The sequence below is a fragment of the Periplaneta americana genome, chromosome 13 (genome assembly GCF_040183065.1).
Source record: "Periplaneta americana isolate PAMFEO1 chromosome 13, P.americana_PAMFEO1_priV1, whole genome shotgun sequence".
NCBI classification, from domain to species: domain Eukaryota; kingdom Metazoa; phylum Arthropoda; class Insecta; order Blattodea; family Blattidae; genus Periplaneta; species Periplaneta americana.
Window position 1 is genome coordinate 40,602,148 of NC_091129.1, and position 144,179 is coordinate 40,746,326.

Genomic DNA, 144,179 nt, shown 5'->3' on the forward strand with positions numbered 1-144,179 from the left:
ATTGAAAATTTTGAAAATTTTTGAAAATTTTGAAATTTTTTGGAATTTCGACGATTTTTTAAAATTTGACATGTTTTTTTAAATTTAAAATATTTTGATAACTCTAACAAATTGTTAAATTTCCTTTAATTATTGAACTTATTGTACTGCTAGTTTGGAGCGGCGTGCCTGCAGATGCAACCTAGAGGATGCCGTGGTTGACAGATCTGTAGCCTGGAGCCTATCGGTGCTGCCAGGGGGAGTATAGGAAATAATTGAAATTTTTGAGGAATTTAGAAAATGTTAGGAAATTTGCAGAATTTTTGGAATTTCGACAAAATTTTTAGTTTTTTTGAAAATTTGGAAGGATTTTTAACGTTTTTGAAATTTTTGAAAATTTTTGAAAATTATGAAAATTTTTGAAAATTTTGAAAAATTTTGATAGTTTTAAGAATTACGAGGAGTTATGAAATTTTTTTTAATTTTTGGAAATTTCGGATTTTTTTGAAAATTTATAGATTTTTGAAAATTTTGAAGTTTTTGAAAATTTTGAAAATATTTCAAAGTTTTGAAATTTTTTTGGGAATTTCGACGATTTTTGAAAATTTAGACGTTTTTTTTAATTTAAAATATTTTCATAACTCTAACAAATTCTTAAATTTGCTATATTTATTGAACTTATTATACTGCTAGTTTGGAGCGGCGTGCCTGCAGATGCAACCTAGAGGATGCCGTGGTTGACAGATCTGTAGCCTGGAGCCTATCGGTGCTGCCAGGGGGAGTATAGGAAGTAATTGAAATTTTTGAGAAATATAGAAAAAGATAGGAAATTTGCAGAATTTTTGTAATCTCGACAAAATTTTTAATTTTTTGAAAATTTGGAAGAATTTTTAACGTTCTTGAAATTTTTGAAAATTTTTGAAAATTTTTGATAGTTTTAGGAATTTCGACGATTTTTGAAAATTTTGAAGAATTTTTAAAAATTTAAAAAATTTTGATAACTAACGAATTCTTAAATTTCCTTTAATTATTGAACTTATTGTACTGCTACTTGGGAGCGGTGAGCCTGCAGATGCAACCTAGAGGATGCCGTGTTTGACATGTGTAGCCTCGAGCATATCGGTGCTGCCTTTGGGAGTATTCGAAATCATTGAAATTTTTGAGGAATTTACAAAATGTTAGGAAATTTTCAGAATTTTTGGAATTTGGACAAATTTTTAAAATTTTTTCAAAATTTGGAAGAATTTTTAACGTTTTTGAAATTTTTGAGAATTTTAGAAAATTTTTGAAAATTTTGAAATTTTTGACAGATCTGTAGCCTGGAGCCTATCGGTGCTGCCAGGGGGAGTATAGGAAATAATTGAAATTTTTGAGGAATTTAGAAAAAGTTAATAAATTTGCAGAATTTTTGGAATTTCGGCAAAATTTTTAGTTTTTTTGAAAATTTGGAAGGATTTTTAACGTTTTTGAAACTTTTGAAAATTTTTGAAAATTATGAAAATTTTTGAAAATTTTGAAATTTTTGAAAACTTTTGAAAAATTTTGATAGTTTTAAGAATTACGAGGAGTTATGAAAATTTTTTTTAATTTTTGGAAATTTTGGATTTTTTTGAAAATTTAGAGATTTTTTGAAAATTTTGAAGTTTTTTAAAATTTTTGAAAATATTTGAAAATTTTGAAATTTTTTGGAATTTCGACGATTTTTGAAAATTTTGACTAATATTTAAATATTTAAAAAATTTTGATAACTCTCAAATTCTTAAATTTCATTTAATTTTTGAACTTGTACTGCTAGTTCGGAGCGGCGAGTCTGCAGATGCAACCTAGAGGATGCCGTGGTTGACATGTGTAGCCTGGAGCCTATCGGTGCTGCCAGGGGGAGTATAGAAAATAATTGAAATTTTTGAGGAATTTAGAAAAGTTAGGAAGTTTGCAGAATTTTTGGAATTTCGACAAAATTTTTATTTTTTTTTAAATTTTTAAGAACTTTTTAGGTTCTTGAAATATTTGGAAATTTTTGAAAAATTTTTATAGTTTTAGGAATTTCGACGAGTTTTGAAAATTTTTGAAATTTTTGGAAATTTTGGATTTTTTTGAGAAGTTATGAATTTTTTGAAAATTTTGAAGTTTTTGAAAATTTTTGAATATTTGGAAAATTTTTAAAAATTTTGGAAATTTTTGGAATTTCGACGATTTTTGAAAATTTTGATGAATTTTTAAAAATTTAAATAAGTTTGATAACACTAACAAATTCTTAAATTTCCTTTAATTACTGAACTTATTGTACTGCTAGTTGGGAGCGGTGAGCCTGCAGATGCAACCTAGATGATGACTGACATGTGTAGCCTCGAGCCTATCGGTGCTGCCAGAGGGAGTACAGGAAATAATTGAAATATTTGAGAAATTTAGAAAAAGTTAGGAAATTTGCAGAACTTTGGAATTTCGACAAAATTTTTAATTTTTCAAAATTTGGAAGAATTTTTAACGTTTTTGAAATTTTTGAAAATTATGAAAATTTTTTAAAATTTTGGAAATTTTTGAAAACTTTTGAAAAATTTTGATAGTTTTAAGAATTACGAGGAGTTTTGAAAATTATAGAAGTTTTTTAAATTTTTTTAAAAATGTATCAATTTTTTTGGAATTTCGACGATTTTTGAAAATTTTGACGAATTTTTAAAAATTTAAAATATTTTGTTAACTCTCAAACTCTTAAATTTAATTTAATTTTTGGACTTGTACTGTTAGTTCGGAGCGGCGAGTCTGCAGATGCAACATAGAGGTTGCCGTGGGTGACAGACGTGTAGCCTGGAGCCTATCGGTGCTGCCAGGGGGAGTATAGAAAATAATTGAAATTTTTTAGGAATTTAGAAAAAGGTAGGAAATTTGCAGAATTTTTGGAATTTCGACATAATTTTTATTTTTTTTTTTTAAATTTGGAAGAATTTTTAACGTTGTTGAAATTTTTGAAAAATTTGAGTTTTAGGAATTTCGACGAGTTTTGAAAATTTTGAAATTTTTGGAAATTTTGGATTTTTTTGAAAATTTATAAATTTTTTGAAAATTTTGAAGTTTTTGAAAATTTTTGAAAATTTGGAAAATTTTTGAAAATTTTGAAAATTTTTGGAATTTCGACGATTTTTGAAAATTTTGAAGAATTTTTAAAAATTTAAAAATTTTGATAACTCTAACAAATTCTTAAATTTACTTTAATTATTGAACTTATTGTACTGCTAGTTGGGAGCGGCGAGTCTGCAATTGCAACTTATAGGATGCCGTGGTTGACAGATGTGTAGCCTATCGGTGCTGCCGGGGGGAGTATAGGAAATAGTTGAAATTTTTGAGGAATTTACAAAATTTAGGAAATTTTTGGAATTTCGACAAAATTTTTAGTTTTTTTGAAAATTTGGAAGGGTTTTTAACGATTTTGAAATTTTTGAAAATTTTGAAATTTTTTAAAACTTTTGAAAAATTTTGATAGTTTTAAGAATTACGAGGAGTTTTGAAAATTTTGAAAATTTTTAAAATTTTTGGAAATTTTTTATTTTTTTGAAAATTTATAAATTTTTTGAAAATTTTGAAGTTTTTAAAAAGTTTTGAATATTTTGAAAATATTTGAAAATTTTGAAATTTTTTGGAATTTCGACGATTTTTGAAAATTTTGACGAATTTTTAAAAATTTAAAAAATTTTGATAACTCTTAAATTCTTAAATTTCATTTAATTTTTGAACTTGTACTGCTAGTTCGGAGCGGCGAGTCTGCAGATGCAACCGAGAGGATGCCGTGGTTGACAGATGTGTAGCCTGGAGCGTATCTGTGGTGCCAGGGAGAGTATAGGAAATAATTGAAATATTTGAGAAATTTAGAAAAAGTTAGGAAATTTGCAGAATTTTTGGAATTTCAACAAAATTTTTAATTTTTTCAAAATTCGGAAGAATTTTTAAACGTTTCTGAAATTTTTGAAAATTTTTTTAAATTTTGAAATTTTTTTGAATTTGGACGTTTTCTGATAATTTTTGAAAATTTTGAAAATATTGAAATTTTTGAAATTTTTTGAAAATTTTGAAATTTTTTTGGAATTTGAACGATTTTTTAAATTTTTTTTAAATTTTTAAATTTTGAAAATTTTGCATTTTTTGAAAATTTATCAAATTTTTGAAAATTTTGAAGTTTTCAAAAGATTTGAAAATTTTGAAACTTTTTGAAAATTTTGATATTTTTTGTAATTTCGACGATTTTTGAAAATTTTGACAAGTTTTTTAAAATTTAAAATATTTTGATAACTCTAACAAATACTTAATTTTCCCTTAATTATAGAACATATTGTACTGCTAGTTTGGAGCGGCGTGCCTGGAGATGCAACCTAGAGGATGCCGTGGTTGACAGATGTGTAGCCTGGCGCCTACCGGTGCTGCCAGGGGGAGTATAGGAAATATTTGAAATTTTTGTGGAATTAAGAAAAAGTTAGGAAATTTGCAGAATTTTTGGAATTTCGACAAAATTTCTAGTTTTTTTGAAATTTTGGAAGGATTTTTAACGTTTTTGAAAATTTTTGAAAATTATGAAAATTTTTTAAAATTTTGAAATTTTTGAAAACTTTTGAAAAATTTTGATAGTTTTAAGAATTACGAGTTTTGAAAATTTTGGAAGTTTTTTAAATTTTTGGAAATTTTGTTGGATTTTTTTGAAAATTTATAAATTTTTTGAAAATTTTGAAGTTTTTGAAAATTTTTGAAAATTTTGAAATTTTTGGGAATTTCGACGATTTTTGAAAATTTTGACGAATTTTTTAAAATTTAAAAAATTTTGATAACTCTTAAATTCTTAAATTTCATTTAATTTTTGAACTTGTACTGTTAGTTCGGAGCGGCGAGTCTGCAGATGCAACCTAGAGGATGCCGTTGTTGACAGATGTGTAGCCTGGCGCCTATCGGTGCTGCCAGGGGTAGTATAGGAAATAATTGAAATTTTTGAGGAATTTAAAAAAAGTTAGAAAATTTGCAAAGTTTTTGGAATATCGAAATAATTTTTATTTTTTTGAAAATTTGGAAGAATTTTTAACGTTCTTGAAATTTATGAAAATTTTTAAAAAATTTTGACATTTTTAGGAATTTCGACGAATTTTGAAAATTGTTGAAATTTTTGGAAATTTTGGATTTTTTGAAAATTTATATATTTTTTGAAAATTTGGAAGGTTTTGAAAATTTTTGAAAATTTTGAAATATTTAGGAATTTCGACGATTTTTGAAAATTTTGACAAATTTTAAAAAATTAAAAAATTGTGATAATTCTAACAAATTCTAAAATTTCCTTTAATTATTGAACTTTTGTACTGCTTGTTGGTAGCGGCGAGTCTGCAGATGCAACCTAGAGGATGCCGTGGCTGACAGATGTGTAGTCTCGAGCCTATCGGTGCTGTATGTGGGAGTATTCGAAATCATTGAAATTTTTGAGGAATTTACAAAATGTTTGGAAATTTCAGAAATTTTGCAATTTCGACAAATTTTTAAATTTTTTTCAGAATTTGAAAGAATTTTTACGTTTTTGAAATTTTAGAAAATTTTTGAAAATTTTGGAATTTTTTGGAATTTGAACGATTTCTGAAATTTTTAAAATTTTTTAAATTTTGAAAATTATTGAAAATTTTTCATTTTTCAAAAATTTTTGAAATTTTGAAAATTTTTGAAATTTTTTTAATTTTCTGGAATTTCGACGATTTTTGATAACTCTAAAAAAATTCTTAAATTTCCTTTCATTATTGAACTTATACTGTTAGTTTGGAGCGGCGTGCCTGCAGATGCAACCTAGAGGATGCCGTGGTTGACAGATGTGTAGCCTGGAGCCTATCTGTGCTGCCAGGGGGAGTATAGCAAATAATTGAAATTTTTTAGGAATTTAGAAAAAGTTAGGAAATTTGCAGAATTTTTAAAATTTTCGATAAAATTTTTTATTTTTTTGAAAATTTGGAAGAATTTTTAACGTTTTTGAAATTTTTGAAAATTTTGAAATTTTTGAAATTTTTGAAAATTTTTGAAAATTTTGAAATTTTTTGGAATTTGGACGATATCTGAAAATTTTTGAAAATTGTTCAAAATTTTAAAATTTTTGAAATTTTTTGAAAATTTTGAAATCTTTTGGAATTTGGACAATTTTTTTTTTTAATTTTTTCAAATTTTTGAAAATTTTTGAAAATTTTGCATTTTTTGAAATTTTTGAAATTTTTGAAGTTTTTTAAAACTATTGAAAATTTTGAAAATTTTTTAAAATTTTGAAATTTTTTGGAATTTCGACGATTTTTTAAAATTTGACATGTTTTTTTAAATTTAAAATATTTTGATAACTCTAACAAATTGTTAAATTTCCTTTAATTATTGAACTTATTGTACTGCTAGTTTGGAGCGGCGTGCCTGCTGATGCAACCTAGAGGATGCCGTGGTTGACAGATCTGTAGCCTGGAGCCTATCGGTGCTGCCAGGGGGAGTATAGGAAATAATTGAAATTTTTGAGGAATTTAGAAAATGTTAGGAAATTTGCAGAATTTTTGGAATTTCGACAAAATTTTTAGTTTTTTTTGAAATTTGGAAGGATTTTTAACGTTTTTGAAATTTTTGAAAATTTTTGAAAATTATGAAAATTTTTGAAAATTTTGAAAAATTTTGATGGTTTTAAGAATTACGAGGAGTTACGAAATTTTTTTTTAATTTTTGGAAATTTTGGATTTTTTTGAAAATTTAGAGATTTTTTGAAAATTTTGAAAATATTTGAAAATTTTGAAATTTTTTGGAATTTCGACGATTTTTGAAAATTTTGACTAATAATTAAATATTTAAAAAATTTTGATAACTCTCAAATTTTTAAATTTCATTTAATTTTTGAACTTGTACTGCTAGTTCGGAGCGGCGAGTCTGCAGATGCAACCTAGAGGATGCCGTGGTTGACAGATGTGTAGCCTGGAGCCTATCGGTGCTGCCAGGGGGAGTATAGAAAATAATTGAAATTTTTGAGGAATTTAGAAAAAGTTAGGAAGTTTGCAGAATTTTTGGAATTTCGACAAAATTTTTATTTTTTTTTGAAAAATTTTAAGAACTTTTTAGGTTCTTGAAATTTTGGAAATTTTTGAAAATTTTTTATAGTTTTAGGAATTTCGACGAGTTTTGAAAATTTTTGAAATTTTTGGAAATTTTGGATTTTTTTGAGAATTTATGAATTTTTTGAAAATTTTGAAGTTTTTGAAAATTTTTGAATATTTGGAAAATTTTTAAAATTTTTGAAATTTTTGGAATTTCGACGATTTTTGAAAATTTTGATGAATTTTTAAAAATTTAAATAAGTTTGATAACACTAACAAATTCTTAAATTTCCTTTAATTACTGTACTTATTGTACTGCTAGTTGGGAGCGGTGAGCCTGCAGATGCAACCTAGATGATGACTGACATGTGTAGCCTCGAGCCTATCGGTGCTGCCAGAGGGAGTACAGGAAATAATTGAAATATTTGAGAAATTTAGAAAAAGTTAGGAAATTTGCAGAATTTTTGGAATTTCGACAAAATTTTAATTTTTTCAAAATTTGGAAGAATTTTTAACGTTTTTGAAATTTTTGAAAATTATGAAAATTTTTTAAAATTTTGGAAATTTTTGAAAACTTTGAAAAATTTTGATAGTTTTAAGAATTACGAGGAGTTTTGAAAATTATAGAAGTTTTTTGAATTTTTTTAAATTTTGGATTTTTTTGAAAATGTATCAATTTTTTTGGAATTTCGACGATTTTTGAAAATTTTGACGAATTTTTAAAAATTTAAAATATTTTGTTAACTCTCAAACTCTTAAATTTAATTTAATTTTTGGACTTGTACTGTTAGTTCGGAGCGGCGAGTCTGCAGATGCAACATAGAGGTTGCCGTGGGTGACAGACGTGTAGCCTGGAGCCTATCGGTGCTGCCAGGGGGAGTATAGAAAATAATTGAAATTTTTTAGGAATTTAGAAAAAGGTAGGAAATTTGCAGAATTTTTGGAATTTCGACATAATTTTTATTTTTTTTTTTTAAATTTGGAAGAATTTTTAACGTTGTTGAAATTTTTGAAAAATTTTGAGTTTTAGGAATTTCGACGAGTTTTGAAAATTTTTGAAATTTTTGGAAATTTTGGATTTTTTTGAAAATTTATAAATTTTTTGAAAATTTTGAAGTTTTGAAAATTTTTGAAAATTTGGAAAATTTTTGAAAATTTTGAAAATTTTGGAATTTCGACGATTTTGAAAATTTTGAAGAATTTTTAAAAATTTAAAAAATTTTGATAACTCTAACAAATTCTTAAATTTACTTTAATTATTGAACTTATTGTACTGCTAGTTGGGAGCGGCGAGTCTGCAATTGCAACTTACAGGATGCCGTGGTTGACAGATGTGTAGCCTATCGGTGCTGCCGGGGGGAGTATAGGAAATTGTTGAAATTTTTGAGGAATTTACAAAATTTAGGAAATTTTTGGAATTTCGACAAAATTTTTAGTTTTTTTGAAAATTTGGAAGGGTTTTTAACGATTTTGAAATTTTTGAAAATTTTGAAATTTTTTAAAACTTTTGAAAAATTTTGATAGTTTTAAGAATTACGAGGAGTTTTGAAAATTTTGAAAATTTTTAAAATTTTTGGGGAAAAAAAAAAATATTTTTATTTTTTTGAAAATTTATAAATTTTTTGAAAATTTTGAAGTTTTTAAAAAGTTTTGAATATTTTGAAAATATTTGAAAATTTTGAAATTTTTTGGAATTTCGACGATTTTTGAAAATTTTGACGAATTTTTAAAAATTTAAAAAATTTTGATAACTCTTAAATTCTTAAATTTCATTTAATTTTTGAACTTGTACTGCTAGTTCGGAGCGGCGAGTCTGCAGATGCAACCTAGAGGATGCCGTGGTTGACAGATGTGTAGCCTGGAGCGTATCTGTGGTGCCAGGGAGAGTATAGGAAATAATTGAAATATTTGAGAAATTTAGAAAAAGTTAGGAAATTTGCAGAATTTTTGGAATTTCGACAAAATTTTAATTTTTTCAAAATTCGGAAGAATTTTTAACGTTTCTGAAATTTTTGAAAATTTTTTTAAATTTTGAAATTTTTGAAAATTTTTGAAAATTTTGAAATTTTTTGGAATTTGGACGTTTTCTGAAAATTTTTGAAAATTTTTGAAAATTTTGAAATTTTTGAAATTTTTTGAAAATTTTGAAATTTTTTTGGAATTTGGACGATTTTTTAAATTTTTTTAAATTTTTTAAATTTTTGAAATTTTTTGAAAATTTTGCATTTTTTGAAAATTTATCAAATTTTTGAAAATTTTGAGGTTTTCAAAAGATTTGAAAATTTTGAAACTTTTTGAAAATTTTGATATTTTTTGTAATTTCGACGATTTTTGAAAATTTTGACAAGTTTTTTAAAATTTAAAATGTTTTGATAACTCTAACAAATACTTAAATTTCCCTTAATTATAGAACATATTGTACTGCTAGTTTGGAGCGGCGTGCCTGGAGATGCAACCTAGAGGATGCCATGGTTGACAGATGTGTAGCCTGGCGCCTACCGGTGCTGCCAGGGGGAGTATAGGAAATATTTGAAATTTTTGTGGAATTAAGAAAAAGTTAGGAAATTTGCAGAATTTTGGAATTTCGACAAAATTTCTAGTTTTTTTGAAAATCTGGAAGGATTTTTAACGTTTTTGAAAATTTTTGAAAATTATGAAAATTTTTTAAAATTTGAAATTTTTGAAAACTTTTGAAAAATTTTGATAGTTTTAAGAATTACGAGTTTTGAAAATTTTGGAAGTTTTTTAAATTTTTTAAAAATTTTGGATTTTTTTGAAAATTTATAAATTTTTTGAAAATTTTGAAGTTTTTGAAAATTTTTGAAAATTTTGAAATTTTTGGGAATTTCGACGATTTTTGAAAATTTTGACGAATTTTTTAAAATTTAAAAAATTTTGATAACTCTTAAATTCTTAAATTTCATTTAATTTTTGAACTTGTACTGTTAGTTCGGAGCGGCGAGTCTGCAGATGCAACCTAGAGGATGCCGTTGTTGACAGATGTGTAGCCTGGCGCCTATCGGTGCTGCCAGGGGTAGTATAGGAAATAATTGAAATTTTTGAGGAATTTAAAAAAAGTTAGAAAATTTGCAAAATTTTTGGTATATCGACAAAATTTTTATTTTTTTTGAAAATTTGGAAGAATTTTTAACGTTCTTGAAATTTATGAAAATTTTAAAAAATTTTGACATTTTTAGGAATTTCGACGAATTTGAAAATTGTTGAAATTTTTGGAAATTTTGGATTTTTTTGAAAATTTATATATTTTTTGAAAATTTGGAAGGTTTTGAAAATTTTTGAAACTTTGACAAATTTTAAAAAATTAAAAAATTGTGATAATTCTAACAAATTCTAAAATTTCCTTTAATTATTGAACTTTTGTACTGCTTGTTGGTAGCGGCGAGTCTGCAGATGCAACCTAGAGGATGCCGTGGCTGACAGATGTGTAGTCTCGAGCCTATCGGTGCTGTATGTGGGAGTATTCGAAATCATTGAAATTTTGAGGAATTTACAAAATGTTAGGAAATTTTCAGAATTTTGCAATTTCGACAAATTTTTAAATTTTTTTCAGAATTTGGAAGAATTTTTAACGTTTTTGAAATTTTAGAAAATTTTTGAAAATTTTGGAATTTTTTGGAATTTGAACGATTTCTGAAATTTTTAAAATTTTTTAAATTTGAAAATTATTGAAAATTTTTCATTTTTTGAAAATTTTTGAAAATTTTGAAATTTTTTTAATTTTCTGGAATTTCGACGATTTTTGATAACTCTAAAAAAATTCTTAAATTGCTTTCATTATTGAACTTATACTGTTAGTTTGGAGCGGCGTGCCTGCAGATGCAACCTAGAGGATGCCGTGGTTGACAGATGTGTAGCCTGGAGCCTATCTGTGCTGCCAGGGGGAGTATAGCAAATAATTGAAATTTTTTAGGAATTTAGAAAAAGTTAGGAAATTTGCAGAATTTTTTAAATTTTCGATAAAATTTTTTATTTTTTTGAAAATTTGGAAGAATTTTTAACGTTTTTGAAATTTTTGAAAATTTTGAAATTTTTGAAATTTTTGAAAATTTTTGAAAATTTTGAAATTTTTTGGAATTTGGACGATATCTGAAAATTTTTGAAAATTGTTCAAAATTTTTAAAATTTTTGAAATTTTTTGAAAATTTTGAAATCTTTTGGAATTTGGACAATTTTTTTTTTAATTTTTCAAATTTTTGAAAATTTTTGAAAATTTTGCATTTTTTGAAAATTTTTGAAATTTTTGAAAATTTTGAAGTTTTTTAAAACTATTGAAAATTTTGAAAATTTTTGAAAATTTTGAAAATTTTTGGAATTTCGACGATTTTTTAAAATTTGACATGTTTTTTTAAATTTAAAATATTTTGATAACTCTAACAAATTGTTAAATTTCCTTTAATTATTGAACTTATTGTACTGCTAGTTTGGAGCGGCGTGCCTGCTGATGCAACCTAGAGGATGCCGTGGTTGACAGATCTGTAGCCTGGAGCCTATCGGTGCTGCCAGGGGGAGTATAGGAAATAATTGAAATTTTTGAGGAATTTAGAAAATGTTAGGAAATTTGCAGAATTTTTGGAATTTCGACAAAATTTTTAGTTTTTTTGAAAATTTGGAAGGATTCTTAACGTTTTTGAAATTTTTGAAAATTTTTGAAAATTATGAAAATTTTTGAAAATTTTGAAAATTTTGATAGTTTTAAGAATTACGAGGAGTTACGAAAATTTTTTTTAATTTTTGGAAATTTTGGATTTTTTTGAAAATTTAGAGATTTTTTGAAATTTTGAAGTTTTTTAAAATTTTTGAAAATATTTGAAAATTTTGAAATTTTTTGGAATTTCGACGATTTTTGAAAATTTTGACTAATATTTAAATATTTAAAAAATTTTGATAACTCTCAAATTCTTAAATTTCATTTAATTTTTGAACTTGTACTGCTAGTTCGGAGCGGCGAGTCTGCAGATGCAACTAGAGGATGCCGTGGTTGACAGATGTTGTAGCCTGGAGCCTATCGGTGCTGCCAGGGGGAGTATAGAAAATAATTGAAATTTTTGAGGAATTTAGGAAAAGTTAGGAAGTTTGCAGAATTTTTGGAATTTCGACAAAATTTTTATTTTTTTTGAAGAATTTTTAAGAACTTTTTAGGTTCTTGAAATTTTTGGAAATTTTTGAAAAATTTTTATAGTTTTAGGAATTTCGACGAGTTTTGAAAATGTTTGAAATTTTTGGAAATTTTGGATTTTTTTGAGAATTTATGAATTTTTTGAAAATTTTGAAGTTTTTGAAAATTTTTGAATATTTGGAAAATTTTTAAAAATTTTGGAAATTTTTGGAATTTCGACGATTTTTGAAAATTTTGATGAATTTTTAAAAATTTAAAATATTTTGTTAACTCTCAAACTCTTAAATTTAATTTAATTTTTGGACTTGTACTGTTAGTTCGGAGCGGCGAGTCTGCAGATGCAACATAGAGGTTGCCGTGGGTGACAGACGTGTAGCCTGGAGCCTATCGGTGCTGCCAGGGGGAGTACAGGAAATAATTGAAATATTTGAGAAATTTAGAAAAAGTTAGGAAATTTGCAGAATTTTTGGAATTTCGACAAAATTTTTAATTTTTTCAAAATTTGGAAGAATTTTTAACGTTTTTGAAATTTTTGAAAATTATGAAAATTTTTTAAAATTTTGGAAATTTTTGAAAACTTTTGAAAAATTTTGATAGTTTTAAGAATTACGAGGAGTTTTGAAAATTATAGAAGTTTTTAAAATTTTTTAAATTTTGGATTTTTTTGATAATGTATCAATTTTTTTGGAATTTCGACGATTTTTGAAATTTTGACGAATTTTTAAAATTTAAAATATTTTGTTAACTCTCAAACTCTTAAATTTAATTTAATTTTTGGACTTGTACTGTTAGTTCGGAGCGGCGAGTCTGCAGATGCAACATAGAGGTTGCCGTGGGTGACAGACGTGTAGCCTGGAGCCTATCGGTGCTGCCAGGGGGAGTATAGAAAATAATTGAAATTTTTTAGGAATTTAGAAAAAGGTAGGAAATTTGCAGAATTTTTGGAATTTCGACATAATTTTTATTTTTTTTTTAAATTTTGAAGAATTTTTAACGTTGTTGAAATTTTTGAAAAATTTTGAGTTTTAGGAATTTCGACGAGTTTTGAAAATTTTTGAAATTTTTGGAAATTTTGGATTTTTTTGAAAATTTATAAATTTTTTGAAAATTTTGAAGTTTTTGAAAATTTTTGAAAATTTGGAAAATTTTTGAAAATTTTGAAAATTTTTGGAATTTCGACGATTTTGAAAATTTTGAAGAATTTTTAAAAATTTAAAAATTTTGATAACTCTAACAAATTCTTAAATTTACTTTAATTATTGAACTTATTGTACTGCTAGTTGGGAGCGGCGAGTCTGCAATTGCAACTTATAGGATGCCGTGGTTGACAGATGTGTAGCCTATCGGTGCTGCCGGGGGGAGTATAGGAAATAGTTGAAATTTTTGAGGAATTTACAAAATTTAGGAAATTTTTGGAATTTCGACAAAATTTTTAGTTTTTTTTGAAAATTTGGAAGGATTTTTAACGTTTTTGAAAATTTTTGAAATTTTGAAATTTTGAAAACTTTTGAAAAATTTTGATAGTTTTAAGAATTACAAGTTTTGAAAATTTTGGAAGTTTTTTAAATTTTTGGAAATTTTGGATTTTTTTGAAAATTTATAAATTTTTTGAAAATTTTGAAGTTTTTGAAAATTTTGAAATTTTTGGGAATTTCGACGATTTTTGAAAATTTTGACGAATTTTTAAAAATTTAAAAAATTTTGATAACTCTTAAATTCTTAAATTTCATTTAATTTTTGAACTTGTACTGTTACTTCGGAGCGGCGAGTCTGCAGATGCCACCTAGAGGATGCCGTTGTTGACAGATGTGTAGCCTGGCGCCTATCGGTGCTGCCAGGGGTAGTATAGGAAATAATTGAAATTTTTGAGGAATTTAAAAAAAGTTAGAAAATTTGCAAAATTTTTGGAATATCGACAAAATTTTTATTTTTTTTGAAAATTTGGAAGAATTTTTAACGTTCTTGAAATTTATGAAAATTTTTAAAAAATTTTGACATTTTTAGGAATTTCGACGAATTTTGAAAATTGTTGAAATTTTTGGAAATTTTGGATTTTTTGAAATTTATATATTTTTTGAAAATTTGGAAGGTTTTGAAAATTTTGAAAATTTTGAAATTTTTAGGAATTTCGACGATTTTTGAAAATTTTGACAAATTTTAAAAAATTAAAAAATTGTGATAATTCTAACAAATTCTAAAATTTCCTTTAATTATTGAACTTTTGTACTGCTTGTTGGTAGCGGCGAGTCTGCAGATGCAACCTAGAGGATGCCGTGGCTGACAGATGTGTAGTCTCGAGCCTATCGGTGCTGTATGTGGGAGTATTCGAAATCATTGAAATTTTTGAGGAATTTACAAAATGTTAGGAAATTTTCAGAATTTTTGCAATTTCGACAAATTTTTAAATTTTTTTCAGAATTTGGAAGAATTTTTAACGTTTTTGAAATTTTAGAAAATTTTTGAAAATTTTGGAATTTTTGGAATTTGAACGATTTCTGAAATTTTTAAAAATTTTTTAAATTTTGAAAAATATTGAAAATTTTTCATTTTTTGAAAATTTTTGAAAATTTTGAAAATTTTTGAAATTTTCTGGAATTTCGACGATTTTTGATAACTCTAAAAAAATTCTTAAATTTCCTTTCATTATTGAACTTATACTGTTAGTTTGGAGCGGCGTGCCTGCAGATGCAACCTAGAGGATGCCGTGGTTGACAGATGTGTAGCCTGGAGCCTATCTGTGCTGCCAGGGGGAGTATAGCAATAATTGAAATTTTTTAGGAATTTAGAAAAAGTTAGGAAATTTGCAGAATTTTTTAAATTTTCGATAAAATTTTTTATTTTTTTGAAAATTTGGAAGAATTTTTAACGTTTTTGAAATTTTTGAAAATTTTGAAATTTTTGAAATTTTTGAAAATTTTTGAAAATTTTGAAATTTTTTGGAATTTGGACGATATCTGAAAATTTTTGAAAATTGTTCAAAATTTTGAAATTTTTGAAATTTTTTGAAAATTTTGAAATCTTTTGGAATTTGGACAATTTTTTTTTTAATTTTTCAAATTTTTGAAAATTTTTGAAAATTTTGCATTTTTTGAAAATTTTTGAAATTTTTGAAAATTTTGAAGTTTTTTAAAACTATTGAAAATTTTGAAAATTTTTGAAAATTTTGAAATTTTTTGGAATTTCGACGATTTTTTAAAATTTGACATGTTTTTTTAAATTTAAAATATTTTGATAACTCTAACAAATTGTTAAATTTCCTTTAATTATTGAACTTATTGTACTGCTAGTTGGGAGCGGCGTGTCTGCAGATGCAACCTAGAGGATGCCGTGGTTGACAGATCTGTAGCCTGGAGCCTATCGGTGCTGCCAGGGGGAGTATAGGAAATAATTGAAATTTTTGAGGAATTTAGAAAATGTTAGGAAATTTGCAGAATTTTTGGAATTTCGACAAAATTTTTAGTTTTTTTGAAAATTTGGAAGGATTTTTAACGTTTTTGAAATTTTTGAAAATTTTTGAAAATTATGAAAATTATTGATAGTTTTAAGAATTACGAGGAGTTATGAAAATTTTTTTTAATTTTTGGAAATTTTGGATTTTTTTGAAAATTTATAGATTTTTTGAAAATTTTGAAGTTTTTGAAAATTTTTTAAAATTTGAAAATATTTCAAAATTTTGAAATTTTTTGGAATTTCGACGATTTTTGAAAATTTTGACTAATATTTAAATAATTAAAAAATTTTGATAACTCTCAAGTTCTTAAATTTCATTTAATTTTTGAACTTGCACTCCTAGTTTGGAGCGGCGAGCCTGCAGATGCAACCTAGACGATGCCGTGGTTGACAGATGTGTTGCCTGGAGCCTATCGATGCTGCCAGGAGTATAGGAAATAATTGAAATATTTGAGAAATTTAGAAAAAGTTAGGAAATTTGCAGAATTTTTGGAATTTCGACAAAATTTTTTAATTTTTTTGAAAGTTTGGAAGAATTTTTAACGTTAATGAAAGTTTTGAAAATTATTGAAACTTTTTAAAAATTTTAAAAATTTTGAAATTTTTTGGGATTTCGACGATTTTTGAAAATTTTGAAGACTTTTTAAAATTTAAAAAATATCGATAATTCTAACAAATTGTTAAATTTCCTTTAATCTTTGAACTTATTGTAGTGCTAGTTGGTGGCGGCGAACCTGCAGATGCAACCCAGAGGATGCCGTGGCTGACTTGTAGCCTCGAGCCTATCGGTACTGCAAGGGGGAGTTTGGAAAGCAATGAAATTTTTGAGGAATTTACAAAATGTTAGGAAATTTTCAGAATTTTTGGAATTTCGACAAACTTTTAAAATCTTTTGAAAATTTGGAAGAGTTTTTAACGTTAATGAAAGTTTTGAAAATTACTGAAAATTTTGAAATTTTTTGGGATTTCGACGATTTTTGAAAATTTTGAAGAATTTTTAAAAATTTAAAAATTTTGATAACTCTAACAAATTCTTAAATTTCCTTTAATTATTGAACTTATTGTACTGCTAGTTCGGAGCGGTGAGCCTGCAGACGCAACCTAGATGATGTCTGACATGTGTAACCTCGAGCCTATCGGTGCTGCCAGGGGGAGTATTCGAAATTTTTGAAATTATTCAGGAATTTACAAAATGTTAGGAAATTTTCAGAATTTCGACAAATTTTTAAAATTTTTTGAAAATTTGGAAGAATTTTTACGTTTTTGTTATTTTTGAAAATTTTTTAAAATTTTGAAATTTTTGAAAATTTTTGAAAATATTGAATTTTTTTAATTTTTAAAATTTTCAAATTTTTTGGAATTTGGACGATTCTTGAAAATTTTTGAAATTGTTTAAATTTTTTTAAATTTTTCATAATTTTCAAATTTTTTAAAATTTTTCAAAATTTTTAAATTTTTGAAAATGTTTGAAAATTTTTAAATATTTTGGAATTTGAACTGTTTTTGCATTTTTTTAAATTTTTAAATTTTTGAAAATTTTTGAAAATTTTGGATTTTTTGAAAATTTTTGGAATTTCGATGATTTTTGAAAATTTTGACAAATTTTTTAAAATTTAAAAAATTTTGATAACTAGCAAATTCTTAAATTTCCTCTAATTATTGAACTTGCACTCCTAGTTTGGAGCGGCGAGCCTGCAGATGCAACCTAGACGATGCCGTGGTTGACAGATGTGTAGCCTAGAGCCTATCGATGCTGCCAGGAGTATAGGAAATAACTGAAATATTTGAGAAATTTAGAAAAAGTTAGGAAATTTGCAGAATTTTTGGAATTTCGACAAAATTTTTTAATTTTTTTGAAAATTTGGAAGAATTTTTAACGTTAATGAAAGTTTTGAAAATTATTCAAATTTTGAAAATTTTTTAAAATTTTGAAATTTTTTGGGATTTCGACGATTTTTGAAAATTTTGAAGAATTTTTAAAAATTTAAAAAATATTGATAATTCTAACAAATTGTTAAATTTCCTTTAATTTTTGAACTTATTGTAGTGCTAGTTGGTGGCGGCGAACCTGCAGATGCAAGGCTGATTTGTAGTCTCGAGCATATCGGTACTGCAAGGGGGAGTTTGGAAAGCAATGAAATTTTTGAGGAATTTACAAAATGTTAGGAAATTTTCAGAATTTTTGGAATTTCGACAAATTTTTAAAATCTTTTGAAAATTTGGAAGACTTTTTAACGTTTTTGAAATTTTTGAAAATTTGTTTAAATTTTGAAATTTTTTGGAATTTCGACGAATTTTGAAAATTTTTGAAAATGTTGAAAATTTTTTGAAAATTTTGAAAAATTTTTGAAAATTTTGTAATTTTTTGCAATTTCGACAATTTTTGAAAATTTTTTAAATTTTTGGATATTTTGAATTTTTTGAAAATATTTTAAATTTTAAAAATTTTGAAGTTTTTGAAAATTTTGAAAATTTTTGATAATTTTAAAATTTTTTGGAATTTCGACGATTTTTGAAAATTTTGACAGATTTTTTAAAATTTAAAATATTTTGATAACTCTTAACAAATTCTTAAAATTCCTTTAATAATTGAACTTATTGTACTGCTAGTTGGGAGCGGCGTGTCTGCAGATGCAACCTAGAGGATGCCGTGGTTGACAGATGTGTAGCCTGGAGCCTATCGGTGCTGACAGGGGGAGTATAGGTAATAATTGAAATTTTGAGGAATTTAGAAAAAGTTAGGAAATTTGCAGAATTTTTGGAATTTCGACAAAATTTTTAGTTTTTTTTTTGAAAATTTGGAACGATTTTTAACGCTTTTGACATTTTTGAAATTTTTTGAAAATTATGATAATTTTTTTAAATTTTGAAATTTTTGAAACTTTTGAAAAATTTTGATAGTTTTAAGAATTACGAGGAGTTTTGAAAATTTTGAAACTTTTTAAATTCTTGAAAATTTTGGATTTTTTTTGAAAATTTATAAATTTTTTGAAAATTTTGTAGTTTTTGAAAATTTTTGAATATTTTGAAAATATTTGAAAATTTTGATGAAATTTTTTGGAATTTCGACGATTTTTGAAAATTTTGAAGAAATTTTAAAAATTTAAAAAATTTTGACAACTAACAAATTCTTAAATTTCCTTTAATTATTGAACTTATTGTACTGCTAGTTGGGAGCGGTGAGCCTGCAGATGCAAGCTAGAGGATGCCGTGGTTGACAGATGTGTAGCCTGGAGCCTATCGATGCTGCCAGGAGTATAGGAAATAATTGAAATATTTGAGAAATTTAGAAAAAGTTAGGAAATTTGCAGAATTTTTCGAATTTCGACAAAATTTTTTTAATTTTTTTGAAAGTTTGGAAGAATTTTTAACGTTAATGAAAGTTTTGAAAATTATTGAAACTTTTTAAAAATTTTTAAAATTTTGAAATTTTTTGGGATTTCGACGATTTTTGAAATTTTGAAGACTTTTTAAAAATTTAAAAAATATTGATAATTCTAACAAATTGTTAAATTTCCTTTAATCTTTGAACTTATTGTAGTGCTAGTTGGTGGCGGCGAACCTGTAGATGCAACCCAGAGGATGCCGTGGCTGACTTGTAGCCTCGAGCCTATCGGTACTGCAAGGGGGGAGTTTGGAAAGCAATGAAATTTTTGAGGAATTTACAAAATGTTAGGAAATTTTCAGAATTGTTGGAATTTCGACAACTTTTAAAATCTTTTGAAAATTTGGAAGAATTTTTAACGTTTTTGAAATTTTTGAAAATTTTTTTAAATTTTGAAATTTTCTTGGAATTTCGACGAATTTTGAAAATTTTGAAAATTTTAAAAAAATTTTTTGAAAATTTTGAAATTTTTTGCAATTTCGACGATTTTTGAAAATTTTTTAAATTTTTGGATATTTTGAATTTTTTTTTAATATTTTAAATTTTAAAAATTTTGAAGTTTTTGAAAATTTTTGAAAATATTGAAATTTTTTGGAATTTCGACGATTTTTGAAAATTTTAACAAATTTTTAAAAATTTAAAAAACTTTGATAACTCTTAACAAATTCTTAAAATTCCTTTAATTATTGAACTTATTGTACTACTAGTTGGGAGCGGCGAGTCTGCAGATGCAACTTATAGGATGCCGTGGTTGACAGATGTGTAGCCTCGAGCCTATCGGTGCTGCCTTTGGGAGTATTCGAAATCATTGAAATTTTTGAGGAATTTACAAAATGTTAGGAAATTTTCATAGTTTTTGGAATTTCGACAAATTTTTAAAATTTTTTCAAATTTGGAAGAATTTTTAACGTTTTTGAAATTTTTGAAAATTTTGAAATCTTTGAAAATTTTTGAAAATTTTGAAATTTTTTGGAATTTGGACAATTTCTGAAAATTCTTGAAAATTTTTCAAAATTTTGAAATTTTTGAAATTTTTTGAAAAGTTGGAAATTTTTTGAAATTTGGACGTTTTTTTACATTTTTTTAAATTTTTGAAATTTATGAAAATTTTGCATTTTTTGAAAATTTTTGAAATATTTGAAAATTTTGAAGTTTTTGAAAACTTTTGAAAATTTTGAAATTTTTGAAAATTTTGAAATTTTTTGGAATTTCTACGATTTTTTTTAATTTTGACAAGTTTTTTAAAATTTAAAATATTTTGATAACTCTAACAAATTCTTAAATTTCATTTAATTATTGAAATTATTGTACTGCTAGTTTGGAGCGCCGAGCCTGTAGATGCAACCCAGAGGATGCCGTGGCTGACTTGTGTAGCCTCGAGCCTATCGGTGCTGCCAGGGGGAGTTTGGAAACCAAGAAATTTTTGAGGAATCTACAAAATGTTACGAAATTTTCAGAATTTTTGGAATTTCGACAAATTTTTTAAATCTTTTGAAAATTTGGAAGAATTTTTAACGTTTTTGTAATTTTTGAAAATTTTTTAAAATTTTGGATTTTTTGAAAATATTTTAAATTTTTGTAAATTTTAAAAATTTTTGAAAATTTTGAAAATATTTTAAATTTTTTAAATGTTTTGGAAATTTTGAATTTTTTTGAAAATTTATAAATTTTTTGAAAATTTTGTAGTTTTTTTAAATTTTTGAAAATTTTGAAATTTTTTGGAATTTCGTCGATTTTTGAAAATTTTGGCGAATTTTTAAAAATTTAAAAAATTTTGATAACTCTAACAAATTCTTTAATTTCCTTTAATAATTGAACATATTGTTCTGCTAGTTGGGTGCGGTGAGCCTGCAGATGCAACCTAGAGGATGCCGTGGCTGACGTGTAGCCTCGAGTATATCGGTGCTGCCAGGGGCGTATTCGAAATCATTGAAATATTTTAGGAATTTACAAAATGTTAGGAAATTTTCAGAATTTTTGGAATTTCGACAGATTTTTAAAATTTTTTGAAAATTTGGAAGAATCTTTACGTTTTTGAAATTTTAAAAAAATTTTTAAAATTATGAAATTTTTGAAATTTTTCAAATTTTTTGGAATTTGAACGATTTTTGAAAATTTTTGAAATTTTCTAAATTTTTTGGAATTTGAACGATTTTTGAAAATTTTTGAAATTTTCTAAATTTTTAAAAATTTTTCAAAATTTTTAAATTTTTGAAAATTTTTCAAAATTTTTAAATTTTTGAAAATTTTTCAAAATTTTTAAATTTTTTGTAATTTGGAAGGATTTTGAAATTTTTGAAAATTTTTTGAAGATTTTGAAATTTTTTGCAATTTCGACGAGTTTTGAAAATTTTTTAAATTTTTTAAATTTTTGAAAATTTTTGAATATTTTGGATTTTTTGAAAATATTTTAATTTTTTTAAAATTTTGAAGGTTTTGAAAATTTTTGAAAATTTTGAAAATTTTTAAAAACTTGAAATTTTTTGGAATTTCGACGATTTTTGAAAATTTTGACAATTTTTTTAAAATTTAAAAAATTTTGATAACTAATAAATTCTTAAATTTCCTTTTATTATTGAACTGCTAGTTTGGAGCGGCGAACCTGCAGATGCAACCTAGAGGATGCCGTGGTTGACAGATGTGTAGCCTGGAGCCTATCGGTGCTGCCAGGGGGAGTATAGGAAATAATTGGAATGTTTGAGGAATTTAGAAAAAGTTAGGAACTTTTCAGAATTTTTGGAATTTCGACAAATTTTTTAATTTTTTTGAAAATTAAGCAGAATTTTTAACGTTTTTGAAACTTTTTGAAAATTTTGAAATTTGTTGGAATTTGAACGATTTTTGAAATTTTTGACAAGTTTTTTAAAATCTAAAAAATTTTGATAACTAACAAATTCTTAAATTTCCTTTAATTATTGAACTTATTTTACTGCTTGTTGGAAGTGGCGTGCCTGCATATGCAACCTAGAGGATGCCGTGGTTGACAGATGTGTAGCCTGGAGCCTATCGCTGCTGCCAGGGGGAGTATAGGAAATAATTGAAATTTTTTAGGAATTTAGAAAAAGTTAGGAAATTTGCAGAAGTTTTGGAATTTCGACAAAACTTTTAGTTTTTTTAAAATCTGGAAGGATTTTTAACGGTTTTGAAATTTTTGAAAATTTTTGAAAATTTTGAAATATTTTGGGATTTGGACGATTTTTGAAAATTTTGACAAATTTTTTAAAATTTAAAAAATTTTGATCTCTTAAATTCTTAAATTTTCTTTAATTTTTGAACTTACTTTAGTGCTAGTTGGGACCGGCGAGTGCAGATGCAACCTAGAGGATGTCTTGGCTGACATGTGTGGCCTCGAGCCTGTCGCTGCCAGTGGGAGATTTCGAAATCATTGAAATGTTTGAGGAATTTAGAAAATGTTAGGAAATTTTCAGAATTTTTGGAATTTCGACAATTTTTTTAATTTTTTCACAATTTGGAAGTTTTTTGACGTTTTTGAAATTTTTGAAAATTTTGAAATTTTGGGAATATTTGAAAATTTTGAAATTTTTTGGAATTTGGACAAGTTCTCTAAATTTTTGAAAATTTTTCAGAATTTTGAAATTTTTGAAATTTTTTGCAATTTGAACGATTTTTGACAAGTTTTTTAAAAACTAAAAAATTTTGATAAGTAACAAATTCTTAAATTTCCTTTAATTATTGAACTTATTTTACTGCTTGTTGGAAGCGGCGTGCCTGCATATGCAACCTAGAGGATGCCGTGGTTGACAGATGTGTAGCCTGGAGCCTATCGGTGCTGCCAGAGGGAGGTTACGAAATAATTGAAATTTTTGAGGAATTTAGAAAAAGTTAGGAAATTTGCAGAATTTTTGGAATTTCGACAAAATTTTTAGTTTTTTTTTTTAAACTTGGAAGAATTTTTAACGGTTTTGAAATTTTTGAAAATTTTTGAAAATTTGGAAAATATTTTAAAATTTTTAAATTTTTTAAAATTTTTTTAAAATTTTGATAGTTTTAGGAATTTCGACATTTGAAAATTTTTGAAATTTTTTAAATTTTTGGAAATTTTGGACTTTTTTGAAAATTTATAAATTTTTGAAAATTTTGAAGTTTTTGAAAATTTTTGACATTTTTGAAATTTTTTGGAATTTCGACGATTTTTGAAAATTTTGACGAATTTTTAAAAATTTAAACAATTTTGATAACTCTTAAATTCTTAAATTTCATTAAATTTTAGAACTTATTGTACTGCTAGTTGCGAGCGGCGAATCTGCAGATGCAACCTAGAGGATGCCGTGGTTGACAGATGTGTAGCCTGGAGCCTATCGGTTCTGCCAAGGGGAGTATAGGAAATAAATGAAATTTTTTAGGAATTTAGAAAAGGTTAGGAAATTTGCAGAATTGTTGGAATTTCGACAAAATTTTTAATTTTTTTTTGAAAATTTGGAAGAATTTTTAACGTTTTTGAAATTTTTGAAAATTTTTAAAAATGTTTGAAAAATTTTGTTAGTTTTAGGAATTCCGACGAGTTTTGAAAATTTTTTTAATATTTGGAAATTTTGGATTTTTTGAAAATTTATAATTTTTTTTAAAATTCTGAAGTTTTTAAAATTTTTGAAAATTTTGAAAATTTTTGAAAATTTTGAAATTTTTTGGAATTTAGACGATTTTTGAAAATTTTGAAGAATTTTTAAAAATTTTAAAAATTTTGATAACTCTAACAATATCTTAAATTTCCTTTAATTATTGAACTCATTGTACTGCTAGTTGGGTGCGGTGAGCCTGCAGATGCAACCTAGAGGATGCCGAGTCTGACATGTGTAGCCTCGAGCCTATCGGTGCTGCCAGGGGGAGTATTCGAAATCATTGAAATTTTTTAGGAATATACAAAATGTTAGGAAATTTTCAGAATTTTTGGAATTTCGACAAATTTTTAAAATTTTTTGAAAATTTGGAAGAATTTTTACGTTTTTGAAATTTTTGAAAATTGTTTTAAATTTTCAAATTTTTGAAAATTTTTGGAAATTTTGAATTTTTTGAAAATTTTTGAAAATTTTCAAATTTTTTGTTATTTGGAATAATTTTTCAAAATTTTTGAAATTTTTTTAAATTTTTCAAAATTTTTAAATTTTTGAAAATTTTGAATTATTTTGGAATTTGGACGGTTTTTGAAATTTTTGAAAATTTTTGAAAATTTTTTTAAATTTTTTGGAATTTGGACGATTTCTGAAAATTTTTGAAAATTTTGAAATTTTTGAACTTTTTTGAAAATTTTTGGAATTTGGACGACTTTTTAAATTTTTTTAAATTTTTGAAATTTTTGAAAACTTTTGAAAATTTTGAAAATTTTTGAAAAATATGAAATTTTTTGGAATTTCGACGATTTTTGAAAATTTTGACAAGTTTTTTAATATTTAAAATATTTTAACTCTAACAAATACTTAAATTTCCCTTAATTATTGCTGCTAGTTTGGAGCGGCGAGCCTGCAAATGCAACCTAGAGGATGCCGTGGTTGACAGATGTGTAGCCTGGCGCCTACCGGTGCTGCCAGGGGGAGTATAGGAAATAATTGAAATTTTTGAGGAATTTAGAAAAAGTTAGGAAATTTGCAGAATTTTTGGAATTCCGACAAAATTTTTAGTTTTTTTGAAAATTTGGAAGGATTTTTAACGTTTTTGAAATTTTTGAAAATTTTTGAAAATTATGAAAATTTTTTAAAATTTTGAAATTTTTGAAAACTTTTGAAAAATTTTGATAGTTTTAAGAATTACGAGGAGTTTTGAAAATTTTGGAAGTTTTTTAAATTTTTGGAAATTTTGGATTTTTTTGAAAATTTTGAAGTTTTTGAAAATTTTTGATTGTTTTGAAAATATTTGAAAATTTTGAAATTTTTTGGAATCTCGACGATTTTTGAAAATTTTGACGAATTTCTAAAAATTTAAAAAATTTTGATAACTCTTAAATTCTTAAATTTCATGTAATTTTTGAACTTGTACTGGTAGTTCGGAGCGGCGAGTCTGCAGATGCAACCTAGAGGATGCCGTGGTTGACAGATGTGTAGCCTGGCGCCTATCGGTGCTGCCAGGGGTAGTATAGGAAATAATTGAAATTTTTGAGGAATTTAGAAAAAGTTAGGGAATTTGCAGAATTTTTGAAATTTTCGATAACATTTTTAATTTTTTTGAAAATTTGGAAGAATTTTTAACGTTTTTTAAATTTTTGAAAATTTTGAAATTTGTGAAAATTTTTGAAAAATTTTTATTGTTTTAGGAATTTCGACAAGTTTTGAGAATTTTTGAAATTTTTTAAATTTTTGGAAATTTTGGATTTTTTTTTAAATTTATCAATTTTTTTAAAATTTTGAAGTTTTTGAAAATTTTTGAAAATTTTGAAATTTTTTGGAATTTCGACAATTTTTGAAAATTTTGACGAATTTTTAAAATTTTAAAAAACTTTGATAACTCTAACAAATTCTTAAATTTCCTTTAATTATTGAACTTATTGTACTGGTAGATGGGAGCGGTGAACCTGCAGATGCAAACTAGAGGATGAGGTGGCTGACATGGGTAGCCTCGAGCCTATCGGTGCTGCCAGTGGGAGTATTCGAAATCATTGAAATTTTTTAGGAATTTACAAAATGTTAGGGAATTTTCAGTATTTTGGAATTTCGACAAATTTTTTATATTTTTTCAAAATTTGGAAGAATTTTTAACGTTTTTGAAATGTTTGAAAATTTTTTTAAATTTTTGAAATTTTTGGAAATTTTGAAGTTTTTGAAAACTTTTGAAAATGTTGAAAATTTTTGAAAAATATGAAATTTTTTGGAATTTCGACGATTTTTGAAAATTTTGACAAGTTTTTTAAAATTGAAAATATTTTGATAACTCAAATTCTTAAATTTCCTTTAATAATTGAACTTATTGTACTGCTAGTTTGGAGCGGCGTGCCTGCAGATGCAACTTTGAGGATGCCGTGGTTGACAGATGTGTAGCCTGGAGCCTATCGCTGCTGCCAGGGGGAGTATAGGAAATAATTGAAATTTATGAGGAATTTAGAAAAAGTTAGGAAATTTGCAGAATTTTTGGAATTTCGACAAAACTTTTAGTTTTTTGAAACTTTGGAAGGATTTTTAACGTTTATGAAATTTTTGAAAATTTTTGAAAATTTTGAAATATTTTGGGATTTGGACGATTTTTGAAAATTTTGACAAATTTTTTAAAATTTAAAAAATTTTGATCTCTTAAATTCTTAAATTTTCTTTAATTTTTGAACTTACTTTAGTGCTAGTTGGGACCGGCGAGTGCAGATGCAACCTATAGGATGTGGCTGACATGTGTGGCCTCGAGCCTGTCGCTGCCAGTGGGAGATTTCGAAATCATTGAAATGTTTGAGGAATTTAGAAAATGTTAGGAAATTTTCAGAATTTTTGGAATTTCGACAAATTTTTTAAATTTTTTCACAATTTGGAAGTTTTTTGACGTTTTTGAAATTTTTGAAAATTTTTGAAATTTTGGGAATATTTGAAAATTTTGAAATTTTATGGAATTTGGACAACTTCTCTAAATTTTTGAAAATTTTTCAGAATTTTGAAATTTTTGAAATTTTTTGCAATTTGAACGATTTTTGACAAGTTTTTTAAAATCTAAAAAATTTTGATAAGTAACAAATTCTTAAATTTCTTTTAATTATTGAACTTATTTTACTGCTTGTTGGAAGCGGCGTGCCTGCATATACAACCTAGAGGATGCCGTGGTTGACAGATGTGTAGCCTGGAGCCTATCGGTGCTGCCAGTGGGAGGTTAGGAAATAATTGAAATTTTTGAGGAATTTAGAAAAAGTTAGGAAATTTGCAGAATTTTTGGAATTTCGACAAAATTTTTAGTTTTTTTTTTAAACTTGGAAGAATTTTTAACGGTTTTGAAATTTTTGAAAATTTTTGAAAATTTTGAAAATTTTTGAAAATTTGGAAAATATTTCAAAATTTTTAAATTTTTTAAAATTTTTAAAAAATTTTGATAGTTTTAGGAATTTCGACATTTGAAAATTTTTGAAATTTTTTAAATTTTTGGAAATTTTGGACTTTTTTGAAAATTTATAAATTTTTGAAAATTTTGAAGTTTTTGAAAATTTTTGAGATTTTTGAAATTTTTTGGAATTTCGACGATTTTTGACAATTTTGACGGATTTTTAAAAATTTAAACAATTTTGATAACTCTTAAATTCTTAAATTTCATTAAATTTTAGAACTTATTGTACTGCTAGCTGCGAACGGCGAATCTGCAGATGCAACCTAGAGGATGCCGTGGTTGACATGTGTAGCCTGGAGCCTATCGGTTCTGCCAAGGGGAGTATAGGAAATAAATGAAATTTTTGAGGAATTTAGAAAAGGTTAGGAAATTTGCAGAATTGTTGGAATTTCGACAAAATTTTTAATTTTTTTGGAAATTTGGAAGAATTTTTAACGATTTTGAAATTTTTGAAAATTTTTGAAAATTTTTGAAAATGTTTGAAAAATTTTGTTAGTTTTAGGAATTCCGACGAGTTTTGAAAATTTTTTAAATATTTGGAAATTTTGGATTTTTTGAAAATTTATACTTTTTTTTAAAATTCTGAAGTTTTTAAAAATTTTTGAAAATTTTGAAAATTTTTGAAAATTTTGAAATTTTTTGGAATTCAGACGATTTTTGAAAATTTTGAAGACTTTTTAAAAATTTTAAAAATTTTGATAACTCTAACAATATCTTAAATTTCCTTTAATTATTGAACTCATTGTACTGCTAGTTGGGTGCGGTGAGCCTGCAGATGCAACCTAGAGGATGCCGAGTCTGACATGTGTAGCCTCGAGCCTATCGGTGCTGCCAGGGGGAGTATTCGAAATCATTGAAATTTTTTAGGAATATAGAAAATGTTAGGAAATTTTCAGAATTTTTGGAATTTCGACAAATTTTTAAAATTTTTTGAAAATTTGGAAGAATTTTTACGTTTTTGAAATTTTTGAAAATTGTTTTAAATTTTCAAATTTTTGAAAATTTTTGGCAATTTTGAATTTTTTGAAAATTTTTGAAAATTTTCAAATTTTTTGGAATTTGGAATAATTTTTCAAAATTTTTGAAATTCTTTAAATTTTTCAAAATTTTTAAATTTTTGAAAATATTTCAAAATTTTTAAATTGTTGAAAATTTTTGAAAATTTTGAATTATTTTGGAATTTGACCGGTTTTTGAAATTTTTGAAAATTTTGTTTTGAAAATTTTTGGAATTTCGACTTTTTTTGAAAATTTTGAGAAATTTTTTAAAATTTAAAAAATATTCATAACCAACAAATTCTTAAATTTCCTCTAATTATTGAACTTGTACTGCTAGTTTGGAGCGGCGAGCCTGCAGATGCAACCTAGAGGATGCCGTGGTTGACAGATGTGTAGCCTGGAGCCTGTCTGTCCTGCCAGAGGGAGTATAGGAAATAATTGAAATTTTTTGAGGAATTTAGAAAAAGTTAGGAAATTTGCAAAATTTTTGGAATTTCGACAAAATTTTTTATTTTTTTGAAAATTTGGGAGAATTTTTAACGTTTATGAAATTTTTAAAAATTATTGACAATTTTGAAAATTTTTTAAAATTTTGAAATTTTTTGGGATTTCGACGATTTTTGAAAATTTTGACGAATTTTTAAAAATTTCAACAATTTTGATAATTCTAACAAATTCTTAAATTTCCTTCCATTATTATTGAACTTATTGTAGTGCTAGTTGGTAGCGCCGAGCCTGTAGATGCAACCCAGAGGATGCCGTGGCTGACTTGTGTAGCCTCGAGCCTATCGGTGCTGCCAGGGGGAGTTTGGAAACCAAGAAATTTTTGAGGAATCTACAAAATGTTACGAAATTTTCAGAATTTTTGGAATTTCGACAAATTTTTTAAATCTTTTGAAAATTTGGAAGAATTTTTAACGTTTTTGTAATTTTTGAAAATTTTTTAAAATTTTGGATTTTTTGAAAATATTTTAAATTTTTGTAAATTTTAAAAATTTTTGAAAATTTTGAAAATTTTTGAAAAATTTTTAGTTTTAGGAATTTCGACGAGTTTTGAAAATTTTTTAAATTTTTTAAATTTTTTGGAAATTTTGAATTTTTTTGAAAATTTATAAATTTTTTGAAAATTTTGTAGTTTTTTTAAATTTTTGAAAATTTTGAAATTTTTTGGAATTTCGTCGATTTTTGAAAATTTTGGCGAATTTTTAAAAATTTAAAAAATTTTGATAACTCTAACAAATTCTTTAATTTCCTTTAATAATTGAACATATTGTTCTGCTAGTTGGGTGCGGTGAGCCTGCAGATGCAACCTAGAGGATGCCGAGGCTCACGTGTAGCCTCGAGTATATCGGTGCTGCCAGGGGAGTATTCGAAATCATTGAAATATTTTAGGAATTTACAAAATGTTAGGAAATTTTCAGAATTTTTGGAATTTCGACAGATTTTTAAAATTTTTTGAAAATTTGGAAGAATCTTTACGTTTTTGAAATTTTTAAAAATTTTTTAAAATTTTGAAATTTTTGAAAATTTTGGAAATTTTTGAAATTTTTCAAATTTTTTGGAATTTGAACGATTTTTGAAAATTTTTGAAATTTTTAAATTTTTGAAAATTTTTCAAAATTTTGAAATTTTTTGTAATTTGGAAGGATTTTGAAATTTTTGAAAATTTTTTGAAGATTTTGAAATTTTTTGCAATTTCGACGAGTTTTGAAAATTTTTTAAATTTTTGAAATTTTTGAAAATTTTTGAATATTTTGGATTTTTTGAAAATATTTTAATTTTTTAAAAATTTTGAAGGTTTTGAAAATTTTTGAAAATTTTGAAAATTTTTAAAAACTTGAAATTTTTTGGAATTTCGACGATTTTTGAAAATTTTGACAATTTTTTTAAAATTTAAAAAATTTTGATAAGTGATAAATTCTTAAATTTCCTTTTATTATTGAACTGCTAGTTTGGAGCGGCGAACCTGCAGATGCAACCTAGAGGATGCCGTGGTTGACAGATGTGTAGCCTGGAGCCTATCGGTGCTGCCAGGGGGAGTATAGGAAATAATTGGAATGTTTGAGGAATTTAGAAAAAGTTAGGAACTTTTCAGAATTTTTGGAATTTCGACAAATTTTTTAATTTTTTTGAAAATTAAGCAGAATTTTTAACGTTTTTGAAACTTTTTGAAAATTTTGAAATTTTTTTGAATTTCGACGATTTTTGAAAATTTTTGAAATTTTTTAAATTTTTTAAAATTTCGGATTTTTGAACATTTTGAAGTTTTTGAAAATTTTTGAAAATTTTGAAAATTTTGAAATTTTTTGAGATTTCGACAAATTTTGAAAATTTAATAAATATTGAAAGATTAGAATTTATTTTGAATTTCGTCGTATTTTGAAGATTTTTGAAAATTTTGAAAGATTTTGAAAATATTGTAATTTTTTTAAATTTCGTCGAATTTTGAAAATTATTTTAAACATTTTTGGAAATTTTGAAATTTTTGAAAATTTTTAAAACTGAAAATTTTTCAAAATTTTGAAATATTTTGGAACTTCGTCAAGTTTTGAAAATATAGAAATTTTTTAATATTTTGAAAATTTTTGAAAATTATGAAAATTTTAAAATTTTCCAAAATTTTGAAATTTAATGGAATTTCGACGGATATTTAGAAATTTTTGAAAATTCTATCAATTTTTTTCAATTTCTGAAAAGGTTCAAAATTTTGAAATCTTTTGGAATTTCGTTGAATTTTGAAAATTTTTGCAATTATTTTAAAATTTGTGAAAAAATGATATTTTGGAATTTCGACGAATTTTGAAATTTTTTGAAAATTTTGAAAATTTTTGAAAATTTTTGAAATTTTTCAAAATTTTTAAAAATTTTGAAATTGTTTAAAAATTTTGAAATTTTTTGGAATTTAGACGAATTTTCAAAATTTTTGAAATTTTTTATATATTTAAAAAAATTTTCAAAATTCTGAAATTTTTTAATATTTTTGAAAATTTTGAAAGTTTTTGGAATTTGGACGATTTTTGAACTTTTTTTAAATTTTTGAAAATTTTTTAAATTTCGACGATTTTTGAAAATTTTGACAAATTTTTTAAAATTCAGAAATTTTTGGTAACAAATTCTTAACTTTCCTTTAATTTTTGAACTTATTGTACTGCTAGTTTGGAGCGGCGATCCTGCAGATGCTACCTAGAGGATGCCGTGGTTGACATGCGACGCCTGGAGCCTATCGTTCCTGCCAGGGGGAGTATTGGATATCATTGAAATTTTTGAGGAATTTAGAAAAAGTTAGGAAATTTTAAAATTTCAACAAATTTTTTATTTTTTTTTTTTGAAAATTTGGAAGAATTTTTAACGTTTTTGAAATTTTTGAAAATTTTTGAAAATTTTGAAATTTTTTGGAATTTCGAAAGTTTTTGAAATTTTTAAAATAGAACTTTTTTAAAATTTTTGAAAATTTTGAAAATTTTTGAAAATTTTGAAATTTTTTGGGATTTCGACGATTTTTGAAAATTTTGAAGAAATTTTTAAAAATTTAAAAAATTCTGGTAATTCTAACAAATTCTAAAATTTCCTTTAATTTTTGAAATTATTGTTGTGCTAGTTGGATGCCGCGAGCCTACAGATGCAACCCAGAGAATGCTGTGGCTGAAAAGTGTAGCCTCGAGCATATCGGTGCTGCCAGGGGGAGTATTGGAAATCATTGAAATTTTTTTATGTATTTACAAAATGTTAGGAAATTATCAGAATTTTTGGAATTTCGACAAATTTTTAAATTTTTTTGGAAAATTTGGAAGAATTTTTAACGTTTTTGAAATTTTTGAAAATTTTTTAAATTTGTTTAATTTTTGAAAATTTTTGAAAAATATTGAAATTTTTGAAAATTTTTCAAAATTTTGAAATTTTTTGGAATGTGGACGATTTTTGAAAATTTTTTAAATTTTTGAAATTTTTGAAAATTTTGGAAAATTTTGAAATTTATGAAAATTTTTCATAATTTTGTAATTTTTTTCGAATTTGGAGGATTTTTGAAAATTTCAAAATTTTTGAAAATTTTGAATTTTTTGGAATTTGGTCGATTTTTGAAAATTTTTTAAATTTTTGAAAAGTCTTGAAAATTTTGGATTTTTTTGAAAATTTTTGGAATTTTTAAAAATTTTGAAATTTTTGAAATTTCGACGATTTTTGATAATTTTGTCAAATTATTTAAAATTTAAAAAATTTTGGTAACTAACAAATTCTTAAATTTTCTTCAATTTTTGAAATTATTGTACTGCTAGTTTGGAGCGTCGAGCCTGCATATTCAACCTAGAGGATGCCGTGGTTGACATGTTTTGCCTGGAGCCTATCGGTGCTGCCAAGGGGAGTATAGGAAATAATTGAAATTTTTTGAGGAATTTAGAAAGATAGGAAATTTTCAGAATTTTTGAAATTTCGACACAATTCTTAATTTTTTTTAAAATTTGGAAGAATTTTTAATGTTTTTGAAATTTTTTGAAAATTTTTGAAATTTTTGAAATTTTTTAAAATTTTGAAATATTTTAGAATTTCGACGATTTTTGAAAAATGTTTACATTTTTTAAATTTTTGAAAATTTTGGATTTTTTTAAAATTTTGAAGTTTTTTTAAGTTTTTCGAAATTTTGGATTTTTTTGCAAATTTTTGAGTTTTCTGAAAATTTTGGAGTTTTTAAAAATGTTTGATAATTTTTCAAAATTTTGAAATTTTTTTAAGTTTTTGAAAATTTTTCAAAATTTAATTTTGAAATTTTTGGATTTTGGACGATTTTTGAAAAATGTTTACATTTTTTAAATTTTTGAAAATTTTTGAAAATTTTGGATTTTTTGAAAATTTTGAAATTTTTGAACTTTTTGAAAATGTTTGAAAAGTATTAAAATTTTAAAAAATTTGAAATTTTTTGGAATTTCGACGAATTTTGAAAATTTTGACAAATTTTTTAAAATTTAAAAAATTTTGATAACTAACAAATTCTTAAATTTCCTTCAATTATTGAGCTGCTAGTTTGGAGCTGCGAACCTGCAGATGCAACCTAGAGGATGCCGTGGTTGACATGTGTAGCCTGGAGCCTATCGGTGCTGCCAGGGGGAGTATAGGAAATAATTGGAAATTTTTGAGGAATTTAGAAAAATTTGGAACGTTTCAGAATTTTTGGAATTTCGACAAATTTTTTAATTTTTTTGAAAATTAAGAATTTTTAACGTTATTGAAATTTTTGAAAATTATGAAATATTTTGGAAATTTTTGAAATTTTTTAAATTTTTGAAAATTTCGGATTTTTTTGAAAATTTTTGAATTTTTTGAACATTTTGAAGTTTTTGAAAATTTTTGAAAATGTTTGAAGATTTTGAAAATTTTTGAAAATTTTGAAATTTTTTTGGATTTCGACAAATTTTGAAAATTTAAGAAATATTGAAAGATTAGAAATTTTTTGGAATTTGGTCGTATTTTGAAGAATTTTGAAAATTTTGAAAGATTTTGAAAATATTGTACTTTTTTAAAATTTCGTCGAATTTTGATAATTATTTTAAACATCTTTGGAAATTTTGAAAGTTTTGAAAATTTTTAAAACTGAAAATTTTTCAAAATTTTGAAATTTTTTGGAACTTCGTCGAGTTTTGAAAATAAAGAAATCTTTAAAAATTTTTTAATATTTTGAAAATTTTTGAAAATTATGAAAATTTTAAAATTTTCCAATATTTTGAAATTTAATGGAATTTCGACGGATATTTAGAAATTTTTGAAAATTCTTTCATTTTTTTTCAATTTTTGAAAATGTTCAAAATTTTGAAATCTTTTGGAATGTTGAATTTTGAAAATTTTTGCAATTTCTAAAATTTGTGAAAAAATGACATTTTGGAATTTCGACGAATTTTGAAATTTTTTGAAATTTTGAAATTTTTTGAATTTCATCGAATTTTGAAAATTTAAAAAAATTTGAAAATTTTTTAAAATAACAAAAATTTCAGAAATTTTTTTTTGGATTTTCGTCGAATTTTGAAAATTTTGAGAATGTTGAAAATTTGAACATTTTTGAAAATTTGTAAAATTTTGCAATTTTTTGGAATTTCGACTAATTTTGAAAATTTTGGAAATTTTAAAAAATTCTTAAATTACCTTTAATTTTTAAAATTATTGTTTTGCTAGTTGGGAGCAGGGAGGCTGCAGGTTCTGCCAGTGTGGTACTCCAGAAATTGCCGTGGCTGCCATCGACCTTATCGGTGCTGCCTGTGGTTTGCTTGTGTTTGCAAGTTTACAACAGTGTTTGGGTGTGTTTGCAAGTCTTTAACAATGTTTGGGTGGATTTGCAAGTGTTCGACAGTGTTTGGGTGTGTTTGAATGTGTTTAAGAGTGTTTGGGTGTGTTTGCAATTGTTTAACAGTGTTTGGTTGTGTTTGAAAGTGTCTAATAATGTTTGGGTGTGTTTTCAAGTGTTTAACAGTGTTTGGTTTTGTTTGAAAGTATCTACGATTGTTTGGGTATGTTTGCAAGTGTTTAACATTGTTTGGGTGTGTTTGCAAGTGCTTAACAGTGCTTGGGTAAGTTTGAAGGTGTCTAATAATGTTCACGTGTGTTTCCAAGTATTTAAGAGTTTTTGTGTGTGTTTGAATTTATCTAATAATGTTCGGGTGTGCTTCCAAGTGCTTGGTTGTGTTTGAAACTGTATAATGTTCTTCGAGTGTGTTTGCAAGTGTTTAACAGTGTTTGGTAGAGTTTGAGAGTGTCTAATAGTGTTCCGGTGTGTTTGGAAGTGTTTGGTTGTGTTTGAAAGTGTCTAATAGTGTTCGGGTTTGTTTCCAAAGTTTAACAGTGTTTGGGTGTGTTTGAAATTGTTTAACAGTGTTTCTTTGTATTTGAAAGTGTATTGCAGTGTTTGGGTGTGTTTGAAAGTGTTTAACTGTGTTTCGTTGGGTTTGAAAGTGTCTAATAGTATTTGGGTGTGTTTGCAAGTGTTTACCAGTGTTTTGGTTAATTTTCAAGTGTCTAATAGTGTTCGGGTGTGTTTGCAAGTATTTCACAGTGGTTGGGAGTGCTTGCAAGTGTTTAACAGTGGTTGGGTGTGTTTGCAAGTATTCAACAGTGATCGGGTGTGTTTGCAATTGTTTAACAGTGTTTGGGTGAGTTTGCAAGATTTTAAGAGTGCTTCGGTGTGTTTGCAAGTCTTTACCAGTTTTTGGGTGTGTTTGAAAGTGTTTAACATTGTTTGGGTGTGTTTGCAACTGTTTAACAGCGTTTGGGTGAGTTTACAAGTGTTTACCATTGTGTGTGTGTGTGTTTGTAAGTGTTATGTAGTGTTTGGGTGTGTTTGCAAGTGTTTACCAGTGTTTGGGTGTGTTTGCAAGTGTTTGCCTGTGTTTGGGTGTGTTGGAAAGTGTTTAAGAGTGTTTGGGTGTGTTTTCAAGTTTTTATCAGCGTTTGAAGATTTTGAAATATTTTGGAATTTCGACGGATTTTGAAAATATTTGAAAATTTTGGTACTTTTCAAAATTTTGAAATTTTTTGGAATTTCGTCGAATTTTTTTAAATTTTTGAAAATTTTTGAAATTTTTGAAAATCTTTAAATTATTTGGAATTTCATCGAATTTTGAAAATTTTTTTAACTTTTTAAAATATCAAAAACATTCTTAAATTTCCTTTAACTTTTTTAATTATTGGTCGAGCCTATCGGAGCTGCCTGGGTGAATTTTTGAGATAATTGAAAATTTTGAGAAACTTAAAAAATGTTTGGGAATTTTCAAATTTTTCGGAATTTCGAGAAATTTTGAAAATTTTTGAAAATCTTGAGGTTTTGAAAATTTTTGAAAATTAAATTTTTTGAAAATATTGGAAAATTTGAAATTTTTTCGAATTTCGACGAATTTTGAAATTTTGCGAAAATTTTGAAAACTTTTCAATATTTTGAAAATTTTGAAGTTTTGAACATTTTAAATTTTGAAAATTTTTGAAAATAATCAACATTTTGAAATTTTTTGTAATTTAGTGGAATTTTGAAAATTTTTGAAATTTATGCAATTATTTGAAATTTTTAAATTTTTGAAAATTTTTGAAAATTTTGAAAATTTTTTAAAATTTTGAAAATTTTTTAAATTTTCTTTATTGGTCTGCTAGGTGGGAGCAGCGAGCATGCAGGTGCTGCCAGTGTGGTAGCCCAGAGAATGCCGTGGCTGACCGAGGTGTATCCTCGAGCCTATCGGTGCTGCCAGGGGTGGTATTGAATGTAATTAAAAATTTTGAAAAATTTAGAAAATGTTAGGAAATTTTTAGATTTTTTGGAATTTCGAGAAATTTTGAAAATTTTTTAAAATTGTGAAAAATTTCGAAAATTTTTTAAATATTTGAAAATTTTGAAATTGTTTGGAATTTCGTGGAATTTTGAAAATTTTTTAAAAGTTCGAAAATTTTTTAAAATTTTGAAAATTTTTGAAAATTATAAAAATTTTTGTATGTTATGAAAATTTTGAAAATTTTTGAAAATTTTGAAATTGATTGGAATTTCGACGAATTTTGAAAATTTTTATAATTTCAAAATTATTGAAATACTAAAATTTCCTTCAATTTTCAAAATTATTGGTCTTCTAGGTGCGAGCAGCGAGCCTGCAGGTTCTGCCAGTTTGGTAGCCCATCAGCCCGAAGTGTATCCATGAGCCTGTCTGTCCTGCCTGGGGAGATTTGAAAATTTTGAGAAAATTAGAAAATGAATAGAAATTTTCAGATATTTTGGAATTTCGACAAATTTTAAAAATTCTTGAAAGGTTTTATTCATTTTGAAAATTTTTGAAAATTTTGAAATTTCTTGGAATTTCGTCGAATGTTGAAAATTTTGAAATTTTTGAAAACTGAAATTTTCTAGTCGACAAATTTGGAACATTTTTGAAAATTTTTGAATTTTTTGAAAATAATGAACATTTTGGAATTTCGAAGGATATTGAAATTTTTTGGAATTTCGACGAATTTTTAAAATTTTTGAAAATTTTGGAAATTTTAAAAAATTCTTAAATTTCCTTTAATTTTTTAAATTACTGGCTTGCTAGTTGGGAGCAGGGAGCCTGCCGTTGCTGGCACCGAGCCTATTGGTGCCGCATGAGGGAGTATTGGACATAATTGAAAATTTTGAGAAATTTAAAAAATGTTTGGAATTTTTCAGATTTTTTGGAATTTCGACGAATTTTGAAAATTTTTCAAATCTGAAAAATTTGAAAATTTTTTAAAATATTGAAAATTTTGAAATTTCTTGAAATTTCGACGAATTTGGAAATTATTTGAAAATTTTGAAAATTTTTGAATATCTTGAATTTTTTTGAAAATTTTGAAATTTTTTGGAATTTTCGAAGAATTTTGAAAAATTTCGATTATAATTTTTCAATTTTTGAAAATTTCCAAAATTTGAAATTTTTTGTAATTTAGTGGAATTTTTAAATTTTTGAAAATTACGCAATTTTTGAAAATTTTTTGAAATTTTGAAATTTATGAAAATTTTTGAAAATTTTTGAAAATTTTGAAATTTTAAAAAAATTGGAATTTCGACGAATTTTGAAAATTTTTGAAAATTTTTTAAAAGTTTGAAAATTTTTTTTAAATTTTTAAAGTTTTTGAAAATTATAAAAAATTTGTAAGTTACGAAAATTTTGAACATTTTTGAAAATCTTGAATTTTATTGGAATATCGACGAATTTTGAAAATTTTTGAAAATTTTGAAAATTCTTGAAATACTAAAATTTAAAATTTTCTTTAATTATCAAAATTATTGGTGTGCTAGGTGGGAGCAGCGAGCCTGTAGGTTCTGCCAGTTGGGTAGCCATCAGCCCGAGGTGTATCCATGAGCCTATCTGTCCTGCCAGGGGAGCATTGAAAATATTTGAAAATTTTGAGAAAATTAGAAAATGAATAGAAATTTTCAGATATTTTGGAATTTCGACAAATTTTAAAAATTCTTGAAAGGTTTTATTCAAATTTGGAACATTTTTGGAAATTTTTGAAAATTTTGAAATTTTTTGAAAATAATGAACATTTTGGAATTTCGAAGGATTTTGAAATTTTTTGGAATTTCGACGAATTTTGAAAATTTTTGAAAATATTAAAAAATTCTTAAATTTCCTTTAATTTTTTTAATTATTGGCTTGGTAGGAGCAGGGAGCCTGCAGGTCCTGCCAGTGTAGTAGGCCAGAGAATGCCGTTGCTGGCACCGAGCCTATCGGTGCTGAATGGGGGAGTATTGGAAATAATTGAAAATTTTGAGAAATTTAAAAAATGTTTGGAATTTTTCAGATTTTTTGGAATTTCGACGAATTTTGAAAATTTTTTAAAATTTTCGTTCGAAAATTTTTCAAATCTGAAAAATTTGAAAATTTATGATAATATTGAGAATTTTGAAATTTCTTGAAATTTCGACGAATTTGGAAATTATTTGAAAATTTTGAAAATTTTTGAATATCTTGAATATTTTTGAAAATTTTTGGAACTTTCGAAGAATTATGAAAAATTTTGAATATTATAATTGTTCAATTTTTGAAAATTTCCAAAATTTGAAACTTTTTGGAATTTAGTGGAATTTTTCAATTTTTGAAAATTACGCAATTTTTGAAAATTTTTTGAAATTTTGAAATGTTTGAAAATGATTGAAAATTTTGAAATTTAAAAAAACTTGGAATTTCGACGAATTTTGAAAATTTTTGAAAATTTTGAAAATTTATAAAAATTTGAAAAAATTGTTAAATACCTTTCAATTTCTAAAATTATTCTGCTAGATGGAAGCAGCGAGCATGCAGGTGCTGCTAGCGTGGCAGCCCAGAGAATGCCGTGGCTGAACGAGGTGTATGGAGCCTATCGGTGCTGCCAGGTGGAGTGTTGAATATAATTAAAAATTTGAGAAATTTAGAAAATGTTAGGAAATTTTCAGATATTCTTGAATTTCGACAAATTTTGAAATTTTTTGAGAATATTTTTATATTTTTGGAAATTTTGAAATTTTTTGGAATTTCGACGAATTTTGAAAATATTGATTTTTTTTTAATTTTTGAATATTTTGAAAAATTTTGAAAATTATGAAAATTTTAAAATTCTCGAAAATTTTTAAATTTTTTGGAATTTCGACGGATTTTGAAAATTTTTTAAAATTTTTTTCAATTTTTTCAATATTTGAAAATTTTCAAAATTTTGTAATTTTTTGGAATTTCGTTGAATTTGGAAAAATTTTTTAAATTTAATGAAAAAATTAAATTTTTGGAATTTCGACGAATTTTGAAAATTTTTGAAAATTTTGAAAATATTGAAAATTTTCAAATTTTGTGGAATTACGAAGAATTTTGAAAATTTTTTAAAATTTTAGAAAATTTTCAAATTTTTTGGATTTTCGACGAATTTTGAAACTGAAATTTTTCAAAATTTTGAGAGCTGATTTGTTTTGGAATTTCGACGGATTATGAAAATTTTTGAAAATTTTGAAAATTTCTTCAAATTTTGAAAATTTTCAAAATTCTGAAATTTTTGGAATTTCGTGGAAATTTGAAAATTTTTGAGAATACTGGAAATTTCGAAATTTTTTAGAATTTCGACGAATTTTGAAAATTTTAAAATATTGTAATTTTTCAATTTTTGAATTTTTTTAAATTTTTGAAATTTTTTTGAATTGAATCGAATTTTGAAAATTTTTTAAAGTTCTGAAATTTTTTAAAATTTCGAAAATTCTTGAAAATTTTGAAATTTTTGGAATTTCGTCGAATTTTGAACATTTTTGGAAATTGCGACGAATTTTGAACACTTTAAAAAATTCTTAAATTTCCTTTAATTTCTAACAGTGTTTGTGTCTACAAGTGTTCAACAGTGTCTGGGTGTTTTGCAAGTGTTAAAAGTATTTCGGTGTGTTTGTAAGCGTTTAACAATGTAAGAGGTTGTGTGAAATTGTTTAAGAGTGTTTAGGTGTGTTTGCAAATTTTTAACATTGTTTGCGTGTTTTTGGAAGTGTTTAACATTGTTTGGGTGTGTTTTCAAGTTTTTAACGTTGTTTGGGTGTGTTTGCAGTTGTTGACCAGTGTTTGGGTGTGTTTGAAAATGTTTAACATTGTTTGGGTGTGTTTGCAACTGTTTAACAGTGTTTACGTCTGTTTGAAAGTGTTTAACAGTGTTTAGTTGTGTTTGAAAGTGTTTAAGATTGTTAGGGTGTTCTTGCAAGTTTTTAAAAGTGTTTGGGTGTGTTTGAAAGTTTTTAACAGTGCTTGGGTGTGTTTGAAACTGCCTAACAGTGTTCGGGTGTGTTTGAAAGTGATTAACATTGTTTGGCTGTGTTTGAAAGTGATTAACAGTGTTTGGGTGTGTTTGCAAGTGTGTAACAGCTTTCGGGTGTTTTTGCAAGTGTTTTACAGCGTTTGGGTGTGTTTGATAGTGTTTAACAGTGTTTGGGTGCGTTGGAAAATGTTTAAGAATGTTTGGGCGTGTTTGTAATTGTTTAACAGAGTTTGGGTGAGTTTGCAAGTGTTTAACAGTGTTTGGGAGTGTTTGCAAGTTTATACCTGTGTTTTGGTGTGTTTGCAAGTATTTAACAGAGTTTGTGTGTGTTTCCAAGAGTTTACGTGTGTGTGGGTGTGTTTGCAAGTGTTTAAGTGTGTTTGGGTGTGTTTGCAAGGTTTAAGAGTTTTTGGGATTGATTGCAAATGTTTGCCTGTGTTTGGGTGTGTTTGGAAGTGTTTAACATTGTTTGGGTGTGTTTGAATATGTTTAAGAGTTTTTGGGTGTTTTGAATGTGTTTAGCAGTGTTTGGGTGTGTTTCCAAGTGTTTGACAATTTTTGGGGGTGTTTGCAAATGTTTAACAGTGTTTGGGTGAGTGTTGCAATTGTTTTTAAGTGTTTGGTTGCGTTTGCCATTGTTTAACAGTGTTTGGGTGCGTTAGCAAGTGTTTAACAGTGTTTGGGTATGTTTGCAAGTGTTTAATAGTGTTTGGATGTGTTTGCAATTGTTTAACAATGTTTGGGTATGTCTGCAACTGTTTAACATTATTTGGTTGTTTTTGCAATTGTTTAACACTATTTGGGTGTGTTTGAAAGCGGTTAAATGTGTTTAGGTGTGTTTGCAAGTGTTTAACAGTGTTTGGGTGTGTTTGAATTTGTTTAACAGTCTTTGGGTGTTTTGGAAGTGTTTAACAGTGTTTGGGTGTGTTTGAAAGTGTTTAACAAAGTTTGGGTGTGTTTGAAAGTGTTTAAGTGCATTTGTGTGTGTGAAAATATTTAAGAGTGTTTGAGTGTGTTTGAAAGAGTTTAAATGTGTTTGGGTGTTTTTGAAACTGTTTAACAGTGTCTGGATGTTTTTAATGTGTTTAACAGTGTTTGGGTATGTTTGAAAGTGTTTAACATTGTTTGGGTGTGTTTGAAATTGTTTAACAGTGTATGGGTTTGTTAGAAATTCTTTAACAGTGATTGTGTGTGTTTGAAAGTGTTTAACAGTGTTTGGTTGTGTTTGCAAGTGTTTCAGATTGTTTGGGTGTGTGTGAAATTGTTTAACAGTGTTTGGGTGTTTTGAAAGTGTTTAACAGCGTTTGGGTTGTGTTTGCAAGTTTTAACAATGTATTGGTGTGTTTGCAAGTGTTTAAGATTGTTTGGGTGTGTTTGAAATTGTTTAACAGTGTTTGGGTATGTTTGCAAGTTGTTAACAGTGTTTGGGTGTGTTTGCAATTATTTAAAAGTGTTTGTGTGTGTTTGCAAATGTTTAGTATTTTAGGGTGTGCTTGAAAGTGTTTAAGAGTGTTAGGGTGTGTTTGAAAGTGTTTAACAGTTTTTGGGTGTGTTTGAATATGTTAAGAGTGTCTGGGTGTGTTTGAAAGTGATTATCAGTGTTTGGGTGTGTTTGCAAATGTTTAACAGTGTTTGGTTGTGTGTGGCAAGTTTGTAATTGTTTTTGTATGCGTTTGCAAATGTTTAACATTGATTGGTTGCGTTTGGAAGTGTTAGACAGTGTTTGGGTGCGTTTGCAAGTTTTTAAAAGTGTTTGGGTGTGTTTGCAAATGTTTAACATTGTTAGGAAGCGTTTTGAAGTGTTTCGGTGTGTTTGCAATTGTTTAACAATTTTGGGTGTGTTTGCAAATGTTTAACAGTGTTTGGGTGTGTTTCAAAGTGTTTAACAGTGTCTGGGTGTGTTTGCAAGTGTTTAACAGTGTTTATGTGTGTTTGGAAGTGTTTAATAGTGTTTAACAGTGTCAGGGTGTGTTTACAAGCGTTTAATATTGTTTGGGTGTGTTTGAAGGTGTTTAACAGGCTTTGGTTTTGTGTGAAATTGTTTAAGTGTGTTCTTTATGTTTGAATGGGGTTAACAGTGTTTGGGTGTGACTGGAAGTGTTTAACAGTGATTTAGTGTGTTTGCAAGTGTTTAACAATATTTGGAGTGTTTGCCAGTGTTGAACAGTGTTTGGGTTGTGTTTTCAAGTGTTTAACTGTGGTTGAGCGTCTTTAAAGCTGTTCAACAATGTTTGGATGTGTATGAAAATGTTTAAAAATGTTTGGGTGTGTTTGAAATAACAACAGTGTTTGGGTGTGTTTGCAAGTGTTTAACAGTGTTCGGTGTGTTTGAAAGTGTTTAACAGTGTTTGGGTGTACTTTCAAGTGTTTAACAGTGTTTGGTTGTGTTTGCATGTGTTTAATTGAGTATAGGTGTTTTTGCAAGTGTTAACAGTGTTTGGGTGTGTATGCAAGTGTTTTACAGTGTATGGGTGTGTGAGAAATTGTTTTACAATATTTAGTTTTGTTTGCAATTGTTTAACAGTATTTGGGTGTGTTTGCAATTGCTTAACAGTGTTTGGATGTGTTTGCAAGTGTTTAACATTGTTTGGGTGTTTTTCAATGTGTCTAATAATATTTGTGTGTGTTTGCAAATTTGTAACAGTGTTCTGTGTGTATTTGCAATTGTTTAAGAATATTTGGGTGTGTTTGCAAGTGTTTAAAAGTGTTTCGGTGTGTTTGAAAGCTTCTAATATTATTCGTGTGTTTGCAAGTTTTTAACAGTTTTCGGGTGTGTTTGCAATTGTTTAACGGTGTTGGGGTGTGTTTGCAAGTGTTTAACAATGTCTGGGTGTGTTTGCAAGAGTTTAGCATTGTTTGGGTGTGTTTGCAAGTGTTTACCAGTGTTTGGTTGTGCTTGCAAGTGTTTAACAGTGTTGGTGTTTTTGCAAGTGTTTAACAGTGTTGGTTGTATTTGCAAGTATTTAAAAATATTTGGGTGTGTTTGCATGTGTTTAACAGAGTTTAGGTGTGTTTGCATGTTTTTTACAGTATTTAGGTGAGTTTGAAAATCTTTAACAGTGTTGGGGTGTGTTTGCAAGTATTTAACAGTGTTTGGGTGTGTTTGCTTGTGTTTAACAGAGTTTGGGTGTGTTTGCAAGTGTTCAACTGTGTTCGAGTGTGTTTGCAAGTGTTTGAGAGTGTTTTTGTGTGTTTGCAACTGTTTAGCTGTGTTTGGGTGTGTTTGCAAGTGCTTAACACTGTTTGGGTGTGTTTGCAAGTGTTTAACATTGTTGGGTGTGTTTGCAAGTTTTTAACAGTCTTTGGGTGTGTTTGCAAGTTTTTAAGACTGCTTGGAAGTGTTTGCAAGTGTTTAATATTGTTTGGCTGTGATAGTAAATGTTTAAAATTGTTTGGTTGTGTTTACAAGTGTTTAACAGTTTTTGGGTATGTTTGAAGCGTTTAAAAGTGCTTGGGTGCTTTTGAAAGTGTTCAACTGTATTTGGTTGTGTTTGAAAGTGTTTAACAGTGTTTGGATGGTTTTGAAAGTGTTTAACAGTGTTTGGTTGTGTTTGAAATTGTTTAACATTGTTTGGGTGATTTTGAAAGTGTTTAACAGTGTTTGGTTGTGTTTGAAATTGTTTAGCAGTGTTTGTGTGTGTTTGAAAGTGTTTAACAGTGTTTGGTTGTGTTTGAAATTGATTAACAGTGTTTGGGTGTGTTTGCAAGTGTTTAACAGAGTTTGGGTGCGTTTGAAATTGTTTAACAGTGTTTGGATGATTTTGAAAGTGTTTAACAGTGTTTGGTTGTGTTTGCAAGCGTTTGGCAAAGTTTGGGTGTGATTGCAAGTCTTCAACATTGTTTGGGTTTGTTTGCATGTGTTTAACAGTGTTTTGGTGTGTTTAAAATTGTTTAACAATGTTTGGTTGTGTTTGCAAGCGATTGGCAAAGTTTGGGTGTGTTTGCAAGTATTCAAAATTGTTTGGGTTTGTTTGCATGTGTTTAACAGCGTTTTTACGTGTGTTTAAAATTGTTTAACAATGTTTGGGTGTGTTTTAATATGTTAGCAGTGTTTGGGTGTGTTTGAAAGTGTTTAACAGTGTTTCGTTGCGTTGGTAAGAGTTTAAATGTTTTCGGGTTTGTTTCAAACTGTTTAACATAGTTTGCATGCTTTTTAAAGTGTTTAAAAGTGTTTGAAAGTGTTTAACAGTGTTTGGTTTTGATTGAAGTTGTTTAACAGTGTTTGGGGAATGTTTGCAAGTGTTTAACAGTGTTAGGGAGTGTTTGAAATTGTTTCACAGTGTTTGTGTGTGTGTGTGTGTGTGCAAATGTTTAACAATGTTTGGGTGTGTTTGCAAGTATTTAACATTGTTTGGGTGTGTTTGCAAGTGTTTAGTAGTTTAGAGAGTGTTTTAAATTGTTTAGAAATGTTTGGGTGTGTTTGAATGTGTTTGAATGTGTTTTACAGTGTTAGGGTGTGTTTGAATGTCTCTATGAGTGTTTGGGTGTGTTTGAAAGTGTTTCTTAATGCTAGGGTGTGTTTGGAAGTGTTTAACAGTGTTTGAGTATATTTGGAAATGTGTAACAGTGTTTGGGTGTGTGTTGCTATTATTTAATAGTTCTTGGGTGCATTTGCAAATGTTTAAAATTGTTTATTGCGTTTGGAAGTGTTTAATAGTGTTTTGGTGTGTTTGCAAGTGTTTAACAATGTTTGGCTGTGTTTGTAAGTGTTTAACAGTGTTTCGGTGTGTTTGCAAGTGTTTAACAATGTTTATGTGTGATTGAAATTGTTTAAAATTGTTTAAGAGTATTTGTGTGTGTTTGCAAGCGTTTAAGAATGTTTGGGTGTGTCTGCAAATATTTAACAATTTTTGGGTGTGTTTGCAAGTGTTTAACAGTGTTCGGTGTGTTTGAAAATGTTTAACAGTGTTCGGGATATTTGCAAATGTATAAGAGTGATTGGTTGTGTCTGAAAATGTCTAATAGTGTGCAATTGTGTTTGCAAGTGCTTAAGAGTGTTTAGTTATGTTTGAATGTGTCTAATAATTTTCGGGTGTGTTTGCAAGTGTTTAGCAGTGTTTGGTTGTGTTTGAAAGTGTTTTACAATCATTGGTTGTGTTTGAATTTGGTTACCAATGTTTGGGTGTGTTTGAATGTGTTTACCAGTGTTCGGGTGTGCTTGAAACTCTTTATCAGTGTTTGGTTGTGTTTGAAAGTGCCTAATAGTGTTCGGGTGTTTGCAAGTTTTTAACAGTGTTTGGGTGTGTTTGCAAGTGTCTAATAATATTTGGGTGTGTTTGCATGTGTTCAACAGTGTTTGGGTGTGTTTGCAACTGTTTAACAGTGTTTGGATGTGTTTGGAAGTGTTTAAGAGTGGTTGGGTGTGTTTGCAAGTGTTTAAAAATATTCGCGTGCGTTTGCAAGTGTTCAAAAGTGTTCGGGTGCTTTTGCAAATGTCTTAAAGTGGTTTGGTTTGTTTGCAAATGTTTAACAGTGTTTGGGTGTGTTTGCAGATGTTCAACAGTGTTTGGGTGCGTTTGTAAATGTTTAACAATGTTCGGGTGCGTTTGCAAGTGTTTAAAAGTGTTCGGGTGTTTTTGCAAGTGTGTTAGAGGGGTTTGGTTTGTTTGCAGTGTTGAACATTGTTTGGGTGTGTTTGCAGATGTTTAACAGTGTTTGGGTGTGTTTTCAATTGTTTAACAGTGTTTGGGTGAGTTTGCAATTGTTTAATAATGTTTGTGTGCGTTGCAAGTGTTTAACAGTGTTTGGGTGTTTTTCAAAGCGTCTAATACTCTTCGGCTGTGTTTGCGTGTTCACCAGTGTTTGGGTGTGTTCGCAAATGTTTAACAGTGTTTGGGTGTGCTTGCAAGTGTTTACCACTGTTTGGTTGTGTTTGAAATTGTTTAACAGAATTTGGGTGTGTTTGAACGTGTTTAACATTGTTTGCGTGTGTTTGAAAGTGTTTAACAGTGTCTGGGGTGTTTGAAATTATTTAATATGTTTGGTTGTGTCTGCCAGTGTTTAATAGTGTTTGTGGTGTTTGAAAGTGTTTAACAGTGTTTGGGTGTGTTTGCTAGAGTTTAAAAGTGTTCGGGTGTTTTTGAAGCTGTTTAACAGTGTTTGGATGCTTTTGAAAGTGATTAAAAGTGTTTGGGTGTGTTTGAAAGTGGTTAACATTGTTTGGGTGTGTTTGAAAGTGTTTAATAGTGTTTGGTTTTGATTGAAGTTGTTTAACAGTGTTAGGGTATGTTTGCAAATGTTTAACAGTGATTGGGAGTGTTTGAAATTGTTTCACAGTGTTTGTGTGTGTGTGTGTTTGTGTGTGCAAGTGTTTAACAATGTTTGAGTGTGTTTGCAAGTATTTAAAATTGTTTGGGTGTGTTTGCAAGTGTTTAGTAGTTTAGAGTGTGTTTTAAAGTGTTTAATAATGTTTGGGTGAGTTTGAATGTGTTTTCCAGTGTCAGGGTGTGTTTGAATGTCTCTAAGATTGTTTGGGTGTGTTTGAAAGTATTTATTAATGCTAGGGTGTCCTTGCAAGTGTTTAACAGTGTTTGAGTATATTTGGAAGTGTGTAACAGTGTTTGGGTGTGTGTTGCTATTATTTAATAGTTCTTGGGTGCATTTGCACACGTTTAACACTGTTTATTGAGTTTGGAAGTGTTTATCAGTGTTTGGGTGTGTTTGCAAGTGTTTAACAGTGTTTGGGTGTGTTTGTAAGTGTTTAACAGTGTCTCAGTGTGTTTACAAGTGTTTAACTATGTTCATGTGTGATTGAAATTGCTTAAAATTGTTTAATAGTGTTTGGGTGTGTTTGCAAGCGTTTAAGAGTGTTTGGGTGTGTTTGCAAGCGTTTAAGAGTGTTTGGGTGTGTTTGGAAGAATTTAAGAGGGTTTGGTTTTGTGTGAAAGTGTTAAGGTGTTAGCGTGTGTTTGAAAGTGTTTAACAGTGTTTGGGTATATTTGAAAGTATTTATCAGTGTTTGGTTGAGTTTGAAGATGTTAGATAATGTTTCGGTGTGTTTGCAAGTGTTTAACGATGTTTGGGGGTGTTTGAAATTGTTTAACAGTGTTTGGGTGTTTGGGTATGTTTGCAGGGGTTAAAAGTTTCTGGGACGTTTGCAAGTGTTTAACAGTATTTCGGTGTGTTTGGAAGTGTTTAACAGTGTTTGGATATGTTTGCAATTGTTTAACAGTGTTTAGGTGTGCTTGCAACTGTTTAACTGTGTTTGGGTGTGTTTGCAAGTGTTTAACAGTGTTTGAGTGTGTTTGAAAGTGTTTAACAGTGTTTGGGAGTGTTTGAAAGAGCATAACATTATTTGGGTGTGTTTGCAAGTGTGTAAGAATGTTTGGGTGTGTCTGCAAATGTTTAACTATTTTTGGGTGTGTTTGCAAGTGTTTAACAGTGTTTGGTGTGTTTGAAAATCTTTAACAGTGTTCGGGTATATTTGCAAATGTATAAGAGTGACTGGTTGTGTCTGAAAATGTCAAATACTGTTCAAGTGTGTTTGCAAGTGTTTAACAGTGTCTGGTTGTGTTTGAAAGCGTCTAATATTTTTCGGGTGTGTTTGCAAGTGTTTAACAGTGTTTGGTTGTGTTTAAAAGAGTTTTACAATCATTGGTTGTGTTTGAATGTGTTTACCAATGTTTGGGTGTGTTTCAAAGTGTTTAACAAATGTTAGGGTGGGTTTGAATGTGTTTACCAGTGTTCGGGTGTGCTTGAAACTCTTTATCAGTGTTTGGTTGTGTTTGAAAGTGCCTAAGAGTGTTCGGGTGTTTGCAAGTTTTTAACAGTGTTTGGGTGTGTTTGCAAGTGTTTAACAATGTTTGGGTGCATTTGAAATTGTTTAACATTGTTTGGGTGATTTTGAAAGTGTTTAACAGTGTTTGGTTGTGTTTGAAATTGTTTAACGGTGTTTGGGTGTGTTTTCAAGTGTTTAACAGTGTTTGGGTGATTTTGAAATTGTTTAACAGAGGTTGCGTCTGTTTGAAAATGTTTAAAAGTGTTTGGGTGTGTCTGCAAGTGTTTAACAGTGTTTGATTTTGTTTGAAAGTGTTTAACATTGTTTGGTTGTGTTTGCAAGCGTTTGACAAATTTTGGGTGTGTTTGCAAGTATTCAACATTGCTTGGGCGTTGTTTGCATGTGTTTAACAGTGTTTGGGTGTGTTTAAAATTGTTTAACAATGTTTGGGTGTGTTTGAATATTTTTAACAGTGTTTGGGTGTGTTTGAAAGTTTTTAACAGTGTTTGGTTGTGTTTATAAGAGTTTAAAAGTTTTCGGGTGTGTTTGAAACTGTTTAACAGTGTTTGGATGCTTTTGAAAGTGTTTAAAATTGTTTGGGTGTGTTTGGAAGTGTTTAACATTGTTTGGGTGTGTTTGAAAGCGTTTAACTGTGTTTGGTTATGATTGAAGTTGTTTAAGAGTGTTTGGGTATATTTGCAAGTGTTTAACAGTGTTTGGGAGTGTTTGAAATTGTTTCACAGTGTTTGGGTGTGTGTGTGTGCGCAAGTGTTTAACAATGTTTGGGTGTGTTTGCAAGTATTTAACATTATTTGGGTGTGTTTGCAAGTGTTTAATAGTTTATAGTGTGTTTTAAAGTGTTTAATAATGTTTGGGTGTGTTTGAATGTGTTTTACAGTCTTACGATGTGTTTGAATGTATCTAAGAGTGTTTGGGTGTGCTTGAAAGTGTTTATTAATGCTAGGGTGTGTTTGCAAGTGTTTAACATTGTTTGAGTATATTTGGAAGTGTGTAACACTGTTTGGGTGCATTTGCAAATGATTAACATTGTTTATTGCATTTGGAAGTGTTTAACAGTGTTAGGGTGTGTTTGCAAGTATTTAACAGTGTTTGGGTGTGTTTGTAAGTGTTTAACATTGTTTCGGTGTGTTTGTTAGTGTTTAACAATGTATATGTGTGTTTAAATTGTTTAAAAGTGTTTAACAGTATTTGGGTGTGTTTGCAAGCGTTTAAGAATGTTTGGGCGTGTTTGGAAGAGTTAAACAGGGTTTGGTTTTGTGTGAAGGTGTAAAGGTGTTAGCGTGTGTTTGAAAGTGTTTAACAGTGTTTGTGTGCATTTGAAAGTGTTTATCAGTATTTGGTTGAGTTTGAAGATGTTAGACAATGTTTCGGTGTGTTTAACGTTGTTTCGGCCTGTTTGAAAGTGTTTAACTGTGTTTGGGTGTTTGGGTATGTTTGCAGGGGTTAAAAGATTTTGGGTGCGTTTACAAGTGTTTAACAGTGTTTGAGTGTGTTTGCAAGTGTTTAACAGCATTTGGATATGTTTGCAATTGTTTAACAGTGTTTAGGTGTGCTTGCAACTGTTTAACAGTGTTTCGGTGTGTTTGCAAGTGTTTAACAATGTTTGGGTGTGTTTGAATATGTTTGACAGTGTTTTGGAGTTTTTGAAAGAGCTTAACACTATTTGGGTGTGTTTGCAAGTGTTTAAGAATGTTTGGGTGTGTCTTCAATTGATTAACAATTTTTGGGTGTGTTTGCAAGTGTTTAAGAGTATTTGGTGTGTTTGAAAATGTTTAACAGTGTTCGGGTGTATTTGCAAATGTATAAGAGTGATTGCTTGTGTCTGAAAATGTCTAATATTGTTCAATTGTGTTTGCAAGTGTTTAACAGTATTTGGTTATGTTTGAAAATGTCTAATAATTTTCGGATGTGTTTGCAAGTGTTTAACAGTATTTGGTTGAGTTTGAAAGAGTTTTACAATCATTGGTTGTGTTTGAATGTGTTTACCAATGTTTGGGTGTGTTTGAAAGTGTTTAACAAATGTTAGGGTGTGTTTCTGAATGTGTTTACCAGTGTTCGGGTGTGCTTCAATCTCTTTATCAGTGTTTGGTTGTGTTTCAAAGTGCCGAATAGTGTTCGGGTGTTTGCAAGTTTTTAACTGTGTTTGGGTGTGTTTGCAAGTGTCTAATTGTGTTTGGGTGTGTTTGCATGTATTCAACAGTGTTTGGGTGTGTTTGCAATTGTTTAACAGTGTTTGGATATGTTTGGAAGTGTTTAACAGTGGTTGGGTGCGTTTGCAAGTGTCATAAAATGTTTTCGTTTGTTTGCAAGTGATTAACAGTGTTTGGGTGTGTTTGCAGATGTTTAACAGTGTTCGGGTGCGTTTGCAAGTGTTTAAAACTGTTCGGGTGTTTTTGCAAGTGTCTTAAAGGGGTTTGGTTTGTTTGCAGTGTTTAACATTGTTTGGGTGTGTGTGCAGATGTTTAACAGTCTTTGGGTCTGTCTTCAAGTGTTTAACAGTGTTTGGGTGTGTTTGAAAGTGTTTAGCAGTGTTTGTGTGTGTTGCAAGTGTTTAACAGTGTTTGGGAGTCTTTCAAAGCGTCTAATACTCTTCAGATGTGTTTGCGTGTTCACCAGTGTTGGGTGTGTTCGCAAATGATTTACAGTATGTGGGTGTGCTTGCAAGTGTTTACCGCTGTTTGGTTGTGTTTGAAATTGTTTAACAGAATTTGGGTGTGTTTGAAAGTGTTTAAGTGCTTAGTTTGTTTGAAAGTGTGTACGTGTTTGGATGTGTTTCAAAGTGTTTAAGAGTGTTTGGGTGTGTTTACAAGTGTTTAACAGTTTTTGGGTGTGTTTTCAAATGTTTACCTGTGCTCGGGTGTGTCTGCATGTGTTTAACAGTGTTCGGGTGTGTTTGCAAGTGTTTAAGTGTGTTTGGGTGTGATTGCATGTGTTTAACAGTGTTCGGGTGTGTTTGCAAGTTTTTAAGTGTGTTTGGGTGTGTTTGCAAGGTTTTACAGTGTTTGGGTGTGTTTGCAAGTGTTTATCTGTGTTTGGGTATGTTTGGAAGTGTTTGCGTGTATTTGAAAATGTTTAACACAGTTTTGGTGTGTTTGAATATGTTTAAGAGTTTTTGGGTGTTTGTAATTTGTTTAACAGCGTCTGGGTGTGTTTGCAAGTGTTTGACAAATTTTGGGGGTATTTGCAAATGTTTAACAGTGTTTTTGCAAGTGTTAGGTGTGTTTGGGTGTGTGATGCAATATTTTAACAGTGTTTGGGTGCGTTTGCAAGTGTTTAAGAGTGTTTGGGTCTGTTTGCTAGTGTTTAACATTGTTTGGATGTGTTTGCAATTGTTTAAAAGTGTTTGGGTGTGTTTGAAAATGCTTAAGTGTATTTGGGAGTGTTTGCAAGTGGTTAACCGTGTTTGGGTGTGATTGCAAATGTTTAACACTGTTTGGATGTGTTTGAAAGCGTTTAACAGTGTTTGCAAATTTTTAACAGTGTATGGCTGTGTTTGTAAATGTTTTACAGTGTTTGAGTGTGTTTGAAATTGTTTAAGTCTTTCGTTTTGTTTGAAAGTGTTTAACTTTTTTGCGTGCATTTGAAAGCGTTTAACAGTGTTTGGGGTGTTTGAAATTATTTAATATGTTTGGGTGTGTCTGCAAGTGTTTAACAGTGTTTGGGGTGTTTGAAATTGTGTAACAGTGTTTGGGTGTGTTTGAAAGAGTTTAAAGATCGTTGGGTGTGTTTGCAAATGTTTAACATTGTTTGGATGTGTTTGCATGTGTTTAACAGTGTTTGGGTGCGTTTGAAAATGTTTAACAGTGTTTGGGTGTGTCTGAATGTGTTTAAGTGTATTTGGTTGTGTTTGAAAGTTTTTAGCAATTTTTGGGTATGTTTGAAATAGTTTAAATATGTTTGGGCGTGTTTGAAACTGTTTAACATTGTCTGAATAATTTTTAATGTGTTTAACAGTATTTGGGTGTGTTTGAAAGTGTTTAACATTGTTTGGGTGTGTTAGAATGTGTTTAACAATATTTGGGTGTTTTTGAAATTGTTTAATAGTGTATGGGTATGTTGGAAATTCTTTAACAGTGTTTGTGTGTGTTTGAAATTGTTTAACAGTGTTTGGTTGTGTTTGAAATTGTTTAGCAGTGTTTGGGTGTGTGTCTGAAAGTGTTTGAGAATGTTTGGGTATGTTTGAAATTGTTTAACAGTGTTTGGGTGTTTTTGAAAGTTTTTAAGAGCGTTTGCGAGCGTTTGAAGTGTTTAACAGTGCTTGGGTGTGTATTCAATTTGTTAACAGTGTTTGGGTGTGTTTGCAAGTGTTTACCCGTGTTTGGGTGTGTTTGCAAATGTTTAACAGTGCTTGGTTGTGTTTGAAAGTGTTTAAAATTATTTGGGTCTGTTTGAAAGTGCTTAGCAGTGTTTGGTTATGATTGAAGTTGTTTAACAGTGTTTGGGTAAGTTTGAATGTGTTTAACAGTGTTTGGGAGTGTTTGAAATCGTTTCACAGAGTTTGGGTGTGTGTGTGCAAGTGTTTAACAATGTTTGTTTGTGTTTGCAAGTATTTAACATTGTTTGGGTGTGTTTGCAAGTGTTTACCAGTGTTAGTGGGCGTTTGAAAGTGTTTAACACTGTCTGGTTGTATTTGAATGTGTCTAATAGTGTTCGGGTATGTTTGCAACAGTGTAACAGTGCCTGGTTTTGTTTGCAAGTATTTAACAGTGCTTGGGTGTGTTTGAAAGTGTTTACCACTGTTAGGGTGTGTTTGAAAATGATTAACAGTGTTTGGTTATGTTTGAAAAAGTATAATAGTATTTGGGAGTGTTTGCAAATGTTTAAAAGTGTTTGGGTGTGTTTGAAAGTGTTTACCAATGTTTGGGTGTGTTTTCAAGCGGCTAATAGTGTTCGGGAGAGTTTGCAATTGTTTAACAGTGTTCGGTTGTGTTTGAAAGATTCTAATATTGTTTGGGTGTGTTTTCAAATGTTTAACAGTGTTTGGTTTGTTTGAAAGGGTTTGGGTGTGTTTGCAAGTGTTTAACAGTGTTTGGGTGTGTTTGAAAGTGTTTAACAGTCTTTGCGTGTGTTTCAAAGTGTCTAATAGTGTTCGCGTGTGTTTGAAAGTGCTTAACAATGTTTGGGTAAGTTTGAATGTGTCAAATCTTTACCAGTTTTTTGGTGTGTTTGCAAGTGTTTAACATTGTTTGGGTGTGTTTGCAAGTGTTTAACAGCGTTTGGGTGAGTTTATAAGTGTTTACCAGTGTCTGTTTGTGTTTGCAAGTGTTTACCAGTGTTTGGGTGTGTTTGCAAGTGTTAGCTATTGTTTGGGTTTGCTTGCAAGTGTTTAACAGCGTTTGGGTGAGTTTACAAGTGTTTACCAATGTCTCTTTTTGTTTGCAAGTGTTATGCAGTGTTTGGGTGTGTTTTGAAGTATTTACCAGTGTCTGTGTGTGTTTGCAAGTGTCATGCAGAGTTTGGGTGTGTTTGCAATTGTTTACCAGTGTCTGGGCTTGTTTGGAAGTGTTTGGGTGTGTTGAAAAATGTTTACGAGTGTTTGGGTGTGTTTGCATGCTTCTACCAGTGTTGGGTGTGTTTGGAAATGTTTAACACTGTTTGTTTGTGTTTGAATGTGTCTAATAGTGTTCGGGTGTGTTGAAAGTGTATAACATTGTTTGGGTCTGTTTGCAAGAGTTTAAGACTGTTTGGGTGTGTTTGCAATTGTTTGAGATTGTTTGGGTGGGTTTGAAAGTGTTTAAGATTGTTTCGGTGTGTTTTATATAGTTTAACAGCGTTTGTGTATGTTTGCATGTCTTTTCCAGTGTTTGGGTGTGTTTGCAAGTTATTAACAGTGTTTCAGTGTGTTTGCAAATGTTTAACATTGTTTGGTTCTGTTTCCAAGAGTTTAAGAGTGCTTGGGTGTGTTTTGCAAGTGTTTACCAGTATTTGTGTGTGTTTGCAAGAGTTTGACCGTGTTTGGGTGTGTTCGCAAGTATTTAACAGTTTTGGTTATGTTTGCTAGTGTTTACCAGTGTTTGGGTGTGTTTTCAAGTGTTTAACAGAGTTTCTGTGTGTTTGCAAATGTTTAACAGTATTTGGTTGTGTTTGAAATTGTCTAATAGTGTTCGAGTGTGTTTGCAAGCGTTAACAGTGTTTGGTTATGTTTGAAAATGTGTAATAGTATTTGGGAGTGTTGCAAATGTTTACCAGTGTTTGGGTGTGTTTGCAAGTGTTGAACGGTGTGTGGGTGTTTTTGCAAGTGATTAACAGTGTTTGGCTGTGTATGAAATTGTTTAACAGTGTTTGGGTGTGTTTGCAAGTGTTCACCCGTGTTTGGTTGTGCTTGCAAGTGTTTAAGAGTGTTCGGGTGTTTTTGCAAGTGTTGAACAGTGTTGGGTGTGTTTGCAATGTGTAACTTTGTTTGGGGATGTTTGCAAGTGTTTAAGAGTGTTTGGGTGTGCTTGCATGTCTTTAAGAGTGTAAGGTGTGTTTGCAAGTACATAAACGTGTATGGTGTGTTTTCAAGTGTTTAACAGTGTTTGGGTGTATTTTAAACTGTTTATCTGTGTTCGGGTGTGTTTGCATGCGTTTAACAGTGTTTTTGTGTGTTTGCAACTGTTTACCAGTGTTTGGGCGTGTTTGCAAGTGTTTGACATGTTTTGGTGTGTTTGCAAGTGTTTAACAGTGTTGTGTGTGTTTGCTAGTGTTTAACAGGTTGTGTTTGAAAGTGTCTAATAATGGTCGGGTGTGCTTGCAAGTGTTTAACAGTGTTTGGGTGTGTTTGAAAGTGTTTAATATTCTTCGGGTGTGTTTGCAATTGTTTAACATAGTTTGGTTGTGTTTGAAATTGTCTAATAGTGTTCGAGTGTGTTTGCAAGGGTTAAGAGTGGTTGGTTGTATTTCAAAGAGTCTAATATTATTCGGGGATGCTTCCAAGTATTTAACAGTGTTTGGTTGTGTTTGAGAGTGTCTAATAATGATCGGGTGTGTTTGCAAGTGTTTAACAGTGTTTGGCTGTGTTTGTAATTGTCTGATAGTGTTCGGGTGTTTGTTAAATTGTTTAACAGTGTTTGGTTGTGTTTGAAGGAGTCTAATAGTGTTCAGGTGTGTTTGCATGTGTTTAACAGTGTTAGGGTGTGTTTGCAAGTGTTTTACAGGGTTTGGTTGTGTTTGAAAGTGTCTAATATGTGTTTGGGTGTGTTTGCAAGTGTTTAACAGTGTTTGGGTGTGTTTGCAAATTTTAACAGTGTTCGGTTGTGTTTGAAAGAGTCTAAAATGTTTGGGTGTGTTTGCAAGTGCTTAAGAGTGTTTGGGTGTGTTTGAAAGTGTTTAACAGTCGTTGGGTGTGTTTGCAAATGTTTAACAGTTTTCAGTTGTGTTTCAATGTGTCTAATAGTGTTCGGGTCTGTTTGCAAGTGCTTAACAGTTTTTTGGGTAAGTTTGGAGTTGTATGATACTGTTCAGGTGTGTTTGCAATTCTTTAAGTCTTTGGTTGTGTTTGAAATTATCTAATAATATTCGGGTGTGTTTCCAAGTGTTTAACAGTGTTTGAAAATGTCTAATAATTTTTTCTGGTGTGTTTGCAAGTTTTTAACAGTGTTAGGATATGTCTGAACGTGTCTAACAGTGTTCGGGTATGTTTGCAATGTTTAACAGTGTTTAGGTGTGCTTGAAAGATTTTAACAGTGTTTGTTTGTATTTGAAAGTGTATACCAGTGTTTGGGTGTGTTTGGAAGTGTTTAACAGTGTTTGGTTGTGTTTGAAAATGTCTAATAGTGTTTGGGTGTGTTTGAAATTGTTTACAATTGTTTGGGTGTGTTTTCAAGTGTCTAATATTTTTCGGGTGTGTTTGCAAATTTTTCACAGTGTTTGGGTGTATAGGCAAATGTTTAACAGTGTTTGGGTGTGTTTGCAAGTATTTAACAGTGATCGGGGATGTTTGCAAGTGTTTAACAGTGTTCGGGTGTGTTTGCAAGTGTTTAACAGTGTTCGGTTGTGTTTGAAAGTGTCTAATAGTGTACGGGTGTGTTTGAAAGTGTTTAAGAGTGTTTGGTTTTGTTTGAATGTGTCTAATATTGTTCGGGTATGTTTGCAAGTGTATAACAGTGATTGGTTTTGATTGAAAGCGTTTAACAGTGTTTGGTGTTGTTAGTCTTTACCAGTATTTGGGTGTGTCTGAAAGTGTTTAGAAGTGTTAGGATATGTTTGAAAGTGTTTAATAGTGTTTGGTTGTGTTTGAAAGTGTCTAATAGTGTTCGGGTGTGTTTGCAAGTGTATAAAATTGCTTGGGTGTGTTTGAAATTGTTTAACACTGTTTGGATGTGTTTGAAACTGTTACGTTTGCAGGGGTTAAAAGTTTCTGGGAGCGCTTGCAAGTGTTTAACAGTGTTTGGGTCTGATTGCAAGTGTTTAACAGTGTTTGGATGTGTTTGCAATTGTTTAACAGTGTTTGGGTGTGCTTGCATCTGTTTAACAGTGTTCGGGTGTGTTTGCAAGTATTTAGCAGTGTTTGGTTGTGTTTGCATGAGTTCAACAGTGTTTGTGTGTGTTTGCAAGTCTTTTCCATTGTGTGGGTGTGTTTGCAAGTGTTTAACACTATTTGGTTGTGTTTGCAAATGTTTAAAAGTGGTTGGGTGTGATTGCAAGTGTTTACCAGTGTTTCGGTATGTTTCCAAGTGTTTAACTATGTTTGGGTGTATTTGCAAGTTTTTACCAGTTTTTGGGTGTGTTTGCAAGAGTTTACCGGTGTTTTGGTGTGTTCGCAAGAGTCAAACAGTGTTTGTGTGTGTTTGCTTTTGTATATCAATGTTTGGGTCTGTTTTCAATTGTTTAAGTGTGTTTCGGTGTGTTTGCTATTGTTAAACAGTGTTTAGCTGTGTTTGAAATTGTATAATAGTGTTCGAGTGTGTTTGCAAGCGTTAACAGTGTGTGGTTGTATTTGACATTGTCTAATAATGCTCGGGTGTGTTTTTTTAAGAGTGTTTGGTTGTGTTTGAAAGTGTCTAATAGTGTTCGGATGTATTTGCAATTCTTTAACACTGTTTGGTTGTGTTTGAAAGTATCTAATAGTGTTCGGGTGTGTTTGTAACTGTTTAACAGTGTTTGGGTATGTTTGCAATTGTTTAACAGAGTTTGGTTGTGTTTCAAATTGTCTAATAGTGTTCGGGTGTGTTTGCAAGTGCAAACATTGTTTCGGTGTGTTTGAAAGTGTCTAATACTGTTCGGGTGTGTTTCCAAGTGTTTAACAGCGTTTGGGTGTGTTTGAAAGTGTTTAATATTGTTCAGGTGTGTTTGCAAGTGTTTAACAGTGTTTGGGTATGTTTACATATGTTCAAAGTTGTTTGGGTGTTTTTACAAATTTTTAACAGTGCTTGGATGTGTTTGCAAGTGCTTCACAGTGTTTGGGTATGTCTCAATGTGTCTTATAGTATTCGGGTGTGTTTGCAAGTTTTTAACAGTGCTCGGGTGTATTTGCAAGTGTTTAACATGTTTGGGTGTGTTTGCAAGTGTTTAACAGTGTTTGGGTGCGTTTGCAAGTTTTTAACAATGTTCTGGCGATTTTGCAAGTGTTTAGGTGTTCGGGTGTGTTTGCATGTGTTTAACAGTGTTCAGGCGTGTTTGAAAGTGTTTAACAGTGTTTTGGTGTGCTTGCAAGTGTTTAACAGTGTTTGGTTTTGTTTCTATTTTTCTAATAGTGTTCTGGTGTGTATGCACGTTTTTAGCAGTGTTCGGGTGTGTTTGCAAGTGTTTAACAGTGTTAGGCTTTGTTTACAAGTGCATAACATTTTTTGGGTGTGTTTGGGAGTGTTTGCAATTATTTAAGAGTTTTTGGTTCTGTTTGCAAGTTTTAACAGTGTTTGGGTGTGTTTGCAATTCTTTAACAGTGTTCGGGTGTATTTGCAAGTGTTTAACTGTGTTTGGGTGTGTTTGCAAGTGTTTAACTGTGTTTTGTTGTGTTTGCAAGTGTTTACCATTTTGGCTATGTTTGCAAGTGCTTACCTGTGTTTGAGTGTGCTTGCAATTGTTTAACAATGTACGGGTGTGTTTGCAAGTGTTTTAAAGTGCTCGGGTGTGTTTGTAAGTGTTTAACAGTGTTTGGGAAAGTTTGCAAGTTTTGAACAGTTTTTGGTTGTGTTTGCAAGTGTTTAACAGTGTTCGGGTGTGTTTGAAAGTGTCTAATAGTGTTCGGGTGTTTGCAAGTGTTTAACAGGGTTTGGGGTTGTTTGCAATTATTTAACAGTTTTTGGGTGTGTTTGCAAGTGTTTAACAGTGTTTGCGTGTGGTGTTTGCAAGTGTTTAACAGTGTTTGGGTCTGTATGCAACTGTTTCACTGTGTTCGGGTGTGTTTGCAAATGTTTAACAATGTTTTTGTGTATGTGCAACTCTTTACCAGTGTTTGGGTGTGTTTGCAAATGTTTAACACTGTTTGGGTGTGTTTGCTAGTGTTTAACAATGTTTGTTTGTGTTTGAAAGTGTCTAATAATGTTCGGGTGTGTTTGCAAGTGTTTAACAGTGTTTGGGTGTGTTTGAAAGTGTCTAATAGTGTTCGTGTTTGTTTGCATTTTTTAAACAGAATTTGGTTGTGTTTGAAAGAGTCTAATAGTGTTCGAGTGAGTTTGCAAGCTTTTGACAATGTTAGGTATTGTTTGAAAGTGTCTAATGGTGTCCGGGTGTGTTTGTAATTGTTTAACAGTTTTGGTTGTGTTTGGAAGTATCTAATAGTGTTCGGGTGTGTTTGCAAGTGTTTAATAGTGTTTTGTTGTGATTGCAAGTGTTTAACAGTGTTTGGGTGGGTTCGAAATTGTATAACAGTGTTTGGTTGTGTTTGAAATTGTCTAATAGTGTTCGGGTGTGTTTGCAAGTGTTTAACAGTGTTCCGGAGTGTTTTAATGTGTTTACCAGAGTTTGGGTGTGTTTGAGATTGTTTAACAGTATTTCGATGTGTTTGAAATTGTTTACAAGTGCTTGGGTGTGTTCGAAATTTGTTACCAGTGTTTGGGTAGCGTTTGAAAGTGTTTACCAGTGTTTGGGTTTGTTTGAAAATTTTCACATGTGTTTGGGTTAGTTTGAATTTGTTTGCCAATGATTTGGTGTGTTAGAAAATTTTACCAGTGTTTGGGTGTGCTTGAAATTGTTCACCAATGTTTGTTTGTTTGAAAATATTTACCAGTTCTTGGGTGTGTTTGACATTGTTTGCCAGTGTTTGGGTGTGTTTGAAAGTGTTTATCTGTGTTTGGGAATATTTGAAAGTGTACCAGTGTTTGGAAATGTTTCAAATTGTTTGCCTGTGTTTGCGAGAGTTTGAAAATTTTTACCAGTGCTTGGGTGTGTTTGAAAATGTTTACCAGTGCTTGGGTGTGTTTGAAAGTGTTTATCTCTGTTTGGGAATATTTGAAAGTGTTTACCGGTGTTTGGAAGTGTTTCAAAGTGTTTGCCGGTGTTTGGTAGTGTTCGAAAAGTTTTACCAGTGCTTGGGTGTGTTTGACAATGTTTACCAGTGTTTGGGTGTGTTTGAAAGTGTTTATCAGTGTCTGGGGATGTTTGAAAATGTTTACCAGTGTTTGGAAGTGTTTCAAATTGTTTACCAATATTTGGGTGTGTTTGAATGTTTTTACCAGTGTTTGGATCTTTTGAAAGTGTTTGCAAGTGTTTGGGTGTGTTTGAAAGTGTTTACCAGTGCTTTGTGTGTTGACAGTTTTTTACCAGTGTGTGGGCGTTTCAAAGTGTTTACCAGTGTTTGGGTGTGTTTGAAGTTATCTACCAGTGTTAGGGTGTGGTTGAAAGTGTTTACCATGTGTTTGGGAGTGTTTGAAAGTGTTTACCAGTGTTTGGGTGTGTTTTAAATTGTTTACCAGTGTTTGGGTGTGTTTGAAATTGTTTACAGGTGTTTGGGAGTGTTTGAAAGTGTAAAAAATGTTTGGGAGTGTTTGAAATTTTTTACCAGTGTTTGGGTGTGTTTGAATGTGTCTACCAGTGTTTTGGTGTGTTTGAAAGTTTTTACCAGCGTTTGGGTGTGTTTCAAAGTACTTACCAGTTGTTTGGGAAAGTTTGAAAGTTTTTACCAATGTTTGAGTGTGTTTGAAAGTGTTTGCCATTGTTTGGCTGTGTTTGAAAATGTTTAACAATGTTTGGGTTTGTTTGAAAGTGTTCACCAGTGTTTGGTTGTGTTTGAAAGTGTCTGATAATTTTCGGGTGTGTTTAAAAGTGTTTAACAGTGTCCAAGTGTGTTTGCAAGGTTTTAAGTGTCCAGGTGTGTTTGCAAGTGTTTAACAGTGTTTGTATGTGTTTGCAAGTGTTTAAAAGTGTTTGGGTGTGTTTGCATATGTTCAACAGTGTGTGGAGTGTTTGCAAGTGTGTAACAGTGTTTGGGTTTGTTTGAATGTGTCTAATAGGATTCGGGTGTGTTTGCAAATTTTTAACAGTGCTCGGGTGTATTTGCAAGTGTTATACAGTGTTTGGGTGTGTTTGCAAGTGTTTAACAGTGTTTGGGTGTGTCTGCATGTGTTTAACATTGTTTGGTTGTGTTTGCAATTGTTTAACAGTGTTTGTTTGTGTCTGCAAGTGTTCAACAATGTCTGGGTGTGTTGCAAGTGTTAAAAGTGTTTGGGTGTGTTTGCAAGTGTTTAACAATGCAACAGGTTGTGTGAAAGTGTTTAACAGTGTTTAAGTGTTCTTGCAAGTGTTCAACTGTTTTTAAGAGTGATTGGGTGTGCTTTCAATTTTTTATCATTGTTTGGGTGTGTTTGCAGTTGTTGACCACTGTTTGGGTGTGTTTGAAACTGTTTAACATTGTTTGGGTGTCTTTGCAAATGATTAAGACAGTTTGGGTGTTTTGAAAGTGTTTAACAGTGTTTAGGTGTGTTTGAAAGTGTTTAACAGTGCTCGGGGTTTTTTGCGAATTTTCAAATGTGTTTGCGTGTGTTTGAAATTTTCTATAGTATTTGGGTGTGTTTGAAACTGCCTAACAGCGTTAGGCTGTGTTTGAAAGAGAATAACAATGTTTGGGTGTGTTTGAAAGTGTGTAAGAGTGTTCCGGTGTTTTTGCAAGTGTTTAAGAGTGTTTGGGTGTATTTGCAACGTTTAACAGTGTTTGGGTGTGTTTGCAAGTGTTAATCTGGGTTTGGGTGTGTTTGGAAACGTTTAACAGTGTTTGGGTGCGTTTGCAAGTGTTTAAGAATAATCGGGTGTGTTTGCAAGTGTTTAACAGAGTTTGGGTGTGTTTGCAAATATTTAACCGTGTTTGGGTGTGTTTGCAAGTGTTTGCAAATGTTTAAGAGTGTTTCGGTGTGGTTGAAAGAGTCTAACAGTGTTTGGGTGTGTTTGCAAGTTTTTAACAGTGTTTGGGTGTGTTTGCAAGCTTTTAAGACTGCTTGGGTGTGTTTGCAATTGTTTAATATTGTTCGGCTGTGATAGCAAATGTTTAAGAGTGTTTGGGTGTGTTTGCAAGTGTTTAACAGTATATGGGTGTGTCTGAAAGCGTTTAACAGTGTTTGGGTGTGTTTGAATGTGTTAAAGAGTGCTTGGGTGTTTTTAAAAGTGTTTAACTATGTTTGGGTGTGTTTGAATATATTTAAGAGTGTTTGGGTGTGTTTGAAAGTGTTTATCAGATTCGGTTTTCTTTGAAAGTGTTAATGTTTCGGTGTGTTTGCAATTGTTTAACAGTGTTTGGGCGTGTATGAAGGTGTTTAACTGCGTTTGGGTGTTTGGGTATGCTTGCAAGTGTTTAACAATTTTTGGGTGCTTTTGCATGTTTTTAACAGTGTTTGGGTGTGTTTGCAAGTGTTTAACAGTGTTATGAAGTGTTTGCAATATTTTAACAGTGTTTGGGTTTTTTGAAAGTGTTTAACAGTATTTTGGTGAGTTTCCAAGTGTTTAAGAGTGATTGGGTGTGTATGCAGAATTTTAACATTTTTGGGTGTGTTTGCAAGTGTTAACAGTGTTTGGATGTGTTAGAAAGTGTTTGACAGTGTTCGGGTGTATCTGCAAATGCTTAAGGGTGATTGGTTGTGTCTGAAAATGTCTAATAGAGTTCAAGTGTGTTTCCAAGTGTTTAACAATGTTTGGTTGTGTTGAAAGTGTCTAATAATTTTCGTGTGTGTTTGCAAGTGTTTAACAGTGTTTGGTTGTGTTTGAAAGTGTCTAATAGTGTTCGGGTATGTTTGCAAGTGTTTAACAGTGTTTGGGTGAATTTGAAAGAGTTTAACAATGATTGGTTGTGTTTGAAAGTGTTTACTAATGTTTGGGTGTGTTTCAAAGTGTTTAACAATGTTAGGGTGCGTTTGAATGTGTTTACGAGAGTTCGGCTGTGCTTGAATTTCTTTATGAGTGTTTGGTTGTGTTTGAAGGTGTCTCACAGCGTTCGATTGTGTTTGCAAGTGTTTAACAGCGTTTGGGTGTGTTTGCAAGTGTTTAACAGTGGTTGTGTGTGTTTGAAAGTTTTTAACAGTGTTTGGTTGTGTTTGAAATTGCCTAAGAGATTTCGGGTGTTTGCAACTTTTTAACAGTGTTTGGGTGTGTTTGCAAGTGTCTAATTGTGTTTGGGCGTTTTTGCATGTGTTCAACAGTGTTTGGGTTTGTTTGCTAGTGTTTAACTGTGTTTGGATGTGTTTACAATTGTTTATTAGTGTTGGGTATGTTTGCAAATGTTAACAGTGTTCGTGTGTGGTTGCAAGTGTTTAAAAGTGTTCGGGTGTGTTCGCAAGTGTTTTTAGTGTGTTTGGGAGTTGGAAGGTTTAACAGTGTTTGGGTGTGTTTACAAGTGTTTGCCTATATTTTTTGTGTATTTGGAAGTGTTTAACAGTGTTTGGGTGTGTTTGCAAGTGTTTGACAGATTTGTGGGTGTGTTTCCAAATGTTTAACAGTGTTTGGTTTTGTTTGCAACTGTTTAACAATGTTTGGGTGAGTGTTGCAAGTTTCCGAACAGTGTGTGGTTGCGTTTGCGATTGTTTAACAGTGTTTGGGTGCGTTAGCAAGAGTTTAACAGTGTGCATATGTTTAACTATGTTTGGATGTGTTTGCAATTGTTAAAAAATTTTTGGTTGTTTTACGGGTTTGGGTGTTTATAGCAAGTGATTAACATTTCTGGGTGTGTCTGCAAATGTTTAACAATGTTTGGGTGTGTTTGAAAGCGTTTAAAAGTTTGTTAGGTGTGTTTGCAAGTGTTTAACAGTGTTTGGGTGTGCTTGCCAGTGTTTAACAGTGTTTGGGTGTGTTTGAAATTGTTTAACAGTCTTTGGGTGTTTTTTAATGTGTTTAACAATGTTTGCGTGTGTTTGAAAGTGTTTAACAGTGTTTGGGAGTGTTTAAAAGTATTTAATATGTTAGGGTGTGTCTGCAAGTGTTTAACAGTGTTTGGGGTGTTTGAAAGTGCTTAAGAGTGTTTGGGTGTGTTTGCAAGAGTTTAAAGATGGTTGGGTGTGTTTGCAAATGTTTAACATTGTTGGATGTGTTTGCATGTGTTTAACAATGTTTGGGTGTGTTTGAAAGAGTTTAAATGTGTTTGGGTGTGTTTGAAACTGTTTAACAGTTTCTGGATATTTTTAATGTGTTTAACAGTGTTTGGGTGTGTTTGCAAGTGTTTGACAGATTTTTGGGTGTGTTTGCAAATGTTTAACAGTGATTGGTTTTGTTTGCAAGTGTTTAACAATGTTTGGGTGAGTGTTGCAAGTTTTTTAACAATGTTTGGTTGCGTTTGCTATTGTTTAACAGTGTTTGGGTGCGTTAGCAAGAGTTTAACAGTGTTTGGGTTGTTTGCAAGTGTTTAACAGTGTTTGGATGTGTTTGCAATTGTTTAAAAATGTTTGGGTGTGTTTGCAACTGTTTTAAAGTGTTTGGGTGTTTTTGCAAGTGTTTAACAATGTTTTGGTGTATTTCAAGTGTTTAACAATGTTTGGGTGTGTTTGAAAATGCTTAACGGTGTTTGTGTGTGTTTGCAAGTGTTTAACAATTTCAGGGTGTGTGTGCAAATGTTTAACACTGTTTGGGTGTGTTTGAAAGCGTTTAAAAGTTTGTTAGTTGTGTTTGAAAGTATTTAACAGTGTTTGGGTGTGTTTGCAAGTGTTTAACAGTGTTTGGATATGTTTGAAATTGTTTAACAGTCTTTGGGTGTTTTTGAATGTGTTTAACAATGTTAGCGTGTGTTTGAAAGTGTTTAACAGTGTTTGGGAATGTTTGAAAGCATTTAATATGTTTGAGTGTGTCTGCAAGTGTTTAACACTGTTTGGGGTGTTTGAAAGTGTTTAACAGTGTTTGGGTGTGTTTGCAAGAGTTTAAAGATGGTTGGGTGTGTTTGCAAATGTTAAATATTGTTTGGATGTGTTTGCATATGTTTAACAGTGTTTGGGTGTGTTTGAAAGAGTTTAAATGTGTTTGGGTGTGTTTGACACTGTTTAACAGTGTCTGGATATTTTTAATATGTTTAACAGAGTTTGGGTGTGTTTGAAAGTGCTTAACAGTGATTGGGTTTATTCAATTTTTTATCATTGTTTGGGTGTGTTTGCAGTTGCTGACCACTGTTTGGGTGTGTTTGAAAATGTTCGACATTGTTTAGGTGTGTTTGCAAGTGTTTAACAGTGTTTGGGTGTGTTTGCAAGTGTTCAACAGTGTTTGGGTGTGTTTGAAGTTGTTTAACAGTCTTTGGGTGTTTTTGAATGTGTTTAACAATGTTTGCGTGTGTTTGAAAGTGTTTAACAGTGTTTGGGTGTGTCTGCAAGTTTTTAACAGTGTTTGGGGTGTTTGAAAGTGTTTAACAGTGTTTGGGTGTGTTTGCAAGAGTTTAAAGATGGTTGGGTATGTTTGCAAATGTTTAACATTGTTGGATGTGTTTGCATGTGTTTAACAATGTTAGGGTGTGTTTGAAAGAGATTAAATGTGTTGGGGTGTGTTTGAAACTGTTTAACAGTGTCTGGATATTTTTAATGTGTTTAACAATGTTTGGGTGTGTTTGAAAGTGTTTAACAGTGATTGGGTTTTTTCAATTTATTATCATTGTTTGGGTGTGTTTGCAGTTTTTGACCACTGTTTGGGTTTGTTTAAAAGTGTTTAACATTGTTTGGGTGTGTGTGCAAGTGATTAACACAGTTTGGGTGTGTTTGAAAGTATTTAACAGAGTTTAGGTGTGTTTGAATGTGTTTAACAGTTTTCGGGGGTTTGTGCAAATTTTCAAATGTGTTTGGGTGTGTTTGAAATTTTTTTGTAGTATTTGGGTGTGTTTGAAACTGCCAAACAGCGTTTGGCTGTGTTTGAAAGTGATTAACAATGTTTGGGTGTGTCTGAAAATGTTTAACAGTGTATGGTTGTGTTAGAAATTCTTTAAGAGTGATTGTGTGTGTTTGCAGATTTTTAACAGTGTTTCGGTGTGTTTGCAAGTGTTTAACAATGTTTGGGTGAGTGTTGAAAGTTTTTTAACAATGTTTGGTTGCGTTTGCTATTGTTTAACAGTGTTTGGGTGCGTTAGCAAGAGTTTAACTGTGTTTGGGTGTGTTTGCAAATGTTTAACAGTGTTTGGATGTGTTTGCAATTGTTTAAAAATGTTTGGGTGTGTTTGCAACTGTTTCACAGTGTTTGTGTGTTTTTGCAAGTGTTTAACAATGTTTTTTGGGGTATTTGAAGTGTTTAACAATGTTTGGGTGTGTTTGAAAATGTTTAACAATGTTTGTGTGTGTTTGTGTGTGTTTGCAAGTGTTTAACAATTTCTGGTTGTGTCTGCAAATGTGTAACACTGTTTGGGTGTGTTTGAAAGTGTTTAAAAGTTTGTTAGTTGTGTTTGAAAGTGTTTAACAGTGTTTGGGTGTGTTTGCAAGTTTTTAACAGTGCTTGGATGTGTTTGAAATTGTTTAACAGTCTTTGGGTGTTTTTGAATATGTTTAACAATGTTTGCGTGTGTTTGAAAGTGTTTAACAGTGTTTGGGAATGTTTGAAAGTATTTCATATGTTTGGGTGTGTCTGCAAGTGTTTAAGAGTGTTTGGGGAGTTTATAAGTGTTTAACAGTGTTTGGGTGTGTTTGCAAGAGTTTAAAGATGGTTGGGTGTGTTTGCAAATGTTAAACATTGTTTGGATGTGTTTACATATATTTAACAGTGTTTGGGTGTGTTTGAAAGAGTTTAAATCTGTTTGGGTGTGTTGACACTGTTTAACAGTGCCTGGATATTTTTAATGTGTTTAACAGTGTTTGGGGCTATTTGAAAGTGCTTAACAGTGATTGGGTTTTTTCAATTTTTTAACATTGTTTGGGTGTGTTTGCAGTTGTTGACCACTGTTTGGGTGTGTTAGAAAATGTTTAACATTGTTTGGGTGTGTTTGAAAGTTTTTAACAGTGTTTGGGTGTGTTTGCACGTGTTTAACAGTCTTTGGGTGTTTTTGAATGTGTTTAACAACGTTTGCGTGTGTTTGAAAGTGTTTAACAGTGTTTGGGAGTGTTTGAAAGTATTTAATATGTTTGGGTGTGTCTGCAAGTGTTTAACAATGTTTAACAGTGTTTGGGTGTGTTTGCAAGAGTTTAAAAATTGTTGGGTGTGTTTGAAAATGCTTAACATTGTTGGATGTGTTTGCATATGTTTATCAGTGTTTGGATGTGTTTGAAAGAATTTAAATGTTTTTGGGTGAGTTTGACACTATTTAACAGTGTCTGGATATTTTTAATGTGTTTAACAGTGTTTGGGTGTGTTTGAAAGTGTTTAACAGTGATTGGGTGTTTTCAATTTTTTTATCATTGTTTGGGTGTGTTTGCAGTTGTTGACCACTGTTTGGGTGTGTTTGAAAGTGTTGAACATTGTTTGGGTGTGTTTGCAAGTGATTAACACAGTTTGGGTGTGTTTGAAAGTGTTTAACAGAGTTTAGGTGTGTTAGAAAGTGTTTAACAGTGTTCGGGGTTTTTTGCAAATTTTCAAATGTTTTTGGTTGTGTTTAAAATTTTTATAGTATTTGGGTGTGTTTGAAACTGCCTAACAGCGTTTGGCTGTGTTTGAAAGTGATTAACAATGTTTGGGTGTGTCTGAAATTGTTTAATTTTGTATGGGTTTGTTAGAAATTCTTTAAGAGCGATTTGTGTGTTTGATAGTGTTTAACAGTGTTTGGTTGTGTTTGAAATTTTTAACAGTGTTTGGGTGTGTTTGCAAGTGTTTAAGATTGTTTGGGTGTGTTTGAAATTGTTTAACAGTGTTTGGGTGTTTTTGAATTTGTTTAACAGCGTTTGCGAGTGTTTGAAAGTGTTTAACAGTGTTTGGGTGTGTTTGCAAGTATTTTACAATGTTATCTGTGTTTGGGTATGTTTGGAAGTGTTTGGGTGTGTTTGAAAATGTTTAACACTGTTTTGGTGTGTTTGAATATGTTCAAGAAATTTTGGTTGTTTTTAATGTGTTTAACAGTGTTTGGGAGCGTATGCAAGTGTTTGACAGTTTTTGGGGGTGTTTGCAAATGTTTAACAGTGTTTCGGTGTGTTTGCATGTGTTAGCAGTGTTTGGGTGTGTTTTGCAATATTTTAACAATGTTTGGTTGCGTTTGCGAATGTTTAACAGTGTTTGGGTGCGTTTGCAAGTGTTTAACAGTGTTTGGGTATGTTTGCAAGTGTTTAATAGTGTTTGGATGTGTTTAGAATTGTTTAACAGTGTTTGGGTGTGTTTGAAAATGCTTAAAGTGTTTGGAAGTGTTGCAATTGGTTAACCGTGTGTGGGTGTGTTTGCAAATGTTTAACACTGTTTGGGTGTGTTTGAAAGCGTTTAACAGTGTTAAGGTGTGTTTGCAAAATTTTAACAGTGCATGGGTGTGTTTGTAAGTGTTGGACAGTGTTTGGGTGTGTTTGAAATTGTTTAACAGTCTTTGCGTGTTTTTGAAAGTGTTTAACATTGTTTGCGTGTGTTTGAAAGTGTTTAACAGTGTTTTGGGTGTTTGAAAGTATTTAATATGTTTGGGTGTGTCTGCAAGTGTTTAACAGTGTTTGGTGTTTGAAAGTGTTTAACAGTGTTTAGGTAGGTTTGCAGGAGTTTAAAGATTGTTGGGTGTGTTTGGAAAATGTTTAACATTTTGTGGATGTGTTTGCATGTGTTTAACAGAGTTCGGGTGTGTTTGAAAATGTTTAACAGTGTTTGAGTGTGTCTGAATATGTTGAAGTGTATTTGGTTGTGTTTGAAAGTGTTTAACAGTGTTTGGGTCTGTTTGAAAGAGTTATATGTGTTTGGGTGTGTTTGAAAATGTTTAAAAATGTCTGAATATTTTTTAATATTGTTAACAGTATTTGGGTGTGTTTGAAAGTGTTTAACATTGTTTGGGTGGTTTTGCATTTGTACAACAATGTTTGTGTGTGTTTGAAAGTGTTTAACAGTTTTTGGGTGTTCTTTCAAGTGTTTAACAGTGTTTCGGTGTTTGGAAGTTTTTAAATATGTATGGGTGTTTTTGCAAGTGTTAACAGTGTTTGGGTGTGTTTGCTAGTGTTTAACAGTGTATGGGTGTCTGATTGTTTTACAGTGTTTAGGTTTGTTTGCAATTCTATAACAGTTTTTGGGTGTGTTTCCATGTGTTGAACTGTGTTTGGGTGTGTTAGCAATTGTTTAACATTGATTGTATGTGTTTGCAAGTGTTTCCCGGTTTTTGGTTGTGTTTGAAAGTGTTTAAATGCATTTGGGTGAGTTTGCAAGTGTTTAAGAGTGTTTGCGTGTTTTTTAATGTTTCTAAGATAGTTTGGCTGTGTATGGTAGTGTTTAACAGTGTTTGGGTGTGTTTGAAAGTAGTTAAGAGTGTTTGGTTGTGTTTGAAAGTGTTAACAGTGTTTGGGTGGTTTTGAAACAGTTCAAATGTGTTTGGGTGTGTTTGAAACTGTTTAACAGTGTTGAATATTTTTGAATATGTTTAACAGTGTTTGGATGTGTTTGAAAGCGTTTAACAATATTTGGGTGTGTTTGAAAGTGTTTAACAATGTTTGCGTGTGTTTGAAATTGTTTAACAGTGTACGGGTGTGTTAGAAATTCTTTAACAGTCTTTGTGTGTTTGAAAGTGTTTAACAGTGTTTGGTTTTGTTTGAAATTGTTTAACAGTGTTTGGGTGTGTTCGCAAGTGTTTAACAGTGTTTGGGTGTGTTTGAAATTGTTTAACAGTGTTTGGGTGATTTTGAAAGTGTTTAACAGGGGTTGCGTCTGTTTGAAAATGTTTAACAGTTTTTGTGTGTGCTTGTAAGTGTTTAACAGAGTTTGGGTGTGTTTGCAAGTGTTTAACAGTGTTTGGATGTGATTGAAAAGATTTAACAATGTTTGGGTGTATTTGCAAGTGTTTAACAGTGCTTAGGTGTCTTTGCAAGTGTTTAACAGTGTTTGGGTGTGTTAGAAATTGTTTAACAGTTCTTGGGTGTTCTTGAATGTGTTTAAAATGTTTGCGTGAGTTTGAAGATGTTTAACAGTGTTTCGGTATGTTTGAAAGTATTTAATATGTTTGGGTGTGTCTGCAAGTGTTTAACAGTGTTTGATAGTGTTTGAAAGTGTTTAACAATGTTTGGTTGTGTTTGCAAGCGTTTGGCAAAGTTTGGGTGTGTTTGCAAGTATTCAACATTGTTTGGGTTTGTTTGCATGTGTTTAACAGTGTTTGGGTATCTTTAAAATTGTTTAACAGTGTTTGAGTGTGTTTGAATATGTGTAACAGTGTTTGGTTGTGCTTAAATGTGTTTAACAGTGTTTGGTTGTGTTTGTAAGAGTTTAAAATTTTTCAGGTGTGTTTGAAACTGTTCAACAGTGTTTGGATGCTTTTGAAAGTGTTTAAAAGTGTTTGGGTGTGTTTGAAAGTGTTTAACATTGATTGGGTGTGTTTGAAAGTGTTTAACAGTGTTTGGTTTTGATTGAAGTTATTTAACAATGTTAGGGTATGTTTGCAAGTGTTTAACAGTGTTTGGGAGTGTTTGAAATTGTTCCACAGTGTTTGGGTGTGTGTGTGTGCAAGTGGTTAAGAATGTTTGGGTGTGTTTGCAAGTATTTAAGATTGTTTGGGTGTGTTTGCAATTGTTTAGTAGTTTAGAGTGTGTTTTGAAGTGTTTAATAATGTTTGGGTGTGTTTGAATGTGTTTTACAGTGTTAGGGTGTGTTTGAATGTCTCTAAGAGTGTTTGGGTGTGTTTGAAAGTGTTTATTAATGTTAGGGTGTGTTTTCAAGTGTTTAACAGTGTTTGAGTATATTTGGAAGTTTGTAATAGTGTTTGGGTGTGTGTTGCTATTATTTAATAGTTCTAGGGTGCATTTGCAATGTTTAACATTGTTTATTGCGTTTGGAAGTGTTTAACAGTGTTTGGGTGTGTTTGCAAGTGTTTAACAGTGTTCGGGTGCGTTTGTAAGTGTTTAACAGTGTTTCGTTGTGTTTGCAAGTGTTTAACAATGTTTATGTGTGATTGAAATTGTTTAAAAGTGTTTAACAGTGTTTGGGTGTGTTTGCAAGCGTTTAAGAGTGTTTGGGTGTGTTTGGAAGAGTTTAACAGGGTTTGGTTTTGTGTGAAAGTGTTAAGGTGTTAGCGTGTGTTTGAAAGTGTTTAACAGTGTTTGGATGTATTTGAAAGTGTTTATCAGTGTTTGGTTGAGTTTGAAGATGTTAGACAATGTTTCGGTGTGTTTGCAAGTGTTTAACGGTGTTTGGGTGTGTTTGAAAGTGTTTAACATAGTTTGGGAGTGTTTGAAAGAGCGTAACACTATTTGGGTGTGTTTGCAAATGTTTAAGAATGTTTGGGTGTGTCTGCAAATGTTTAAAAACTTTTGGGTGTGTTTTCAAGTGTTTAAGAGTCTTTGGGTGTTTTTGAAAATGTTTAGCAGTGTTGTGTGCGTTGCAAGTGTTTAACAGTGTTTGGGTGTGTTTCAAAGCGTCTAATACTCTTCGGCTGTGTTTCCGTGTTCACCAGTATTTGGATGTGTTCGCAAATGTTTAACAGTGTTTGGGGGTGCTTGCAAGTGTTTACCACTGTTTGGTTGTGTTTCAAATTGTTTAACAGAATTAGGGTGCGTTTTAAAGTGTTTAACAGTGTTTAGTTTGTTTGAAATTGTATGCGTATTTGGCTGTGTTTGCAAGTGTTTAAGAGTGTTTGGGTGTGTTTGCAAGTGTTTAACAGTGTTTTGGTGTGTTTGCAAATGTTTACCTGTGTTCGGGTGTGTTTGCATGTGTTTAACAGTGTTCGGGTGTGTTTGCAATTGTTAAGTGTGTTTGGGTGTGTTTGCAAGGTTTAACAGTGTTTGGGTCTGTTTGCAAGTGTTTACCTGTGTTTGGGTATGTCTGGAAGTGTTTGGGTGTGTTTGAAAATGTTTAACACTGTTTTGGTGTGTTTGAATATGTTTAAGAGCTTTTGGGTGTTTAGAATGTGTTTAACAGTATTTGGGTCAGTTTGCAAGCGTTAGCAGTGTTTGGGTGTGTGTTGCAATATATTAACAGTGTTTGGTTGCGTTTGCGATTGTTTGACAATGTTTGGGTGCGTTTGGAAGTGTTTAACAGTGTTTGGGTATGTTTTGTAAGTGTTTAACAGTGTTTGGATGCGTTTGAAAATGCTTAAGAGTGTTTGGGAGTGTTTGCAAGTGGTCAACCGTGTTTGGGTGTGATTGCAAATGTTTAACACTGTTTGGATGTGTTTGAAAGCGTTTAACAGTGTTTAGGTGTGTTTGCAAATTTTTAACAGTGTATGGGTGTGTTTGTAAGTGTTTAACAGTGTTTGGGTGTGTTTGAAATTGTTTATCAGTCTTTGTGTGTTTTTGAAAGAGTTTAACATTGTTTGCGTGTGTTTGAAAGTGTTTAACATTGTTTGGTGTGTTTGAAAGTGTTTAACAGTGTTTGGGTGTGTTTCCAAGTGTTTAAAGATGGTTGGGTGTGTTTGCAAATGTTTAACATTATTTGGATGTGTTTAACAGTGTTTGGGTGTGTTTGAAAATGTTTAACAGTGTTTGGGTGTGTTTGAAAGAATTTAAATATGTTTGGGTGTGTTTGAAACTGTTTAACAGTGTGTGAATATTTTTCAATATGTCTAACAGTATTTCGGTGTGTTAGAAAGTGTTTAACATTGTTTGGGTGTGTTAGAAAGAGTTTAAAAGGGTTTGTGTTTGTTTGAAAGTGTTTAACAGTGTTTGGTTGTGTTTGAAATTGTTTAACAGTAATTGGGTGTGTGTTTGAAAGTGTTTGAGAATGTTTGGGTATGTTTGAAATTGTTTAACAGTGTTTGGGTGTTTTTGAAAGTGTTTAAGAGCATTTGCGAGCGTTTGAAAGTGTTTAACATTGTTTGGGTGTTTATTCAATTTGTTAAGAGTGTTTGGGTGTGTTTGTAAGTATTTAACAGTGTTTGGGTGTGTTTGTAAGTATTTAACAGTGTTTGGGTGTGTTTGTAAGTGTTTAGTAATTTAGGGTGTGTTTGAAAGTGTTTAATAGTGCTTGGGTGTATTTGAATGTGTTTAACAGTGTTTCGGTGTGTTTGAATGTGTCTAAGTATATTTGGTTTTAGTTTGAAAATGTTTAACAGTGTTTGGGTGTGTTTGCAAGAGTTTAAATGTGTTTGGGTGTGTTTGAAACTGTTTAACAGTGTTTGGATATTATTTAACAGTGTTTGGGTGATTTTGAAAGGGTTTAACAGTATTTCTTTGTGTTTGAAATTGTCTAATAATGTTCGAGTATGTTTGCATGTGTTTAACAGTGTTTGATTATGTTTCAAAGTGTCTAATAGTGTTCGGGTGTGTTTGCAAGTGTTTAACAGTGTCTGGTTGTGTCTCAAAGTGTTTAATAGTGTTCGGGTATGGTTGCAAGTGTTTAACAGTGTTTGACGTGTTTGAAAGCGTTTAACAATATTTGGTTGTGGTTGAAAGACTTTAACAGTGTTAGGGAGAGTTTGGAACTGTCTAACAGTGTTAGGGTATGTTTGAAAGTGTTTACAAGTGTTTGGGTGTGTTTGAAAGTGTTGAGAGTGTCGTTTGCGTTTGAAAGTGTCTAATAGTGTTTAGGTATGTTAGCAAGTGTTTACTTGTGTTTGGTGTGTTTGAAATTGTTTACCAGTGTTTGGGTGTGGTTTCAAGTGTCTAATAGTTTTCGGGTATGTTTGGAAGTTTCAACAGTGTTTGGGTGCGTTTGCAAGTGTTTTAGTGTGTTTGGGTGTGTTTGCATGTGTTTAAGAATGTTCGGGTGTGTTTGTAAGTGTTTAACCGTGTTCCGGTGTGGTTGCAAGTCTTTACCAGGGTTAGAGTGAGTTTCCAAGTGTTTAACGGTGCTTGGGTTTGTTTGAAATTTTTAATACTGTTTAGGCGTGTTTGCAAGTGTTTACACGTGTTTGTGTGTGTTTGCAAATGTTATACAGTGTTTCAGTGTGTTTGCAAGTGTTTACCAGTGTTTGGTTGTGTTTGAAATTGTTTACCAATGTTTGGGTGTGTTTGCAAATGTTAAGAGTGTTGTTTGTGTTTGAAAGTGTCTAATAGTGTTTGGTTGTGTTTGCAAGTGTTTACCTGTGTTTGGGTGTGTTTGAAATTGTGTACCAGTGTTTCGGTGTGGTTTCAAGTGTCTAATTGTGTTCGGGTGTGTTTGGAAGTTTTAACAGTGTTTGGGTGTGTTTGCAAGTGTTTAAAAGTGTTTGGTTGTGTTTGCATGTGTTTGAGAATATTCGGGTGTGTTTGTAAGTGTTTAACCATGTTCCGGTTTGTTTGCAAGTCTTTACCAGAGGTTGAGTGTGTTTCCATGTTTGTAACGGTGTTTGGGTGTGTTTGAAATTTTTTAAAATGTTTAGGTGTGTTTGCAAGTGTTTACCAGTGTTTGGGTGTGTTTGCAAGTGTTTACACGTGTTTGGGTGTGTTTGCAAATGTTTAACAGTGCTTGGTTGTGTTTCAAAATGTTTAACATTGTTTGGGTGTGCTTGAAATTGTTTAACAGTGTTTGGTTATGATTGAAGTTGTTTAACAGTGTTTGGGTAAGTTTTCATGTGTTTAACAGTGTTTGGGAGAGTTTGAAATCGTTTCACAGTGTTTGGGTGTGTGTGTGCAATTGTTTAATAATGTTTGTTTGTGTTTGCAAGTATTTAACATTGTTTTGGTGTGTTTGCAAGTGTTTACCAGTGTTAGGGGGCGTTTCAAAGTGTTTAACACAGTCTGGTTGTGTTTGAATGTGTCTAATAGTGTTCGAGTATGTTTGCTACAGTTTAACAGTGCTTGGTTTTGTTTGCAAGTATTTAGCAGTGCTTGGGTGTGTTTGAATGTGTTTTCCACTGTTTGGGTGTGTTTGAAAATGTTTGACAGTGTTTGGTTATGTTTGAAAAAGTCTAATAGTATTTTGGAGTGTTTGCAAAGGTTTAAAAGTGTTTGGGTGTGTTTGAAAGTATTTACCAATGTTTCGGTGTGTTTTCAAGTGGCTAATAATGTTCGCAATTGTTTAACAGTGTTTGGTTGTGTTTGAAATTGTCTAATATTGTTTCGGTGTGTTTTCAAGTGTTTAACAGTGTTTCGTTTTGTTTGAAAGTGTCTAAGAATGTTTGGGTATGTTTGCAAGTGTTAACAATGTTTGGGTGTGTTTGAAAGTGTTTAACAGTCTATGCGTTTGTTTGCAAATTTTATAACATTTTTCGGTTGTGTTTGAAAGTGTCTAATAGTGTTCGGGTGTGTTTGCAAGTGCTTAACAATGTTTGGGTAAGTTTGAAGGTGTCAAATGTTTACCAGTTTTTGGGTTTGTCTGCAAGTGTTTAACATTGTTTGGGTGTCTTTGCAAGTGTTTAACAGCGTTTGGGTGAGTTTACAAGTGTTTAACAGAGTCTGTGTGTGTTTGCAAGTGTTATGCAGTTTTTGGGTGTGTTTGCAAGTGTTTACCAGTCTTAGGGTGTGTTTGCAAGGGTTTGCCAGTGTTTGGGTGTGTTTGCAAGTGTTTGCCAGTGTTTGGGTGTGTTGAAAAGTTTTTAAGAGTGTTTGGGTATGTTTGCAAGCTTTTACCAGTGTTTGGGTGTGTTTGCAAATGTTTAACACTGTTTGTTTGTTCTTGAAAGTGTCTAATAGTGTTCGGGTGTGTTTGAAAGTTTATAATATTGTTTGGGCCTGTTTGCAAAAGTTTAAGAGTGTTTGTTGTGTTTGCAATTGTTTAAGATTGTTTGGGTGTCATTGCAAGTGTTTAAGAGTGTTTCGGTCTGTTTATTATAGTTTAACAGCGTTTGTGTGTGTTTGCAAGTCTTATCCAGTGTTTGGGTGTGTTTGCATGTTATTAACAGTGTTTCGGTGTGTTTGCAAATGTTTAACATTGTTTGGTTCTGTTTCCAAGTGTTTAAAAGTGCTTGGTTGTGTTTTGTAAGTGTTTACCAGTTTTGGTTGTGTTTGCAAATGTTTGACAGTGTTTGGGATAGTTTGAAATTATTTTACAGTGTTTGCTTGTGTTTCAAAGAGTTTACCAGTGTTAGGGTGAGTTTGGAAGTGTCTAACAGTGTTAGGGTGTGTTTGCAAGTATTTAACAGTGATCGGGGGTGTTTGCAAGTGTTTAACAATGTTCGGGTGTGTTTGCAAGTGTTTAACAGTGTTCGGTTGTGTTTCAACGTGTCTAATAGTGTACGGGTGTGTTTGAAAGTGTTTAAGAGTGTTTGGTTTTGTTTGAATGTGAGTAATATTGTTCGGGTATGTTTGCAAGTGTTTAACAGTGTTTGGTTGTATTTGATAGTCTTTACCAATATTTGGGTGTGTTTGAAAGTGGTTACCAGTTTGAGGCTATGTTTGAAAGTGTTTAATAGTGTTTGGTTGTGTTTGAAAGTGTCTAATAGCGTTCGGGTGTGTTTGCAAGTGTTCAAAATTGCTTGGGTGTGTTTGAAATTGTTTAACACTGTTCGGATGTTTTTGAAATTGTTACACAGTTTCTGGTTATGTTGGAAAAGTGTCTAATAGTATTTGGGTGTGTTTGCAAATGTTTACCAGTGTTCGGGTGTGTTTGGAAGTGTTTACCAATGTTTGGGTGTGTTTTCAAGTGGCTAATAGTGTTCGGGAATGTTTGCAATTGTTTAACAGTGTTTGGTTGCGTTTGAAAGTGTCTAATAGTGTTTGGGTGTGTTTTCAAGTGTTTAACAGTGTTTGGTTTTGTTTGAAAGTATATAATAGTGTTTGGGTATGTTTGCAACGGTTTAACAGTGTTTGAGTGTGTCTGAAAGTGTTTAACAGTCTCTGCGTGTGTTTGCAAATTTTTAACAGTTTTCGGTTGTGTTTCAAAGCGTCTAATAGTGTTCGGGTGTGTTTGCAAGTGCTTAACAGTGTTTGGGTAAGTTTGAAGGTGTCTAATAATGTTCAGATGAGCTTCCAAGTGTTTAACAGTGTTTGGTTGTGTTTGAAATTGTCTAATATTGTTTGGGTGTGTTTTCAAGTGTTTAACAGTGTTTCGTTTTGTTTGAAAGTATCTAAGAATGTTTGGGTATGTTTGCAAGTGTTTAACAGTGTTTGGGTGTGTTTGAAAGTGTTTAACAGTCTTTGCTTTTGTTTGCAAATTTTATAACAGTTTTCGTTTGTGTTTGAAACTGTCTAATATTGTTCGAGTGTTTGCAAGTGTTTAACAGAGTTTGGTTGTGATAGGAATGTCTAATAGTGTTCGGGTTTGTTTGCAATGTTTAACAGTTTTTGGGTGTGTTTGAAAGTGTTTAACAATGTTTCTTTGTATTTGAAAGTGTATTCCAGTGTTTGGTTGTGTTTGAAAGTGTTTAACAGTGTTTGGTTCTGTTTGAAATTGTCTAATAGCGTTTCTATGTGTTTACAAGTGTTTGGGTATGTTTGAAAGTGCTTAACAGTGTTTTGGTGAGTTTTCAAGTGTCTAATATTGTTCCGGTGTGTTTGCAAGTGTTTCACAGTGTTTGGGAGTGCTTGCAAGTGTTTAACATTGGTTGGGTGTGTTTGCAATTATTTAACAGTGTTTGGGTGTGTTTGCAATTGTTTACCAGTGTTTGGGTGTGTTTGCAAGTGTTTGCCAGTGTTGGAAAGTGTTTAAGAGTGTTTGGGTGTGTTTGCAAGTTTTTACCAGTGTTTGGGTGTGTTTGCAAAGGTTTAACACTGTTTGTGTTTGAAAGTGTCTAATAGTGTTCGGGTGTGTTTGAAAGTGTATAACATTGTTTGGGTCTGTTTGTAAGAGTTGAAAAGTGTTTGGGTGTGTTTACAAGTGTTTAAGAGTGTTTCGGTATGTTTTATATATTTTAACAGCCAATGTGTGTGTTTGCAAGTCTTTTTCAGTGTTTGGGTGTGTTTGCAAGTTATTAACAGTGTTTCGGTGTTTGCAAATGTTTAACATTATTTGGTCCTGTTTCCAAGTGTTTAAGAGTGCTTGGATGTTTTTGCAAGAGTTTGACCGTGTTTGAGTGTGTTCGCAATTATTTAACAGTTTTGGTTGTGTTTGCTAGTGTTTACCAGTGTTTGGGTGTGTTTTCAAGTGTTTAACGGGGATTCGGTGTGTTTGCAAATGTTTAACAGTGTTTGGTTGTGTTTGAAGTTTTCTAATAGTGTTCGAGAGTGTTTGCAAGCGTTAACAGTGTTTGGTTATGTTTGAAAAAGTTTAATAGTATTTGGGAGTGTTTGCAAATGTTTACCAGTGTTTGGGTGTGTTTGAAAGTGTTTAACAAACTTTGGTTGTGTTTGAAAGTGTGTAATAGTGTTCGGGTGTGTTTGCAATTGTTTAACAGTGTTTGGGATTGTTTGAAATTGTTTAACAGTGTTTGCTTGTATTTCAAAGAGTTTACCATGTGTTAGGGCGAGTTTGGAAGTGTCTAACAGTGTTATGGTGTGTTTGATAGTGTTTAACAGTGTTTGGGTGTCTTTGCAAGTGTTTAACAGCGTTTGGGTGAGTTTGCAAGTGTCTTAAAGGGGTTTGGTTTGTTTGCAGTGTATGCAGATGTTTAACAGTGTTTGGGTGTGGTTTCAAGTGTTTAAGAATGTTTGGGTGTGTTTGCATGTGTTTAATTGTGTATGGGTGTTTTTGCAAGTGTTAACAGTGTTTGGGTGTGTTTGCAAATTTTTTACAGTGTTTGGGTGTGTGAGAAATTGTTTTACAATGTTTAGTTTTGTTTGCAATTGTTTAACAGTGTTTGGGTGTGTAAGCAATTGCTTAACAGTGTTTGGATGTGTTTGCAAGTGTTTAACAGTGTTTGGGTGTGTTTGAATATGTCTAATAATATTTGTGTGTGTTTGCAAATTTATAACAGTGTTCTGGTGTATTTTCAATTGTTTACCAATGTTTGGGTGTGTTTGCAAGCGTTTAAAAGTGTTTCGGTGTGCTTGAAAGCTTCTAATATTGTTGGTGTGTGCTTGCAAGTGTTTAACAGTGGTCGATTGTGTTTGCAAGTGTTTAACGCTGTTTGGGTGTGTTTGCAAGTGTTTACCAGTGTTTGGTTGTGATTGCAAGTGTTTAACAGTGTTGGTGTTCTTGCAAGTGTTTAACATTGCTGGTTGTGTTTGCAAGTGTGTAACAGAGTTTGGGGATGTTTGCATGTGTTTAACAGTGCTTAACAGTGTTGGGGTGTGTTTGCAAGTATTTAACAGTGTTTGGGTGTGTTTGCATGTATTTAACAGAGTTTGGGTGTGTTTGTAAGTGTTCAAATGTGTTCGGGTGTGTTTACAAGTGTTTAACAGTGTTTGGGTGTGTTTGCAAGTGTTTATCAGTGTTTGGGTGAGTGTTGTAATTGTTTTTAAAGTGTTTGATTGCGTTTGCCATTGTGTAACATTGTTTGGGTTCGTTAGCAAGAGTTTAACAGTGTTTGGGTATGTTTGCAAGTGTTTAACAGTGTTTGGATGTGTTTGCAATTGTTTAACAATGTTTGGGTGTGTTTGCAACAGTTTAATAATGTTTGGTTGTTTTTGCAATTGTTTAACACTATTTGGGTTTGTTTGAAAGTGTTTAAAGGTGTTTACGTGTGTTTGCAAATTTTAAACACTCTTTGGGTGTGTTTGCAAGTGTTTAACAGTGTTTCGGTGTGTTTGAATTTGTTTAACAAATTTGGGTGTTTAAAGTTTTTACAGTGTTTGCATCTGTTTGAAACTGTTTAACAATATTTGGGAATGTTTGAAAATATTTAATATGTTTGGTTGTGTCTGCAAGTGATCAACAGTGTTTGGCGGTGTTTGAAAGTGTTTAACAATGTTTGGGTATGTTCGCAAGTTTTTAACAATATTTCGGTGTGTTTGCTAATGTTTAACATTGGGTGTGTTTGCATGTGTTTAAGAGTGTTTGGATGTGTTTGAAAGTGTTTAACAAAGTCTGGGTGTGTTTGAATGTGTTTAAGTGCATTTATGTGTGCGAAAATGTTTTATAAGAGTGTTTCAGTGTGTTTGAAAGATTTTAAATGTGTGTGGATGTTTTTGAAACTGTTTAAGAGTGGCTGGATGTTTTTAATGTGTTTAACAGTGTACGGGTGTGTTAGAAATTCTTTAACAGTGTTTGTGTGTGTTTGAAAGTGTTTAACAGTGTTTGGTTGTGTTTGAAATTGTTTAACAGTGTTTGGGTGTATTTGCAAGAGTTTAACATTGTTTGGGTGTGTTTGAAATTGTTTTACAGAGTTTGGGTGATTTTGAAAGTGTTTAACAGTATTTGGTTGTGTTTGAAATTGTTTAACAGTGTTTGGGTGTGTTTTCAAGTCTTTAACAGTTTTTGGGTGCGTTTGAAATAGTTTAACAGTGTTTGGTTGATTTTGAAATTGTTTAACAGAGGTTGCGTCTGTTTGAAAATGTTTAACGGGGTTTTGTGTGTTTGTAAGTGTTTAACAGAGTTTGGGTGTGTTTGCAAGTGTTTAACAGTGTTTGGGTGTGATTGAAAAGATTTAACAGTGTTTGGGTGTATTTGCAAGAGTTTAAGAGTGTTTAGGTGTCTTTGCAAGTGTATAACAGTGTTTGGGTGTGTTAGAAATTCTTTAACAGTTCTTGGGTGTTCTTGAAAGTGTTAAAATTTTTACGTGAGTTTGAAGATGTTTAACAGTGTTTGGGAATGTTTGAAAATACTTAATATGTTTGGGTGTGTCTGCAAGTGCTTAACAGTGTTTGATTGTGTTTGCAAGTGTTTAACAATGTTTGGTTGTGTTTGCAAGCCTTTGGCAATGTATTCAACATTGCTTGGGTTTGTTTGCATGTGTTTAACAGTGTTTTGGTGTGTTTAAAATTGTTTAACAGTGTTTGGGTGTGTTTGAATATGTTTAAGTGTTTGGGTGTGTTTGAATGTGTTTAACAGTGTTTGGTTGTGTTTGTAAGAGTGTAAAAGTTTTCGGGTGTGTTTGAAACTGTTTAAAAGTGCTTGGATGATTTGAAAGTGTTTAAAAATGTTTGGGTGTGTTTCAAAGTGTTTAACATTGTTTGGGTGTGTTTGAAAGTGTTTAATAGTGTTTGGTTTTGATTGAAGTTGTTTAACAGTGTTTGGGTATGTTTGCAAGTGTTTAACAGTGTTTGGGAGGGTTTGAAATTGTTTCACAGTGTTTGGGTGTGTGTGTGTGTGTGCAAGTACTTCACAATATTTGGGTGTGTTTGCAAGTATTCAACATTGTTTGGGTGTGTTTGCAAGTGTTTAGTAGTTTAGAGTGTGTTGTAAAGTGTTTAATAATGTTTGGGCGTGTTTGAATGTGTTTTACAGTGTTAGGGTGTGTTTGAATGTCTCTAAGAGTGTTTGGGTGTGTTTGAAACTGTTTATTAATGCTAGGGTGTGTTAGCAAGTGTTTAACAGTGTTTGAGTATATTTGGAAGTGTGTAACAGTGCTTGGGTATGTGTTGCTATCATTTAATAGTTCTTGGGTGCATTTGCAAATGTTTAACATTGTTTATTGCGTTTGTAAGTGTTTAACAGTGTTTCGGTGTGTTTGCAAGTGTTTAACAATGTTTATGTGTGATTGAAATTGTTTAAAAGTGTTTAACAGTGTTTGGGTGTGTTTGGAAGCGTTTAAGAGTGTTTGGGTGTGTTTGGAAGAGTTTAACAGGGTTTGGATTTGTGTGAAAGTGTTAAGGTGTTAGCGTGTGTTTGAAAGTGTTTAACAGTGTTTGAGTGTATTTGAAAGTGTTCATCAGTGTTTGGTTGAGTTTGAAGATGTTAGACAATGTTTCGGTGTGTTTGCAAGTGTTTAACGGTGTTTGGGCGTGTTTCAAATTGTTTAACAGTTTTTGGGTGTTTGGGTAATTTTGCAGGGGTTAAAAGTTTTTGGATGCGTTAGCAAGTGTTTAACAGTGTTTGGGTGTGTTTGCAAGTGTTTAACAGTGTTTGGATGTGTTTGCAATTGTTTAACAGTGTTTAAGTGTGCTTGCAACTGTTTAACAGTGTTTGGGTATGTTTGCAAGAGTTTAACGTTGTCTAGGTGTGTTTGAAAGTGTTTAACATTGTTTGGGAGTGTTTGAAATAGGTTAACAATATTTGGGTGTGTTTGCAAGTGTTTAAGAATGTTTAGGTGTGTCTGCAAATGATTAACAACTTTTGGGTGTGTTTGCAAGTGTTTAACAGTGTTTGGTGTGTTTGAAAATGTTTAACAGTGTTCGGGTGTATTTGCAAATGTATGAGAGTGATTGGTTGTGTCTGAAAATGTCTAATAGCGTTAAATTGTGTTTGCAAGTGTATAACAGTGTTTGGTTATGTTTGAAAGTGTCTAATAATTTTCGGGTGTGTTTGCAAGTGTTTAACAGTGCTTGGTTGTGTTTGAAAGAGTTTTACAATCATTGGCTGTGTTTGGATGTGTTTACCAATGTTTGGGTGTGTTTGAAAGTGTTTAACAAATGTTACGGTGTGTTTGAATGTGTTTACCAGTGTTCGGGTGTGCTTGAAACTCTTTATCAGTGCTTCGTTGTGTTTGAAAGTGCCCAATAGTGTTCGGGTGTTTGCAAGTTTTTAACAGTGTTTGGGTGTGTTTGGAAGTGTCTAATTGTGTTTGGGTGTGTTTGCAAGTGTTTAACAATGTTCGGGTGCGTTTGCAAATGTTTAAAAGTGTTCGGGTGTTTTTGCAAGTGTCTTAAAGGGATTTGGTTTTTTGCAGTGTTTGCAGATGTTTAGCAGTGTTTGTGTGTGTTTGCATGTGTTTATCAGTGTTCGGGTGTGTTTTCAAGTGTTTAAGTGTGTTTGGGTGTGTTTGCAAGTTTTAACAGTGTTTGGGTCTGTTTGCAAGTGTTTACATGTGTTTGGGTATGTCTGGAAGTGTTTGGGTGTGTTTGAAAATGTTTAACGATGTTTTGGTGTGTTTGAATATATTTAAGAGTTTTTGGGTGTTTTGAATGTGTTTAACAGTGTTTGGGTGTGTTTGCAAGTGTTAGCAGTGTTTGGGTGTGTGTTGCAATATTTTAACAGTGTTTGGTTGCGTTTGCGATTGTTTAACAGTGTTTGGGTGAGTTTGGAAGTGTTTAACAGTGTTTGGTTATGTTTGCAAGTGTTTAACAGTGTTTGGATGTGCTTGCAATTGTTTAAAATTGTTTGGGTGTGTTTGAAAATGCTAAAGAGTGTTTGGGATTGTTTGCAAGTGGTCAAAAGTGTTTAGGTGTGTTTGCAAATTTTTAATAGTGTATGGGTGTTTGCAAGTGTTTAACAGTGTTTTGGTGTGTTTGAAATTGTTTATTAGTCTTTGGCTGTTTTTGAAAGTGTTCAACATTGTTTGCGTGTGTTTGAAAGTGTTTAACAGTGTTTGGGGTGTTTGAAATTATTTAACATGTTTGGGTGTGTCTGCAAGTGTTTAACAGTGTTTGGGGTGTTTGAAAGGGTTTAACGGTGTTTGGGTGTGTTTGCAAGTGTTTAAAGATGGTTGGGTGTGTTTGCAAATGTTTAACATTGTTTGGATGTGTTTGCATGTGTTTAACAGTGTTTGGGTGTGTTTGAAAATGTTTAACAGTGTTTGGGTGTGTCTGAAAGTGTTTAAGTGTATTTGGTTGTGTTTGAAAGTGTTTAACCGTGTTCCGGTGTGTTTGCAAGTCTTTACCAGTGTTTGACTGAGTTTCCAAGTTTTTAACGGTGCTTGGATGTGTAGAAATTTTTAATAGTGTTTAGGCGTGTTTGCAAGTGTTTACCAGGTTTTTTGTGTGTTTACAAATGTTTTACAGTGTTTCAGTGTGTTTTCAAGTGTTTACCAGTGTTTGGGTGTGTTTGAAATTGTTTACCAATGTTTGGGTGTGTTTGCAAATGTTAAGATTGTTGTTTGTGTTTGAAAGTGTCTAATAGTGTTTGGGTGTGTTTGCAAGTGTTTACTTGTGTTTGGGTGTGTTTAAAATTGTCTACCAGTGTTTCGGTGTGGTTTCAAGGGTCTAATTGTGTTCGGGTGTGTTTGGAAGTTTCAACAGTGTTTGAGTGTGTTTGCATGTGTTTAAGAGTGTTTGGTTGTGTTTGAGAATGTTCGGGTGTGTTCGTAAGTGTTTAACCGTGTTCCGGTTTGTTTGCAAGTCTTTACCAGAGGTTGACAGTGTTTCCAAGTTTTTAACGGTGTTTTGGTGTGTTTGAAATTTTTAAAAATATTTAGGTGTGTTTGCAAGTGTTTACCAGTGTTTGGGTGTGTTTGCAAGTGTTTACACGTGTTTAGGTGTGTTTGCAAATGTTTAACAATGTTTGGTTGTGTTTCAAAAAGTTTAACATTGTTTGGGTGTGTTTGAAATTGTTTAACAGTGTTTGGTTATGATTGAAGTTGTTTAACAGTGTTTGGGTATGTTGGCATGTGTTTAACAGTGTTTGGGAGAGTTTGAAAACGTTTCACAGTGTTTGGGTGTGTGTGTGTGCAAGTGTTTAATAATGTTTTGGTGTGTTTGCAAGTGTTTACCTGTGTTAGGGGACGTTTCAAAGTGTTTAACACAGTCTGGTTGTGTTTGAATGTGTCTAATTGTGTTCGAGTATGTTTGCTACAGTTTAACAGTGCTTTGTTTTGTTTGCAAGTATTTAACAGTGCTTGGGTGTGTTTGAATGTGTTTTCTACTGTTTTGTGTGTTTGAAAATTTTTAACAGTGTTTGGTTATGTTTGAAAAAGTCTAATAGTATTTTGGAGTGTTTGCAAATGTTTAAAAGTGTTTGGGTGTGTTTGAAAGTGTTTACCAATGTTTTGGTGTGTTTTCAATTGGCTAATAGTGTTCGGGAGTGTTTGCAAGTGCTTAACAGTGTTTGGGTAAGTTTGAAGGTGTCTAATAATGTTCAGATGAGCTTCCAAGTGTTTAACAGTGTTTGGTTGTGTTTGAAATTGTCTAATATTGTTTGGGTGTGTTTTCAAGTGTTTAACAGTGTTTCGTTTTGTTTGAAAGTATCTAAGAATGTTTGGGTATGTTTGCAAGTGTATAACAGTGTTTGGGTGTGTTTGAAAGTGTTTAACAGTCTTTGCGTCTGTTTGCAAATTTTATAACAATTTTCGGTTGTGTTTCAAAGTGTTTAATAGTGTTCGGGTGTGTTTGCAAGTGCTTAACAATGTTTGGGTAAGTTTGAAGGTGTCAAATGTTTACCAGTTTTTGGGTGTATCTGCAAGTGTTTAACATTGTTTGGGTGTGTTTGCAAGTGTTTAACAGCGTTTGGGTGAGTTTACAAGTGTTTACCAGTGTCTGTGTGTGTTTGCAAGTCTTATGCAGTTTATGGGTGTGTTTGCAAGTGTTTACCAGTGTTTGGGTGTGTTTGCAAGGGTTTGCCAGTGTTTGGGTGTGTTTGCAAACGTTTAACAGCGTTTGGGTAAGGTTACAAGTGTTTACCATTGTCTGTGTGTGTTTGCAAGTGTTATGCAGAGTTTGGGTGTGTTTGCAATTGTTTACCAGTGTCTGGGTGTGTTTGCAAGTGTTTGCCAGTGTTTGGGTTTGTTTAAATGTGTTTTAGAATGTTTGGGTGTGTTTGCAAGCTTTTACCAGTGTTTGGGTGTGTTTGCAAATGTTTAACACTGTTTGTTTATTCTTGAAAGTGTCTAATAGTGTTCGGGTGTGTTTAAAAGTGTATAATATTGTTTGGGTATGTTCGCAAGTGTTTAAGAGTGTTTGGGTGTGTTTGCAATTGTTTAAGATCGTTTGGGTGTGTTTGCAAGTGTTTAAGAGTGCTTCGGTCTGTTTATTATAGTTTAACAGCGTTTGTGTGTGTTTGCAATTCGTGTCCAGTGTTTGCGTGTGTTTGCAAGTTATTAACAGTGTTTCGGTGTGTTTGCAAATGTTTAACATTGTATGGTTCTGTTTCCAAGTTTTTAAGAGTGCTTGGGTGTGTTTTGCAAGTGTTTACCAGTTTTGGTTGTGTTTGCTAGTGTTTACCAGTGTTTGGGTGTGTTTTCAAGTGTTTAACAGAGTTTCGGCGTGTTTGCAAATGTTTAACAGTATTTGGTTGTATTTGAAATTGTCTAATATTGTTCGAGTGTGTTTGCAAGCGTTAAGTGTTGGTTATGTTTGAGGAAGTCTAATAGTATTTTGGAGTGTTTGCAAATTTTTACCAGTTTTTGGGTGTGTTTGCAAGTGTTTAAGGGTGTTTTGGTGTTTTTGCAAGTGATTAACAGTGTTTGGCTGATTATGCAATTGTTTTTACAGTGCTTGGGTGTGTTTGCAAGTGTTTACCCGTGTTTGGTTGTGCCTGCAAGTGTTTAAGAGTGTTCGGGTGTTTTTGCAAGTGTTGAACAGTGTTGGGTGTGTTTGCAAGTGTGTAATTTTGTTTGGAGATGTTTGCAAGTGTTTAACAGTGTTCGGGTGTCTTTTCATGTCTTTAACAGTGTAAGGTGTGTTTGCAGGTATTTAAAAGTGTTTGGGTGTGTTTTCAAGTGTTTAACAGTGTTTGGGTGTATTTGAATGTCTTTAACTGTGTTCGGGTGTGTTTGCATGTGTTTAACAGTGTTTATGTGTTTTTGCAACTGTTTACCAGTGTTTGGGCGTGTTTGCAAGTGTTTGACACTGTTTGAGTGTGTTTGCAAGTGTTAGCAGTGTTGGGCGTGTTTGCTAGTGTTTAACAGGTTGTGTTTGAAAGTGTCTAATAATGCTCGGGTATGTTTGCAAGTGTTTAACTGTGATTGGGTCTGTTTGAAAGTGTGTAACGTTGTTCGGGTGTGTTTGCAATTGTTTAACATTGTTTGGTTGTGTTTGAAATTGTCTAATATTGTTCGAGAGTGTTTGCAAGCGTTAAGAGTGTTTGGTTTTATTTGAAAGTGTCTAATAGTGTTCGGGGGTGCTTCCAAGTATTTAACAGTGTTTTGTTGTGTTTGAGAGTGTCCAATAATGATCGGGTGTGTTTGCAAGTGTTTAACAGTGTTTGGCTGTGTTTGAAATTGTCTAAGAGTGTTGGGGTGTGTTTGCAAATGTTTAACAGTGTTTGGTTTTGTTTGAAGGAGTCTAATAGTGTTCAGGTGTGTTTGCAAGTGTTTAACAGTGTTAGGGTGTGTTTGGAAGTGTTTAAGAGTGTTTGGTTGTGTTTGAAAGTGTCTAATATGTGTTGGGGTGTGTTTGCAAGTGTTTAACTGTGTTTGGGAGTGTTTGCAAGTCTTTAACAGTGTTTGGGTGTGTTTGCAAGTTTTTAACAGAGTTTGGTTGTGTTTGAAAGAGTCTGAAAGTGTTTGGGTGTGTTTGCAAGTGCTTAAGAGTGTTTGGGTGTGTTTGTATGTGGTTAACAGTCTTTGGGTGTGTTTGCAAATGTTTAACAGTTTTCGGTTGTGTTTCAATGTGTCTAATATTATTCGGGTCTGTTTGCAAGTGCTTAACAGTTTTTGGGTAAGTTTGGAGGTGTCTGATACTGTTCAGGTGTGTTTGCAATTCTTTAAGAGTCTTTGGTTGTGTTTAAAATTATCTAATAATGTTCGGGTGTGTTTGCAAGTGTTTAACAGTGTTTGGTTGTGTTTGAAAATGTCTAATAGTTTTCGGGTGTGTTTGCAAGTGTTTACAGTGTTTGGATATGTTTGAAAGTGTCTAATAGTGTTCGGGTATGTTTGCAATGTTTAACAGTGTTTGGGTTTGTTTAAAAGTGTTTAACAGTGTTTGTTTGTATTTGAAAGTGTATACCAGTGTTTGGGTGTGTTTGGAAGTGTTTAACAGTGTTTGGTTGCGTTTGAAAATGTCTAATAATGTTTGGGTGTTTTTGAAAGTGTTTACCATTGTTTGGGTGTGTTTTCAAGTGTCTAATATTTTTCGGGTGTGTTTGCAAATTTTTCACAGTGTTTGGGAGTATTTGCAAATGTTTAACAGTGTTTGGGTGTTTTTGCAAGTATTTAACAGTGATCGGGTGTGTTTGCAAGTGTTTAACAGGGTTCGGGTAGTGTTTGCATGTGTTTAACAGTGTTCGGTTTTGTTTGAACGTGTCTAATAGTGTACGGGTGTGTTTGAAGTGTTTAAGAGTGTTTGGTTTTGTTTGAATGTGTCTAATATTGTTCGGGTATGTTTGCAAGTGTTTAACAGTGTTTGGGTTTGTTTGAAAGCATATAACAGTGTTTGGTTGTATTTGATACTCTTTACCAGTGTTTGGGTGTGTCTGAAAGTGTTTACCAGTGTGAGGCTATGTTTGAAAGTGTTTAATAGTGTTTGGTAGTGTTTGAAAGTGTCTAATAGTGTTCGAGTGTGTTTGCAAGTGTTCAAAAGTGCTTGGGTGTGTTTGAATTTGTTTAACACTGTTTGGATGTGTTTGAAAGTGTTACACGGTTCTGGTTATGTTGGAAAAGTGTGTAATAGTATTTGGGTGTGTTTGCAAATGCTTACCAGTGTTCGGGTGTATTTGGAAGTGTTTACCAATGTTTGGGTGTGTTTTCAAATGGCTAATAGTGTTCGGGAGTATTTGCAATTGCTTAACAGTGTTTGGTTGTGTTTGAAAGTGTTTAATAGTGTTTGGGTGTGTTTTCAAGTGTTTAACAATGTTTGGTTTTGTTTGAAAGTATCTAAGAGTGTTTGGGTGTGTTTCCAAGTGTTTAAAAGTGTTTGGGTGAGTTTGAAAGTGTTTAACAGTCTTTGCGTGTGTTTGCAAATTTTTAAGAGTTTTCGGTTGTGTTTCAAATTGTCTAATAGTGTTCGGGTGTGATTGCAAGTGCTTTAGAGTGTTTGGTTGTGTTTGAGTGTGTCTAATAGTGTTCCGGTTTTTGCAAGTGTTTAACATTGTTTGGTTGTGTTAGAAAGTGTCTAATAGTGTTCGGGTTTGTTTGCAATGTTAGCAGTGTTTGGGTGTGTTTGAAAGTGTTTAACAGTGTTTCTTTGCATTTGAAAGTGTATTCCAGTGTTTGGGTTTGTTTGAAAGTGTTTAACAGTGTTTGGTTCGGTTTGAAAGTGTCTAAGAGTGTTTTGGGGGTGTTTGCAAGTGTTTACAAGTGTTTGGGTATGTTTGAAAGTGTTCACCATTGTTTTGGTGAGTTTTAAAGTGTCTAATAGTGTTCCGGTGTGTTTTGAAATCTTTACCAGTTTTTGGGTGTGTTTGCAAGTGTTTAACATTGTTTGGGTGTGTTTGTAAGTGTTTAACAGCGTTTGGGTGAGTTTACAAGTGTTTACCAGTGTCTGTGTGTGTTTGCAAGTGTTATGCAGTGTTTTGGTGTGTTTGCTATTGTTTACCAGTGTTTGGGTATGTTTGCAACTGTTTGCCAGTGTTTGGGTGTGTTGGAAAGTGTTTAAGAGTGTTTGGCTGTGTTTGCAAGCCTGTACCAGTGTTTGGGTGTGTTTGCAAATGTTTAACACTGTTTGTTTTTGTTTGAAAGTGTCTAATATTGTTCGGGTGTGTTTGAAAGTGTATAACATTGTTTGCATCTGTTTGCAAGAGTTTAAAAGTGTTTGGGTGTGTTTGCAATTGTTTAAGATTATTTGGGTGTGTTTGCAAGTGTTTAAGATGGTTTCGGTGTGTTTTATATAGTTTAATAGCTTTTGTGTGTGTTTGCAAATCTTTTTCAGTGCTTGAGTGTGTTTGCAAGTTATTAACAGTGTTTCGGTGTGTGCAAGTGTTTAAACTTGTATGGTCCTGTTCCCAAGTGTTTAAGAGTGCTTGGGTGTTTTTGCAAGTGTTTACCAATGATTGTGGGTTTTTGCAAGTGTTTGACCGTGTTTGGGTGTGTTCGCAAGTATTTAACAGTTTTGGTTGTGTTTGCTAGTGTTTTCCAGTGTTTGGGTTTGTTTGAAATTGTTTAACAGTGTTTGTTTGTGTTTCAAAGAGTTTACCAGTGTTAGGATGAGTTTGGAAGTGTCTAACAGTGTTAGGGTGTATTTGATAGTGTTTAACAGTGTTTGGGTGTGTTTGAATGTGTTAAGAGTTTTGTTTGTGTTTGAAAGTGTCTAATAGTGTTTGGGACCCTTTGCAAGTGTTTACCTGTGTTTGGGTGTGTTTGAAAGTGTTTACCAGTGTATGTGTGTGGTTTCAAGTGTCTAATAGTGTTCGGGTGTATTTGGAAGCTTCAAAAGTATTTGGGTGTGTTTGCAAATGTTTAAGAGTGTTTGGGTGTGTTTAAGAATGTTCGGGTGTGTTTGTAAGTGTTTAAACGTGTTCCGGTGTTTTTTCAAGCCTTACCACTGTTTGGGTGTGTTTGCAAGTTTTTAACACTGTTTGGGTGTGTTTGCAAGTGTGTAATATTGTTTGAGTGTGTTTGCAAGTGTTTAATAGTGTTTCGATGTGTTTGCAAGTATTTAACACTGTTCCGGTATGTTTGCATGTGTTTAAGATTGGTGTGCTTGCAAGTGTCTAATATTGTTCGGGTGTGTTTGAAAGTGTTTGACAGTTTTTGGGTGTCTGCAATTGTTTAACAGTGTTTGGGTGTGTTTGCAATTGTTTAATAGTGATTGGCTCTGTTTGAAAGTGTTTAAGAGTGTTTTTGGGTTTTTGCAATATTTTAACAATGTTTGGGAGTGTTTGGCAGTGTTTAACATGGTTTGGTTGTGTTTGAAAGTGTCTAATTGCGTTCGGGTGTGTTTGCAAGTGTTTAACAGTGTTCGGGTGCGATTGGAAGTGTTTAACAGTGTTAGGGTGTGTTTGCAAGTGTTTAACAGTGTTTGGGTGTATTTGCAAGTGTTTAACATTGTTTGGGTGTGTTTGCAGGTGTTTAACAGTTTTTGGGTGTGTTTGAATGTGTCTAATAATGTTCGTGTGTGTTTGCAAATTTATAACAGAATTCTGGTGTATCTGCAATTGTTTAACAGTGTTTGGGTGTGTTTGCAAGTGTTTAACTGTGTCTCGGTGTGTTTGTAAGTTTCTAATATTCTTCGTGTGTGTTTGCAAGTGTTTAACAGTGTTCGGGTGTGTTTGCAAGTGTTTAACGGTGTTTGCAAGTGATTAATAGTGTTTGGCTGTGTATGCAAATGTTTAACAATGTTTGGGTGAGTTTTCAATTGTTTACCCGTGTTTGGTTGTGCTTGCAAGTGTTTAACACTTTTCGGGTGTTTTTGAAAGTGTTTTACAATGTTGGGTGTATTTGGAAGTGTGTAACTTTGTTTGGGGATGTTTGCAAGTTTTTAACAGTGTTTGGGTGTGTTTGCAATTCTTTAACAGTGTAAGGAATGTTTGCAAGTATTGAAAAGTGTTTGGTAGTGTTTTCAAGTGTTTAACAGTGTTTGGGTGTGTTTGAACGTGTTTAACATTGTTTGGGTGTGTTTGAATGTGTTTAACAATATTTGGGTGTGTCTGAAATTGCTTAACAGTGTATGGGTGTGTTAGAAATTCTTTAAGAGTGATTGTGTGTGTTTGAAAGTGTTCAACAGTGTTTGGTTGTGTTTGAAATTTTTTAAAGTGTTTGGGTGTGTTTGCAAGTGTTTAAGAGTGTTTGGGTGCATTTGAAATTGTTTAACAGTGTTTGGGTGTTTTTGAAAGTGTTTAACAGCGTTTGCGAGTGTTTGAAAGTGTTTAATAGTGTTTGGGTGTTTTAGCAAGTTGTTAACAGTGTTTGGGTGAGTTTGCATGTATTTAACAGTGTTTGGGTGTGTTTGCAAGTGTTTAGTAGATTAGGGTGTGCTTGAAAGTGTTTAACGGTGTTTGGATGTGTTTGAATGTGTTTAACATTGTTTGGGCGTATTTGAATGTGTCTAAGAGTGTTTGGGTGTGTTTGAATGTGCTTATCAGTGTTTGTGTGTGTTTGCAAGTGTTTAACAGTATTTGGGTGTGTGTTGCAAGTTTTGAACTGTTTTTGGGTGCTTTTGCAAATGTTTAACATTGTTTGTTTGCGTTTGGAAATTTTAGACAGTGTTTCGGTGCGTTTGCAAGTGTTTAAAAGTGTTTGGGTGTGTTTGCATATGTTTAACAGTGTTAGGAAGCGTTTTCAAGTGTTTCGATGTGTTTGAAAATGTTTAACAGTGTTTGGGTGTATTTGAATGTGTTTAACAGTGTTTGGGTACGTTTGAATGTGTCTAAGTATATTTGGTTCTGTTTGAAAGTGTTTAACAGTGTTTGGGTGTGTTTGCAAGAGTTTAAATGTGTTTGGGTGTTTTTCAAACCGTTTAACAGTGTTTGGATATTCTTTAACTGTGTTTGGGTGATTTTGAAAGGGTTAGCAGTGTTTGTTTGTGTTTGAAATTGTCTAATAATGTTCGAGTGTGTTTGCATGTGTTTAACAGTGTTTGATTATGTTTGAAAGTGTCTAATAGTGTTCGGGTGTGTTTGCAAGTGTTTAACAGTGTCTGGTTGTGTTTGAAAGTGTCTATTAGTGTTCGGGTATGGTTGCAAGTGTTTAACAGTGTTTGGTTGTGTTTGAAAGCGCTTAACAGTATTTGGTTGTGTTCGAAAGAGTTTAACACTGTTAGGGAGAGTTTGGAAGTGTCTAACAGTGTTAGGGTGTGTTTGAAAGTGATTACAAGTGTTTGGGTGTGTTTGAAAGTGTTAAGAGTGTCGTTTGTGTTTGAAAGTGTCTAATAGTGTTTGGGTGTGTTAGCAAGTGTTTATTGTTTTTGGTGTTTTTGAAATTGTTTACCAGTGTTTAGGTGTGGTTTCACTGTGTCTAATAGTTTTCGGGTATGTTTGGAAGTTTCAACAGTGTTTGAGTGCATTTGCAAGTGTTTTAGTGTGTTTGGGTGTGTTTGCATGTGTTTAAGAATGTTCGGGTGTGTTTGTAAGTGTTTAACCGTGTTCCGGTGTGTTTGCAAGTCTTTACCAGTGTTTGAGTGAGTTTCCAAGTGTTTAACAGTGCTTGGGTTTGTTTGAAATGTTTATTAGTGCTTAGGTGTGTTTGCAAGTGTTTACCAGGTTCTGTGTGAGTTTGCAAATGTTTTACAGTGTTTCAGTGTGTTTCCAAGTGTTTACCAGTGTTTGGGTGTGTTTGAAATTGTTTACCAATGTTTGGATGTGTTTGCAAATGTTAAGAGTGTTGTTTGTGTTTGAAAGTGTCTAATAGTGTTTGGGTGTGTTTGCAAGTGTTTACCTGTGTTTGAGTGTGTTTGAAATTGTCTAGCAGTGTTTCCGTGTGGTTTCAAGTGTCTAATTGTGCTCGGGTGTGTTTGGAAGTTTCAACAGTGTTTGGGTGTGTTTGCAAGTGTTTAAGAGTGTTTTGTTGTGTCTGCATGTGTTGGGAATGTTCGGGTGAATTTGTAAGTGTTTGACCGTGTTCCGGTGTGTTTGCAAGTCTTTACCAGTGTTTGAGTGTGTTTCCCAGTTTTTAACGGTGTTTGGGTGTGTTTGAAATTTTTTTAAATGTTTCGGTGTCTTTGCAAGTGTTTACCAGTTTTTGGGTGTGTTTGCAAGTGTTTACCCGTGTTTGGGTGTGTTTGCAAATGTTTAACAGTGCTCTGTTGTGTTTCAAAATGTTTAACATTGTTTGGGTGTGTTTGAAATTGTTTAACAGTGTTTGGTTATGATTGAAGTTGTTTAAGAGTGTTTGGGTACGTTTGCATGTGTTTATCAGTGTTTGAAAGAGTTTGAAACCGTTTCACATTGTTTGGGTATATGTATGCAAGTGTTTAACAATGTTTGATTGTGTTTTCAAGTATTTAACATTGTTTGGGTGTGTTTGCAAGTGTTTACCAGTGTTAGGGATCGTTTGAAAGTGTTTAACACTGTCTGGTTGTGTTTGAATGTGTCTAATAGTGCTCGGGTATGTTTGCAACAGTTTAACAGTGCTTGGTTTTGTTTGCAAATATTTAACAGTGCTTGGGTGTGTTTGAATGTATTTACCACAGTTTGGGTGTGTTTGAAAATGTTTCACAGTGTTTGGTTATGTTTGAAAAAGTCTAATAGTATTTGGGAGTGCTTGCAAATGTTTAAAAGTGTTTGGGTGTGTTTGAAAGTGGTTACCAATGTTTCGGTGTGTTTTCAAGTGGCTAATAGTGTTCGGGAGTGTTTGCAACTGTTTAACAGTGTTTTGTTGTGTTTGAAAGTGTCTAATATTGTTTGAGTGTGTTTTCAAATGTTTAACAGTCTTTAGTTTTGATTGAAAGTATCTAAGAGTGTTTGGGTGTGTTTGCAAGTGTTTAACAGTGTTTGGGTGTGTTAGAAAGTGTTTAACAGTCTTTGCGTGTGTTTGCAAATTTTAACCGTTTTCGGTTGTGTTTGAAAGTGTCTAATAGTGTTCGGGTGTGTTTGCAAGTGCTTAACAATGTTTGGGTAAGTTTGAAGGTGTCAAATGTTTACCAGTTTTTGGGTGTGTCTGCAAGTGTTTAGCATTGTTTGGGTGTGTTTGCAAGTGTTTAACAGCGTTTGGGTGAGTTTACAAGTGTTTACCAGTGTCTGTGTGTGTTTGCAAGTGTTATGCAGTTTTTGGGTGTGTTTGCAAGTGTTTACCAGTGTCTGGGTGTGTTTACAACTGTTTGCCAGTGTTTGGGTGTGTTGAAAAGTGTTTAAGGGTGTTTGGGTGTGTTTGCAAGCTTTTACCAGTGTTTGGGTGTGTTTCCATTGTTTAACACTGTTTTGTTTGTGTTTGAAAGTGTCTAATAGTGTTCGGGTGTGTTTGAAAGTGTGTAACATTGTTTGGGTCTGTTTGCAGGAGTTTAAGAGTGTTTGGGTATGTTTTCAATTGTTTAAGATTGTTTGGATGTGTTTGCTAGTGTTTAAGAATGTTTCGGTGTGTTTATTATAGTTTAACAGCGTTTGTGTGTGTTTGCAAGTCTTTTCCAGTGTTTTGATGTGTTTGCAGGTTATTAACAGTGTTTCGGTGTGTTTGCAAATGTTTAACATTGTTTGGTTCTGTTTCCAAGTGTTTAAGAGTGCTTGGGTGTGTTTTGCAAGTGTTTACCAATATTTGTGTGTGTTTGCAAGAGTTTGACCGTGTTTGGGTGTGTTCGCAAGTATTTAACAGTTTTGGTTGGATGCTAGTGTTTACAAGTGTTTGGGTGTGTTTTCAAGTGTTTAACAGAGTTTCGGTGTGTTTGCAAATGTTTAACAGTATTTGGTTGTATTTGAAATTGTCTAATAGTGTTCGAGTGTGTTTGCAAGCGTTAACAGTGTTTGTTTATTTTTGAGAATGTCTAATATTATTTGGGAGTGTTTGCAAATATTTACCAGTGTTTGCGTGTGTTTGCAAGTGCTTAACGGTGTTTGGGTGTTTTTGCAAGTGATTAACAGTGTTTGGCTGTGTTTAGATTGTCTAATAGTGCTCGTGTGTGTTTCCAAGTGTTTAACAGTGTTTGGTTTTGTTTTAAATTGTCTAATAGTGTTCGGGTGTGTTTGCAATTCTTTAACAGTGTTTGGTTGTGTTTGAAATTATCTAATAGTGTTCGGGTGTGTTTGTAAGTGTTTAACAGTGTTTGGGTAAGTTTGCAAGTGTTTAACAGAGTTTGGTTGTGTTTCAAAATGTCTAATAGTGTTCTGGTGTGTTTGCAATTGCAAAAGTGTTTCGGTGTGTTTGAAAGTGTCTAATATTGTTCTGGTGTGTTTCCAAGTGTTTAACAGTGCTTGGGTGTGTTTGAAAGTGTCTAATATTGTTTGGGTGTGTTTGCAAGTTTTTAACAGTGTTTGGGTGTGTTTACATATGTTCAACAGTGTTTGGGTGTTTTTACAGGTGTTTAACAGTGCTTGGGTGTGTTCGCAAGTGTTTCATAGTGTTTGGTTGTGTTTGAAAGTGTCTAATACTGTTCGGGTGTGTTTGAATGTGTTTAACAGTGTTTGCGTGTGTTTGCAAGTGTTTAACAGTGTTTGGGTGTGCTTGCAAGTGTTCAACAGTGTAAGGGTGTTTTTGCATGTGCTTAACAGTGTTTGGGTGTGATTGAATGTGTCTAATAGTGTAAGGGTGTGTTTGTAAGTTTTTAACATTTCCCGGTTGTATTTGCAATTGTTTAACAGTTTTTGGGTGTGTTTGCAAGTGTTTAACAGTGTTTGGGTGTGTTTGCAAGTGTTTAACAATGTCTGGTGTTTTTGGAAGTGTTTAAGTGTTCGGGTGTGTTTGTGTGTGTTTAATAGTGTTCGGGTGTGTTTAAAAGTGTTTAACAGTGTCCAAGTGTGTTTGCAACTGTTTAACTGTGTTTGGGTGTGTTTGCAAGTGTTTAACAATGTTCTGGTGTGTTTGCATGTGTTTAATAGTGTCCGGGTGTGTTTCAAAGTGTTTAACAGTGTTTGGGTGTGCTGAAAAGTGTTTAACACTGTTTGGTTTTGTTTCTATTTGTCTAATAGTGTTCTGGTGTGTATGCACGTTTTTAGCAGTGTTCGGGTGTGTTTGCAAGTGTTTAACAGTGTTGGGTGTGTTTGCATGTTCATAACAGTTTTTGGATGTGTTTGCAAGTGTTATCAGTGTTTGGGAGTGTTTGCAAGTGTTATCAGTGTTTGGGAGTGTTTGCAAGTGTTTAACAGTGTTTGGTTCTGTTTGCAAGTTTTAACAGTGTTTGGGTGTGTTTGAATGTGTCTAATAATGTTCGGGTGTGTTTGCAATTCTGTAACAGTGTTCGGGTGTATTTGCAAGTGTTTAACAGTGTTTGGGGTGTTCGGGTGTGTTTGAAAGTGTCTAATAGTGTTCGGATGTGTTTGCAAGTGTTTAACAGGGTTTGAGTGTGTTTGCAATTATTTAACAGTGTTTGGGTGTGTTTGCAAGCGTTTAATAGTTTTTGCGTGTGTTTGCAAGTGTTTAACAGTGTTTGGGTTTGTTTGCAACTGTTTCACTGTGTTCGGGTGTGTTTGCAAGTGTTTAACAATGTTTTTGTGTGTTTGCAAGTGTTTAACAATGTTTTTGTGTGTTTGCTAGTGTTTGACAATGTTTGTTTGTGTTTGAAATTATCTAATAATGTTCGGGTGTGTTTGCAAGTGTTTAACAGTGTTTGGGTGTGTTGGAAAGTGTCTAATATTGTTCGTGTGTGTTTGCAATTTTTTAACAGAGTTTGGTTGTGTTTGAAAGTGTCTAATTGTGTTCGAGTTTGCAAGCTTTTAACAGTGTTTGGTATTGTTTGATATTGTCTAATGGTGTTCGGGTGCGTTTGTAATTGTTTAACAGTGTTTGGTTGTGTTTGAAATTGTCTAATAGTGTTCGGTTGTGTTTGCAAGCGTTTAACAGTGTTTGGGAGTGTTTGAATGTGTTTACCAGAGTTGGGTGTTTTTGAAATTGTTTAGCAGTATTTCGATGTGTTTGAAATTGTTTACAAGTGCTTGGGTGTGTTCGAAATTTGTTACCAGTGTTTGGGTGTGTTTGAAAGTACTTGCCAGTTGTTTGGAAAAGTTTGAAAGTGTTTACAAATGTTTGAGTGTGTTTGAAAGTGTTTACCATTGTTTGGCTGTGTTTGAAAATGTTTAACAATGTTTAGGTTTGTTTGAAAGTGTTTACCAGTGTTTGGGTGTGTTTGAAATTGTTTACCAGTGTTTCTGTGTGTTTGAAATCGTTTACCACTGTTTGGGAGTGTGTGAATATGTTTACCAGTGTTTTGGTGTGTTTGAAAGTGTTTACCAGTGTTTGGGTGTGTTTGAAATTGTTTACCAGTGTTTCGGTGTGTTTGAAATTGTTTACCAGTGTTTCGGTGTGTTTGAAATCGTTTACCACTGTTTGGGAGTGTTTGAATATGTTTCCCAGTTTTTGGGTGTGTTTGAAAGTGTTTACTATGGTTTGGGAGTGTTTGAAAGTGTTTACCAGTGTTTGGGTGTGTTTGAATGTGTTTACCTGTGTTTTGTGTGAATATTCAAAATATAACCTGTGAAATATATCGTAACTAGTGACTTGTGCACCAAATGCTGCAAACTAATTCCTTTAGAAGCTTCAATAATGAATTTTTATATTTATTTTACATGACCATCTAAACTGTAGCCTGTACAATAGTGTAATTCTTAAACGAACGCAGAACTCCGACTGACTCACTGACTCCCACTTACTCCGGATTACTCACTGAACCTGTCTTACTCACTGACTCCAAGTAACTCACTGGTTCCAACTGACTCACTAAACCCGAATGAGTCCTTACCTACGATTGTCACTAAATCCGACTCACTCTCTGACTCCGATTAACTCACTGGCACCGACAAACTCACTCGCTACCACTGACTCACTGGCTACGACTGACTTGCCCCGACTACTCAGACTTACAAAAATGATATTCATTAATCATACAATCCATGAATATCCTAACTAACCTGTGCAATAACTCAAACTATACAAGCGGCCATGACCAAACCATCAAAAACATTATTACTTGATTTCCACAGAGCCTGAATATCGAACCTAAATTCTGTGCAATAAATCTTCACAAAGCATAAATGCGGCGATGACCTAACAATGGAAAAGTCAAATAAATTACAGAGACCATGAATATCCAAAATATAACCTGTGAAACAGATGCTAACTAGTGCCTTGTGCACCAAATGCTGAAAACTAAGTTCATTAGAAGATTCAATAATAATTTTTATATTTATTTTGCATGACTATCTAAACTATAACCTGTACAATACTATAATTCTTAAAAAAGTATACATGAGGCCACGACCAAACAACCGAAAACTATATTCCATGAATTATAGACACCATGATAAATATATCAAGCGTGGAGTAATACTTAAAGTAGGACTATTCAAAAGACCAGGAACAAATAATCAAAATGTCCTTCCATTATATACGGTGCAAATTGATATCGAAAATATAACGTTTAGAATAATTTTCAACAACACATTCATGCAGCCACTACAAACAATCGAAAAAAAAATCTTTTACTAATTTTTTTACAGATTGCATGAACACCGAAAGCATTATAACCTGTACAATACACCCAAAGAAATACACTATACATGGCACAAGGATAAAAAAACCGAAATATACAGTTTCATTAAATAAAGCATGAATGTCAAAAAAAGTATAACCTGTGGAATAATTATAAACAAAATACGCCTATAAATGCGACCAGCATGATCTTTCATTAATTGCAGAGTGTATGAATATCGAAATTATTATCACCTATGGAATAAGATTAACAAAGTATACAAGCGGAAACGACGAAACAATACTGTAATATTATGACTTTTACAGAGTGTATGAATATCGAAAATATCATAACGTGTGGAATAATCCTTACCAAAGAATAAAAGCGGCCATGACAGAATATAAGATGGCATTTAATTAAATTCAGTGTATGAATGCAAAAAATATTAACATGTGCAATATTAAATCCTGACAAAACAAACACACGGCCGGGGACAGTTCAGTGGTTCACCAGCTCTGGTACATTCTGTTTCTCTAACTATTTACAAGTCTAGTAACTTCAGACAATTTTTTCATTAGTCACATGATCTATTTCACACAGTCAGCTGATTGAGTTCATTTGTTTATAGTGATTGGTAGGTATTGTTATTTCAGGTTAGAAGGCTAAATTGTTTGTGTTTTGGTTTTCATTTATCTTTTCGGTTGAAATTCCATCAATTCAAAGCAAATTAACTATACTCCATATGATTAATGAACATAAGGATATATTAGTCGGTGATTTTTCAAGCATATAAACAAAAAATGATAAAGTAAACAATGGACGAACAATTATGTAATGTGTGAGGCTATGGAACTGATACCTCAGAACAAAGATTATGCACACGTTAGGGGTACTTACTGGCCCAACATTAAGAAAGCAACTCTGATAAGTACCAATTCAGGTTCACAGTATCATAATATGACCATATTATGTAGCTAATGAGTATACTGCCGACATGAATGCCACTTATGGCTTGATGAAAAATTCGCTATATTTTTCCTCCAGTTTTACATTTCATCTATTCATAAATTAGTGTCGTTTTATATTTAATTTGTAGGCTAAAATTGACAATGTCGGAAGAACTGTCAGTGGAGGACGAAAGCTAGCAAAAATTACTGCAGTTGATGAATTGGTATTACATTAGGAAAAAATTCTGCTAGTATTGCTGGTCTAGAACAGAAAATGAGGTGACATTGGAAAATAATCAACATCCCGATTTGTAGAGCAATTTGTATTTGAAGTTTTGCTGATAATTCATGGCTTCTATTTGTTTCTCTTGTTATGGCAGGTCCCACTATATTTAACTCTCCAACCTTTTCAGCACTTTACCTAAACTGTTCATTATATTAAAACAATGCTTCCCTAGAGGAATAATAATTGTTTCTTTTCGATATAGTTTTAGCTCTTCTCACAACTTCATCGTTTCAGTCGGAATCACTAAACCACATAAGTTATATTAAAAAAAATAATTACAATATTTTGTTTCGATTATCTGAGAAAGGTTGTCACTGGTAACTGATAATGTAGAAATCACCGGTCTTTGAAGTCTTGTAGGAATATTCCTCTTGAATACTAGTATAATCAACTAGATTTTCATTTCGAGAAACAGAATCACTTATGAACTGGTGAAATCGACCACTATTACTAGTCTGTGAACTGGTAACTACTACTTTACCCTTGCAGTTTTCTAGAAACACAGATTTGTAAAATAAACTAATATTACTACTGTACAGACCAGTGGCGGCTCGTGACGTAAAAAGTGCATGAAGCAGTGTTACGTAGACTTGTAATTTTATAACAAAAATCATGTATAGGCCTATGTATATTAAATGCCGGTATATTTAAAATACGTGACTTTTATGATGACGTTAATAATAATGTAATCATAAATTAACGGTAATATTAATACATAATTAATCATACCAATTTTTAAGACAAGTTCAATCCTTGTGTTCTTAGCAGGGTATCAGTAACATCGTCGTGGAAACGCTGATTTTTCATAATTGTGTGCACAATTTGCTTCTGCATGCAAATATTTGCGAGTGACGAGAGCCTTTCTTGTGACATGGAACTACGCAAATACAGCAGTTTTTAATACGATTCATGGAAGAAAAACTTCTTTTCGCGGTCAAACTTGTTAATAAACAGCCCTAAATCGTTAAATCACACGCGATAACACGCTAGAAATTGCACTTCACACATAATCTCTGTATTCCTCATCTTTCACTGTTGCTACCTCTCGTCACTGGAACTCTCTGCGGCCTGAAGTCAAGGGCTGCCGAACATTGAAATCTTTCAAATCCAAGTTAGAAAATTATCTTATGACGAGTTGCCAAACTAACTTACTATTGTGACAAGTGTTGTATTGCATATTTCCACGAGTAGAAATGGGTAAAGTCGATCAATGGGTGTATAATCGATCATTTGCGATTATTATTGAAAATTATATATTATCTCAGTTACTTGTTAAAATTTTGTTATACTGACGTCATTGCCTGTCATTGCAAATGTAAGCGAGAGGGATAACAAAAAGCCTGCGCATGCCAACAATGGGAACATAGTGTGATTACCGTTGAAGTGAAAATTGTTATTCTCAACTTTTTCTCCTAAACGAAAACAAAGTCTTACAAACTCTAAATTATCATCAGCAGTGAAAGGAGACAGGAAGTATACGTAAGTACTTTTGGTTGAGATTGTACCACAGTCTACTATATACAGTCACGAAGCTTGGGATGATTTTTTGGAAAAACTCGCGATAGTTGCTAGCCGCTGGGAGCGCTATGAGTACTAGGAACAATAGACTGTGCCACTGCCATCGTGATCTAATACAGGCCGTAAAGCAGACCATGTACCTCGCTTAACCCGATCACAAAGGGCTGCGTTTCAACCATATAAATTAGTTTGAATCCATAAACAGTAACATGTGTTGCTCTAAAATGTAGTGTAATTCCATTAATAAAATTTAAAACAATGATTATGAGACACTTCAGACATAATTCACTTGCGAGTAATATTTTTGCTGTGAAAATTACGTTGTTCGTATGTGTAATACCTGCCTTTATTTCGATTAAATATTGCGAAATTCTTGTATACATTCATTTATGCACGATTCAATAATTTTCAATTGCACCGCACGGATATTTAGATATGTTGAAATTATAGTTACCACTTGCCCTTTCTGTCTAAATTTAGTGATCTCCAATGCCTTGCCATTCATATGAAAATTATAGGTTATGTTTACTATATTTAACATATTCCTAAATTCGCAATCATACATTATAATTAAGCATAATGTCATGTATGATACCCCGGACATTCAATTTGTCTGTATTTTTATACTACAATTGAGTACTGAATTATTGTATTTATCTACTACTTAAGAGACGAAGTAACAAAATTGTACGTACACTAATTACATAGGAGTGCTATGGTAAATGTTTTGCTTAAAATTAAGGAAGGTAGATGTGCTAAATTGAAATCACAACATAAATTCTTTTTTATTAAACCTCAAAATAGCTTCCATTCTAAACTTGAAATATTGACGCGAACAGATTATATTAACATGTAAAATTCTCTGCACATTAAAATAACACAGTTTTGTAATTATTTCTGCAACATATTATGCAACAAGAAGTAAACGGAACTTATGGACACATTACACCAAATAAAGCTTAGCAATGATACGCAATAAAGTTATAATATAATATTTCACTGAGCTCCATACACTGAAATAGAAAACCCGAACAAACATTACGGCCTGGCCTAGATCGAAAAGCTATGTAAACTGTGAAATGTTCGTTATCGGTTGTAATAAATGTAAATGGCTAAAATACAATAATCTGAATAATGGTATGGGACAAGGAGATGTTTGTAGTACTATAAATTGTAAGAAAAAATGGGTTAGAGTTATCCTTCTTCCAAAAGTTCCAGGAAGGTGAGTTTATAGAATATAATATATATTTTATGAAAGTAATATATAAACCTTATGTATTTCATATTTCAATAGTGGAAGGAAGGTGTTAATTTTTTCAAAAGAACACGATATGGAAAGTACAATACATTTTATGGTCTGCTAGGGAAAGAGTCTGTGATGAGGCGATAGTAGCCATCTGGTGGTGAGCAACTATCTATGGATGCATATTTCAACTCTCTATGTTTGCTTATTTAGTAAGTATTAAGCTTCGTGACTGTATATACTAGACTGTGATTGTATCCTGAAATAATAGTTTTGCAATTCGTAAATGTTAGTATTGAAACTTATTATTTATAAAAACTTGTACCTTTGCAGGGTTAAGTCGATCATGCCACCGACCTACTCGAAGCAGATAGGACCAGCAGGAAGAATAAATTTTTTCACCGACATACCTCAAACTAGCACTCATAAACAGAAAAGTGTCATAGTATAGCTTATATTGATGGGATAGTGAGGAAAGAGGAAGACGAATTTATCGTGAATTTCTTGCGTAAGAGAAGCACTGCAAAAGGAACGTATTTTGTATACCCCTCTGTACCTGACGATGGGAACAACGTAGTTTCTAAAGTGACATGAGGAGGGGAAGATTTCAAATAACATCTGATATAAACCTAAGCAATGTTGAATTGCATTTTAGATTATAATCGAAGGGTGGTATTTCAATGTACATTTTGATTTATTTATTTATTTATTTATTTATTTATTTATTTATTTATTTATTTATTTATTTATTTATTATTTATTTATTCATTCATTTATTTATTTAGTTACTTATTCATTTATTTATTTATTTATTTAATCAGGTTGATATGTGAAGTATTAATTTTTTATGTTTTATAAATTGGCAATCATAGCCACGTTTGTACAGTGGAGACCTATAGGCCTAATTGTATCGAATTGTATGATCACAGTAACAAAATATACACTATATAGTCCTATAGACTTATATAATAGATTATTATTGTTTTCTACACCCCTTATAACAAATAAAATACATGTAATACACTTAATTTTTTTTTAAACATAAATAGTGATCGACTTCACTTCGCAATATTTTAAAATCGATCTTAAACTAAAAATTCAATGGTGATCGACTTCACCTTCGATCACAAGTAAAATAAAAAAAAAAATCACACTTTGGTAAATTGTAATTCACATCTTGTAATGTGATTTCATAAGTGAAGGATATGACGACAAAGTACTATTTTCTGAGGAACTTCGCTCCATTGCATAACCTCAATATCATTAAAAATTGCAAAATTTTGATCGACTTTACCCTTATTCACATTTTTTTTATGTTCTAGTGATATTTAACTTCTTTCATCTTTTCGTTTTCATAGCCTACTTCCCCATGCTGGTATACATTCAATGCGACCTTTATGCACACTCGCTCACGAAGTCGCGCCAAATTTAACTTTCTATATAGGTTACAGCAGTACCTACAACGCTAACACCATAACCAAGTTTTAGAATTCCTCTTACATTATATTTTCACTTTTCTCAAGACTCGTACTTGCTTCTTTAGCAAAACAGTTATGAAAATTACAAACATATTCATTTAGTATAGGTTTTCTATGGGCGAAATTAATTTTACGCTTTCAAATTTCTGTAATTTTCATTGTTAGAGTTGACTACTGCGGAACATTGTGAATTCGTTTCCTCTACTATTTCACGTCTGTCCAAAGCAATGCTATTAACTGTTGTTGTGGGGCTTGTTGCCATGGTAACCATAGCTGAATGAAACACTAACAGGAGAAAATTGAGCTCACTTCACCAATCACAATGGAAGAAGTGGATTCCCCGCCGCCATGTTCTTCTTCAGCGCGGCTCCATTTTTTAACTTACATAAACATAAATATCATAAAATTAGTCCAAACAAACGGAAATGATCTCATGCATGAACAGCGAGACTATAACGTGTGGAATAATTCCCAACAAGGCAGATCTATACATGCCACAAGGATCCAACAATTGAAAATAAACATTCACTAATTACAGAATCCACTAATATCGAAAATATTATAAATTGTGAAATAATTCTTAACCAAGTACAAAAGAGGCCATGCCTAAACAGTCGATAACTATGTTCCATAACTTACAGAGTGCAGTAATGACGAAAATATTATAACGTGTGGAATAATTCTTCATAAACAAAGCCTATAAAAACGCCCATAGAACGAACAGTCTAAAATTATATCCCATTAATTCCAGACACCTTTAATATCGTAAAAATAATCCGTGCAATAATTCTCAACAAAGTATGCCTATACATACGACCAGAACCAAACTATCAAAAATAATCTTTCAATAAACAGTGTCTATGAATATCGAAAATATTGTAACGTCTACAATAAATACATATGGCCGGGACCAAGCAGTCGAAAACTAAACTATGTTCCATGACTTAGAGAGAGAGAGAGAGAGAGAGAGAGAGAGAGAGAGTGAATATCAAAAATAATTATAACGTGTGCAATAATTATTCTTAACAAAGTAGGCATATACATGCGACCAACACAAACATTCGATAATGATCTTTCATTAACTACAGAGTGTATGAATATTGAAAATAACGTGTGGAATAATTCTTAGCAAAGAATAAAGCGGACATGACGGAGCAATGCAAGATGACCTTTAATTAATTTGACTGTATGAATACCGAAAATATTAACGTGTGGAATAGTGATTCCTAAAAAGACAAACAATCGCAAATAATCTCATTAATTTTTATTACCGAATGCATGAATAGCGAAACTATAACGTGTGCAATAATTCCCAACAATGTAGATCTATACCGGTACATGCGACAAGGATCAAACAATTGGAAATAAATATTCACTAATTACAGAAAGCACGAATATCGAAAATATCATCACCTGTGAAACAATTCTTAACCAAGTATGCAAGAGGACATGACCAAACAATCGATAACTCTGTTCCATGAATTACAGAGTGCAACAATATCGAAAATAATGCGACGTGTGGAATCATTCCTATCAAACTAAATCGATACATTCGGCAAGGATCAAAGAAACGAAAATAAGATTTCATTAATCACACAATGCATAAATATCGAAAATATAACTTGTGAAATAATTCTCAACCAAGTATACAAGAGGCCATTGCCTAACAATCGATAACTACGTTCCATCAATTACAGAATGCAGGAACTACGAAAATATAACGCATGAAATAATTCTTAACAAAGCACCAAACAATCGAAAATGATCTTTCATTAATACAGAGTGTATGATTATCGAAACTATTATCACCTGTGAACTATAGGCTATCTTAACAAAATATACAAGCGGCCATCACGGAACATTACAAATTACCTTTACAGAGCGTATGAATATCGAAAATACACTCAGGGACAAAAAAAACCGGACACTTCTATATTTGCTTGTATTTTGTTGCCAATTATTTCAAAATGAAACAAAACCCATTTAAACAAAATAATGTTCCATTTAGCACCTTATACGACAACATTTGAAAAAAATAAAAATCTCTGATGAGAAAATTTACAAAAAATTACAAAGGGCGTATAACTATGGCATCGTTTGGTCTAACTGTTTTATCATTTTATGGTGCCTTAAACATTAAAAACTCTTTTTAGTAACGGGTATTACCCCCTCTGGCTTGAATAACTGCATCCATACGTCTTGGCATGCTCTCAATTTGGTTAGCAATGTCTTCTTGGGGAATAAGTTCCCATTCTTCGCCAAGTGCTCGCCTCAACTCTTGTAACGATTCTGGTCTCGGTGTCTATTCTTAACACGCCGTCCCAGCATGTCCCACAAGTGTTCAATTCGGTTCATGTCTGGACTCCTTGCTGGCCATGGAAGAACATGGATTCCCACTTCTTGGAGATAATCTCCGACCGCATGGGCAATATGCGGCCGTGCATTATCATGCATTAAAACAAAATTATCGCCTACATATTGGCCAAATGCCACAACATGATCAGCCAAACATTCATTTATATACCTATCAGCTGTTAGTCTTCCATTTTCAACAAAAACCAACTCTGTACGAGCATCCGTACACACTCCTGCCCAAACCATCACTCCACCACCTCCATACGGCACATTTTCGGAAATATAACACTGTGAAAATCGTTCTCCCCTCCTTCTCCAAACTCTTTCACGTCCATCAGGTGAGCATAGATTGAAACGGGACTCATCGGTGAACAGAACACAGCTCCACTGTCCATTTCTCCAATCCCTGTGATCATTTGCAAAACGCAGTCGTTCAACTCGATGCATCCTGAGAAGTCTGGGACCAGTTGCAGGTCTACTTGATATCAGTCCACTTGCTTTCAACCTCCTTCTAACTGTTTTGGCCGAAATTGGGCGTCCATGCATGTTAACAAATTGCTGGGCTACACTAGTAGCTGGCAGGTTGCGCTCCCTAAGAACTCCCAACACCCTATACCTGTCTTCATTTGGATTTGCAGCTCTTGGACGACCCGAAGCTGGTCTTCTGGGATATTCTAGGATCTCTCTATACCGTTTTATGGCTTCATGGGTTGTGCTTCTAGCCATATTCATAACATTTGCAATGTAACGTACACTGCGTCCATCATCGTAAAGGGCTACAGCTCGAGCCACATCTTCAGGTCGCATCTTGTTTTAAGACAAATGTTACAACCCCACTTAAACTCACAAAATTTAAAAATAAAGAAATAACGAATGATAACGATAATGAAGCACAAAATGGTTGAGACAAAATTGTTATAGCAGAGACTCCGAAAGCAAAATTGGAATATTTGGTTGTAATGGCTTGTTTATAAAACAAAAAACAATCAACAATGTATACACATCTCCATAACAACAGATGGCTACCATAATATTGTATGAGAAGATAATATTTTGCAAAATACCAGCAAATATTAAAGTGTCCAGTTTTTTTTGTCCCTGAGTGTATTATAACGTGCGGAATAATTCTTAGCAAAGCATACAAGCGGCCATGACGGAACAATACAAGCTGGCCTTTAATTAATGTGAGTGTATGAATACAGAAAATGTTTACTTGTGGAATAGTAATTCCTAACAACACAAACATCTATGCGGCCACGACAAACAATCGGAAATAATATCATTCATTTTATTACTCTATGAACAGCGAAATTATAACGTGTGACAAATTTGGAATCAATTCAATGAAAAGAAACAACAAATTTGGAATTATGTCAATCAGAAGAAAGTCATTGCTTCTTGTTCACGTGAACATTTGTTTAAAATTGAAATTATATTAGTTCGACCGTTGAAAGTGTTGTAATTTAAGCAGGTTATGTACAGTTACCCTTAAAAGGAATGAGACGACTCTTGGTTGTCGGAAGTTAAAGTTCTACAGCGCGGTTCACTCGATATCGACGTAACGATACATAACATGAGAAATACAGCAAGAATTGTTACGAGGACCACAACAAGGACAAGGACCAAAATAAGAATCACGAAGAAGACAGCCATTTAAGGCCACGATTTCACAACATAGCTAGGGTCACAAGCTATCATTGCTTCTCTGTACCGAATGGCAAATGCCTGCTATGGGATCTACATTCTAGACTGCTGTTGTCACTGTCTTGTCTCGGTAGCTCATATTGTAGCGTGTCGGTTCCACTGCTTAACCGAAACGTCTCGTGTTCGATCCCAGGTGAAACTTTTTTTTATTGAGGTGTAATTAATTTCATCATAGTTCCTAGACTATCTAATTTGTCGAAAAATATGAATAATTTATGCCCAATTTCTGGGTCTTACAAGTGGGCTGAACCTCGTCAAAAAAAATTAATCTTACTTGAAAGTTAAGAGTATTTTTCCTCAAACAAAAATCACAAGAAACAAAAAGAGACCTGTCAACTTAAAATCTTGTCCACATGCCATCAGCTTCTATTACAGCTCTAAGTCGGTCCGGCATGGATGTCACGAGATTGTGGAATAAATTCTAATCCCCGGCGAGATCTTCCCAGGTTTCAACAACTTGATCCCACAATTCGTCTCGATTTCGAGGGCGTCGGTGGGCATAGGTGGCTATCCTTCTCTATTTCAATTCCGCCCATAAATTTTTGATGACATTCAAATCAGGTGACTTCAGAGGCCAATTAATGATTTCGATCTCGGGTCTACTTTGAAACCATCTTTGAATGCTTGCGGCATAGTTGCACGGGATGGTTATCCTGTTGGAACAGCAATGTTCCTTCGGGAAAACGTTCTAAGGGCGGAAGGAAGGAATATATTTTCCAGAATGTGCTCGTAAGTTCCCGTATTAAACCGGCTATCGATGCGTTCTATAACGCCAGGTCCATCGTAAGACATCCACCCCAACACGATATCACAGTCTACTATATACAGTCACGAAGCTTGAATTTGAGGATGCTAGAAACAATAGACTGTGACGGTACTATTTTGCATTGCCTGTAATGAGGCGATATTAGCGATCCTAGTGGTGAGCAACAATCTAATGTTTGCATATTTACTACGTATTGAGCTTCGCGACTGTATATACTAGACTGTGACAATATGCCAAAGCGCCCCGATCTTTCACGTCGGTGCACATAGCGCTGATCATGTGGGAGACCATCCTCACGATAGACACGGACAGGACTTTCGTAATCACTCGAGATGGTTGTTTCGTCGAAGAAAATTACATTTCTCCAATCGAAATCCACTCGGTTGGTAACGAAGGCAAGACGGTCGACAGCTTGTGCTTCCCCCAATATTTCCATTTGCGCAACCCTCCGGCTCCTAATACCGCGGTTCCTCAACCTGCTGATCACAGTCTGTGAAGAACCGGGAAAGTTAGATGCTGCTCTTATTTCGTTAGCAGTCCGAAAGGGGTCCTGTCGAACTTCCTCGAATAAGAGAGCATTCTCTTCCAATGAAGAAATCTGGGGACGCCCAGGAATAGGGCGATTTTCGACCTCCCCTCAATTTTGGTAACGATGAACCCACCTCTCGGTTGTACTTCCAGAAACACCGACCAAACGGCCAGCAGATCTAGCCCCATATCCAGCCTCAACTAGAGCTATAACTCGCTGTCTCACGTCACGTCGGTTCGCCATTAAGATGAGAAGTGAGGGATGATGATAATACTTTAGTGTAGACAATGACTATTTAACGTGATATAGAATTATTGAAATAAGGGTCATCTTGCACAGTAAGAGTTAATAAATCAACTCTAACTTAAATATTTAAATAACAGGATATAACAGGAAGTCCAATTGTTGCGAAGCTAATCAAATTAAATCTAATTACATTAAGTAAACAAACCCCAAGTTATGACACCACATTGCTGCAGCTAAATTGTATGTTATTAACATAAGCATTGAATAGGTCCGTGCTTATGTGTTGGACGACAAAACCAAGGGTCGAAAAGTTCGAATCTTGCCGAGGAATGTAACTTCTTGCTTTTTATAATGTAAAACAGACTTCTAACTACAATCATTCATATTTCTTAATATTTATTAATATTTATAGCCAATATTGAATTTGTAAAGAAAAGACTTTAGAAATCTCATATGGAATTTGTGATCTGTAGTGACATAGACATAGATTATCTCTCGGAACTTTTCCGCAAAAGTAAATTAAATTCACACCTTGAAACTGGAAATCTTAGTCGTAGACTCATTTCCCCACCAGCATACAGGCTGAAGTAGCACAGCCATTGATAAAAGTTTTGTGCACTGAATTAGACTGAATTCCTATTCGGCAGCACCTATAATCAATGGGTTATTTGAACATGATAAACAAATCCTGTTTCCAATGTTACTGAACAATTTCAAAATATCAATTTAAAAAACTAAAAAAGGTCGTAAATGCTGTATCTAGTGATTATTTACATTTATGTCTACAAAATGAATCTTGGAAAAACGTATATGTTACTGGAACTACTGATATTAAGAGTAAATGTATTGTATTTTTCACTTCATTTCAGAATCACTTCAGTGGATGTTCTCCACTCAATGTTGTGAAAAAATTCAAAAGTAAAATTATGTAGATAATACAAGGACTTAAAAATCTCATGTATTAAAAAGAAGAATCTATATGTAATGAGCTGCAATGTAACTATCCTCATATTCTTAAATACTACAAGAAGTACAGTGTAATTTATCAAAATTTATGAAAGAGGGAAATAGAACACATTTGAATAGAAAAGCACAAAATCCAGATAATGCAATTGAAGCTATTCGGAATATTATTAAAGTTAAACTTGTAGATATCCTAAGAAAGAAAATATTTTTTCATTAAAATTAGTGATTACAAAGTAGAGGATCCCAAATCTATTGCAAATTCTTTTAACGTCTTATAGTATATAGTACAGAAATATTATTGACAACTTAAACATTCAAGATTTTGCAAAAGATACTGCAATTGGTTACTTAACAGATGCATTTAATAGTTAGTATTAATATATGTAATTAACCTTCGGACTACCAAGCGGGGTCAGAAGAGACCCCGAAGCAATTTTTTTTATTATTTTCATATGAAAACGTTAGTTGTGCACATTGATACTTCTTGTTATTGTCAGAATTGTTTATCACGTCATGTCTGTCATATTGGTTACATAAGTGTTCCATCCCTAAGAGAATAATATTTATTTTTATTCAGTGGGGTCTCTGTTGACCCCTCTTGGTAGTTTGTGTTGTACAAAATTTTTGTCACCAGTTTATTTTCTTTGCTCATTGTCGTTGTTAGTAAGTCTTTCAGGCATCTCAATTGTTTGTCCCTTGCTGTTGGGAATTTGTCTTCACTTTTATTTCAGTAGATTATTGGTTTAGATTGAGTCGTACACGATTACTCTTCTTGATACATAAAAATGTCAGGAAGGAAAATATCCATGACGCTGCAGACCTTTGCAGAGCCAAGACCCACTACCCGGCTGCTGGCCTCACATCCACATGCCGAAGCAGAGGTGGACGATCATCCAACCAGAATGGAGGTATCGTGTGTTTAGCACGATGATCCCCCCAGCCGTTATAGCTGGTTTGAGAAATTGGATTTTCACTATCTATCGTAACTCCCCAAGTGCATCACGATGCTTGGTGGGCACCGGTCCCATACACTGGCCGAAATTTCATGAGAAAATTTCTTCTTCCATGAGGACTCGAACCAGCGCGCATTCCGTAACACGAGTCTTAGACCTCGACGACACGGCGCAGGACAGGAAAATATATGACCTACATAATCAGGAACATGTTGTTGAAGTGACTCATATGATACAGAGTGAAAATGAAGAAGTAGTTGATCTGTCAGAATTAGAAGAGACTAATAGAAGAGGTTGAAGAAGTAGCAGATGAAATAGAAAACAGTGATACTGATGATGATGTTGGTGAATATGAAAATGATGATATGCAGATTGATGAAAATGATAGAGTAAAAATGGAATGTCTTGGTCTAAAAGTCCAACAAAAGCCACGCGACGTACAGTTCATAATATTGTTGCAGCGCCTACGGGGCTTACATGTGCATTTCAGAGAATTCAGACAATGAATTATACTTTCAAGATTTTTTTGGTGATAGTATTTGAAAAATTGTAGTAGACTGTACTAATAAAAAGACACAGGATTTTCATGAAGAATGAAATACAGAGAATCCAGAAAAGCAGAGACAATGGGTGCCGACAGATGGCGATGAAATGTGTGCATTTTTGATAACCTTGAGTGTTTTGAAAGCTAAATGGTAGTCATAGAGTTCTTATGAACTACAGATTCCATGTACAAAAGACACATATTTCTTGCTGCAATATCTTGAACACTATTTCAGCATTTATCGACATTCATCACATTTGATGACACTAGTACAAGAGACGAAATGATAAACTGGTTGATATCATAGATATCTTCAGTTTGTTTTTCGACCACTGTAAGTTCATCTACTGTAAGATGTGAATTAGGATTGTAGCTGAACAACTTGTTTCTTTTCGAGGACGCTGCCCTTTCATTGTTTATATGAAGTCAAAAGCTGGTAAGTACGAAATGAAAATTTGGGCCCTGGTTGATGTAGAATCAAGTTACGCAATAAACTTCTAGCTGTACACTGGAAAAGAAGAGGCTGCTTCTTAAAAAATCAATACCAAGGACTAGTGTTTGATCTAACCAGCTGCCTACAAGGAGGATACAGCATTACAACAGATATTCTTTCTTACATCTATTCCACTTGCAAGTGAACCTCACAAGAAATATTTGACACTGTGTGGAACAATGAGAAAGAATAGGCAAGGAATACCCAAGGTATTGTTTCCTAGCCCTAAAATGGGGGGGGATGTCGGGGTGTCGATACTATGGACAAAATACATACATACATTCATTCAATGTCTCGCGTCTCCCTATGGGGAGCATAGGGCCACAACAAAAGAGTGCCATTTTGACCTATTTGCGGCCAAGGCCTTCGCTTCTCTCCAGTTCTTCCCTAGATTTTGGGCTTCTTCTTGAACAATCCGCCGCCACGTTATCCTGGGTCTTCCTCTTCTCTTACTCCCCAGAGAATCCCATTCGAGTGCTTCTTTAGTAATGTTTCCTTCTGGGCGTCTCAGATTGTGTCCAATCCAGCACCATTTTCTTCTCTTTATCTTCAGATCAATGGGCTTCTGTTGCATCTTCTTCCAAAGTAATGTATTGGAAATGACATTCGGCTACCATACCCCCAATATGTTGCGTGAACAACGATTCGCAAATGTTTGGAGCTTATGAGTGAGGTATTTTGTTACTTTCCATGTCTCACTGCCATAGAGAAGAACTGATTTTACGTTATTCTCAAACAAGCGCAGTCTATGGACAAAATGGTAAATGAATATTCTATGAAAACAACAATAAGACGATGACCTTACGTCTTATTCGACATAACTATTATGTCAATGAGAAAACATTGCAACGAATTTTCCGGCATCAGAAAATGGACACAAGTGTTACTACGGTAGCCTGCATACAGTGCAAACAGTTTGTATCCTTCGGAGGAAAATATAATATTGAAATTAGGTTTTGGAGACGGAGACAGAAAAAGGATTTGGGGAAAATAGAATGAGAGAGCATGAAATGGGAATTGTGCATCTTTGGGAGTATAAAATTTGGAAGAAAAAAAAAAGTGGAAATATTGGATTGGGAAGAGTCCTACAATCGCTTTTTGTGCTTAAAATGTTTTTATATTTAGGCTCAATGTTTAATCTCAACTCTGTCTCCGCCTTTACTCAGTTTCTTTTAAAGTTTTGATGCAGAAAAGAGGAAAATGTCTCCTTACAATAATAAGTCGTGGGAAAGGCTCCTTCTTTATGTTCCTAATCAACTGTCAGCCAAAAAAAAAAAAAGACATTCACTTAAACGTGTTTTCCAAGCAGTATCAGTCAACAACCTGATCTTACTCCCTTTCAGTAAGATTGTGTCTTCATGCCGAAATTTTAATTCACATAATGTTAGAATTATAAACTGTAAAATAATTTGAGTTCAACATCATCCATGTTATGACATTTAAGCCAACGATCCATTATAGCAGGCATGCCAAAACCCTGCACATTGTGCAGTAGTCTCTGTGCGATGTGCACTTTCTATTCCCCTACCTGGAGGGAGTGAATCACCTTGGAGGGGAACACGACAGGGCTATACAGACCTGCAACAGCATATCAGCTTTTCTTTCAGTAATGCAGTTTCAGTACGATTCGGCAGACAATGGGGAAAAAATGGGAGTATAAGGGTACAGTGCATCAGTTATTCATAGATTTCAAAAAGGCATATGACTCGGTTAAGAGGGAAGTATTATATGATATTCTTATTGAATTTGGTATTTCCAAGAAACTAGTTCGATTAATTAAAATGTGTCTCAGTGAACCATACAGCAGAGTCCGTATAGGTCAGTTTCTATCTGATGCTTTTCCAATTCACTGCGGGCTAAAGCAGGGAGATGCACTATCACCTTTACTTTTTAACTTCGCTCTAGAATATGCCATTAGGAAAGTTCAGGATAACAGGCAGGGTTTGGAATTGAACGGGTTACATCAGCTTCTTGTCTATGCGGATGACGTGAATATGTTAGGAGAAAATACAGAAACGATTAGGGAAAACACGGAAATTTTACTTGAAGCAATTAAAGCGATCGGTTTGGAAGTAAATCCCGAAAAGACTAAGTATATGATTATGTCTCGTGACCAGAATATTGTACGAAATGGAAATATAAAAATTGGAGATTTATCCTTCGAAGAGGTGGAAAAATTCAAATATCTTGGAGCAACAGTAACAAATATGAATGACACTCGGGAGGAAATTAAACGCAGAATAAATATGGGAAATGCGTGTTATTATTCGGTTGAGAAGCTCTTATCATCCAGTCTGCTGTCCAAAAATCTGAAAGTTAGAATTTATAAAACAGTTATATTACCGGTTCTTCTGTATGGTTGTGAAACTTGGACTCTCACTCTGAGAGAGGAACATAGGTTAAGGGTGTTTGAGAATAAGGTGCTTAGGAAAATATTTGGGGCTAAGCGGGATGAAGTTACAGGAGAATGGAGAAAGTTACACAACACAGAACTGCACGCATTGTATTCTTCACCTGACATAATTAGGAACATTAAATCCAGATGTTTGAGATGGGCAGGGCATGTAGCACGTATGGGCGAATCCAGAAATGCATATAGAGTGTTAGTTGGGAGACCGGAGGGAAAAAGACCTTTAGGGAGGCCGAGACGTAGATGGGAGGATAATATTAAAATGGATTTGAGGGAGGTGGGGTATGATGATAGAGACTGGATTAATCTTGCTCAGGATAGGGAGCAATGGCGGGCTTATGTGAGGGTGGCAATGAACCTTCGGGTTCCTTAAAAGCCATTTGTAAGTAAGTATAACATAATTGTTATAATGTTTTCTTCAGCCAACAGTAATTATTTTAAAATGGAAGGCTTTCACCAATCCATGTCGACGTAATAGTCTTATGACAGTTTAGATCAAATTAGTAAAGTTCTCAAAATATGGTATTGTCAGCCCTTATTTCTTAATCAGTACTCTCAGGGCAAATCGAACTTGACAATCGTCAGGCTGCCAAAAATTTGAGAACATTCTTCGTAACGCACGACGATGTATTTTGAGCTGATTTCCCCGTCATATATTGTTTGGCCTAATGTTTTAGCACGTATTTTCGGACTTGTAACGCATAACGTATGAACGTTTTGCAATATTTTAGCCCTAGTCATTAGGATATATAGTCGTGTATTCCTCTAATTTAAGTAAAGCGCAGCAGGATGGCTAGAGCTTCCCAAGTCAGAGATTCGCATTCTACTTCTAAGTTGCAAGTTTCATTGTTTGTAATTCCTTGCACATGCGGTACGGTATGTATATTTAATTATATCAGAACAAACTGGGTTCGACGTAAAAATGACATAACTTGCGCTTTCATAACTTACAGTAACGAATTATTTAAACTCTATATACAGTATACAGGGTGTTTCAAAAATACGGGGCATAATTTCAGGTATGTATTTCCCACATGTAGACAATCAAAATAGTTCATTACAACATGTGTCCGGAAATGCTTCATTTCCGAGTTATGGCCTTCACAACATTGAAATTCATCGGAACGTTTTTCTTTCCGCAGGTCGTTGTCATTACAGAAGATGTTCAAAATGTCCACCTCCTGCTTGAATACAGACCTCACATCGATGTCTCATTGACCTGCGAACACGATCCCAAACTCCAGGAGTATTGCGTATGTCCTCAGAACATGCCACAATTCGATTCCGAAGGGATTCCAAATCAGGCACCGGAGACGAATAAACCAATAATTTTAAACGGCCCCACAAGTAGAAATCGAGAGAGTTCAGATCAGGTGAGCGTGGAGGCCAAGCAATTGGGTCACCTCTACCTATCCATCGATCAGGAAACCTACGATCCAAGTACCAGCGAGCCGTACGACTGAAGTGTGCAGGAGCGCCATCATGCAAGAAGTGAATGTGTTGACGATTGATCAGTGGAGTGTTTTCTAAAACATGAGGTATGGTGTTTTCCAGGAAGTTTGTGTACGCCTGCCCCGTAAGTCTGTTTACAAGTACATGGGGTCCAACTAATCGATTACCGGCCGGTCCAATGATACCGGCCCACATGTTGAGGGAGAACCGCACCTGGTGATGAGATGGAACAGTTGCACGTGGGTTTTCATACGCCCATACATGCTGATTGTGGAAATTTGTTATGCCATCTCGTGTGAACTGTGCTTCATCTGTAAATAATACTAAGGCAGGAAAGTTCGGATTTACACCACACTGCTGCAAGAACCACTGACAGAACCTAACTCGTGCAGGGTAATCTGCTGGTGACAGGGCCTGTACACGTTGCAAATGATAAGGATACAATTGATACTCTTCCAACAGTCTCCAGACAGTCGTATGAGGAACATTGACTTGCAACGCTACCCTTCGTGTGCTGATAGGAGGAGTCATGTTCACAGCCTCCAGAATCTCCTCCTGTACTTCTGGAATTGTAGATCTTGGTCGTCCCCTTCCCAAATCAGGAGAGTTAAATTTTCCATACTCTCACAGACGGTAATGGAGGAGTACAAATGTCTTCCGATCTGGACATTGTCGCTGTGGGTACCTCTCCTGGTACAAACGACGAGCCAGCGCAGCATTGCCGTCCGCCTTACCGTACATGAAGTGTATCTCTGCCAGCTCTTGATTTGAATACATGTCGCACAGTCTAACGCCTACACAACACTGAATGTAACCTTCGCCTCGGAATGAACTGTCAGAGTGCCCTCTTAATGTCTCCTTTGACTGCAACGACCTGCGGAAAGAAAAACGTTCCGGTGAATTTCAATGTTGTGAAGGCCATAACTCGGAAATAAAGCATTTCCGGACACATGTTGTAATGAACTATTTTGATTGTCTACATGTGGGAAATACATACCTGAAATTATGCCCCGTATTTTTTAAACAACCTGTATATCAAGTAATATAGACCTATAAAAACGCAACTAGAACATAGCTATAACTGAATTGTAATTGGATCATTTCTCTGCACACAACAACGACTGATTTCCTGCACAAAGCGGCAACTGGAGCGATGAGGAAATTTTAGACGTGACTCAATAAAACTAGACTTTCTGCAAGATACGATAATGATCTGATTATTTATTATCAATGCGAGAGGACGCTCCTTCGTCCTATAGCCGAATGGATGTGCAACCATTTTAGTAAAAATTACGTCTACTTTACTTCACACTCACTGCACATAATTAAAACAATGTAAAACATTCAACTCTGGAGTCAACTAGATTACCTGTAAATAAAACTATACATTGAAATCAACTGGGCAACTTGAAACATACATCAATATAATGTAATTGCATACACTTACCCAAAGATGAGGTCTGATTTCGTCCAATGCGGTATCTGAAAAAAAAAAAAAGGAAGCACCACCGGAATTAGACAGATTAAATAGCAACAAAAACAAGCGATTTTCTGTAAAAAGAAAATAAGAAAGCCATGCTCCTTTGCAGAGAATCTCTGAAAGTTTCTTTTATTATTTGTTTGATTACAAAACTAGAAATTCCCAGCCAACACTTTTAATTTCAACTTTCCCCCTCCACCTCTCCGCTTTTCTGAAGTAGTCAAATGATTGTCAATTAAAGTTTGACCAAAGCTCACGTTTGACAAAAAAGAAACTTTCCGAATAAATAAACACAAAGTCAAGCGCGGACGGGAAAACTAAAAACAAGTTTCTCAAACTATGAAGAAAACTTTTGCAGGAGAAAAATGTCTGCATGGATGTTATGATGGTGGACAACGCCACTCTCGTATTGGTTGACAACAAAAAGTTGGCGTAGTCATTAGCTACGACTCAGTTTACCATGCAATGACGTAAACTACATAAAATATAATAATAATTTTAGTATTAGTCTTTTGTGAAAATCGATTTCTACTCAAATATTTCACGCATTTTGTTCATAATTATTGAGTATCTAAGAGTCAATGTAATCGGAAGTGATGCAAGTGGAATGTAGTGATCTTTAGCAAGAAAATAACGAGTATTTATTTAGAATCTCAAGTATAAAATATATATATGCAATATATATACCTACTTTAAATCTACTGAACAAATTATTTGTATTCAATTTTGTATCTTGCTCAAGATGAACAAATTAATTAATTTGTGTACCTAGCATGTCGTCAAACCGGTATGTTTAAGAGAAATTAACTATCATAACATACAGAATTATTATTTTACACTTTTTTTTCCAACATAAAAACAATCATTTTGTACAGTGCTTGTTTGCACGTAGTAAAACATTGCCTCTTTGTATGACACATTTTACAGGAGATATTAAACGATTTCCGCTTTTGTTACTGGCCGCATGCATCAGATGATTGGCTGTTTGGCGACGCAGGCCAGTAGCTGTGTGTAGAGAGATTTTTACTTCAACTCAGGACTAATACGTGGAATTTTATAGTAGCGACCAGACATCTTGACATCTGCTACAATTACGTGCGCGGAAATATTGTCAAGGATTTGCCATTTCTTTAAACGCATTGTAAGTGAACAAGTAAAAACGATTCCAAAGATTTAGACGTAACAGGAAGCAGTCTCCTTACACCATTACCTACTGTAAGGTTCATATTACTATCAACTGTTATTTTCGTAAATTGAGAATTTGTATTCGAGATAATTACAATATGAGCCTCCGTATAGGCTTAATCGTTGCATATAAATAATATGTGAAAATGAATTGGGCCTATATACAGGCTGTACTTACATTACAATTTCTGAGAGTGAAATCAGGTTCCTTTCTTTTGAGCCTACCGAGTTTGCTTTCTGTGTGCAGCCCAGAAAACGAATATTCATATTATTTACTGCACATTACATTATCTCATTACTTGCCCACGTCATTTCAACAGCAATTAACAAAAATTAACTATCAACAGTACGTAGGCTAATATTGTTAGCAACGTGATAAAGCACCTGAATTGTTGGGAAAAGATCGCTTGTCATGTCCGAAGTACAAGACTTGGATCTTTGGGAAAGAAATATTTAAGTAAACACACAAAACTTTAAAATATGTATTCCTATTTTCGCCAATTATGATGGTTTAATACTTTTGATACGATACGTTAACAAAACTTTGCTACATTGAAAACATCATTACGTAGTCCGCTGCGATCCAGCTACAGCAGCCGTGCCCATTAAAATTCAAGACATTCATTCATAGTACTCTCCCCAAGGTTTCTCACTGCAAACCCAGCATTCTCCAATATTTCCTATTTTCTGCATTCTTCTTAGTCTCCTCATATGATCCACATAATATCTTAATGTCGTCTATCATCTCATATCTTCTTCTGCCCCGAACTTTTCTCCCGTTCACCATTCCTTCCAGTGCATCATTCAGTATGCAGTTTCTTTACACCCAGTGACCCAAATAATTCCTTGTTATCTTCCTGATTAGTTTGAACATTATTCTTTCCTCACCCACTCTTCCCAACACAACTTCATTTCTTATTCTGTCTGTCCATTTCTGTCTCCATTCTTCTCAGTGCCAACATTTCAAATGCTTCTATTCACTTCTTTTCATTTCGTCGTAATGTCTATGTTTCTGCCCTATAGAAAGCACTTCACTAGTATCTTCCTCTGCCTATTATTATTATTATTATTATTATTATTATTATTATTATTATTATTATTGTTATTGTTATTAAATATATTACATGCTAATAAACATATTCTACTTTGATGTTTATTCCCTGAAAAATAATACCAAATAATCAATATTGTAATTCGCCTCTCTACAGCCTTTCTCCTAAACTACTGAAGGTACTGCACATGTTTAGTCAATATATTTTAATAATAAAATTACTGCAGCAGTCAATTTCAACTGAGAAATATGTACAGCAATGAAATATATAATGTTTTAATGTACTGTATACCCAGCATTAACATATTTCAATAAATAATAATAATAATCCGTGGCGCTACAGCCCGTGAAGGGCCTAGACAGACCAGCCGGCTGCTGGCCTCACGCCCACATGCCGAAGCAGAGGTGGACGATCATCCATCCAGAATGGAGGTATCGCGTGGTTAGCACGATGATCCCCCCAGCCGTTATAGCTGGTATTCGCAACCGGATTTCACTACCTATCGTAGTTCCCCAAGTGCATCACGATGCTGGGTGGGCACCGGTCCCATACACTGGCCGAAATTTCATGAGAAAATTTCTTCCCCCATGAGGAATCGAACCAGCGCGCATTCCGTAACGCGAGTCCTAGGCAGGATGCCTTAGACCGCGACGCCACGGCGCGGGACTAACATATTTCAATAGATTGCCAAAATAGTTCCTATTGCGATGTAATCAAGAACTGCCGATTGGCTTCATTCATGCAGGCGCGCGTGTGCTGGGAGAGCTTCTTCTTAAGATTTCGTAAATTATAACATTTCAGGACAAAATATGTTCAATATTATTGTCAATAATTAAGGTTCTACAAAAATATTATTAACTATACACGGTGGAAGGTAACCTTTTACAATCATTCTGGGATATAATGAATTGTGACAAACAAGAAAGTCTAATAATATTTTGTTCCCAGAAGGGTGGTTTTCGAAAGAAAAAAAAAAGGTCTTTTGTAACTTGAAATATTATAATTAAGTTGTTCATGAAACTGCTCAAAATTGGATTTTATCTCATGTAAGATGATAGATTAAGCTATGTATGGCCATATTACAGTAGTATTTGCATGGAAAATAACAAATTTCGAATAAATCGCGTTAATAGTCGTGTACACATTGCATGGGAACAGGGCTGTGACACGCTGGCAATACTGTTTCTGACGTGCGCAAACCATGTTGCCGAGCTAGGTGTACGGAGCGGACGATACGCTTACATTCACTTCGTCATTAGTTGCTGGCTATGTGCAGTTGGAAGCAATTTTATTGAAACACGACGAGATGCCACAGTTTTCTAATCGTATCTGGACATGTCATTAATTTATGGAGAAACTGATGACAATGCCGCTGCAGCTGCTCGCTTATACCGTGACAGATAACTGGATCAGGAGTGTCAAAGTTATAGACACGCAACTACTGGACACTTTTTGAACAATATCTTCAAAAGACACTGTTGAGAATGGTGTACAAAATTTAACAGTCTGCCCCACATTAATGTGAATCATTTTCATTTAGTTTCAAAGTTGTTTATTTCTTCCAAGCATTGTATTGTAATTGAGTTGGAGTGACATCAACTGTGTGGTCCTCAAGCTAAAATAAAAGGATTAATTTTGTTTTATGCATAATTTTTAATTCTACTGTATTATTGATGAAATTGCCATAAAATGTAACGGAAACTACGTGTTTGTTCGTACTAAATTTAGTGCTGAAACGATCCAATAACGAACGTTTCATCATAGATAACGAATAACATAGTTCATGTAATTAACATGTTACGATTACATAAATTTTGATTTGACTGCATTCTCAACAGATGTTTTTGTTTACAAAACGTTATGTGTGTACATCCTCTGCCAAGTAAATGATTCAGTACGCTGGGGTGCAGTGATCTCGCGAACAGCGTATTCCGAATCTCACCGGACCGGTGGACAACAATGACGTCACGCTGCAGCGAAATAGGAAAAAAACTGCTGGAAGGTTCGATGGTTATCATGGCGGCTGTACAAGTTGTCTGTGCTATGCTAGCAAGATTTTGCGAAATTTCCATACTATCATCTTGTTCAAAGAAAAGAGACCATATATAATTTATTTCTTGAACCAATAGTAATAACTACTCCGTTAATATTTCGCTCATAAGCCATTAACATATTGTTTTTACGTTGTGCTCATTACAAACAATACAGCAGAACACACCGCCATGACACAACAGTGCACGATGTCGTTTGTCTGCTAATTCCCGCCCTATACAAGAACCAATCAGATTCACTGATGGCGACTGATGGAGACTACCACCACCTCTGCAAGCTGATGGCACAGGTGCGACACCGGTGAAGCATCAGTGACGTCATCGTTGAAATTCGGAACACCGTCATCCCATCAGATTGCTCAGCGCTGAGATTCGGAATACGCTCGAAGTAAACACTGCTACTGTCTACAACGTTGCAATATAGCAACATTCGTTTTCTCAAAATATTACAAAAACTATTGGTCATATGAAAAAATATTATTTGACAAAACGTTCCCAAATCACACGATCTGTTATGTGTGTAAAGAATTGTAAAAGGTTACCTTTCACTCTGTATCAATAATGTTGTGTGTGTGGCAATATACAAAATGCTAAAACACACACTAGCAAACAAACTATTATGTGAATAATTTCAAGGGAAAAATTGTTCCGGGGCCGGGTATCGATCCCGGGACCTCTGGTTGAACGTACCAGCGCTCTCCCAACTGAGCTACCCGGGAACTCCACCCGACACCGTCTCAACCTTTCCCTTTATATTCAAATCTGTTTTACAGGGAGCTTCACCTAAAAGACTAGATTTGCATAATATATACGTCACTGTGTACGTTAACAGAAAACCACAATTCCAAGTCACGCAGAGTTTGTGTGTACTCGATGTGGGTCTCTGGCGTTTCGTCAGCCCACGCGAGTTGTGTGGATATAAAGGGAAAGGTTGAGACAGTGTCGGGTGGAGTTCCCGGGTAGCTCAGTTGGGAGAGCGCTGGTACGTTCAACCAGAGGTCCCGGGATCGATACTCGGCCCCGGAACAATTTTTCCCTTGAAATTATTCAAATCTGCTTTACAGGGAGCTTCACCTGAAAGACTAGATTTGCATAAAACTATTCTGTCTCTTACAAGCGTTTCCTTATACCGAAAAATGTTGTATATACAAAATTTACCTCTTTACCGATATATATTTATTGCGTATATGACTCACAAACTTCAGTTTTTATCATTACATTCTTTTACAGATAACGAGACGAATAATCTTTTCTGTGAATCGTTCGTTTAAATTAGATAGAATTCTGTCTTCGTGTTACACTTTTTACAGGAGGTAATTTAAGGAAAATGTTTTCAGCTTCTGTTACTGGCCGTATGCATCAGATTCGCTGGTCTCGATAACCTTGGACCATAAACGTGGGAGATGCAGCTGTTTGGTGAGTCAGGTCAGTATAGACGAAGCACAGCTTCAACCTTACCGAGAGATTCAATTGTACTGCAATGGCGGAGAAGGAAATGCAACAAAGTGCCGTCATTCGAAATAAACAAAATGAAATCATTGAGAAAAGTTTGTCAGAAGTGAAATATAAGTCAGCCTAGTAATAATTAGACAATAAAGTATGATCTATTATACAATATATTTACTGCACATGGATTGACATTGCTTTTCTTATCAGTAATAAAACGTCTAACGAATCTCTACGCGCGTGTGTGTGAGTGTTAAACAGCCATGTTTACTATGTGTAGCAGTAATAATAATAATAATAATAATAATAATAATAATAATAATAATAATAATAATAGTAATAATAATAATAATAATAATAATAATAATAATAATACAACCTGGGGCAGAAACATGGCCATTACGACGAAGTGAAGTCAATAGAAGCATTTGAAATGTGGATATGAGGAAGAATAAGAAATGAAGCTGTGCTGCAAAGAGTAGGTAAAGAGAGAATGATGCTGAAACAGATCATAAAGACGAAAAGGAATTGGCTGGGTCAATGATTGAGAACAAACTGCGTACTGAAGGATGGAATGGTGAACGGGAGAAGAGTTCAGGGCAGAAGAAAATATCAGATGATAGACGACATTAAGATATCGTCGCTTAAGAAACAATACATTTTTGGTCAAAACTGTTTTTTTGCACAGATGGTACCTCCACTGTCATCTGCATGCATTGACAAGCGCGGGAATTTGATTGCATGAATGGTCTGCGTGCGAAGGAGGGGGGTACAATACCGCTATCTGAAGCCACGAGAAGTCTGTAGGAAATACCGCGTATCTGACAACAGATAGGTTATGTCTACTCCCTGCGCACCCTCAGTACGGAAGCTGGTTCTCGTTACTGCCTTGTAAAATTGTATCAACAATGTGTGATATTCTGAGAAGATTAAAGAAGTGTTCAGTTTCAATTATTTAAAAGGTAAATATAATAGAATTATTTCACTAATGTCAATTGAATGTTAGTTGAGCTGAATTCCCGCAGAATCTTACAGCAAGTTCATTCACTGAAATATAGTACATTTAATATTTTATTATTATATAGGCCTACAATTACAAGAAAAGAAATGGATAATGAATCAGACGACAGTCAGTTTAGCGAGAACGAAAGCCTATCTGTGCTATGTTCTGCATTCAAGACGGGAGAAACTTCTGTGAACATTAACGAAGGTATGGCATAAGAAGTATCACAGTTATTAAACGTTTATTTTTATTCAGTTAAGGAATCATTACAGCAACTTAATTTAAGTACTTAATGTAAATAATCATGAATGGGCCGCTAAAATAATTTGCGCTAGGTACATTCAGTGGTGCTGAGCTTGGTTCCTTCCATTTCCTCCGGTAGGAGGAAGATCTAAATTGATGATAATATTTACTATACATGTTTTTTAATCCATTTATATCACATTTACAAACACTAGCAATCTCATCTTATTCGTAGGTGTACTGCCTGATAATTCCAATGCAAAATAAAACCGTCCTTCTGAAAATGGGCTGCTGCAGATCAGGCATTGTCCGTCCAGTGTTACCGGTAATGTTATGATCGTATTATGCAGTCTGGTATGATTTAAAGCAACACTATTAAAATAATACCGCTAGAAATAGGATAGCACAGAAACTGAAGACAATACCCCGTTAATGAAGGATCTACACCAAATTTCGGATGCGTCTTCAGATGTAGACGACCCCGAAGAATCTGTGAGTGCTACTTATTCTACATCTTTACATTCGTCAGAATAAGGTAAAGAGAAGAATCTACAAGCGTTTCATAGAAATTTGACAGAAAAAAAATAAGTTCAAAGCCACAAAAGGGTAAGGGGAAGAAAATGAAAAATAGAAAACTTAGAATGGAAGAGGAAGCTTTTCTTAGCTACAAGAGATCGAAAGATGGCAAAGTGACATATTTTACGGAAAGAGATGCAAGGTATTTGGGGCAAGAGTGTAGTTATAAAATGTGCAAAAATTCGAAAGTAAGGGGCTGTAATTTAATTTCTAATGAGAGAAGACACATCTTTCAGGCATTCTGGAAAACTATGACTTGGGAACAGAGGACCGTTCACGTATCAAATCTTGTGAATTTCACTCCTACGAAAAGACCTGGCAGTATAAATTCTGAATCGAGAAGAAAGAGAACATTTGTCTACAACCTAAAAGTTGATGAGAAAGAAGTTCATGTTTGCAAAATGATGTTTCTGTGTACATTGGGAATTAAAGAATGAACTGTGGGATATTGGTTACCTAATAGTACTGATGGCGTCCCTTCAGTTAAAAAAAGTCATGTTCTCGTGCAAAAGCACAGAAAAAAAGAGCATTATTAGCCTGCCTAAATTACCGTCACATTATTGTATATAGAACCGATTGTGCCATAGTTTTTATGATAGTATTCCACACTTGGGTTACTCAAGGATTACTTTTTGTGATTTCAGCATAGGCCTATAATTATTTATTTATTGTGTTTAACGAATATTGTGCCTGAAAAATTATCATCATTATTATATTTTTATATGATTTTCTTTTCATTATTCGCAAGCCAGTCAAGTCCATTGTCAATAATAATAATAATAATAATAATAATAATAATATAAATAATAATAATATAAATAATAATAATATTATTATTCATTATTTTATTATAAAATTATATTTGTCAGCAACATTTTAGTAACAATTCTACTTATCTATTCAAATACGTGGTGTGAAAATAAAGTACCTGGTATCAGATTGTCATTATTATTATTATTATTATTATTATTACTGTTATTACAATAAACATTGAACTGTGTCTTCTTTTTCCTTTCCCATAGTTTCAGCATTTGAGTGACTAAGAATGCAGCAATCACTGTCTGGAACGTAATCTAGTGCTGATTCAAGCTACAGCCTACCGACCTTGACCTCAAGTCAGATCGTAGGACAACAATTCAGATAACACATTGACATATACAAGAGCACGAATAATATTTCCAGAAGGCAGTTTTCACGCAAAGAAAACGCTTGTCAGCATGTGTCCTGAAGCTGCTAAAGTTGTCTCACAATACCGCGTAACTAACAAAATGTAGTCAACGGCAGAGTTCCAATACCGCGTAAGTGACATGGCCAAATGTCTACGGCCATGATCATCCATTTTAACTTAGATACAAATTAGTTATGCTATTTCATAGCCATACACCACTTTTCAAGACTATTGCGTTATTTTTATGGTTTTTATTCGGTTTTTTCCTTCTCCTGTAAAATTTGCATTTTTTCAGTTACGCGGTATTGGTTCTTAAGCGACGATATATGGATCATATGAGCAAACAAAGAGGTCCGCAGAAGATTCTTCTTCTATTAAAAGCTTCCTTTGTTCATGTTTGCAGTTTTTCTTGGGAAGTATAGGCCTAAATGCGGTAACATCCCGTTGCTTTCCGCACACCACTATCTCTTTCGCATCTCATTAGATTCCAGGGGGCCCAAGCGTGGAGATGAGGAGAGTGGATTTGACTAATTGGGCCCTCCGGACTTCACCGAAAGTCACGGCAAGGGTTAAATATTAGTTCTATCAGGATGTTTGACCCAGTCAGAGACCGGGAAATCTCAATTAGCCTTTGCCTCACGCATCCTGGACTAGCTTCAACGAATCATCAGAAAATCTTAGAGTGTGATTGGGCCAATTTTTCCGAAAATGTTTCCACACTTTTGCCCTCGTAGCTCAGCGGACGAACGTCGGAATTTAGATGTCAACGTCTCAGGTTCAATTCCTCGTTACTCCTTTTCATTTTATTGTGGTTCAAGATAGTATAATGGTAATAATACAAAAATAAAAACTAATAGCAGTATTATGCAACTGGATTTTTCCAAACCTAATATTAAATTTATGTTATTTATATCGCTAAAGAACGATTACAATATAAATAACTTGAATATTATTTATACAGTATCACTAAAGAACGATAACAGAATATAAATGATAAACATCGGTTTGTTTAATTAATATAAGATATTATATAATACGTATTCAATTATCTAAATAAAATAACCTATTTTACAAAGAAAGATCGTTATTTGTGTTATAATAATTACTTACATAAAATACAGATTATTTATATTGCGAAAGAACAATAACAATATAAATAACTTGAATATTATTTTATAATGCTAATGAAGGAAAACAGAATATAAATGATAACTTGAATATTATTTATATCGCTAAAGAACGATAACAGAATATAAAAAACGTGAATATTATTCATATCGGAATTTCACAGATTTATTACAGATGTATTTAAGAAATTGTAGAAGAATAGTAATTAGTAACAGTGTCCTATTTATTCTTCTTGGAGCCAAATTTGTAACTTTTAAAAGTGTGGTTACTATGGTGAAGTGTATGTGTTGTAATAGATGCTTGATTTTTTATGTATGTGAGTCAGTTATGGGATGCTTGATGTCGTCGCAATGTCGTAATTATAGTTTGATTGTGTTTGTGTGACTATTGTGTATTAATTTATGATGTATGGTACGGAAAGCTGCATATTTGTGTTATAGAAGTGTTACGTATGTGTGTTGTTAATGTTTTTGTATGTTTCAAATTGATAACTGATATTTGTTTTGCAATCGCTATGCCTAATTTACGGATTGTTTATGTTTTGTTTACATCGCGTAAGCTAATTTAATTTTCTTTTCTATTTCTCTTTATGCTTATATTTTTTGTGTATAAAACCATAGCCCTAACATACATATGTAAAATAGGGCTAACCCCCATTGGAGATACAATAATAATAATTATTATCCATATCGTTATAAAACGATAACAGAATACAAATGATGACTGGAATTTTATTCATATCTCTAAAGAACGATAACAAAATATAAATAACGTGATATCCATAAAGAACGATAACTGAATATAAATGATAATTTGAATATCATTTACATCGCTAAAGAACGATTAAAAAATAAAATGAAAACTTGAAGAAGGCCCGAACCCACAACCTTTGAATCATTAAACAAGCTCTCTACCGCTGGTCTACGAGGCGCAGATATGGAACACTTTCATAGTTCCGGAACTGCTTGTACAAGCACATGCATCGTGTAACATCGCCGCGACCCGAAGTGGACTTTGAAAATATTCGCTGTTCACGAGTGCGGCCACTTTTTTTTTTTTTTTTTTTGACAACTGTACATATACGCCCTAATACGTCAAATATTGTGCATGGATACCAAAACCAAACCTAATTCATGTTACAGCATATGTTTCATAGACTCTACGCAGCATAATGTCAAGCCAAAGATTTGTCAAAATCTATAAACCTAATGACTTAACCACTTAGTGGATTTACATATGAAATGATAAAATAGTCTCTTTGTATCAGAGGTTATTATAATTTCATTACCTCAACAAAAATGTTATTGATAATTACGTCAGATGCTTGGAAATTCCTGGGTTGCGGCTGCTGCAAATAAAATTTTCTACTTCGATGTTTACCCCCTGTGTACAGCCTTTCTCCTGAACTACTGAAGGTACTGCATATGTTTAATCAATATTTTAATAATAAAATTACTGTAGGAGACAGATTCAACTGAAAAATATGTACACGGAATGCAATATACGATTTTTAAATGTATACCCAACATTAACATAGCTAGCTATTTCAATGGATTGCCAATTGCATTAGACAGAATTTTGTACAAGAGGTAAAGTAGGGGAAATGTTTTCCGCTCGTGTAACCGGCCGCAAGCATCAGATTCGATCGTCCAGATAACCTTGGATCATAAAGCTGGGCGAACAGACAGGCAGCTGTTTGGTGAGGCAGGTCAGCACAGCTGGAACCAACGAGCACAGAATACAATAGAGTAGACACTAGCATCTTAATACCATTGGACGGAGTGAAGCCGATTTGATGGACCTGACGCCATCTTGTTGCTACCAAAACATTGCAAAATAGCTATTACGTTATAGAAGATCTTATGATAATAAGAATTCCATATGTCCCTAATTTCTTGTAGGACTCACACTTTCTTGTTTGTTTCGTAATACAGAATCGCTATGCACATATTTTTAGCAAAAATTACGAAACTGTCATCGATAAATCACATATATACAGGTTATTTAAATTGGCAGCTCTTCAAATTGCAGTATGGTATTTAATAGATAATCTGGAAGGTTAAACAAACAATAATGATAAAAAAGGAAAATAACAGTTTGACCTTATTTTGCTACTAGTCCAATAAAAATGCTACCCTATAATAATTACTTTTATAGGTTGATCCATTTGCTTCGATTTAATAATGAAACTTGCTTCTTAACGCAAATTATCATTCTCTTCCTTTTGCCAGTATTTCGTATAGATGTCCCGATTTTGTTTAGAGAAAAAATGGAATGCTCTTAACCATATAATATTTGATAGGCTCTTCGTTTATAGTATATAATTAGATTATAACGGCGAACAAAAGTGAAGTTTTATTACCAAGTGGGTCAAGTCAGTTCACGACCGAGTTAATGAAGCTACTAAGTCTGTAAAGCATAAGTCTGATTTCGTGATTATAAAAATTAATTACAATAATATTAATACACTATTTCTTTTTCTTCATCAAACAAATACGTGCATTCGGTTTAAGAGAAACCTCGGTACACCAGTTTTCTATAGCACTCGACACAAACTTCCAACATGGGTTGTTAGGTTAGCTTCGCTCGTAAATGCTAAGTCTGCAAAGCATGTCTGATTTCGTGGTTATAAAAATTAATTACAATAATATCAATACACTAATCCTTTCTCTTAATCAAACAAACACGTGAACAATACGAATCTAACCAACTTAGGCTAAATCATTCATTACCGTATCTAGCCTACCGGTAATAAGTACATTTCACACATGCATATTTACCCGTGAAAAGTTGTTCCAGGAATTTTTTTTGGAAACCTGTTTGTGCAGCCATACGCAGAACATGTAGGCATATTGAAATTAGTTAATTTATTAATTAAAACAACGATGCAACATCACAATCAACTGCCCATGTGCTAACCGGGAGCGCAATGTTTTGGTAGCATCATAATGGCGACTGTCCACAAAAGCGGCTTCACCTCCAAGCTGTTTATATCTACTCTATGCATTCTGTGCTCGTTGGCTGGAACCTTGCCGAGAGATTCAATTGTACTGCAATGGCGGAGAAGGAGATGGAACAAACTGCCGTGATTAGAAATAAATAGAACGAAAGCATTGCGAAAATCTTATCTGTAGTGAAATGTAAGTCAGCCTAGTAATAATTGGATAATAAAGTATGATATATATATATATATATATATATATAACAAAGTATGGTATATACATAAACGTACAGATTCATTAGACGTTTTATTATTAATAACAAAAGCTACTGATTATTACCAATCCATGCGTACTTAACAGCGATGTTATGTTATTACTTCTTCATTATACTAAGTGTAAACAAAACTAATAATAGGCCCTAATAATAATAACAGCCTATAAAATGGGGCAGAAACATGGACGTTACGACAAAGTGTAGAGAATGAAATACAAATGATAATTATTCAGATTCAACCATGTCAGTATTCCTCACAGGTGGCGTGTGCAGCAGAACAGAGACAGAGCACAACTCAACTCTGTGAAGCGGGTGGCGAGGACCACTCGTGCTCCGAGCCGCTTCAATTTCACCGATTTTTTTCCTTCGTAACACGGCGCTTTTGCCTTCTTTTTATCTGTCAATTAATGGAAAATGGATAGATGGATCAAAATTTTGATTGCTTTTTATTCATGCATTTTTTTAAATTTATTCTCTGATTTTTTCCTCCTCAAAATGGTATATTACTCATGATTATAGTAAAGTTACTGTATATGCACGTTTTTTTTTTTTTCGTTTTTCCGACGGGGGGGGGGGCGTAGTATATCGCTAACAACGGTAGCAGAATATAAATAACTTCAATATTATTTATACAGGATCACTAAAGAACGATAACATAATATAAATGATAAATATCGGTTTGTTTAATTAATATAAGATATTATATAATATATAATTAATTATTTCAATAAAATGATCTATTTTACAAAAAACAATGGTTATTTATATTACAATAATTACTTCTATAAAATCAGAGTATTTATATCGCGAAAGAGCAATAAATAACTTGAATATTATTTATATCACTAAAGAACGGTAACAGATTACAAATGATGACTTGAATATTATTTATATCACTAAAGAACGATATCAGAATATAAAAAATTATAAGTTGAATATTATTTATATCGCCAAAAGAACGATAAGAAAATATAAATAACTTGAATATTATTTATATCGATAAAGAACGATAACAGAATATAAATGTTAACTTGAATATTATGTGTAACGCTAAAGAACGGTAAGAGAATACAAAATATAATTTGAATATTATTTATATCACTAAAGAACGATTAAAAAATAAAATGAAAACTTGAACAAGGACCGAACTCACACTCTTCGAATCATTGAGCGAGCACTCTACCGCTGGTCTATGAGGCGTAGATATGGAATAATTCTATAGTTCCGGAACTGCTTCTCCAAGGACATGCATCGTGTAACATCGCCGTGACCCGAAGTGGACTTAAACATTTTCGCTGTTCACGAGTGCGGCCACTTTTTTTTTTTTTTTTTTTTTGACAACTCTACCTTACTACGCATCAGCCAGACCGCCATCTTCCCACAACAAAGATCCAGGGCAATCTACTTTACCGTTAGAGTTTGAACAGGCTGATAATATGTGAATCATAAGAAAACGTTGAACATTTATGTTACGCAATACGTCGTTGACTTCATATGTATATATTTGGTGATGTAGGCCTACATACTTAATTATGGCTTTTAAGGAGCCCGCAGGTTCATTGCCGCCCTCACAAAGCCCGCCACCAGTCCATATACTGAGCAAGATTAATCCATTCTCTATCATCATATCCCACCTCCCTCAAATCCATTTTAATATTATCCTCCCATTTACGTCTCGGTCTCCCCAAAGATTTTTCCCTCCAGCCTACCAAATAAGCCTCTGTATGCATTTCTGGATTCGCCCATACGTGCTACATGTCCTGCCCATTTGAAACGTCTGGATTTAATGTTCCTAATTGTGTCGGGTGAAGAATAAAATGCGTACAGTTCTGCTTTGTGTAACTTTCTCCATTCTCCTGTAACTTCATCCCTCTTAGTCCCAAACATTTTCCTAAACACCTTATTCTCAAGCACCCTTAACTTCTGCTCCTCTCTCAAAGTGAGAGTCCAAGTTTCACAAAAATACAAAACAACCGGTAATACAACTGTAAACAAATATAAATTCTAACTTTCAACTTCTTCGAGAGCAGACTGGAAGCCAAAAGCTTCTCAACCGAATACTAACACGCATTTCTCATATTTATTCTGCGTTTAATTTCCTCCCGTGTGTCATTTATATTGTTACTGTTGCTTCAAGATATTTGAATTTTTCCATCTCTTCAAAGGATAAATTTTCATTTTTATATTTCCATTTCGTACAATATTCTGGTCACGAGACATAATCATATACTTTTCTTTTTCGGGATTTACTTCCAAACCAATCGCTGTACTTGCCTCAAATAAAATTTCCGTGTTTTCTCTAACCGTCTGTGGATTTTCTCCTAACACATTTACGTCATCCGCATAGACAAGAAGCTGATGTAACCCTTTCAATTCCAAACGCTGTTCCTAATGGCATATTCTAGAGCGCAGTTAAAAAGTAAAGGTGATAGTGCATCTCCTTGCTTTAGCCCGCAGTGAACTGGAAAAGCATCCGACAGAAACTGACCTATACGGACTCTGCTGTACGTTTAATTAATCAAACTAATTTCTTGGGAATACCAAATTCAATGAGCATATCATATAAAACTTCTCTCTTAACCGAGTCATATGCCTTTTTGAAATCTATGAATAACTGATGTGTTGTATCATTATACTCCCATTTTTTCTCCAATATCTGTCGAATATAAAAAATCTGATCAATAGTCGATCTATTACGCCTAAAACCACACTGATGAATCCCAATAATTTCATCTAAGTTATATGAAGTTAATCTTCTCAAAAGAATATTGGACAATAGTGATATTTCTCGAAAGCTACTGCAGGTAGACATACATAATTACCATGTAAATAATATGAATTATGATTTTTTGTCTGTTTCAGACAGAAATCACAACATGAATGTCATGCCCACTTTTCGGAATATGGAAAAAGTTTCAACTGTCACAGCAATTGGTGAATCTTTGATTCCGCAACACACAGTATACGGAAGAGAAGAAGATCTAATTTAAATAACGTCGCAATTGTGGCACACCAGTCTAAGCACAAGATATGAACCCACCCATCACGCCCTACGTTAGTTTCTTATACGTACCCAATCGATGATTTCTCGGATAGTTTCAAACTAAATCATCACGTAACTCTTTGGGCCACCATTACGCTGTTCTACGCGGGAAAGCATTTCATTCTTAGGTCAATTTTAAATTTATTTTATGACGCTTTATCTACTGCGATGGTTATCTAGTGTTTGGGTGAAATTGAAGTGATATTGCCGGCGAAATCAGTCCAAGGTACAGAGCCGAAACTTACCCAGCATTTTCTCTTAATGGACTGAGAAAAAACCGGAAAATTTCCATAATATCGATGGCTAGGAAGTGATACTTCATAATAATAATTCAGTTTAACTGAAATATTATTTAGATTAACGACATTGTTATTATGTTCACACGATTGGACAGTTATATGATATTTTGTCCTCGAGTAGAAGATCTTGCGAAGCACAAACATAATGTTTAAAACGTTTGTCTATTTGAGAAAAAAATAATTTTTAAAACAATAAATTATTCCATTTATCTAAAATTTTACAGATACGAAGTATCCCCGGTGCATAGGAAATTACAAGTATGGACTCTTCGCGTCGGTACCTTTGATGTAACAGGACTGATTTCAATGACCTTCAAACCAGCTTGAACGTGAGATTCTGCTTTTTCCCTACAGTTGGCGCTGACATCGCACCAGGTATAGTCCGACCATCGGATCTGTGCCCCCGTAAGATATGCGAACCGAACCTTAATTCCTTTTCAGCCTCGGCAATTCATTTCCCTCCCTGTATTCCTATTTCTCTCTTTTCTATCCCTCTCTCTTTCTCTTCCCCACTACTCACAATTTTGAGCCTTCTTGCGGGACAGTTTATTTGCACTTGCAGTCCAGTGTTGTCAACTCAACATGAATACTGTAGCACGAAGTGGTGGAAGAAATATTATTAAGCAAGTAATAGCATTTTGCATAAGTTAATCAGCGTCATTAGACCTACTTAAATTAAATTATAAACTAACCTTACAGTATTATAAGCAATATTCAAGAAACATTACACTGTTTGACGGAAGTTTGGCAACATCCCTATTCGGCAAGGTTCGTGGCCTGCTGTTTGACGTAGTGGGGGAGAAACGGGTGGAATGGGGTGAGTAGAGTCGTTAACTTTTCCAAGAACGACGACAGCGCTGAAGGGGCATAGATCCGATGGTCCGACAATAGCAGTCGACACAGCGGAATGTAACAGACATGTAATTAATACATCTAGCTTCATTAGGTACTCAAAATAAATTGGACAGATGAAATAATAAATCCGTCATTATCTGTAATATCTAGACTCTAATGAGAGTTGAGACGTTGACCCCAACAACAATGAAAATATGTAATGATTTGATAGCACTGAAAATGGAAAAACAAAACTCCTATGAGAAGTAAAACCATATGCCTATATTTGTACACAAACATTAAACGAATTCCATACATAATTTTATAACGCATTATCTTATTTTATAATATGACTTATTATATATAAAACATGAAATATTATTATTACAACTAGTTTATCACTGAGAAATAAGGAGAAGCTGTTAACTTGAATTTATTTGAAGCAAAGCGTTACTGGATTATGCAATAAGGTACGCGATGTTTGGATCCTGTGTTTCAACTCTTATATTCAACTATTATCTTAGCGTGTGCTCGATTACACTAACATCTAGCGCTTGAAAGCGGAACTAAACGCAAGCGCACAGAGAAACAAAGCAGGAAAATTAGCTGAGTGTCCATTCTATACAATCCCTATTCGCTGGTATCACTTCCTAGTCTTCGATGTATTGGTTCTGACTGGAATTGAACAATATTAGATACAAATAAAGCTTGGGCAGCTATTATTTTAGCATTAGCAATAAAACTTACCAACGAAAAACAAAGTGTGGGCCCTTTTGAAGACATCCCCTAACACATTAAGCCCTTTGTAGTTTTAAACTAAACTTAACACATCTTCTTGAGTATCAGAATTTGTTGCTGAGTCACTGTTTACAGCTGGCGAATTGTCAGGCAATTCCAAGTCTCCACAGATCATATGGGTTACAACATTTGCGTCTAGCATCAGGCAGTGATAACGTGGAGTTCCAGTATTGTCAATAATGATCCACAGAAATCAATTAAATTCATATTGTCAGTATCAGAAATAGCCTGTATCCCATCAATATTTTCAGTATTAACACTGCATCAATATATTTTAGCACACATTTAATATTGACAGTATTCAAATTTTTACAGTAAACTAATGTCGATCGTCTATAGGCTGGGCAATTTAAATGTGAAATGCACACATTTTACTGTATATCGTCGTAATTTAGACAAGCTTCGGTACCGATTCCTTAACATTATCCGACTTCGTGGTGAAACTAGTTCTGAGTTACTTCTCGTGATTTCGGAAGTGAAAATCCGCCATTACTCTACCTTATTACTGACAATCTCAGCTTTTGTCCAGCATACGTGCAAAGCATATGTAATAAAAGTCTAAACTCAACTAAACTGAACTAACCTAACCTGTCACCGATTCGTCTATGTAGGAAATAATAAAGGACTAACCTAACCTGTCACAGATTCGTATATGAAAGGTATAGCGTGAGTGTATACTAGCGTAAAATTTTCCATTTTCGTAATGTTACCGAAGTTATGTTGGTATGACTGAAGAAAGAGCTCTTAAACACTAAGGTGTGTAAGCCACGTACAAGTAATTCAGCGCTAGTTCAGCCACAAAATATTATCGACGTCTTAATTATTCAGTCTAGGAAACAGATAGTGGTTCCTCAAAATTTAACACGCTCTAAAATGCAAACATTTGTACTTGGATTACATTTTTATTAAGTTCTAAAAATCTGAGTAGATTCAAAAATTAAAAAAAGAAAATGTTGCGAATTCGACCAAATTTGTTTATTATTAATTCTTTGAAAATTATACTTTTCCTTATTTCTCACACAAAAGTAGGTCAATGCATCGTGCAAAGTAGTTTGCTACCTGCAAAGCATACTCGACGAACATTGCTTGAAAGCTATCTTTACTTTGCAAGCTAGATACGTCATTTCTTTAATCTGTGTCATAAATATTATAAGCAGAACTATCGACTGATTCTCAAGAATGGATGCGCCCTTGATCAGATAATGGGGAAGTTCGTTAATCATCTGAATAGAGCACAAACGACAGTACTCTGTAAAGACATATCCTAGCAAATGGCAGGTATTGCAATAAACGATATATTCTGAGAATGTAGCAAAAATTGCTGCTAACCTCCCGCTGATCCATGAGCAGACTGAACATGTTAGTCTGTTTCATGTATATATCAGTGACATAAATGTGCGTCAAAGAATAGTCTGGAATAGACCACATAAACGATACGAGAATTGTAATGCGAGTTGAGTCGTTATTGCACGCACTCCCCGGCAGTTTGGGTCCAACCAGCGCTTAGGCGCGAGCTAGCTCGTTGGCTCGCGCTGCCAAGAGAGAGTCGTTCAAAAGAGTCAGTTCGTTCACGAGCTGGCTGCCAGCTCGTTCGTTCACGAGAAGCTAGACAGCTCGCGAACGACGTCGTTCAAAGAGCTGGTTGCGTAACATATCGGAACTGTGAATAACAGTGTAATCTAAGACATTAGGAATCAGAAGGAGAACAGAGATAATCGTAATATGTTAAACAAAAGAGATGAAAAAACAAAGCCTGCAACATAATAGTAATGTGCGTTACAAGAGCGGTATGTTGAAGTTTTCATGTTCGAGGAAAAGATTGAAAAAGCGAAACGTAGTTGAGCTTTTTTAATTTCCGAGAACATGAAAACAAACATACTACTCGTGTATCGTACATTATTTTGTGCGAAGATCGTTTATTACATACCTGAAAGACGAATTTCTAATTAGTTGCAATGAAATCTCCATGTTGGTTTCTGTTTAATGACGGCAACTTCGGAACACCAAAATATCTTTCTTCAACATTGTTGCTATAAAATGTTTTCTATGTTTACTATACTCCAGCAGGCCGTGATATACGTCTGTCTTTTTTTCCCCCCAGTCTATAAATGCGAACTTAAAACAAACGGTAAGTTTATGTAATGATTTATTTTTCATTTTAATATTTTAACAATATTATTTATATAACATAATGCAGTAATAACATCGGCATGTGGAATCTTGTTGATTTTTTCACGGCTTCCTTAATGTTACTTGCATTACAAATGCAGTAACTTTTGTGGTGTTGTAGAGTTTACTTAATTTTTGCAAATATTTAAAAACAATAATTAACAGTGCAATTTAGGTGAAATTGCAGTGGTAAGTTTCCAATTTATAATTATTACTATGTTAAACGTCTCTAAAAATAATATGTTAAAAGCCTAAAACAGTAAAATAAATATGACGCTTAAGCGGTAAGAAGAGGGAAATTGTTATGTGTGTTACATTGGGAATACTGAATGTGGTATTTCACACTTACCGCGTATTGGTTTTGTGCAGAAAGCAAGCAAATACGCACGATCTCGCACAAACGTTATACAATGTTATACGTATATTTTTCTACACACACATCAGCTGATAGAAAGCCGCGTAATATTAGTTCCACATCCGTCCGCTACTGGCGTATGGCGCGGTCTCACCTTCTCTGTCTTTCTCAACTGCAGATGTCACGTGATCATGCATTGAATGCCATTGGTTACTCGAGAGCGGGAGTCGTGAGACGAGCTGTGAGCTGGTTGAGAGTCGAGAGCTGAAGGAGCTGGAAGTGCCCCGCGAACGACCAGCTAGCTCGTTACTAGCTCGAAGGAGAGAGTCGTTCAAAAGAGTCAGTTCGTTCGCGAACAACCCATCACTAGTCACAACGCTTGCGGATACGTTGGTCTATGCTCAGCTGTTCTCGATCGATGTTAGTTATTTCATTGCCAACTAATTGGACATTAATAATATCAACCGACAATTTCTATAAGACAAAAAAAATGTTTGTTTATAACATAAATGAACGCAATGAGTAAAAGTAAAATCTAATTCAGCACAAATTCCACAACAAGACGTTGTAAGTTCAGTCTTTGCAGAGAATATTTTGCAAACAATAATCAGTTTCGAAAATCACATTAACATTCGTTGATTACCCATTTTGCATTGCTCACTATAGTCAACGTGAGCGACATGATGAGACAGGTAACGTCTTTAATCGACAATCTTACTTAAAAATGGCTCTTAAGGAACCCGCAGGTTCATTCCCGCCCTCACATAAGTAAGCCCGCCATCCTTTAATAGACAATCATTTAGGTTAATTCTACGAAAATGTTTGAGTATTTGGTTATAAAAGATGTTTTGCTATTATTCAGTACGATATTTTTAAGTCTACAAACATTTCATTATACATAATTTACATCAATGGAAAGCACTTCACCTTAATTCTACTAAAACATTAAAGATTAGGTTAGAAAACTTACATACTTTAGGTAGGAATTAATCCATGATCTTGTATACTTCTTCTTCTCACTTTGTTTATAGAGTCCCATTCAGTGTCCGAATTCTAACGTCTTCGTCAAGTCATAGTCCAGAAAATCAGTATCTTTACACAATCACAACTATAACAGTAAATTAAGGCATTTACAAATAACTTCATATCTAGTAAAAAACACACGAGATGAATAATGAGGTGGATGACAAATGAACGCGCCTACACTTTACTGAAACAGACCGATGAATCAATGATCTTGTAAAAACTAAATCCCGGTAACTCACTCTATGACAAAACGAACTCCAATCCAACAAACCTAACGCACTGCCTCACTACCGTCCGCCCTCACCCCGGAAGCGATACCGTAACTACTCTTTCCATGCATTCCTTATTTGAAATCTGTTTAGTCAGAAAAAAAATATATTCAAGTCACCAACGCTTCCTATTGCTTAAAAGTGAAACTACTATAACATAGATAGCCTACCGCCATCTGTCATATACTTTATGATTTACGTTCGAATAATTATAACACTAAAAAGAAGTTATGACTTCTACACAAGAAATAAGGTGCATCTACACAATTAAACTTTTCTTCAACTTAAATTATTCAAGCAACGCAGGCTGTCAACTGAATGGTATTGTTTTGATGAGGAGTTATAATTTAATATAGTCTTTCTTGGTAATATCATTAAGTATTTATTGTTCGAAGTGATAATATTGAAGAATACAGTTTTATTTATATAGGTGAATGTTAGTGACAGTTATTTTTCATTCCTTCAGAAGAAATTTACTTTATATATATTTGTGGATTTGATACATGGTTGCTAAGGACATAATTATAAATAACTTACGAAGCTTTTACTTCTGAACAAACAATTTATAGTCTATACTTTTTTTTGGTGCATATTATTACCGAACTGTGTCTTTTATAAATTTAAATGTTGAAATGCGTCAGTCACAATAGTGAAATACGAATATTTTGTTTGATATACAATTATCTTATAAAATGTCACAAGGTAGCACAAATGAAGAAGCAGCACGTTGTCTAATTTGCGGAAAATTATGTAAATCCAATGCAGGAATAAATATACATATGGGTAAATCCCATCCAGAAGAGAGAAGAAAAAAACTGGCACATAGGTATACTACAGCATTTTCTCATTCATCAGATTTTAATAACGCAAGCAATATTTTACCTAACAAAAACATTACTGACACCTCAGCTACATATCAACAGAGTTTGCAAAAACCCCTCGAAACAACAAATCGAAATTCTGTAGTAGTTAACAATCAGGATCCTGTTCAAGTTTTCCAATAGAGTGAAGATGTAATATCTTATCCAGAAAATACACAAAGTGATCATTTAAGTTTTCATCCAATGAAAGAGTGGGAAGAAAAGCTATGCCACATCCAGTCTGTAGGAGCGAGCGAAGATTTTGAAGCTCTAATGGAAGATGTTAGGCATTTTCTCACACAGCAAATGGCTGAATTGCCAGGACCCCAACACCCAGCCGTGAAGCATTATCAAGCTCGTAAAGTAAGTAAAATTAACACTAATTGTAATTATCAAATAACATCCAATCCACAAAAGAAATCTAAGAGACAGCGAATGAAAAATAGGCAAAAATATGAGTATGAACTAACCCAGTATCAATTTTACAATCAAAGACGTAAAGTATCAAAAAAAAGTTTTACATAATTTAAATCACAAAGCTACTTGTAAAATCTCGACACGTCTGATAACCGAACATTTTGAACATGTTTTAGTACTACAAATAATAGCTCCCCTCTTTCTGATGAGAATGAAGATTCCATACAATTTCCTGAAGATATAGTGATTACTGAGAGTGATATTCATAAAGCGTTACTTGGTATTAAAGTTGACACTTCCCCTGGACCAGATAGAATAACAGTACGCGTTTTAAGGCATCTCAAAGCTACCAAATTTCTTACACTGCTTGCAAATACTATGCTTCATTTTAATCATGTTCCAAAATTCATGAAATTAGCACGTACAATTTTAATCCATAAAGGAGACGACGTGAACGATTTAAAACATTGGAGACCAATTACTATTCACTCCGTCATTCGAAGAGTCATTGAATGAGTCCTTGACATTAAGCTTCGGTCTTATATTGTATTAAATGCTCATCAGAGAGGTTTTATTAATATACCTGGAACTCATATCAATGCATCTTTAATAAATGGCTGTCTTCAATCATCTAAGCTTAATAAGAAAGACTGTTGTGTCGTCTTTCTGGACGTGTCTAAAGCCTTTGATTTTGTTGGCCATGAACATATTCTTAGAGCCCTTAAATCATCTGGCGTTCCGCAGAACTTCTTCAGACTTATTGGTTCCTTATTAACTAATAATACAATTCAAATAGAAACTAACCACACAAAAACCAAGCCAATAAGCGTAAAACGAGGCGTTGCTCAAGGATCTCCATTGTCTCCAATACTTTTCAATTTGGCACTGAATTGCGTTCTTGAAAATTTAACAGATCATGAAATTAGCAACCAATATGGTTTTACACTTTCCAATGATCTTCAAAACCTAAGTGCTTTCGCATTTGCTGATGATTTGGCTCTCGTTGGAAAAGATGAAAAGTCAGCAACAGCTCTCATTGATATGGCTGAAAGTAAATTAGATGAACTAGGTCTTGAAATTAACACTATTAAAAGCAAGTGTATAATTCTCGAAAGAGGTGTTTTAACTAAAGGAGCTCTCATTTCACTTCATGGATCAGCCATACATAGTACTGATAATAAATCGGAAACAATTCGATATCTGGGAGTTGATTTTCGTGACAAAATATTCTTAGATAAAAAGAAAATTATAACAAATTTAACACGTGATCTTAATAATCTTACACAAACTCCATTACTGAAGCCTGATCAGAAATTGAAGATTGTAAATGAATATATATGGCCTGGGCTCATCTATCATTTGCAATGTGCTCCACTTGATCAGCTCCCTGACAGCTTCCTTAAAGATCTGGATAAAGTAATTAGAAGTGCTGTCAAAGAAATGATATCTCTTCCAGATGATACACCTAATGACATGCTATATTCTTCTAAAAAAGTACGTGGCCTAGGGCTTATTAAGGCTGAATGGGAAGCTAATATTCAGTATTTTAACATCTGTAAACGACTCTCACAAGTCAGTGGTGATCATCTCCTTCTTGTCAGGAATCTTGAAGAGGAGAAGAAAACTGCTCTCAAGCGCCTGAAAATTCCTGAAGCCAACATAACACCTCGAACAACTGGAATACATCTACGTGATGAATTGCGAAAGAGATCGTTTGACTCCTGGTGTCAGTTGCCTCATAAGGGGAAAGGTGTAGTCATCTATGAAGAATATCCAAGAGCCAATTCATGGGTCAGCACCAAAAGGAATTTGTCGTCTTCAGAATATATTAATGCAATCAAGATGTCCTGCAACCTTACTGCAGTGCGCTCCGTTCCTGGCAGAGCTTTCAGCACGACCCGTTGCAACGAGACAGAAACTCTTGGCCACGTGTTGGGCTTTTGTCGGAAAGGAGAATTATTGCGTAACAACAGGCATCATAGGGTCCGTGGAGCTATCGCCTGTCTTCTTCGGAACAAGGGTTGGGAAGTTCATGAAGAGGTCCACTGCATTTCTGAAGACGACTCTCACAGAAGAGCGGATATAACAGCAATAAACAGGCAACAACAAAAGGCTATTATCATAGATCCAACTATACGCATGGAGAGAGATCTAAACCAAGCTCATCAGGTTGATCAGGAAAAGAGGACCATTTATGAACCTTGTATTCTCTACCTTAGTGCCAAGTATAACATCCCTCTCTTCAATTGGTCAGTGACAGGTTTATTTTTTGGTGCTCGGAGTTCTTTACCAAAATTTACATATCATTTTTAAAACAATTATCAATATCATCTTTTGAAATTCAAAAAATCATCTCGCAAATTCTCAAAGATTCCCTGCAGATTAATACAATTTCATTTATACCACTCAGAAGGCCTTAATTAAGGATATGCTAATTTTAAATAAAATCTTTTTTTATCAGTATAATTTAGTCATCTTCTAAGATTTTATTTTGCAATTGATAATCAATGGTGCTTAATTGTTACACTTTATTTTATAACACTATTCATATTTATAGTCTGTCCAAAACAACTTCCGACCTGACAAATGGCGCCTTTAGCATGTTACCATGGCAACCATTCAAATGAACCAATCACAAGAGACGTGTAACCATGGTAACGGGACGGTGTTGCCTTGTCTAAATTTACAAGTTGCACGTGAATAACAGGGCCTAGTGGTGAATACAGTAGCCAGAATGACTGAGTTGGCTGGTTAACGCGTGCTTTGTGTGAATTAAAAATATTATTTAGTTGTATTATTGTTTAAGTGTATCGATAATTATTGTGTTTAAATTATATTACACTATTATCTTCGTTGTCATTGGTTCTAGTTTCTGCTAGAGTTTTCAAATAGATGACTTCTGCAATGTCGGAAGGAAGGAAAGGCAGGCGGAGAATAAAGAATATTGGACAAGGTGTCCCGTTAAAGAGTCAAGCGCGAGAGATGGTGTGTTATGTAAGAGAGTATTTTAACAGGAGAAAAGATAATGGCGGCCTCTTTTACCTTTGGCGCAAGTCGTAATGAGAACTGTTGCTTGTGTTAAAATTAATAAGAACACTGCTACCAATATTTGAAAAGAAAAAGACCGTGCAGATTTTTAATTATAAATATTTTTACAGTTTACAATTTTTTCAACGCCTTTCTAACAATATTACATTGAATAATACCGACACTCATAAAAGTAGAGGCTTCGTATTAAATTAAAACTGTTTTTACAGTTTACAGTCCTTTCGACGCTTTTCTAACGATATTTACATTGAAGAATACCGGTACTACTACTACTACTAATTATTGTTATTATTATATTATTATTGTTATTATTATTATTATTATTCTATTATTATCTAATATATAAAAGTGAATGTGGGTATGTATGTATCTATGTATGTTCCCTATACAAATCTACACGCTTTGACCAATATGTACCAAAGTTTGCACTTTAACCTTCATAACCAGGAGAAGAACATAGACTATATTAAAATTGTTAAAATGGACGTTAAATTGGTTAAAAAAGTAAAAAATAAAAATAAATACGATTAAACATTCATGTATAATACTAAAATGCAATCTTCTATAGTCAATTGTTCTTTATTATTGTATGTTGTATTCAACATCGACTTTCATGAGGCCATGGAAAAAGCAAAACGATATAAAATAACATTGTAGATACATCATGAAGGCCAAAATCTAGACAATTTATTCATGAAGTAAGTATCCTTATGCAGTCCAGAACCGTATTATGTGTTTCTCGAGACAGTTGTAGATAGTGAGCAGACTGTGTTTTATCAAACTGAATTCTTAAATTCTTTGAAGTCACAAGGATTGCCAA